This window comes from Chelonoidis abingdonii, chromosome 4 (assembly GCF_003597395.2).
Source record: "Chelonoidis abingdonii isolate Lonesome George chromosome 4, CheloAbing_2.0, whole genome shotgun sequence".
Lineage (NCBI taxonomy): Eukaryota > Metazoa > Chordata > Testudines > Testudinidae > Chelonoidis > Chelonoidis abingdonii.
The window spans coordinates 35,245,012-35,389,190 of record NC_133772.1 but is presented as its reverse complement, the minus strand read 5'-3'; the positions used below and the strand labels follow the sequence as shown (position 1 = coordinate 35,389,190).

At 47.5% G+C, this 144,179-nt stretch overlaps 2 protein-coding genes across 5 annotated transcripts in view; both read right to left on the bottom strand.

Moving 5' to 3' along the window:
- Window positions 1–38,985: 38,985 nt before the first annotated feature.
- On the bottom strand, window positions 38,986–107,066 carry SYT12 (synaptotagmin 12). The gene is made up of 9 exons (XM_032773116.2): window positions 106,973–107,066; window positions 95,284–95,444; window positions 88,271–88,338; window positions 86,023–86,216; window positions 82,897–83,289; window positions 47,699–47,914; window positions 46,062–46,182; window positions 44,799–44,932; window positions 38,986–39,522 (listed from the first exon to the last, which is right to left on the bottom strand). Exons 3-9 carry the CDS (start codon window positions 88,302–88,304, stop codon window positions 39,349–39,351), a joined length of 1,266 nt encoding a protein of 421 aa, XP_032629007.1. The 5' UTR covers window positions 88,305–88,338; window positions 95,284–95,444; window positions 106,973–107,066; the 3' UTR covers window positions 38,986–39,348.
- An 11,586-nt stretch (window positions 107,067–118,652) lies between these two features.
- The window catches only part of PTDSS2 (phosphatidylserine synthase 2), an 81,084-nt gene continuing 55,557 nt past the window's right edge, over window positions 118,653–144,179 (bottom strand). For 3 of the 4 annotated variants that reach the window (XM_075065040.1, XM_032773120.2, XM_075065041.1), the window contains 8 exons: window positions 141,657–141,791; window positions 140,482–140,532; window positions 137,486–137,599; window positions 135,320–135,438; window positions 133,258–133,372; window positions 130,348–130,493; window positions 123,876–124,061; window positions 118,653–121,143 (listed from right to left, as the gene is read on the bottom strand). In XM_075065040.1, coding sequence (XP_074921141.1) covers window positions 120,981–121,143; window positions 123,876–124,061; window positions 130,348–130,493; window positions 133,258–133,372; window positions 135,320–135,438; window positions 137,486–137,599; window positions 140,482–140,532; window positions 141,657–141,767 — 1,005 coding nt within the window. In that variant the 5' untranslated portion in view covers window positions 141,768–141,791 and the 3' untranslated portion in view covers window positions 118,653–120,980. Of the gene's footprint in view, window positions 121,144–122,308; window positions 122,489–123,875; window positions 124,062–130,347; window positions 130,494–133,257; window positions 133,373–135,319; window positions 135,439–137,485; window positions 137,600–140,481; window positions 140,533–141,656; window positions 141,792–144,179 lie in introns of all 4 variants that reach the window. The other variant, XR_012655743.1, reaches the window with a different exon arrangement.

Here is a 144,179-nt window from a genome sequence, read left to right as displayed (position 1 = left end):
GTGGGAACAACTTAACAGCCTCAGGTGACTATGCATTAAGGAAACAATAGAATAAAAATAGTATAACCAATTCAGTTTCTCCAGCCCAGAAATCTCACTTGTGTACTGAAGAACAAACAAGATTTTTGAGTCAGAATGAACTGAAATTTTCCAGGTTTCAGGGTAGCAGCCGTGTTAGTCTGTATCCTCCACAAGAACAGGAGTACTTGTGGCACCTTAGAGACTTAACAAATTTATTTCAGCATAAGCTTTCGTGAACTACAGCTCACTTCTTCGGATGCACAGAATGGAACACACAGACAGGAGATATTCTATGTATGTATAAATATCTCCTGTCTGTGTGTTCCATTCTATGCATCCAAAGAAGTGAGCTGTAGCTCACGAAAGCTCATGCTGAAATAAATTTGTTAGTCTCTAAGGTGCCACAAGTACTCCTGAAATTTTCCAGGTCACTCAACTGGGTCTTTTGTGCTAACCAGTGTGAAAAGGCAGACGGGACAAGAGTCTTCCATCTCTGAATGGTAAACATTTTAGCTACCACATGTCTCCCTCTGCTAAACATTTTAAATGAACTGGAATATGATCAGGCATATTCCAAAACCTTGACCACAAGGTGGAGTTTGAGTGAACCAATGGCAACTTAACAGACCACTTCTATAACTGAGAGGACACAGTGCCCCAAAAATGCTTGGTGTGTGCCGTGTCTAGGAAGCACTGCAGTTCCTACTCCTTGGCTCACTTCAGTACTAGTGTGTAGTAGATATTGACCCAGTTTAGGATTTGGGGTGTATTTGGAGGACAGAATGATGGTTAGATAAATATCTATCTTGAAGGAAACATCATAAAATATCTGCACTTTTTTCCCCCTTATCTCTTTGTACTTCAGAAGTGGAGAGGGACCACGTTGGACTCTAAGGGTGAAATTCACCTTTGGGCAGAAAATCAGCGCATGGCCAGAACACTTCTCAAGTCCTGTCTATATGGCTTAGTGATACAAAAAACTTTGTGCATGCCTTCTGGGTTGGGGGGATTTTGCCCCCAAAGAGTAAAGATTAGGGGTCAGTTACATCTGAGAAGCCAGAGTTTCTTAATTAAGCTTCAGTAGGGAACACAAAGGGTTCTGTGGCCACCTGGTTTTAAAGGCTGTAGGAAATAGAGAATCTCCAAAAACTTGGAATGAGGAGAATCAGAAACACATTTTTTCACCTTCTGAATGGACCAAATCTGAGACGCACAGTCCAGAAGGAGAGGCGGCAGGAAGCCATAGACCATGCCAAGAAGGAGGTGTAACATGAAGTCAGGCCAGTGCAAAACTCTCAAACTTCCCCCAGACAAAGTGTGTGTAGCCAGAGCAAGGGTTGATCAGATATACCCCTAATCTCTTCAGAAAGTGCCTTAAAAGAATGCTGCAGTTAACCACAAAAAAAGTGAATTTGAAAAAAAAAAGATGGAAAAACCTTAATTTTCAGAGTGTAGGATTCAACATTAAAATGCAAACAACAGCCACCAAATGTTGGAAATGCTTAGCTAAGGTCACCCAACCGAGCTTCACTCTGGTCCTGTTCTACCACCAGGCTCCTATCTTCCTTCCCTTCAAACCGTCTCTTTACAATGTGGTCTTTGGGGGCTGAAGAATTTTTTTCAAAGGTTTTTGGTTGATAAAATCTCCATGTTCCTAAGGGCTATGAGAAGTCGTCTTCCCACCTGAAAAGAGTTTCTGGGTTTCCAGGCTCTCTCCCAGTGGACAGGAAGGCCATTGAGTTTGCTTATACTCCAGCAAGTAAAGCAATGTTGCAATCTTACCTAAGCTGCCTCCTGTTTGCTTCAGGGAGGCAGCAGGGGAATCTTCGCATAGGGCTTTATTCAACGAAGTGGTGAGCACTGCCATCCCCAGTGGAGTCAATAGAACAGAGGTTCTCAAAATGTGGTCCATGGACCACCACTGGTCCGCGAGTTCCATTCAGGTGGTCCGTGGATAGTTCCCTCTAAGGTGTGCGCCTGGGCGGCCACACATGAGGATGAAGGGCCACTCACCTAATTTGTGGAGCTGTGCGGGCGTGGCTCCACAAATTAGGTGCCTGGACCCTGGAGAAGACGTATGTAAGATGAGGTGGTGGCCTTGCGGAGAACAGGGAGTAGGGGGGAGTGGGATGAGAAGAGGGAGTGGGGGAAATTTGGGGGTATGCAGGGCAGCGGAGGCCAGAGAAAGAGGCGACTTTCCCCAGCTCCAGGGCTGCGGCTGCCAGGGAGAGATGGCCCTCCTTCCCAGCCTCAGCTTGGGGGCTGCCACGGTGGGGAAGACCCCCCTCCTTCCCAGCCCCAGTTTGGGGGATGCTGTGGCGGGGGAGAGAGACTTCCTCCTTCCCAGTCCCAGCTCAGGGGCTGTTGCAGTGGGGGAGAGAGGGAGAGACCTTTCTCCTTCCCAGCCCCAGCCCGGGGGCTGCCATGGCAGGGGAGAGAGGGTACATCCATCGCATTAAAAAGATAAGACTCCTGGTATTAAACCGTGAGCTGTATGCTTTTGTTTGTAGAACAAAAAACGTTAATTATTATTAAGGTTTTTTAAATATAGTTGTTAGGATACAGATATTCAGGCCTGTTTGCAAAGGCCTATACTTTAAGAATTTAGGTGTATTCTTATCACTAAACTAGTTATAGAGGTATAAAAGAAAGAATCAAAATCACTGTCTGTCTGTGTAGGGGCCTTCTCTTACTGTGACAGTCAGGGGCCCTGTTCTCAGGCTAAGGCCTTCGCCTAAGTAGCAGAGGCCAGCCATAAACTGGGAAGTGTATGGTCACATCCTCACATTTCAAACTAGTCACACTGAAATAAGGTGTTATTGGGCTGTTAGGAATACAATCTGTCTGATATTCCTATCACCTCCAGAGAAAGGAAGAGCCTAGAAGATGTAAAAGGAAACTTAGTTTGATAGCATCCTGTCTGGCAAGAACTCACTTATCAATAGACACAGCTGAAAACCCTTATGTCTGTATAGATGTAGTTGTGAAATCCTCACTTCTGTATTGTTTTGTATGTTTATTTGCATGGTCTCTGTCTGGTTCTGTAATTGTTTCTGTTGCTGTATAATTAATTTTGTTGGTGTAAACCAATTAAGGTGGTGGAATATAATTGGTTAAATAACCATGTTACAGTAGCTAGGATTGGTTAGTTAAATTTCAGTAAAATGATTGTTTAAGGTATCACTAAGCAGAACTCAAGTTTTACTAGATAGTCTGCAGTCAATCAGGAAGTAAGTGGGGGAATGGGAACAGGGACTGAGGGTGGGGGAATTGGAATCATGTTTCGCTAAGGGGGGAAGAATGGGAACAAGGACACAGGCAAGGCTCTGTGGTGTCAGAGCTGGGAAGGGGGACACTGAGGAAGGAAACTGGAATCATGCTTGCTGGAAGTTCACCCCAATAAACATTGAATTGTTTGCATCTTCAGACTTCGGGTATTGTTGCTCTCTCTCTGTTCATGTGAGGAGGACAGGGAAGTGAGAGGGTGAAGGAATAAGCCCCCTAACAATAGTGCTTTTATCCAAAGCGCTTTACAATAGTTAGCTAATGGTACAAACAACGTTTGGAAAGATCATTAAGTGGTTCGCCAAGACCCTCGGCATTTTCAAGTGGTCTGCAAAAAAAAGCATTTGAGAACCACTGCAATAGAAGCTGAGGTTACTCGAGACATGAGAGAATGGGGCTCCAGTGGAGAAGCCATTTTTCTATGAAAGTGCATCTCATGTATTCAAACAGGAGGATGCTACTTCAGAGGAAGAAGAAAACCAATTTGGGCATGGGTCACTTTAAACATGGGACTGATTCCTTAAGCAACAATTTCTGCATAGCACATGGGATTTAAATACTATCTATGTTCAGAGAGACCCAGCACTTACCCTGTACGCAGCCACTTCCGAGCATTCCTAGTGCTCATGAATTCTGACAATGCCGGCTAGGGGGCCCAGAGGCGAAGTAGGAGGCCACCCATGTTGACTATTCCTTTCCAAAACACTAGTAAACTGTGCAATAATATAAACATTATAATAGTAAGCAACTACCCAGATGCAACCAGAGAGTAGAAACTAATATCCTTTTTGTCCTAATACGGAGTCATCCCTTCTCCCACAGAAATATTGACCCTCCTGTTGCCGCCATGATGTGCCTGCGTAAGCTCTGTGTGAAGCAGCTTGAAATTGTAACCTGTTATCAGGACAAAATTCAGAAACAAACGCACCTGAATCAATCTGAGTCACAGGGAGGGCAGCACAAACAGAGTCTCGCATCGGAGCGCACTCGTGAGGTTGCTAGAAGATCAGTGGTAACTCGGAGGTAGGCTAAGGCTTGGAGACCTGGGCCAAGTCTGTATCTCTAAAAATGGCCTGGTGTCAAGGTTCCATAAAATGTTCAAACAAGCCTAGCCATTGCCCCCTTTGGGGCCTGGGAGGCCCACTCCGTTTCAGGCATCTGGAAATAGCAAGGCTAATCTAACTTTTCTTTTGAAGTTTCCAGCCAGTGTCCTTGTGTCTGGCCTTTGGAAGCCCTGAGATTAGTTGCCATGACCACTTTGCTGCTGTGTACTGGCCTGGCTACTGTAATGGGCATTAGGGACACTCCCAATCACCACCAGTTGTCAGTATGGCTTCTGGCTATAAGATGAGATAAGTCAACAGTGTGAGAGGCAGTGTGGTCTAGTGGATGAGGTATGGGGGCTGAGAACAAGGGACCAGTTTGCTGGTGTTCTGATCTTGGCTCTGATGCTCTCTGTGGCTTTAATCAACCTTTCTGCCTCAAGTGTCTTCATCTGTGAAATGGGGACAGTAACACCCACCTGCCTCACCAGGCCACTGTGATTGCTAATTAGGTAGTGCTGATGAAGCACTACTCTGTTAAGTGCCAGGGTTCACCAGAATGTGCACCAGACCCATCAGCAGGTGAGCCCACTTTCCAGTGAGCCAAACTTTGAGCAAAATTTGCTGCACCACCAGCTCTTTCAGGTGAGTTTTCTGCAACATGACTAATGATCCTTCTCATCCTGCCATGAGAAACATTTGTACTGAAAAATGTCAAAATAGACCTTAAAGCTGACAACAGTGAGGAGTCAGAGAGGAAATAAAACATCCGGAACTGGATATTATTCAGAGAGAGAAGTATTGAAACACAAATGATTTCCCATGTGGCAAGGGTGTCAGATGCACTTGGTGCATGTGATAGACATCAGAATTTCTCCCGACACCTCCACTGAGCCTAGGGAAGGAGCACTGGCAAGTGGACAGATGCCCTTGGAAAGGAATTTCCCCTTTCAAAAAACATCTGCCTAAATTAAAAGATAAGCTCTAGCTTAGTCACAAGCTACTAGGCTCAAGGCAGCAACTGCTGGGTGAAAATCTATGGCTGGTGCTATGCAGACTGGGGCAGACTGTGTGGTAATAATGGTCTATTTGGGCCTTGAAATGTATGAATCTCTGCAGATATATAGAGACTCAGGAAAACAGCTGATGATGGAAATTCTATTTGCCTGAGGTAAGCATTGGTTAAATATTTTACCTGGAGCGTGGCAGCTCTGGAGTGGGCAGCAGATGGGATCCTCAACCCTTGCTACTGTGTTCAGGTCACTGGCTGCTGCCCTTGTTGGCAAGGGCGGAGTTTAAAATGTGACAGTGCCAATTGCACTCAGCACCCTGCTTCCTTCTGTGCCCACTCTCAGGAGGCAAAGGGAACAGGGCAGCTGAGTGCTGGGATTTGGAGCAGCAGCACAGGCCTTGTCTGTAACAACCTGTGCTGCAGTAACAGCCCTTGAATTAGTCCTCTCTACACCCGTTTGTTCCCAGCGTCCTTTGGGCTGGCACATTGATTTTCCAAATGGTTTGAATTGATCCTGTTTTAGTCTTGGCTGTTTCAAATCATTTGGGGCCAGCCTCTGTAAATCTGGAGTAACTGTTGATCTGGCCCTCGATCTGGATTTGGTGGTGTTGTGTAATAATCCGGAAAGTAGTTGCTACAGCAGGGGTCGGCAACCTGCGGCACACCTGCCAAAGGTGGCACGTGAGCTGATTTTTAATGGCACGCTGCTGCCAGTCAGGGTCCCAGCTGCCGGCCTGGATGGACGGAAGCTGGGCCGTCAGCGGGCTGAGCGGGGCCGGCAACCAGGACCCTGGCTGGCAGGGGCCGGCGAACAGTACCCCAGACCAACAGTGGGCTGAGTGGCTCAGCCTGCTACCGGTCTGGGGTTCCATCTGCCACCCACGCTGCCAGTCTGGCACACAAAACCTTTTATTGGCATGTGAAACCTCAAATTAGTGAAGACTTGGGACACCACTTCTCAAAGGTTGCCGACCCCTGTGCTACAGCAGTAGAATCATTCTTGTTCCTGTGTCCCAAGGAGGGAAATGTCTTAGAATTACACAGGGCAGAGCAAGCAGCCAGACTTGCTACGTGTCGCCTGCATTGCCGGTGGGATTCGTTTATACAGATTCCCATAAAAATATATATCGGGTGTTTGTTGGCGCTGTTGGTCTTATGCAAGGTGTGCTCATTGGAGCTGGAGGCTGCCTTCCAGTCCGCTGCCTCAAGTTTGTGGTTTGTGCTAACCTCAGAAAATTACCAGAGAACGAGCTGCAGGAAGGGTGCAGTGGTGCGTGGCCTGCCAGTGCGTCCAGAATTGGGGAGAAGAACTGAAAGCCTTTGGCTGCAGGAACAGAGGCCTCCTCCCAGTGAGTTAATTCAATGAGTGGCTCCACAGGTTGGGATCTGATTTGCGCATCTGCAGGGCTGGCACATTCCATCTTGCAGAGAGGGGAGAGATACATGCTGCAGGTGCATGTTGGAATGAGAATTCTACTCCGCTCTTGCTCTCTCCAGGGTTCTTTGGTTTGTCATCATTGTACAAGTTGACACCTCATCTTAGAATGACCCTTTCAGAGCACAAATCAATTGCATGCAATAATTTTCTCACAATAGCCACAACAAAGAGAATGGCTCAGCATCATTGCACTGCTGAAGTAACTCGTACAATGATGATTAATTATGATTATTTGTATTATAGTAGCACCTAGAGGCCCAACTGAGATCAGGGCCCCATTGAGCGAGGCACCATACAAACACACAGGAGGAGACAAATCCTGCCCTGAGGCTTACAATCTCAAATCTATGCCGTATGCATGGAGAAGAGCTTTTCAGACCATGTGCTCAATGTCAAGTCACACTCCCCTATTTAAAAAGTGGGGGGAGGGTCAATGGCCCTTTTCTCCCCACCCCCATCTCCAGTGCACACATGTTCAGTGCTTCCATTTCGTGGGTCTGGCTTGTTCGACCTTTGCATTCTATTTCTTGACTAGCCGCAGTCCAAGCAAAGCCATTCACTTCCAATCTTTCAGAGATCACTTTTTGTCCCGTCTATACGTTATGCCTGGTGATACTAAGTGGTTAGGCTGCAAGGAAGGTGGGTCACTTAGAGTCCAGATACCTCACTCCGTTACTGGATTAGAGCCAAATGTCTTTCCAACCACACAATTAGCAACAAAAACATAAAAGATTTTTGTGCCCTTGCACATTCCTTGTGTGGCCTTGGAACGTTTGAGTGGCACCCACAAATAAAGAAAAGGAGAAGTGGGAGCATGAATAGCTCAGGGATTTAGCAATAGGCTACAGAGCCAGAAGGTGGGATTAAGGCACTAGCTTCTGGAGTCACATGCTGAGACTGACGAAGTGGGTAATCACCCACGAAAGCTTATGCTCCAATACTTCTTTTAGTCTATAAGGTGCCACAGGACTCTTTGTCGCTTTTTACAGATCCAGACTAACACGGCTACCCCTCTGATGCTGAGATCAGAATCTCTTCTTTCCTTGAAAACTTATTCCTCGGCCTCACGGATGCAAAGAACAGCTTGAAACCATTAACCAAGTGTAACTGATGCCTGCCGGAGTCTACAGCCAGCCTGGAACAATAGCTCCAAGGTATGTGATCTACCCCATTCATCTGAACGCTGAAACCTGCTACCACACCGAAGAGGGGAGGGGCCGTGTTGGTTATGGCTAGGGCACCAGATGGCCTTAATTCAGCCTTGTGGAGCCAGGGCTAGATGAGAAGTGAGCAGTAGTGCCAGCCCTGAATGTTTAAAAACCATGCAACAGGCCCCCCAAAATCATGAGATGGAAAGAGTAATAAATAATATCAGGCTCTTTATCTTTAGCTAATATAGCGAACAAGGATGGCCAGAGGCGTAGCGAGCGCCCTCCTTACTCTCCGACCGGAGGGGGCCCCGCAAGGAAGGGGGCCCCTAAAAGTGGCAAAAAAAATGAATGCAACGGTGAAGATGGTGTCAATATTCGTGAAGCGTTTGTTGGTTTTCTTAATGTTCATGATACAACTGGCGAGGGCTTATTGGAAGCGTTTCTTGAAAAGGCAAACAACTTAGGAATAGACATTGCTGACATGAGAGGCCAAGCTTATGATAACGGCGCAAATATGAGAGGAAAGAATAAAGGAGTTCAAGCCCGCATGCTAGAAATAAATGACCGTGCCTTGTATGTACCATGTGGAGCTCACACTTGGAATCTTGTGATCTCAGACGCGGCAAAGTCATTGAAATATGCCGTTGACTTTTTCGGTAAGGGGCCCCGGACATATGTTCGGAGGGGGCCACGTTCTTTGTTGCTACAGCCCTGAGGATGGCTCTGGCTCATATGTGCCAGTCACTTCATCATCCTGAGACCTCATCTGTGAGCTGACCTGGGATAGGGCTGCTCATATAGAGTCTTGCTGGGAACTGGCAAGTGAAGATGACGAATCTCTCCCCTCTATCTGCAGAAAGACTCGCATACAGCACCTGTGCTGCCCATTTCCTTGGGATAGCCCCAGCCATCCATGTCACTCTCGAAGGATCTGCGAGGCCTTCTGGTTTACTACCCAAACTCACAATATGCTAGTAGGGCTTGTTGCTGTTGTCCTTAGGACTGGCTGAGAAATGGGAACTGCCAATGTGCTGCTCAGTAAATTGCACCATTCTTCCTAGCCCCTAACTGCCTCTGATCTGCAATACAGAGAACAAGCTGCTCTGTAGATCATTAGACCCAAACTAGTCTGCACAGCCTGGATCTGATCTGTGCTTCAGAGGGACACTCTCTCCCATCCACGAAGGAGACTTTTCTCTCTTTATATTCTCTACTGTAATCCTTTTGCAACCATTCTCCTTGACTGGAGGCTAGAACTAACCTGTAAGAATCCCATGCAGAGATGTGGCCTCCCTGGTCTCAGTGATGCACTTCAGTCTGCGAGGGCTTCTCCCACAAACCAGCTGGAGGCTTGTGTGTGTTCCTGGCAAGAGGAGCCTTGGATTGTGCCAACACTTTGGGGCATCCAAAAGGACTAAGGGTCTGTTTTACCAAGGAGCAGGGGCACCCCTGGTTCTCTGACCTCTGCTCCTTTCATCACTGATGGGAAGAGGCTGTTGCCTCTCCCTGTGCTGCTGAATTGCATGATAATTAATGCTGTGATGAGAGATGGGTGAACAGAGATGGGACCGAAGAGCATCCTGACTGTGTTCTGGTTTTACCCTGGCATCCAGGGTCTCTGTGTAACCTGCAGAGTTAACACAGGTGAGGATGCAGCACATGGTTTTTGGCCAACCGGTAAACTTGTCCTAGATGCTAGAGTCTGCTGCCCTGGGATTCAGAAGATGTTTAAGGACATGAACAATGTATGGGTAGAGTTTGGCTTGGATGAGCTCACTCTCGCACCTGTTTCTCCACCACCTTGGGCACCATGGGTCACCATTTACCCCAGGCAGTGTGGTGTAAAATGCTACCATTCTGGTTTGTGTGACCAAGTTGCTCCTCTACCTTGGTGGGTCCTGTGCTTATTGGCAGATTTGCTCACCTCAGTGATCTTCCTCACAGTCTGGGTCAACTTCTCCTGTGTCTGATCAGGAGTTGAGAGGTTTGGGGGGAACCCAGGCTTGCCCTCTACTCCGGGTTCCAGCCCAGGGCCCTGTGATTGCAGCTGTCTATAGTAACTCTGTAACAGCTGCATGACAGCACAACTCCCTGGGCTACTTTCCCCATGGCTCCTCAAAACACCTCTTTTATCCTCACCACAGGACCTTCCTCTGGTGTCTGATAACGCTTGTACTCCTTAGTCCATCAGCAGCTACAGCCTCTCACTCTCAGCTCCTTGCGCCTCTTACTCCCAGCTCCTCACACCACTTCCTCTCCTCTGGCTCCCCCCCGCCTGACTGGAGTGAGCTCCTTTTTAACCAGGTGCTGATTACCTGCCTGTGATTGGCTGCAGGTGTTTCTAATCAGCCTGTCTGCCTTAGCTGGTTCTAGCAGGTTCCTGATTACTCTAGTGCAGGCCCTGCTCTGGTCACTCAGGGAACAGAAAACTACTCATCCAGTGACCAGTATATTTGCCCTCTACCAGACTCCTGTACCCCACTGGTCTGGGTCTGTCACATTTGTTAACATTTTCCACCCACCTTGCACAGGTATGCGTGGCTACAGGCAGCAGAGAATCAAACCACTTGTCTCTAGGCCTGAAAATCATGGGCCAGATGCTCAGCTGGTCTAAAGTGCCACAGCCCCATTGAAGTCAATAATGCTACAGCAATTTACACCAGCGGAGATTCTGGCCCCATGAAGGTGAAGCCAAACCCCAGGCATGGGGCTTAGATAGCAAAGACTGACATTGCAGTGCCATGCCAGGGCAGATGGTCCTAGTAGAGCAGGAATAACTGGGCTTGTGACATACAGGAGGTCACACTAGATGATCTGATAGTCACTTTTGGCCTTAAATGCTCTGAATCCTCAGGGGAGGCTTTTCCAATGCCCTGCTGGTTGTCCAGGTGGGGGTTAAAGATCTTATAACACGTTAGGGGATATTCCCAATGTTCAGGCCAACATTCCTGCTCGCTTTATATCAGGCCTTATATCCAAGGCTCTGTCTGAGGTGGTGCTGAGGACACGCTGGCTTCTCTTTGCCTCCTGCCCTGCTAACTGTCTATTACTTAGTGAAGTGCTCCGAAATACTTCAAGAGAAAAGGATGCGATATCACCAGCCCTGTTCCATTCTCTGAGTACAAAAGATCAGAAGCGAGCTGCGAGACTACAATGCCACACCGTAAATCCAAGGAGAACATTAATTCCTTCCACACGGTTACTCTGTGAAGATAAAATATGCCAGCACCAGGAAATGGACAGACTTGCAGCAAAGTGGCTAAGGTTTCCTCTGGGCCTCCTGCCCAGCAGCCAGTTGGTTTTAATTCTGTCATTTACATTTTCCTAACAAATAGACAGAGAAGGCGGATCTGAAAAAGTCACCAGCTGCCACACTAAAATATATCAACTCTCTACACTCACTGCCTAGGCAGAGAGAGTCCTTGCAGATTCCTACTTTTGAGCGAAGGACCTCTCTCCTTCTGAATCTGCAGCCAGTTCTTATCTCTCTTTCCATGCATGGTGGCACCCATCATCCCATGGCGTCCTCTCCATTAAAGGAATTGTGGGGTCAGCAACAACTTGAAGCCACCATGGAGATAGAGGATTCAGTACCGCAAACAGTGGAAGCTGTTTTCTCAGCCTGGAATAGTCCCTGGTTTTCACTGTATTGGCAGTAAGCAAATACTGGCATTTTAGTTTCTCTGGGGTGTTTACCCATCTTTTCATAAAAGTGTCGGGTTACATTTTCAAAAGCACCTAAGTCCCATTTTCAGAAGTGGCAGGCACTTAGGAGCCTAAATCCCATTGGAAATGAATGGCATTTAGGCTCCTAAATGCTGAAGTCATTTTTGAAATGGGACTGGGGCACCCAAGTCACATAGGTGCTTTTGAAAACCTTACCACTGGTGTCTCCTCCTTGGTCTGTACTGCACAAGAAGGCATAGAATCCAGCTCCCTCTCTCTTCACCCTGGTCTACACTACAAGTTTAGGATGAATTTGGCAGCATTAGATCAATTTAACCCATCCACACGATGAAGACATTTTTGTCGACTTAAAGGGCTATTAAAATCGATTTCTGTACTTCTCCCCAACGAGGGGATTAGTGCTGAAATTGACGTCACTGGGTCAAATTTGGGGTAGTGTGGACGCAATTCGACGGTATTGGCCTCCAGGAGCTATCCCAGAGTGCTCCATTGTGTCTGCTCTGGACAGCACTTTGAACTCAGATGCACTAGCCAGATACACAGGAAAAGCCCTGGGAACTTTTGAATTTCATTTCCTGTTTGGCCAGCCTGGTGAACTCAGCAGCATAGGTGACCATGCAGTCCCCCCAGAAATGTTTCTACGCTCCTCCTATCCTCTCCATCCCTGAGATTATCGCAGATTAGAAGGTGAAAAAAATGCACTCGCAAGGACATGTTTTCTGAGTTCCCGCAGTCCTCCCGCACTGATAGGGCACAGCGTAATGCATGGAGGCATTCAGTGGCAGAGGCCAGGAAAGAATTGTTGTGTTTTCTCAACGGCAAAAGTATCATGCCTCACTAGTGATCCTGCCCGAGCCAGGTCACTGTGTCACATGCAGTCCGCGCTGTGTCAGCCTTGGGCGGGGGCATGACTGCTTTGTGAGCAGGAAGGCCATAGATATAAACATTGTATTAGGTAGCTTCTGTAGCTAGAGAAAACATTCCTGTGCATTCAGCAAAGTCTGTGGCAAAAAAAGAGAGACCCTGTAGTGTAGTGGTTATCACATTCACCTAATATTCAAAAGCCCCATAAGTTAGTGGTTATCATGTTCACCTAACATGCAAAATGTCCCCAGGCAGAAACAGGTCACTGTTCCTTTTTCCGACTCCTCTCCTGCATTTTTAGTCTTAGAACAGACCACGCTGTGAAATTTTACTTTGAATTATATAAATTATGAGTTAAATAATATGGAAGCTCTGTCTAAGTTATAGTCCAGGGTTCCTGACCTTTTCAGCTGCTCTGATAAATTAACATTTTTGTTAGGGGTGGGGGGAAATTTTCTTGAAGCCTTTTATAGGGACTAAATGCTATCTAGGACTCTGAAATAATCTTAACGTGGCCCATAGAGTGCAATCCCTCATTCCACAAATTGAACTGCTCCTTACTACTGTCCAGGCTTCATGAGCCAAGGGAGCAAAGGGTAGGCTGGTGTAGGTGCAACCATGCAGTGCTGACGGCTTGGGAGAGCAGACTGAGGCAGAAGCCTCCAGCTCGCATGATATTCCAGGCAGGATTGAATCTCCATGAGACAAAACTTAAAGAAGAGAATGACCTGGAGTCGCTCCCATTCAGTTCTGTAAGAAGAGGATAGCCATGTCTGTCCAGGCACCCCTGGTTGACCTCACTGAGATCTGCCAGCTAAGTGGGGCTGAGCAGGACCCTGGCTGGCAGGAGCCCGCTGCCAGTCTGGGGCTACATCTGCCGGCCCTGCTCAGCCCACTGCCTGCCTGGGGTTCCGATCATCCTGGCAGGCAGTGGGCTGAACGGGTCCGGCGGACGGGACCCTGGATAAAAGGTGTGAAACGATTGTCTGCTGTTGCTTTCATGGAAGGAGGGAGGGAGTGGGGCCTGACGCAGTGGCGTATTATCGCCTAGGCCTAGGGCGGCAAATTTGGAGGGGCAGCAAATCTGCTTGCGGCCCCTCCCCAACTGCACCCCTTCCCCAAATCCCCGGCCCGCCTTCTCCCCCAGGCACGCAACGCTTCCCTGCTTCCACCTCCCTCCCAGGCTTGCCGCACTGGGAGGGAGGGAGAAGCGAGTAGCAGCACTCGGAAGAGGCGGAGCAGACGTACACTGGGGCCTGCGGGCACGGGGAGTAACCCGGGGGGGGCCGGGAACCGCTCCCTGCCCCAGCTCATCTCTGCTCCACCGCTGCCATCCCCCAAGCGTGCCACAACTCCCCTTCTCCTCCCCCCTCCCTCCCAGGTTTGCCGCACGAAAGTGCTGGAAGGGAGGGAGAAGCGACTAGCGGCGTGATCGGGGGATAGCGGAGGTGACCTGGGGCCGGCGGGCACGGGGAGTAACTCTTCGGGGGGGGCAGAGAACTGCTCCCTGCCCCAGCTCATCTCCACTCCACCGCTGCCATCCCCCAAGGGCGCCACAACTCCCCTTCTCCCCTCTCCCTCCCAGGCTTACCGTGGGGGAGCAGAGGTGAGCTGGGGTGGGGAGGGCGGCAATTTTTTGAGGGCCTAGGGGTGCCAAATTTATTAATCCGCCACTGGCCTGACGACATGTATCCAAAACCATCCGCAACAAAGTTTTTGCCCCATCAGGCATTGGGAGCTTAACCTAGAATTCCAATGGGCAGCGGAGACTGCGGGAACTGTGGGATAACTACCCACAATGCACCACTCTGTAAGTCGATGCTAGCCGCGGTAGTGAGGGTGCACTCTGCTGACTTAATGCATTTAGTGTGGACGTGCGCAATAGACTGTATAAAATCAAATTCTAAAAAAATCGACTTCTATAAAATCGATCTAATTTCATAGTGTAGACATACCCTTAGTGTTGGCTCTGAAGGGCTAGCGGGAGTAAAAGTAATGAGGGCTTATTTTTGTCACTAATGCCAGCTGATCTGATTCGGAACACAAATTGGGAGAGCGTTGGCTGCATGAGAAAGGGCTATTGGTGACCAGTCACCTTTCAGAATGGAACCACCTGTTAAAAATGTGAAAAGTCTGCTGAAAAAGTCTAACTTGTAACTGATCATCCTGAAGGACTATCCACATATGGACTAATAACAGCTCAAAAAAAGACAAGACTTTCTGCATTTCCCAGCCAGATCTGGCCTCTGCTAGTTCATCCTGTTCTCGTGGGAGCTGTAAGCCAGACAGAGCATTCCTTTGAAACTGTCAGTTCTACACCACTCAGTTCAGCAGGGTTCCTCTGACTTCCCGGAAGAAACACTCACTTCTTCCGTGCACTAGAGATTCATAATGGAAGGTACACACCCAAATTGCAGGAGATTGGCCAGTTCATGTTTCAACCAACCAATCATGGCACACAACTAATGGATGGCTTATCATGGCACTAGGAGACTGGCAGGTAAATATCTCAGATTTGTGTACTTTCTGGAGGAGGAGGATCAATTCTCAAAGCTGTGCAAATGGAGTATAGTTCAGGTGTCCTATCATGTCACTACTAACACATTCGTGTCTCCTTTTGAGTTCACTTCTTCCATTTCCCATCATGCAGAGCTCCTCAATCATTCCTCTCGGACCAGAATGTTCACCTATCTAATTTCCTATTGGCCAAGAGGGATCTCTTGTTCTCAACCCATCCAATCAGATTCCTACTACTCCAAGGGACAAGGATTCCAAGAGTCCAACTTCCCTGGAGCCTTCTGATTGCCAAGTTCCAGCCCTCCTGCTGTTAAAGGTTATTTACCATATGTCGAGATCTTCTCTTCAGGTGATATGATCCATGTGCTAATGACTGGGTGACTCATTCATCTGGAGACAAATTTTCCTCTCAGATCTGCATGGGGAAATCACACCTCCTATATTCTACTCTCCCTAGATTTTCAGAACTCTGAGAGACAATCAACTCAGGAGAGGGATGTGTGTATGCTGATTTCCTCTGGGATATGACTTAGTAGCAATGAACTCCTCAAAATGGCAGAAGTCAATGAGTTAAAACAGGAATTACAGTTGATCTTATTTATGGTATAATCTTATCTTCTCCTTACCACATCTTCTTAAAGTATCACTTTTTTTTTAACTGACAGACACAAGGTTGCTCCTGTTAATGCTGTAATTGCAGTCCAGCCAGAGGAGAACGAGGTGGGTGATCTTCTGCCTCGTGCATCGTCAGTAGTTTTATCAGTGAAACTCCAGCTGCAGAACCCCGATTAATGACGGGAGCTGGATTTTCAAATCTAGGATGAGTTTGCAGGGCGGGCAGTCAGAAAACTCCTGTTTTAATTGGTAATTACAAATAGACCAAATGTAACATGGAGGTAGCTAAAAGAGGGTTAAATATGGAATCTCACAACATTAGTCTCTGATTGTAATGGCACATTAGCCTCTGCTATCATGCACAGCATTTATTAGTGAGACAGCACAAACCATTCCAATGTCCAAGTCTCTCCCCAGTGACAGGGAACAAAATACCAGGATTGGAGCTGGGTAAATAATTCACAACAGCTAATTTATAGGACTAATTTTAGCTTCCTTGCTTTTCTCTCTCTGAGCAGATAGCAATTTCCTCCAGGGCTTCTATCCTCCCCATTCTATCCAGCAGTGGTGGGGCAATTGCCTGGAGCTTCTTGCCTCTGGCAAGGAGATCCTTGCCCAGAGTCCACTGGGCTGCTGTGTTCCCGGCAGGGAGTGGGGAGCTGGGACTCCAAGGGGCAACAGAGCTTCCAGCAGGGACCCTGGGTGGCAGCCTAAGCCGGGAGCCTGGGTGACGGCCCAGCTTAGAGTGGAGAGCTGGCAGCAGCCTGGCTGGAGAGCCAGGAGCTGGCTTTCTTAAGACAGCCAACAGCTGATGTAAGGAACACAGCATCTACACAGACCAGTGGTTCTCAACCTGTGATCTTGCGGCACAATCGGCACAGAGCTGCGTCCCACGTGACATCCTCAGGGCCATACAGGTAGTATTGGATGCTGCCCACAATGGTAAATAGGTTGAGAACCACTGACACAGGCTCTGCATCTCCCTAACTACATCAACATAAATCCTCCACCTCTGGTGGAGATGGAGTTCTGTCAGTGTAGTAGGGCACTTACTGCAAGGCTGTAGTGTAGCAACTGACATAGTGACATAGACACTGACGTAAGGCAGCTTATGTGGACCTAACTCTGTGTTGTAGACAAGCCTGAGATAATGGTAATCAAACCACATGCAGGAAGGCTGACACTGACCACTGATGGGACAGCAAGGAATCCACCTGCCTCATGGACAGAAATATGCAGTTGGTTTGCTCTGTGGAAGCCTTCTTCTGGGCCATCAGGGATTGAGCCCGGCAGGAGACAGGATATCACACTCCTGGGCCAGATGACTGATGGTTGGATCTAGTATATCAAATGGAAAATCTTGAGAGATGTTCTAGCCTCCCTCAGAAGTCAATGGGAGTCACAGCCATTCTCAAGAGGTTCCTTTTCCTGCCCTCCTCAAATCCCCCTTCAGAAGAAGGCTGGGATCTAACAGTGCTGTGGAGCCAAAAGCCCATGGCCCAACACTGTACTGCAGGTTTCGTTGCTGATTAACCATTTTACTCTAGCCAAACAAGCAAGGCCTAAGTGAAAATGAAAGCCCCCTCTCACACTCTGTGTCACTCCTTGGATTTCTTCTCCTGTTTTCCTTTCCACCTCACAAGGCAAAGTACTGACCGACATTTTGACAGCGATGTTCTGTGTGAACAAACAGCCCATTCCCCACAACTGTGCAGGGGTCTTACAGCACTATGGAACTGGTGTATCCATCACAACATTTACCAGATCGCATTTCACCTAGTGGGGAGACAGCCTGGTGCATCATCGCAGCAGAGACAAGGAGAAGCTACACGAATGGTCACCTAAACACCTCATGTGGATTCAGTCATCAGTATCAGGCAGTTTATTGCTGCCTCCTCTTGCCAGTGATTGACAGGGATACACCAAACGTGGCTGTGATTGCCTTCATTTCTCTCTCACTGGGAAACCCATATTGATCAGGCTCCACTGCTCCAGGGCAGAGCCCTTCATTAAACCAGTACCATTGGGAGCAAATGGAATGAAATCACTAATTCTGCCAGGAAACAAAGAGCTGGCTTTGCACAAAATACAAGCCAGTGTTACCTTTCAAATCCATAACGTAATCAGACTCTGAGATAATGGGCTTCAGAATCAGGTTCATATGAGGCAGCTTACTTCAGATGCAGAGCCCAAAATCCTGCAGGGCCTGCAGAGCGGATGATGGAGACGTTATGGACACCAACGCCAAAATAGGGCAACAGAAATGGCTGCTGTTATTTTATTTCCTGCCCATGGCATTTGCAGTGGCTGTGAAACCATCCTTGCCCAATCACATAACCTACAGACATAGTCAGTAACTTGATATGAGATCTCCACAGCTATGAGACTGGTGACTCAGTAGCTGGTGCTCCTCTCTTTGATTCATCATTAGCCCCAGCATGACACCAATGGACAGAGCAGCTACTGTAGCCATAGGCACCGACTTCCGCTCTTTCACATGGGTGCTCAATCCTCACTCTGCCTCTGGCTCCGCCCCCACTCCACCCTTTCCATGAGTCCCCCCCGGCCTCGCATCTTCCCACCCCTTCCCTGCCTCTATTCCAACTCATTCCCCAAAGTCCCTGCCCCAACTCCGCCCCCTCCCTGCCCCTATTCCAACTCCTTCCCCAAATCCCCACCCAGGCCCCGCCTCTTCCACTGAGCACACCATGTTCCCGCTCCTTGCCCCTGGAGTTTACTAACACTGCCGAACAGCTGTTTGGCAGTGGGAAGCACTGGGAGGTAGGGAGAGGGGCGGGGACACAATGTGCTCGGGGGAGAGGAGGAGCATGAGGGGAGCTTGGCACTAATTTTTCCCTGTGGGTGCTGCAGCCCCAGAGCACCTATGGAGTCAGCACCTATGATCATAGCACATTGTCATGACACACAAAACCCAGGCACTATCCCTTTGTAGTTCACTGGAGATTTCATGTCACTTTTTGAAAGAGTAAACCTAGGAACTCCCAGGTGTCCTGGCCAAATTCCGCTTCAGGTAATTACATTGCATCTGATGAAGTTCCCTTGACATTTGACTTGGGCTTTCTCTTATTCACTTTCTGTCCTGAACAGACTTGCAGTGCTGCCATGTGCTGTTTAAAGGCTACTGCCTTCCATCTCAAAAGTCGTTGTCAAATGCTTTGGGGTCTAAGATGCTATGTAAATGTCAGATGTTATTATGGAATCAGTGTAACCATTTGATTGTACAGTGTGTGCTGGGGTAAAGGGTATTGAAATTGTTCCTGTTGCCTGTGGAGGCACAGTGCCCTGGGCTTTTTCACACTGCTTACTCATGGAGTGTAGAGTCCATGCATACGCCAGCTTGTGAAAGAGCTTGCTGGGTTATGGCCATCATTTTAATCAGCACATAGCCTCAAGCCTTCAGCATCCCCCCTTGTGGCTAGCTTGATAAAGTTCTCCGGTCTTAGATCTCTAACTTATTTATCTCCAGTATTGGCACAGAGTAGAACCTCAGAGTTACAAATACCAGAGTTACGAGCTGACCCGTCAACCCCACACCTCATTCGGAACTGCAAGTATGCAATCAGGCAGCAGAGACAAAAAAAACAAAAACTACTGTACAGCACAGTACTGTGTTAAAGGTAAATTCAGAGCCATCCCTAGCTATTCTGGGGCCCTGTGCAGCCCCCCCGCAGGGGAGGGGGCAGACCTCTGTGGGGAGGAGTGGGGGAGCTGCCCCTAGGCCTCCACAGGGGAAGAGCGGGCCTCAGGCTTCCGTGGGGGGCGGGGGCGCTGGCTTGCAGGGCAGAAGGGAACCACCCTCCAGCATTCAACAATGGCATGGCTGGGGCTGGGTCGCTGCACTCCCACCACCGGTGAGTGCTGTCCTGGCCCTGCTGCAGAGTTCAGGGGAGTGGAGGCAGGGCTGGGCAGGGGCGAGAAGAGGTGGGGCTGGGGCAGGGAAGGGACAGGGCGGGGGCAGAGCAGAGGCAGAGGCGGGAGTCCTGGAGAAGAGTAGGAGCTAGAGCAGCACGCAGCTATGCAGGGCACCTTTGGTGCCCTATGCAGCTGTGTACTTTGTGTATGAGTAAGGATGCCCCTGTGTAAATTACTAAAAAAAAAATAAAGGGAAAGTTTTAAAAAAAGATTTGACAAGGTAAGGAAATGGCCTCTGTGCTTGTTTCTTTGAAATTAAACCGGTTAAAAGCAGCATTTTTCTTCTGCGTAGTGAAATTTGAAAGTTGTTTTATATTAAGTCAACGTGCACATGAAAACTTTTGGAAGAACAGCTATAAGGTTTTGTTCAGAGTTACGAACATTTCAGAGTTATGAACAACCTCCGTTCCCAAGGTGTTCATAACTCTGAACTTCTACTGTATGTCTTGTTTTCCTTGCACACCAACACTGAAAACGTCCTTCTTATCTCTTTTCTGCTTAATATGTGGAGTCCTTTCCTCCTGCCCTAAAAATGCTGCCTTCCAGCCAGGGATTTAGTTTCTCTTAATTTCTAAGCTGCTTTGGGTGTCCTTCCATCCATGCCACCAGTTGGGCACAGGAGTATCAATGTGATCCAGTCAGTCCAGAGAGGATTGGTACAATACTGGCACATGTAAATGCTTCGGGGCATATCTGGAGCCAAAAGCTGCTAATGACTTGGAAGAAATTCAAAGGAGAGCAGCAAAATTTAAGGAATCAGAGTGATTAATTTTGGGGGAGAAAAACTGACCCATATTAATCACTGAGGGCAATGGAATTACACCAAGAATGACTTCGGTCTAATGGGCTCAATTCTCATTTCCACTCAGACTGAAGGAGCCTTTATGTGGGTACAAATTCTCTATGGCCACTTTGCACCATCTGGGCGAGGTGACAAGGCCTTAGTATAGTGGAGAATCAGGTGCAGTTTGTCTAACTATGATAAAAGGTTGTATCTGTCCAAAAGTGTCTGAATGGTGTAAAGGCTATGTCTACGCTACAGCTTACATTGGCAAAATGTATGTTGCTGAGGGAGTTAAATATTCTCCCCACCCAGGGACGGCTCTAGACATTTCGCCGCCGCAAGCACGACGGCATGCCGCGGGGGGCGCTCTGCCGGTCGCTGGTCCCGCGGCTCCGGTGGACCTCCCGCAGACGTGCCTGTGGAGGGTCCACTGGTCCCGCAGCTTCGGCATGCTGCCCCCAGCACGCACTTGGCGTGCTGGGGCCTGGAGCCACCCCTGTCCTCACCCCCACCCTGAATTACGTAAATTACACTGATCTAAGTGCCGCTGTGCACAGCACTGTCAGGGGGAGGGATAGCTCAGTGGTTTGAGCATTGGCCTGCTAAACCCAGGGTTGTGAGCTCAATCCTTGAGGGGGGGATTTAGTTGGAGTTGGTCCTGTTTTGAGCAGGGGTTTGGACTAATGACCTCCTGAGGTCCCCTCCAACTTAATAGTCTATGACAGGGGCCTCAAACTCAAATGACCACAAGGGCCACGTGAGAACTAGTATATTGCCCTGAGGGCTGCATCACTGACACCTCCCCCTGCCCCACTCCACCCCTTCCATGAGGCTCTGCCCCCTCCCTGCCTGCAGGAGGGGTGTGGGATGTGGCAGAGTGTGCAGGAGGGTTGGGGGTGCAGCAGGGGGTTGGGGTGCAGGAGAGGTGTGGCAGGGGGCTGTGGGTTGGGGTGAAAGAGGGATGTGGAGTGCAGCAGGGGGTTCAGGGCAGGGGATCAGGGGGATCAGTGCACAGTGGGTTGGGGGGCAGCTGGGAGTCAGGGTGCAGGGTGCTGCAGGTGGTTGAGGGCAGGGGGTCAGGGTGCAGGAAGGGTTCGGGGGGGGCAAGCTCTGGCCTGGCGTGCACTGGGGGCAGGGCAGCAGCTCCCATTGACCAGGAATGGGGAACTGCAGCCAATGGGAGATGCTGGGGGCAGTGTCTGAAGCAACAGCAATACACAGACCCGGCGCCCCTCCCTTCCTCACGTTCTGGCCGGTGTGGGGGCAGGGTAGGCAGGGAGCCTGCCCTTCCCCTGGTCTGCGTCAGGCCTGAGCTGCTCTACGTAAACACTGGGGGAGGCCAGGGGGGCTGTGAGGAGCTCGTGGGGCACAGAAAATCACCCTGCGGGCCACGTGTTTGAGACCCTTGGTCTATGACATGGCTTGTGCTGCTCATGGAAGTGGTATTTGTATGTCAACAGGAGAGTCTATCGGCGCAGAGCTTCTCCACCAAATATGCTACAGTGGCACAGCTGTATCAGTGCTGTTTGTATAGACGTAGGCTAAGGAGAGAGAAGATTTGTTCAGGCTAGTCCAAGGGGAAATAACTGGAAAAGATGGGATGGAAAATTGAGCAAAGGACCATTTCCTACTGGACAGCTCTGCCTAACTAGGAAATTAGGCTCCTAAGGGAAGAGGTGGAATTTTGTTGCTTGAGCTGTTTTAAATGTGAGTGGACAAAGCACTAGAATACATACTAAGGGCCTGATCTTGCCCTTATCAGAACAGTGAACTGGCATTTAGGTGTCAGTGATAGAGGGGCATAGAAATGTTTTATGATGAGCTCAGTCTTCCTGTGCAGAAGTTAGCACTGGGGTATTCCCTTTAGTAAGTTATGAAATTAAACAGCCTTTTTACTGTACATTGTTACAAATGGTGTTGCCATAAAGTTATCAGTTTAATCTTCCTAAGATTGTAGAGCAGGGCGTCCCAAACTTTTTGGCAGCATGTCCCCATTGTAATAAAGTATTTCCTGCCAGGACCCCAGACACCACAGAGGACGCCAGTTTGTAGAGCAAAATGGCATCCTCCACGCAGCATGATCTCCCATGCACCATACTTGCAAGGTCATGCTGCTCAGAAGACGCCATTTTGCTCTACAAAATGCCATCCTCCACTGGGTGACCTCATACACCTGGTGCGTGTCAAGTCATGCTGTGTGGAGGATGCCATTTTGTAGAGCAAAACCATATCCTCTGTGCATTGTGACCTCACATGCACCGTACATGCGAGGTCACACTAGGCCGAGCAAAACAGTATCCTCTGCACACTTGGGATCACCGTGGCCCCATCTGCTGATGGCACAACCCCATTTGGGGTGCAACCCACAGTTTGGGAACCGTTGTTGTAGGGCAAAGATTGCTCTTGGATCAAGGATTGTGTTGAGAATTACCGAGGACCCCAGTATGTGGCCCACACCCCAGCAGAGAGATTGGAATCTGTATATTGGCAGAGTCTCTTCTAAGGGGAAGCATTGGGCTCAACTGACCCAAATCAAATCATTCACAGAATGGAACAGAATGTTTTCAGCAGCAGTTTTAATACTCGGAGTGCTTCACAAAGCAAGAAGTGAGGTCCTGGCAGGGCAAGGACTGCGCAAGCAAAAGAAGCAGACATACCATGCTCTGCAGCAGCTTGTGCACAGCCTTGCGCACCAGAGCCAGGTTAGGTGGCAAGAATCCCATTGACTTCAGTGGGCTTTATTGAGAAAGAGATTGGACTGGATCTTGGGACCTTTGTTTTTCAGAATGTGCCAAGGCAGCTTTGATATCCGACTGGACAAGCTCCAGGGACCCTAGCTTAGGTTAATGGCTCATCCAAAGGACAGCACAGTACTGCAATCTCAGCAGCGGGGAGAAACCCAAGACCGAACATGGGGCTTGAATCCAAGACCATGTGGCCCAGAAGCAAGACTAATTATCAAGTGTCTTGGAAGCCCATACACTAAGATCAGAGCTAGGTAAATAACTCATAACAAATCATTTCAACGATTTATTTCACCTCTTTTTTTCTATTTGGGAAATGTCCAGCAGCACACTACAAAAGCTGCAATGAGTAACTCTGGGCCTGCAGTCATTCACTCTGTGTCAATTAGTAACATAAATCATGTAGCTAAGTTTGTTTTTTTTCCTCTGTCTGGGCAACTCATGGAACCAACCGCCATCAACATCAACTGGGAATGGCATGTCTGAGTGTAAAATTGACATCCACATGGTGGTCGGGAGGTCATGGAAGCTGAAGTGCTTTGCTTTCCAGAACAGTTCAGTGGTTGAGATTCAAAAGAGCTTTTTACAAGTACCCTGGTGAGTAAGTCCTGTTCCCTAGCAGAGCTGCAGAAAGTTTGTCTGCCACACTCACTCAGCTCTAGCTAACATCAACCACATTGTGTCAAGTATCAGAGGGGGAAGCAGTGTTAGCCTGGATCTGTAAAAAGCAACAAGAGTCCTGTGGCACCTTTATAAGCAAACAGACATATTGGAGCATGAGCTTTCATCTGGCGAAGTGGGTTTTTACCCACGAAAGCTCACGGTCCAATACGTCTGTTAGTCTATAAGGTGCCACAGGACTCTTCGTTGTTATCAACCACATTGATTATCGAAGGTGGCGTTTCACCCAGCACTTTGACAAAGGGTTGGGGGGACAAGTCAAGACGTATTTTCACAGGCGCTGGAGGCACTATTCACATTGAACTGTTTATTTAGCAGGTAAAAAGAAAGGTGAGGTAAGGTGGATGCCACATTTTTTTCAACCCATGAGAGGTATCCCCTGGTGACAGAATCCAAGCTAACTCAGCATGGCTCTCTGTCCCCCTCTAGTGGCTATATGTATAGCAATTGATTGTCCAGCTTCAGCAAAGGCATCTTCTCCTTTAATTTGTACACTCTTTGGGGCAGAGACTTTTTGTTTTGTACAGTACCGAGCACAATGGTGTTCTGGGCCTCATAGGTCCTACCTCTATACAAATTATTTTTAACAACAGAGACTGATACTTTTGGGTCCTGGGTTCAGTCCCCATTGCTGACCAGCCATCCACGGTACATTAACATTTTCTTTGGCTTTCTTATTTAGAGGCAGCCTCTAGCGTGTGCGAGTCTCCTAATTCCTTTCAGTGGGGACACTGGCCCCCAATAGTGTCCAACTTGGGGAGAACCCCCTAGGCCAGACTTGACTTTTCAGACAGTTGGGTAAATCCAGAATAACTATTGACTCCACTGAAATGAAAGAAGTTTCTAGCCCTCCTGGATGTGTCTATCAAGATGTGACTATGGCCCCCATACCTGAAGTAACTGACTGCCTCACAGTCTTTCCTGTATTTATCTTCACAAAACCCCTGTGAAGTAGGGGAGTGCTTATTCCCATTTTACTGATGGGAAACTGAGGCACAAAACAACTATGTGGCCACTCAGACAGTCTGTGGGCACAGCAAGGAAATGAAGCCTGTCTCCTGAATCCCAGAGTAGCTCCCTAACCACTGGCCCATCCTTCCTCTCATGAGGCACACAGCAGAATCTGATCCCCTGTGCCTCAGCCTTTCCATTCACTGTATTTTAGAGCCACGCGTGTATGTATGTGAGGGGGGAGCATACTGTGGTATTTTCTCTCTCTGGCTGCTCCTGCTTTGCATTTGTTCTTAGTGCTACCACAGCCCTGTGCTGCCCTCAGTTCATTCCACAGAGGGAGGCCATGGCAGTGGTGCTGTTTGGATGTAACTCATCTATCTTTTTCTGGAAGCTGATGCAATCTTTTTAGTCACTTGCATGGCAGATAACACAGGGGCAACTGGCCCTACTGAGTGTGAAAAACTGGGGAGGGGGGATTAGGGGGTGTGATGTTTTGTGGGGGGAGAGAGAGAGAGAGAGAGAATGTGTGGAAGAAATTAGAGAGAGACCATGAAAAATGAAGATTTAATCCTAAAATGAGACTCATATTTAAAACAAACGGACTCAAGCAGAAAGGAAAACACCATCCATTAAGTATCCTGTGTCCATAATTATTTTGGCATTATCTGTATACAAAGATAAATTGATCATTCACACTCTCTTTGCTCAATTCATTCAAACCGTTCAATACTGCAGCCATTAAATACATCATCTAGCTTCCCAAGTGTCACTTGCTTTCTAGTAAATATACCAAATCCACCCCCACGCTGTCCTGTCAGGCTTCCCAGAATATTTTACAGACAAAAAAAAAAACAAAACCCAATGCCCAGCCTGCTCGCTGTCTGAGATAAACGTTCAAAAGAGCTTCATTAAGAGAGAGACACTTCATCACTGCCCGTCTCCTACAAATGTAAAACTGACCCTGATCATTTATAAAGCAGAAAGGATTCCGTCCCTTCTGGGCAGCCCCACCATCTGCCATGTTTAAAGGTCCTGGCATTCCCTTGGCACTGGTGCAAATGAGTGCATAGCATGCAGGGGTGCGGTGAACTGAGCCCAAGGGACCTGATTCTGATCTCACCCCGGTTTTACACCTGTGTAATTCCATTCACTTCAGCACAGTTGCTCCAGATTTTTTAGTATTAATTGTTTGTATTATCGTACCACTTGGGAGCCCTAGTCATGGACCAAGGCGCCATTGTGCTAGGCACTGGGCAAACACCGACCAAAAAGATAGTCACTGTCTGTCACTGGGTGCTCTACACTTTACAGGAGCACCTCTTTGTGGGCATGGTTAGGGATTAGCTCTGCCAGTCTGATGCCTTTTCCTGCAGGTGCTCACTCGATTTCCCTCTCTCTCAAAACTCAATGGCTCCATCTTCGTGGCTTGGCCCTCCAGGCAGGTTGCTGTTGTTTTCCCTTTCCAGGGGTTTGTGTAGCAAAGTCTTATTCACTGCCCCTCCCTGGTGCCACTTCCCCAGTGACTGGTAGGGAACCCAGACTTGCCTTCTACCCTGGGTTCCAACCCAGGGACCCTACAACCACAACCACCAGCTAAAGGCTGCACTGCCCCCTCACTTGCTGCTGTTTCCCTGGATTGCTTCCTACATTGCCTTTATCAGGCTTCTCCACTGTCCTCTAGGCCTCAGAGAGAGAGAGAGAGAGAGAGACATTATAGACTTCTTCTCTTGCAGCCTTTTTCCGCCCTCAGCTACATGGCTTAATACAACCACCCTCCCCTCCATTCTTGTCCAACTAAGCATCATCCTTTAATTCAGGGGTGGGCAAACTTTTTGGCCTGAGGGCCACATCTGGATATAGAAATTGTATGGTGGGCCATGAATGATCACAAAATTAGAGGTTGGGTGCGGGTGGCAGGGGTGAAGGCTCTGGCTGGGGGTGTGGGCTCTGGGGTGGGGCCAGAAATGAGGAGTTCAGGGTGTGGGAGGGGGCTTGAGGAAGGGGTGCAGGTGGGGGGTTGAGGGCTCTGGTTGGGGGTGCAGGCTCTGGGGTTCAGGAGGGTGGCACTGAGGGGTTTGGAGGCTCCATGCAGCGCTTACCTCACGCAGCTCCCAGAAACAGCAGCATGTCCCTTCTCTGGTTCCTACATGGAGGCATGGCCAGGCAGGTCTGCACATTGCCCCATCCGCAGGCACCACCCCTGCAGCTCCCATTAGCCATGGTTCCCGGCCACTGGGAGATGCTGGGGCAGCGCTTGCAGTGGGGGCAGCCTGCAGAGCAGAGGCCCCTGGCTGCCACTACATGTAGGAGCTGGAGGACGGAATATGCCCCTTTGGGGTGAAAGTAGAACTAGGGACTTAACGGTATGGGGCTGGGTTGGGGCTGGCTCTGGCCCCCAGAAGGGGTGGAGCCTCGAGAGGAAGGGGTGGGGATGGGGGGTCAGAGCCAGCCCCAGCCCGCCCTGTACCAATAAGTGCCCTCCCCCTCCCCCGCCGGGGTAGCTGTGGCAGCTAGGGGCTCAGGCAGCAGTTTAAAGGGCCTCAGGCCCTTTAAATAGCCGCCTTTCACCTCTGGTGCCTCTGCTGCTAGGAGCCACACAGAGCAAGCCCCTACTCCCCAGTAGGAACTCGAGGGCCGGATTAAAATGTCAGAAGAGCCAGATGCAGTCCTGGGCTGTAGTCTGCCCATCCCTGCTTTAATTAGTCCTCATTGCTCCCGGCTCCTCCTCCAGGTACAGCCTAGGTGGTTAACGCCCCCCCCCCCAGCCACCTTAACTCCTTCAGAGGCTGGCATGGGGTGAAAACAAACACACACTCTCTCTCCATGTAAAACAAGAGCCAGGCAATGGCTGCAGACAGCTGAGGGCATACAAGGAACCCGTGAGACAGTATTGCTCAGCTTGATAGGCAGTAGTATCTGCATACCAGCAGCCTAACCCTTAACCGTTATCAAGCGGTCTGCGAGTTTCCTGGCAAAGGGGGGTTTTGGACGAGGGTGGCGAGCTAGCTTTGTCTATGGGGAGCACTTCCCAAGCATGGGGAGCAGCATAGGAGGAAGCACAAAGGTGCTTTGAAAATGCAGTAAGTGAGTGATGGAGGCTGATGTCATGTCTGAGTGGAGATGAGCCTCAGCAGCGAACAACGAAGGAGAGATGATAGGTAGGGTGAGGTATCACCATGAAGGGCCTCAGAAATGTGTACAAGGAGCTTATGTTTAATGCAGTCGAGCAGGGAGAGCCAGTGGAGGAAGTCAAAGAGCGAGGTAACATAGCAGCAGGCTAGGAGAATGATCTTTGCATGAGTAAGAATAGAATCCAGTCCCACTTGGCCTGTCATGAAGAGTTTACATTCAATGGGCCGGACTTTGCATATAACTCTGAGCAACAGTAAAATCTGAGCATGCAATCTGGTAGGCAGGAAGTTTGCTAGGACAAGACCTGTCACATGGAGAGATAGCAGGCAGCCCGACGATGCAGTATGAGGTCATGTTGTTACTACTTTTGCACGGTAGACCCGATACCAGGGGCGGAAAGAACCCACTTTGAGTCTCTGAACCCAGGCTGTTTGCAGCACTGCCATTTAGGAAAGCAAGGCCAAATGCCCAGTGCTGGTGTAACTGAAGTCAATGCAGGTCTGGTGATATGCACCTGTGGAGGATCTGGCCCATCAGGAATCAAATTTGTCACTAAGGGAGAATTGCTTTGAAATCCTCATAGCAACATTTTACAGTCCCCTTTTTAACTCCTGAGAGCTGATTTTGGAACAGGTGCCACTGATAGCGCAGCTGCATGCTGGCTGACAGCCCCATGTGGTATTCAAGCTTGGCTGACAGCTGCTGTGTTGGGGAGGATACAGTCAGCAGCTTCTGACAACCACAGGGAAGAGGTGTATGGGGCAGGGGGCTGACTTGGATGGCATTTCCTGTGCTGAGTAGGAACATTTCACTAAACTCGGGCCTGGGCTTGTGGAGGCACAGCTGGGAGCTCCACACATGGCTGAAAATAGCCCAAGGCAAGGTCCCTGATTATTCATGGCCATCTATGCAGAGGCAGCCAATGGGAAGGGAGGAAATGTCACTTCAGCCTAATAGAGGGAGTGGGATGGCCCCTAAAATATCACCAACCTATTGCCGGGACTTAGATGCTGCTGCACGGTCAGCAATGGAAGCTGGTGACACCAAAACAGGCGGGCAAAAGTGACAGGTAAAACACTCATCTCAGACGCAGGTAGTGGTCAGCCTGCATTGACTCAGCACAGGACACGCTCTACTGCCTGTGCTCATTCTGAGAAGTTCTCAGTGGTGCTCAGCCATCTCTGTGCAGTGAGCTCTTTCCCTCTCACCAAACCCCACTGCTTTCCTTTGTCCTGTCTGAGATCATCACAACCTATGCTGGCCAGGGGGACGCCTTGCATAGTGGCACCCTGCTTCATTCCAATGCCATAGTGATAGCACGGTGGGCCAGAGCCTCAGCTGGTGTTGATGGCCACAGCGCCACTGACTTCCGTGGAGTTGTTCCCATCTACTCCAGCTGAGGATCTGGCCTTGTGAACTCACTGGCAGTAGAGTGAACCTGCTGTGCCCCCAAGGGGGCTGGTGCCAGAGTGTTATAAAACCTCCATTGCTCCTTACATGTTGAGGGGGGTGCCTCTTTCTCCTACGTATGATCTGGGCATCTCACTGCTTAAAAACCTACAGCGGAAGCTGTGGTTCTCGCTGGTCTAGGCAATTAAACAAGCAAGAAAGTGGGAGACCCTAGATTCTCAGAGCAGGGTGCTTCTCCTTGACAGAAAGGACAGGCAGCTCTTGCAGTCAGAGTGACAATGGAAGTTGCCTACAATTCCTAAGGGGAGACTAGGCCCTAAGGGTATGTCTACACAGCAATTAAATACCTGGGGCTGGCCCCAGTCAGCTTCCTGGGGCTCAGGCTCAGGCTCTGCGGCTGTAAAACCGCTGTGTAGCTGTTCAGGCTGGCGGGGGGTGGGCATGGAGCCTGAGTTCTGGGATCCCACCTAATCCTAGAGGGGAACGACAAGCAGATAACAACTTTACCTGTGTTTGTTGTACCTCTCTACCTCTCTTCTCGTAAATCAAAGAAAAGTCGACCCCTGTGGCCTGCCAACTTGGGGCTGGGGCTCATCTTGGTGGAATGTTCTAGACAGCTGGTGGAGTCTCAAAGAGATTCCTGGCTCATGGCTCAGCTGGACACGTGACCCTCCTCCTCCATGCTGTTCACGGCAGGGGTCTGTGTCACAGGCTCTTCAGAGGTACCCACCTACCCTGCCAAGTGGTGGTTAGGCAGCCAACAAATATGGCATGTAGCTCATTGCAAAAGCATCAAGTTTGTGGCTTAGCACTGGAGCAACTGTTAGCCTTCCTGGCCTTGAGGTGTGCCTGCTTCACTGCTGCTGATCCCTGTCCTACCTCTTTGCCTGCATCCTCTGTGCAATCTTGTTGCAGGTGTCTAAAGACTGCTCTGTAGCTGTGCCTGGCCTCCTGGATCTCCTGGCCATGCCTGCAGCAGTGTGATGGGCAGTTGCACACAACAAAGGAGAGCTGCTAGGCGTGCTGACCCAGCTGGGCAACCAGGAAAAGGCATTTCAAAATACCCAGGGCTTTTAAAGTGTGGAGGAAGGGCACGGCTTCCGGTCTCCGTGACTCTGGGCAGTGGAGTTCACAACTGTGACCTGAGCGGCCACTGTCCAGCATTGTGGGACAGATGTCGGAGGACTATTAGGCTTGACATAGGTCATGCGGTAGCCACACTCGCATTGCGTCGAACACAGGACATTGCTTGTGGCTCAGTGCCCTTTGGGAAGGAGGCGTTACTGCAGCACCATAATGGAGCAGGCGACAAATAGGAATATAGACACATGCCCAAATAAGCTGACACAAGGTGGCTTATGTCAATCTCATTTTGTAGTGTGGCCCAGGCCTAAGCCTACTCTCCTGACAGAAAACCACAGTTGTGAAATGGACCACGTCACACTTACAATACACCATCTAAACTATACTTGCCCTTACTCATGAGTAATCCCACAGACTGCGTCGCATTACTGCCAATTCTAGCAGCAAGACCTTCCCCAGGTGCCTGACTTCTGCGCTAACCTGCACAGTTTTGCACTAAAATGCTGCAGACTAGCTTCTCAGGGTACTCGTGCCCCTTTCCTTTACTCACACACAGGGTACGCACAAGCCCTCATCGCCTGATAGCACAGCTCTGTGACACCCCTCAGACTAAACCCCAGCTCAGTTCTCAAACACCTCGCGCCCAACCTGCCCGATCTACTGCCGCTGCCATCAAACCATTCAATATAGCTACAGTCACGCTGCTGTGGTGCATGTGACTAATGCTGAGTAACTATTGCCAGCTGGGGGGTAAAGGGAGAGAGTTAAAGTTACATGGGTGTGTAAGTTAAACGCTGTTTGTTTTGCCCCCCTGACATTTTTAGTTTGGCTGAACGCAACATTCTGGAAGGACACAGGCTGCTGCGGAAAAACCATAAGTCTGCATTAACCACGCCTTGTAATTAATGGTGTCTGTTTTCAGTGATCCAGGCAGGCCTCTTACAGCCACTTTCCAGCACAATTACTGCAATGTCCTTGAATGAGTCCTCTGAGCTCCTGAGTGGGGTGTTGGCCCAACTGAAGTCATGATTAGTGTTTGTGTAACAAGCGCGCTTCTGGCCCCATAGTGCCAGGTGCTGTACAAACACACTGCACATTTTTTTAGAGCGAGGCCTGTTACATGCAAGCTAAATAGAGGAGCCAGACAAACGGCTGAGCAGCAACAGCTGGCATGGAGTGGAAGTGCCCAGGGTCAGGCAGTGCACACGAGAGGAGACGTGGGTCAGTGGTTAGGGCCCTGTGCTGCCACAGCCTTTGTGTGTGGCCTTGGGTAAATCACTTAGGGCTAGATTCCATTGCAATGCCGAATGCCTCCTGCCCAGTGGCAGCCTCACCCTCTGTTAGGTGCTTGAGCTCCCTATATGATGTTAGGCACCTAAGGAAGGGATTCTCAGAAGCCAGCCAGCCACCTAGCCTAGCCAGGCGTGCAGAAGAAATGAGTGTGGGGGACAGCCTCAAAGTTATTTCAGTGCCTAACACCTGTTGCTCTGGACCTGAGGTGCCTACCAGGCCAGAGGGAGACCTACCACCAGTCAGGCTTCTCAGCTGTGACCCTGGAGATAGCTGCTTGAGCCAGGGCAGCTGTTTTTCATGACAAACCCAAGCACAAGTACCCAGAATAGCCACCAGCCTGGGGCATGCCCTAGTCACTGAGCTATTGGGTATTATGGGGGAATACATACCCCACGTGCCCCCAGCTGTCTTTTAAGCTACCCCAGCCCATGGCAGTGGCCTTCCGCCAGCTGTCTTGCTGTAGGGGTTGGCTTGGTAACATGTGTTAGGTGCATGCTAAGCAGTGCACACTTACAAAAGCCAGCCCCATTTGTGAGGTAGGCGGGTGAACACATGGTTCGAGACCCCTGCTTTGTATGTGCTGGGGCCTTGGCTTGCACTGGGCCTCTGAGCAGCTATTACCTGTTGGGTGGCGTCAGTGCTTCGCCGACTGTGTGCATGCCCACCCCCCAGAAACATAGGCACCATGGAGACTCAGGTTCCTACAGGGTTAGATGGCAGCTAAACAGTAGTTCTGAGCCCATCCCTGGTGCTTGAAGAGGCAGTTAGGAACCTAAATACATTTCTGTACCTCAGGTCCCAGCTATTCAATGGGGATACTATCCCTACCTCACAGGGGTGCTGTGAAATGCATTAAAGAGTGTGAGGTGGTTTGGGGGGGGTCAGGGGAACAACAGCTAAATTCCTAAGCTAGACATGTCATCCCTTGGTGGCAGAGCCAGGGTTAGAAACCAGGTCTCCTATGGCCCAGTTCAGTTCTCTAACCATTAGACCATGCTACTTCCGTACAGACCGGGTTTTACACAAGATGGTGTCTGTGCTGAGACAGGCCAGTTCAGGAATAATGGGGACAGAAATACAGAGAGGCAGACAATGTGCCTGCTTAATGAGTTGTCAAAATCTGGGTGTGTGTGGGTGTGGGTGTGTGTGTGTTAGGAGCTCCCACTGAGTCTTTCATTGGTCTCTCATGGGATGGAGCCATCTGTTCTCAGCATCCAGTCAGAAAGCAGGACTAAATCTCACTGGTGCCCTCTTCGCCCATGTTCCTTCCATGGCCTCTTCCTCAGCCGTTGTGCTTGTATGTCAGGGGAATGCCAGTTTGGGAAGGCTGGTACCAGTGCTGCCTGTCACAGCAAGTCATTGTAACTCTTTGGACTCACACTAGCCAAAGCCTAGGGGCAGAGAAGGGGAGGTAATGGGACGCAATTCCCAGCGGCAGAAGAACTAGCGAAGCTGGAAGAATTATTTGCTGATTGTACTGAAAGGATTTAGAGCCCTCTCTCAGAATGCTGCCCTGGCTCAGCCGAATGCGCATGTATGGAGGCTCCAGGGCTGCTGAACTCTCCCAAGGATGTTGGTACAGGGCCCAGTCCACCTGGCAGTGAGGTGTCTCCTCAGGGACACAGAGAGCAAATGAGGGAAGGGCCTAGAGGGTTTGCATTAGCAGTGAGAGGGGCTGCTGCTGGCTGGCTAACAAGACCAGGCTGTGTAGCTTAGTGGGAGTGTCATAAACAGATAAGGAAAGTTAATAGCACAGAAGTACTTTATATCTTTTTGACTATAAAGGGTTAATAAGTTCAGTGAGCCTGGCTGTCACCTGACCAGAGAACCAATCAGGAGCCAGGATACTTTCAAATCTTGAGGGAGGGAAGTTTCTGTGTGTGCTGTTAGTTTTTGGTGGTTGTTCACTCTGGGGGCTCACAGGGACCAGACGTGCAACCAGGTTTCTCTCCAATCTCCTTGATACAGGTTCTTATAGATTCCAAATAGTGAGTACTAGATAGATAAAGCAAGTTAGGCTTATGTTTGTTTTCTTTATTTGCAAATGTGCATTTGGCTGGAAGGAGTTTAAATGTATATTTGGCTGGAAGGAGTTCAAAATTGGTATTTTGCTGAAAGGAAATTTTAATTTGTTACTTGAGGGTATTCCCAGTGCTATAGCTAAAACCTTACCTATTCCATTTTAAATTCACAAAGATAATTTTTGACGTTTTTCTTCTCTTAATTAAATAGTTCTTGTTTAAGAACCTGATTGTTTTCTTTATTCTGTGAGACCCCAGGGGATGGGTCTGATCCACCAGGGAATGTGCGGGAGAAAGGAGGGAAGGGGGAGAGAAAGGCTAAGTTCTCCTGTGCCAGGATTACTTTCTCTCTTAGGGAAAGAGATCTGAAGAGCTGGAGGGGGAAAGAGAAGGAGGTAGGAGAGGTGAATTTTCCTCTCTGTTTTTGGGATCAAGGAGTTTGAAGGCCACAGTGATCGTTCCAGGGCTAACCAGGAGGGGAAGCCTGGAGAGGGCAACGGTTGCAAAAGGATTTCTTGTTCCTTGTGTTGAGATCCAGAAGGTCTTGCGGTCTTGGGGGGTCCCCGGCAAGGTTGGGGGGACCAGAGTGTACCAGGCACTGGAATTCCTGGTTGGTGGCAGCGCTATAGGTTCTAAGCTGGTGATTAAGCTTAGAGGAATTCATGCTGGTACCCCATCTTTTGGATGCTAAGGTTCAGAGTGGGGAATTGTACCATGACAGGGAGAGAGCAGGGAAGGGGTGAGGGTCAGAAAAAAGAGAGGGGATATGTGACAGACAGATAGAAAGAAGGAATGGAGAACAGAGAAAGGGGGCTGATGGAAAGGGGTGGGGTGGGGAAGAAGAGAAGGGAGGCAGATGAAAAAGGGCTTAGGAAACAGAGGGGCTAACAGATGGGCAGAGGAAAGGCCAAGGGAGGACCTGAGAGGCCAAGGGAGGACCTGAGCAGCTAGACTTACTGGGACAGATTCTGCTGTCACTAACCCCAGTGCAAATCCAGACGCCCCACTGCCTCTAGCTGAATTGCTCTGGGTTTACAGAGGCCGCGCAGGGAGCAGACTGGGGCCCATCTTCTGTGGCTGCAGGACATGGTCCTTGGGCCAAGCCCCCATGGTCTCACCTGCCTCCGCACCCAGCACTAAGGTGAGTGTAACAGACGTGCAGCAGCCTTTCCATTCACTCCCAGGAACTAACTCATGTCTGGCTGGTTTTTAATCTGCAGAGATGGCAGTTTCTAATTTTGTATTTTCACCTGGAAGTCACCCCACCCTTGCACCCGAATTCCGAACGTTGACAGCCACGTGTTTGGAACATTGCCTTCAGATTTCCATTAAGTAGTGCCGGTGGCTCAGGAAGGGATGTGGAGCCTTTGCACTGCGTTCAGCATTGCTCTAACGGCCTTGGACGTGAAATCCTTGACCATCTTACTGCTCTTTGGCGGCCCATGTGAAGAGTTGTTTTTTGGGGGGAGGGGTCTCAAACAAGTGTGTGTCATTGAAACACTGCTCAATGCGTTGTCTCTGTGTCCCTCCCGTCAGGTGGTCACATTTCACAAGTTCTTCCCATGCTGATGAATCCTACATTCAGAATGGTTTTAATGGGGGACATTCACACCAAGAAGAAAACAACAAGACTGCTCCTCTGCAATGCCTTTTATCGAGTGCATTACAGATACTAATGAAGTTGGGCTCACAACCCCTCCTGGGAAAGATTACTGTCGCCCTTTTAAGGATAGGGAAACTGAGGTCCCCTGCCTATGTTCACACTCACAAAACCCCACACACTTTATAATCATGGTCAGTTTTTAGCTCCAGCCTACCAAAGAAAACAACTCTGCATGAAGTCATTTGCCAAGTCTCCTCGCTGTTTATTTATCTTTCAGCTGGAATGAAGGACAGGTGCTGTAGTTCAATACACCAAGGCTGACAGATCTTTAAAGTGATAACATAACCATTTAAATACATCGCACAGCTACGGCATGATGCTATATACACTTTTCATATACCCCCTCCCTCCCCCCGCCCCCGCTGGCATGTTGCTCTACTCTGCTATGATGTAATGCTGAAAAAACAATGGCGTGGAGAGAGCGGATTATTAAGCATTCAAAATACAAATTTTAACGACCGCCATTGTTGCTTTTTGGTTAGTCCCATAAATACTGCTAACATTTTCATTCTTCTTTGCACCGAGCATTATCAGAGCCTGCAGCCAAAAGCGTTTCGGCCTGGCCTTGGGCTCCCAAATGGATCTGATGCTCGGGAAGGAGATTTGCAACACACACATTTTAAGGCCAGAAGGAAGCACTGTGATCATCTTTTCTGAGCTCCTGTATCACACAGTTCAGAGACTCTCACCCAGCAATTTCCGCATTAATAACTTGGAGGTTGGACTCCAGCATAGCTCTTAGAAAGCCATCCAGTAATGGTGGAGTCTGAGTGATAGCCCAATACCACATATACTTCTGTATCAGAGCCAGGGCTAAAGCCCCCTTCTCCTGTGTCTTGGTCCAGAGCCTTAATCATAAGACCATCCTTGCTCTGCTTCCATCATAGAGGGAGCTACAACTGGAACACTAGGCCATGTAAATAGAACGGCTTCTAACCTTGGTCTGAATCAAGACGGGGGGAACAACTTTTAGATAATGTTTTCACCTCTTCGCTCATAGAGCCGAAACCCACTGAAGTTGGCCTTTAATCAGGCCCAGATAGCCAACAAAGTTCAAAGCCAACGTCAATTTATCCTAAAGCTTTGTGAAGAACATTTGTGAGCAGGATGAAGGAGTTTGTCACGGGCCAAGCCCAGAACCCAGTGCTAAGGAACAGGGCCCCCCCACATGCCCTTTGACTAGCAATGTAGGAAGCTGCTGGAGCTGGAAAGTTGGTGAATCTCATGTTCACAAAGCTGCAATTGCTGGATTTGACAGACTTTCCCACCGTTTGATTGAGGCATTTGACAAGGGTGATTCACACTGAAAACAAGCATGTTTCTCTAGCAAAGGGGAAGCCCCACAGCTTGGGGAAGTGGCACTGGGGATGCAGCATGCTCTCGCCCAGTGTCTGCTGCCCAATGGCACTGTGTGCCCAGGAAGCTTGGGCTTACCCTAAACCATTAGAACCCAGGAGCCCTGCTGGGCATTTCAGCTGGGTCCATAAGCTGCCTGGCTCCTACACAGGTAAGATGAGGGGAAATAGGGGCTCCCTAGAGCACACTGATATTTGGTTCTCCCGTCCCCTAAGCAATGAGTATGCTCCAGCCCTGGAGGCTAACGGTGCATTCTGGAACAGGGGGAGCCCTGCTAATAGCTTCATACCTGCCAAGACAGGGCAGTACCCAGCACAGCAGAGGTGCAGTCTGAGCCCCTTCTCCTGTCTTGCCTGAATCCTCACTGACTACAAGACTTCAAGGCAGCAAAGAAACAATGCGCCATTGCTTTGATCACCTCTCCTACTAGCTTGGGTATCTCGCCCCAGGAGAGTACAGGGAGCAGCCTGACCAAGGCTGCTTTAAAGAAACTATCCCTGGGCTGTGAGGAAACATAGGCTGGCTGCATCCAGCTGCGCATGCTTTTGATGGTTCTGCTCCGCTGCTGAAGCCAACCGCCCCACCGCATGCCGTCTGGCTGGACAGAGGTAGAATTAAACGGCTGACTGGTTTCATTTCCCCTCTATTAAGTAATCTCTCCCTTCATTTCATGGAAAGCCCATCACAACAGAGCACTGATTTCAGACCCCCTTAGGCCTCAATGAGCAAAACATTTTGGTTCTTGATGGCTCTTCCAAGTTCAAAGATGGCAGGAAATGCCTCCTGTAATGGGCTTGCATTCCACCTCCACAGCTTTCAGTGGCAGCTGGTTCCTCTGAAGAGTCTCAGTCAGTTTTTACACTGCCCTGAAGCAAACAAAAAACCAGTTGTCCCCAATGAGACTGAACTTTTCCCAACTCCTAAATTCAAAACTGAGAATCAGGTCCTCGCCCCAAAAATCACAAGATTGGCTGAAATATCATGACATTTTATACAAATAATAAATTTAGGGTTCTTTACATTCGCGTTGTGGTGTTTGAGCCCTGAGTGCTCATGTTTTCAAGCTTTTCTCCATTATTATGAGGGCTAGACTTTTAATTTAGTTAGTTAGTTTGTTGTTTTTGTTTTAAGTGAGATTAGCAAGTAACAACATGATTCCAAGAGCTGGGGCTTTACAGAAAACACCAAAAATGATGAGATTTGCACCACAACTGTGATATCTGGCAACCCTTGGTTTATCTTGACTAGGAAGTGGTTGAGCTGAGGCTGGGATAAACTGGCATGTGCTAATCTTGACCGCAACTTGATCTTTAGGTGGGGACTGAGTAAAAACTGAGGCCTACACAGTTGGGTGCCCAATATGAGACTCTGTGGGCCTAGCTTCCAGAGGTGCTGAGCACCCACAATCCCAAGTGAAGATCTGCAGAAGCTCAGGAGCTCTGGAAATTGGCACCAATATGTCTCAAGTTGAACTCTAGAATTGGCTGGAAAACAGAAGGGGGAAAAAAGAAATCAGCTGTTTTGTGAGCAGACATTTCCCCCACTTTTCTGGCTGGCATTTGAAATTCAAAACATTTTACCCTGTTCCATAGTTGGTCAAAAAAACAGGAGTCATCAAATATGTTATCAAATTCCACCACCATCCCCATTTTTTCCCAGTCAGATTTTGATGACATTTTTAATTGAAATTTGAAGAATTTCAGCCAACCTCAAACATGGAGGTCCCCAAAATCCAAGATGCTGAGGGCCCTCAACTTCAACTGACTGCAGAATCGAGCCTTTGAGAGAATGGGCTGTGGAAAAGAGGGGGTTCATTGAAATGGCAAAGTGCAGCATGAGTTCTTTCTAAAGGAACTCTCCTTTACGTTCATATTATGCTTTGGAAAATACCTTTTTCTTTTTTTAAAGGCTGTTCCTTTATTAAAAATGCCAACATCTTTATTCTCTCTGTTCACAGTTTAGCTCAGAATGTCCAGTAGTTGGATGGGGAAGATAAGCACCTGCTACTAATGGAGCTGCTCACTGTGCCTGAACTCAAGTTTGTAGTGGGGAGCCATCCAGAGGAGGAACCAAAGGACCCCTCCATGAGAGGGCACTATTGTCAGGGCAGCACTGTATTAAAACCATAAATTTCTCTTTGGACCCTGCACTGAAAACACCCGGTGGTTAAATGCCAGCCTGGCCATCAAGTAGATGAAAATTCATGTGGCTAAACTCCCCCCGGGGACTGTCTTGAAAATCTGTAGGGCTAAGCCCACCATGGGTGCAAGATCACAGATTTACCCCTAACCCTCAGTGAACAGACCACGCTCTATTGTGTAATGTTCACTGAAAAATAAAATCACAGACGATTAGGGATAATGGGACTCCCAAGTGGATGTCACTGGAAAGGAAGTGCTAGGGAGGAAGTGTTTGCCTGGAAGCCACTTCTGTGCATAATCACACTTGAGTTGCTTCTTCTCTCAGGTTTTGGTCCACTGAAGCTTTCTCAAGGATCTGATTCAGTGACTTCCCCTGCTGCTCCTTCTTACTAAATGGAACTTGTGAAGAAAGTTTGGAAAAATAGTTTATGTTCCATGTACCGCTGTCCATTTGCCAAGAATATTTGATTATGGGACGTCTAGGCACCATGCAAGATACTCGCAGAGTGTAACTTTGCCCTTAGTTTCGTAGAACTGGGTGCCACATGGACACCGGCTTCCTTAAGGTGGTCAACATCTGGTTCCAATGCGTGATGCCCATGCCGCTGGCCGATGGGCCAATGATGACATGGCCAATGTTTTCCGCTCTCCCATCTTCGCAACACTCTGCCACCGTCACCCGGAGAGAGAGATCCTGGAGGGGCACAGGAAACATTACCAATGTCCCATTGCATTATTTATTTATTTGTATTGAGGGAGCGCCTCGGAGCCCCAGTCACAGACCAGGACCTATTGTGCTAGGCGCTGTACAAACACAGAACAAAAACAGAGTCTCTGCCACAAAGACTACTGCAATCTAAGCACAATTTGGTGCCCGATGGCAGTGAAAGGCAAGGGTCAAGTATCATGAGTGAGGTGGTGCTTGAGGTATCCTTGAAAGCACAGAGTATCCAAAATCTCCTGAGAGTAGGTTCTTATGAGACTCAAGAGGCCAAACTCTGAGAAAAGGCTATTGGATTCTAGGGGACTACAAGCTGGGGAAACTTATGCTAGCACAGCGTGTCTGTGACATCTATTAGACTCACACTCACTTCCCACTTCAGCCCAGACCTGGAGAAGAGCTCTGTGTGGCTCGAAAGCTTGTCTCTCTCACCAATAGAAGTTGGTCCAATAAAGGATATTACCTCCCCCACCTTGTCTCTGGAATATAGTAAATAATCCTGCCAACCAGACACAAGGTGGAATAGTCAGTCTCCCATGGCAGTGCTGGCTCTGTGTAAAAAGCCATAAGCCTTATTTTTGTCACTCAGGTCAGCAAATCTGAGTCTGGACACACAGGGGGAGCTGATCTGCTGAGGGACTGGGAACCATGTATACACAGACCCATTGCAGAGTAAAAGCCCATGTTAATACTAGCAGATAGGGTAGCTTTGGTTACTGCCCAAGGGGTCAGCATTATGAATAATTAGCACTGAAGAGTGTAACTCAGACCTCAGCCCAAGGAATATTTCCACTGAGTACACAGCAGCCCCTTTCTCACATGAGCTGAGCAATGCAACCGGCTCCCTGTGAGCCTGCATGCAAAGTGGAGATTACTCTGGTTAGTTTAGCGACCCAGCCCTGCTTTTCATTATGTCCCACACTACTTCCAAACAGGGCCGGCTCTAGGTTTTTTGCAGTCCCAAGCAAAAAAAAAATTTTTGGCTGCCCCTCGTCCCAGCCCTGGGCTCCCCCCTCGTTCTCCTCCCCCACCCCCTGCCGACCCAGCACTGGGTTTCTCCCTTCCCCCCCACACCAGTGCCCTCCCCCCACACCGCTGCCGCCCCAGTCCTGGGCTCCCCCCTTCCACACCACCAGTGCCCCACACACACACCTCCTGCCACCCCAGCCCTGGGCTCTCCCTCCCCCCTCATCTGCACCCTTCTTCTGCCGCAGCCCTGGGTCACTGGTAACTCGCTCCCAGGGCGGGTCATTCAGCAGGAATTTTGGATGTGCACAAAACACAGACAGGATTGGTTCCCATATGGTTACAGAGCTGCAGTAAAATGGAACAATTTTCAGCTAATGTGATTGGAAGATATTTGGATGCATATTATAAGACTGTCCTCCATAAATAGGGAAAAGTTGAGGTGCCTTTATTATTTTTTTGTCCCACTCTTTCTTTCGATAGGGAATTTGCCAATGCAATATCAGTCTTCCTTTTAAACAAACAAACAAAGGCAATGGCTGTTGAAAATAGCAATTCCAATCCTAATAACCACCGGGAAGCATTTCTTGCTCAATTTTATCCTACTTTTTCTACAGCAAGTTACAGTGGATCAGTATATTTGATTTGGGAGAAATGAAGTAACAGCTGCCCAAACTGAGCTTGAGCACTCCTGAATTTTGAGGTGTTCAAATCTGGAAGGCAGGTGCTGGATGTGTGTGTGCCTGGTCAGGGGGCGGGCTGTGGGCTCTGCGGGGGAGCACGGAAGCATGTATGCAGCAGCATGTCTGGAGCTGCGTGGAGCCAGACACACAGGTCTGAGTGGCATGGTAAGGGGGCTGGGGGGTTGGAGAAGGGGTAGGGAGTTCCAGGGGGGTGGGGCAGTCAAGGGACAGGGAGCAGGAGGGGGTTAGATGGGTCAGGGGGGGCAGTCAGGGGACAGGCAACGGTTGGATAGGCATGGGAGTCCCAAGGGTTTGTCAGGGGACAGGTAGGGGGTGGTGTCCTGGAGGGAAGTTGGGGGGGGTTCTCAGGAGAGGGCAGTTGGGGACAAGTGGAAGGGAGGCTTAGATAGAGGGTGGGGTCCCAAGGGGCAGGGGTCCCAGGAGTGGGTAGTCAGGGGACAAGGAGCAGCGGCGCTTAGATAGGGGATGGGGTACTCAGGGGGCAATTAGAGGGAGGGGTCCCAGGAGGGGGTGATCAGGGGACAGAGAGCAGGGGAGGTTAGATGGGTTGGGGTTTCTGTGGGAGACAGTCAGAGAGAGTGGATGGTGGCAGGGTGGGGGAGTGTCCTGTTTTTTGAACGTTAAAATATGGTCTCCCTATCACTCTCCACTCACAGCACGCTGCCGCATGAGGTCCCTCTCCTTCCTTTCCAGTTGGTAGTGGCCAAGGGAATGCTGGGAAATGTAGTTCTTTCTCTGCTCCAGGGCTAGCTCTATAGGCAGGGAGCTAACCAAGGAACTACAGCTCCCAGAGCCCCCTGTTGGTTCTCAGCTCCCATGCCGCCCCTGCAAATGGGCTGCCCCAAGTAGGTGCTTGCTTTGCTGGTGCTTAGAGCTGCCTCTGCTTCCAAAACAGAAATTTGTTAGTCTCTAAGGTGCCGCAAGGACTCCTCACTGTTTTTGCTGATACAGACTAACACGGCTACCACTCTGAAATAAAGAAGAAATGAATTGCAGAGACAAGTCCATAGCACATTCTCTCACATCCCAGCCAGCTGCCGGGAACAGACAAGGGACCTGCTCCCGGGGGCCCTGAAGTCAACAGGCGTCTTCTCACAGAGTCCCTTGCTGAGAGGGGCTTGGAGAAATGACCCACCCCTTAAACTCAAGATGGAAAAAACAAGCCCAGCACTACTTCTTCCTACTTAAGGAGCTCCAGCACAAAGCCAGTGCAGTTCTGTTCCTGTAGGTAGCTGGGTGGAAGAGCATTCCAGCAGAATAATATCTGTTAGCACCACGAGGGCCAGTTTACTCCAGACTGATGCTGATCTGGTTGTCTATTAAAATCCTCTTCGTAGAAATCCTCCTCTAGAGCTACCACTGCTTTTCAACCAGGCCAAACCCTGAGAGCAGCTGAGCACCAGCTCACAGTGCACCACGCCGGCTGATGTCACACAGGGTAGCAGGAACTCAGCACCTTTCAGGATACAGCCTAGAAACTTTCATTCACAAGGAGCCCGATCCTGCTGGGAGGTGCTGAGCATCCTTAGCTTTTGTTGACTTTAACAGGGGCCCTAGAAATGACCCCAGCAGTTCCCCTCTTTGAAAGCCTTGTTGTTAGAGATGTGTCTCAATGAAACAGCCTGGATTTTGAGTTCTGGAGCAGTTTAGATCTGGAACTACGGTTTATGGCTTGGGCCTATCCCTACTTACCGTGCAAAGTTGTGCTCTGTCCGTCAGCACTAGACAGAGCGGGGCAGAAAACGATGGTGTGTATTATACAAACATTTCAGAAGAACAAGCATCTTTCATTTTGTTTGAAACTTTCTGTTAATTGCTTTTTATTTTCCCCTGGTTGTGAAATTTTAAACACCATATATTTTGGTAGGAAGAAAAATAACTTGCTTTCACCTTTTTAAGTCTTTTACTCATTGGGGAAAAAAAGAGGAGGAAAAAGTGGGAGCAAGTGGGTTCCTCCTCCACTGAAATGAAACTTTCCGGAAATTTCTGTGGGGAAAAAAAGGGTCAGTAAAGGAATCCTTTGGATCAAAATGTAAGTTTTTCATGAAAACTCCAACTTTGGTTGAAAAAAGCATTTTCCATTGAAAAAAAGTTTTAGTGGGAAATTTCCAACCAGTTCTAATCAACACATTTCTGATTCGTGCCTTGGTATTTATCCAGCTCCCTTACGTGTCATGAGTGCTACTGCATTACTGACACTCAGAGAGACAACATTCCCTTTGCCTGCTGAGGCTTCCAACTGCTGCCTTTGCTCCAGAGCTGTGGCCCATTGAAGACAATTGTTGGCTCTTGCTCCAGCAGCCAGTAAGCTGTAGACCCAGCTATTCCATCTGTTTGGCATGGCCGACTTTCATTCAAAAAGCCCATCTCTCCCAAATGTTCCACCACAAATTCCCTTGTTACAGGCTGGAATCGTTTACGCGGGATGGACGTCAGGCTAAGCAGAGGGCAATTTCCTGCATTCCCTTCCCTACACAGAGCTCCAGTCCCATGTTTGCTTCTTCCCAGCCATCAGGGACTGCATCTCTACCTGTCTCTCTTAGGTACCTCATCACCGCCACACCTCCCAGTCTTTAATGTACTTATCCTTACAGCACCACTGGGTGGTGGGAAGTGCTATTAGCGCCATTTTACAGATGGGGTACTGAGATGGCACAGGGAGACTAAGTGACTTGCCCAAGGTCACACCGAAAGTCTGTAGCAGAGCACGGAACTGCACCTGGGTTTCCTGAGCTGCAGCCTAGCCCCCTAACCACTGATCCCCCTTTCCTGTCTCCTGAGTCCTTGCACTTATTGAAGCGGATTTTCTGAGATTTCCTCTCCCGGTTGCTTTGAAAAGTCTCAAGTGTGTTTCATCAGTACCTGTAGATTTATACGCTACAGATCTAGCTTTCACTCTCTGCTGCTCTAGCCATTATCATTGACACATTCAGTTCCTTTCTCTTGTCCAGTTCTCGCTGATCTCAGCGCTATCACCCTCACGGTGGGAGGAACAGGAGAAGCCCCAGCGACGTTGTTATGGCAACCATCCCTTAATAGGCTCTTTCCTGTTTCCATGCCACTGAAGAAAACTTCCTCCTTATTATCTGTCCTTTGAAGGTGTCTCCTTCAGACATGTTTATTAGCTGCTAACACCAGAGCCTCTGACTTGCTAAATGAAATTACTCTCTGCTTTCAAGCCAGGCAGTGATCCTGGTTAGATCTCAGCCATCGGCCCTCCTGTTTCAGCTGCAGGATTTAATTTTAATGTCTCTCTGATTTGCACCAGGGAACTCACTGCCCGAATCTCTTCCCTGATATAAGAAGCAGTCAAGCTCCGGGAGAGTTCAGAAAAATATAAATGTCAGGCTAAGGATGAGTGAAGATTTACAGTTCCATCTGTAGTTCTAGTTACATACTCAGGCCCTGGTGTACTGTAATTTCCTTGATGTGGGGGAGGAGGGAAGGTGCAGTCTTGAATGCACCCTGTTGGGTAGACCCAAGAGGCAGGTTTGGGTGGATCTCATGAACGGTGTAAAGTTTTCTGGCTTAAAAAAAAGTTACAACTCTTCAGTCTGCCCTTGACTGGGAAGTTCTCACCTGTAGGACGATTGCGGGCACTGAGAAAATCATGGCCTCGTTAAACACCGGATTTGTGTCATCTCTCTTCACAGCTGTCTTCTTCTTGCTGATCTTCCTCCCGTCCTGAAGCAAGTACACTTTGACGAAAGGATCTGTTTGGACAATGGGAAGCAAAGGACCATCATTCGCCAACTGTTCTCCACCCATAAGCAGAGACAACGCTGAGTGAGCACAGGGAACACTGCACCTCAGGGGAAGGGGGTATACGCACAGTAGCTCAGAGATGATGTGTAACTGGTGATGGGAGGGCATATGACTTGTCCATGCATTGCCCCTGCAGGGTAGGGGGTAGGAGTGACTGAGGGGCACGGGAGGGGGCAGGAAGAGACGGACATGTTCCTGTCCATTTGGCCTGTTCTCCCCCTCTCTCCAACACCCTTTGAGAGGCCCCTCTCTCCCCCACCTTTGCTCCCCATAGCCCCTCCGTTTCCTGCCAGCCCCACAGCAGCTAGCGAGCCACATCCCGAACTGCACCCCAGCGCAGAGAAACCGCAACCAAGTTTAGGAAAGCGCTGACATTGCAAAACCCTGCCTCCCTTGGGGGGGGGGGGGGCGGGGAGAACATAATGCCCCCCCGCACATGTGTTGCCTCTGCATTAGCTCTTTGGGACAGGGACCATCTATTTGCTCTGTGGTTGTACAGCACCAAGCACAGCGGGGTCCTAGTCCGTGACTGGGGCTACTAGGCACTACCACAATAATAAATAATATAACCTGTTAATATGCCTGCGGGTGACTTGAATAAATGCCCCATTCACCCATGGCAAAACAGGCCCTTCCCATTTAACTAGGGGACCCTCAGTGACTATAATGAGGCAACAGAAAAACTGTGCCTCTGAGCGATGCTGCCTCCTAGTGGCTGAGCAGTACACAGATTAAGTGCAGTGCCTGGCACAATGGGGCGCTGTCTCTATTTGGGACTATCACGCTACAAACAGTAAATAACAACTGCCATTGCTAGCAGCTCTACATGATCCCCTTGGCTCAAGTGCAAGAGGCCTGAGGTTTTGGAGCTCAAGTTCTGGGCTTCTCGTCTGAGCTCCCCAGAGCTGCAGCTGATTTAAGAGGTGTGGAGCGCCTGGACTCACTGCAGCACTTCAAGCACTAATGCAGCAGAGATGCACCCTGGGCAGCAGTTCTAACAGGGGAAGCTGCAGGCAGGGCGGAGCGGCACAGAGCTGGCCTCTGGCCGGAGCTGCTCTTTCATGGCCTCACACTCACCTGCTGTTATTTTGCTGCTGGTCCACACAAGGTTTTTGGCTTTAACCACTACGACCGTCAGCCTCTCCGCTGTGGGTAGGTAACTAAGAGACAGCAGGATCTCTCCCACCGAATCAACTGCCTGCAGGACACGTAAGGCACCATCCGTCACTCAACAGCAAACGTCGGCAGAAATGACTCATTCACAGACAAGAGGGGCAGGAGAAATAGCTATCTGGCAGGGAAAGTTTTTCCCTGAACGAGGGCAGAAGCCAGGCAGGGTAGCTCTAGCCTATAGAGGCTGACCTAGTGGTTAGAGGCCAGCACTGGAACTCAGGAGACCTCAATTCTCTGCTCTGCTACAAACTGCCTATGTGACCATGGCAATTGACAGAGGGTTTGCTCATGCTATGGGGTGACTGTGTCACTGTAGCCCCATAGTGTAGATGTGTGTGACAATGGGAAAAAGCTGTAATCACTTCACCTCCCAAGCGACGGGAGCTAGGTTGACAGAAGCAGTCTTCTATCAACCCACACTGGGGGCTTAGGCTGGCAGAGCTAGTGCTCAAGGGAGTGGACTTTTCACCTCCCTGAGAGTCTTAGCTATGTCGACCTAAGTTCTAAGTGTAGACCAGGCCTTAGTCTCTCTGTCTCAATTCTTGCAGATGGGGAAAATAGCACTTTTCTACCTCACAGGAGTGTGGCATGGATAACTACAGGGAAGGTTATGAGCGGCTCAGATAATACAGTGTGGAGGCCACATAAGTACCTCAGAAAGATAGGTGTCATCTTCATGTGTGACATCCAACTGTCATCGATGGTGGCAAAAGCAGAGGGAAACCCTGATCACTTCCCCCTATTCTCTTTCTGCCTTGCCCCATACTGGGAGAAACAGGGGTCACATTTATTAAACCAAAAGGCAGCGGGCTGGATTCTCACTGGGGTAAATGGCTGACTCACACCAGCTGAGGATCTGCCAATGAATCTAGATGCAGAAAAGGAAACACTATTTCACCTCAGCCTTTGGAGGTCAATGAGACAAATATTTTCACTGCTTTTAAGAAGTCAAGAACTCTTAATGAATTGAGCTGGGCTTGAGCCAACCCCAGAACCAAACACCTGAACACTTGGAAAATTTGGGTCTGGACCTCAGGTTTGGCTGGCTCTGGCTCCTCTCCAGGAATTACAATTTGAGCTCTACAACCTGAGATAAGGATGCTCATGCTTCAGGGTGTCAGCTGATGGCCTGCAGGGAGGAAGAGGGAATTGCTCCTCCCAGGTGGATCAGTACACAATTGGTAAGGTGCACTATGAGGGCAAGGGGCTGGTTTCATCTCTCTCCACAGCAGGAAATGTTGGCCATTACCATGCCACTGCACAGGATGACCAGATCTGGAATGACATCATATCCTGTTTTCCCCTGCTGAGCCTCCAGATCTTGTGCTTCAGCATCAGCTCTGGTTTCCAAACCCAGCAGTAAAGATGAAATTCTCTCACACTTCATGCACTGGACAGCTCCCACTGGGGAGGTAATCAAACCCAGCACTGCCTGTGGCTGACCCAGTAAGTACAGAAAATACAGTGCTTATCTTTCGTGCCCCACTACCTCCTTTTCAGGGAGCCCAGCTTGCACCATCATGCAGACAACGAGAGCTCACCTTGTTCATGTCCTGCAGATAGAGCCAAGCATTGAATGGGCGGCTGGCCAGATCCAAGTCCAACAGCTTCAGCTCTGCTACCCCGGTGCTGATGTTCCTCTCGTCCTCATCAATGCCAAAGACAGAAAATCTCAAGCTGTTTTCCTCCAGAGCAGATGGGTCCAAGGGGATGGAAAATTTCTCATCAAAGAAGACGGAAAAGGCACTCCTTTGAATCTGCTGAGAGAAAGAAAGGTTCAACACTACGGCTGCAGGAGACGAACATACTACTATGGGGATTTACTTGGGAAAGGGTGTTTTCCTTTAAAGAGCCACTGAGACCACCTGGAAAGCTCTGAAAAAGATTCCCTTCCAAGGCAGTAAGTTAGCAGTTTAGTAGATCTCTAAGCGGTCAGAACCACAGGTTCAAATCCCACCAGGACTGATGCAGCCCTTTGTACTTCCAGGGTAGAGACAGATAAAGCTTCATGCAGTTTACTGGGTGGGAGGATCTGCCCACACAAGAACTTAAGAACCAAGGTTCTCTTTGGTTCTGTTGGTAGAAAATCAGGGCAAAGTTTTCAAAAGGGCTGTCCACTGATGATTGTTCTGCCAGCCTCACAGCTATCCCCCCCTCCCCCCCCAACAGGGCCGGCTTTAGGAAGTGCGGGACCCAGTTCGAACATTTTCGGCAGGGCCCTGGCAGGGATGACTAAAAAAAAAAGTGTAAAAAAAAAAAAGCCTTTAATTTCTTCCATATGTGAGTTACTTTCCATAACTATATAAATAATAAAATTATATATTATGTACATATATATGCTGTTGATTGATTATTGATGACTGTCCTTTCACATGTGTGGGTCCCCGCCACTCCTTGGGGGTGTGCACATGTGTGGGTCCCAGCTGCTCCTTGCCCCCCTCATTGAAGCCCTCGAAACTGCAGGGCAGCAGTGGACATGGGGCTGGTTGGAGGCAGGGCAGGGGCTGACTGGAGGTAGGGTCTGGCTGCAGGCAGGGCAAGGGGTGCGGGGCTGGCTGGAGACAGAAGAGTGCGGGACTGGCTGGCTTCAGGCAGGGGGATGCAGCAGGGGTCGGCTGGAGACAGGGCAGAGGGTGCGGCAGTGGCTGGCTGCAGGTGGGGGGGGGCGGGGCCGGTGCGGGCAGGGCAGGGGGTGCAGCAGAGGCAGCTGGAGCCCCGGCCCTTTAAACTGCCCCCAAGCCCCCCGCTACCCCAGGGCTCTGGGGGCTATTTAAAGGGCCCGGAGCTCCAGCTGGGAGAGCGGGCTGTGGGGCAGCCGCACTCCTGCCAGCGCTTTGGTCAGGGGAGTGGGGCCACAGAAGACCCTGGAGCAGACCGCAGCCGGGGTAAGTAAAAAAAATTAAAAAGGCGCCTAAGGCGCGGGGCCTTCTTAGGCGCAGGGCCCGATTCCCGGGAATCGGGCGAATCAGCCTAAAGCTGGCCCTGCCCACCCAATGTGCTAGTCGTGTGCTTACACTGCTATTGGTGACACCAGACATATCTGTGCTCTACCTCACAGGGAGCCAGGAGGCTAAGGGTACGTCTACACTGCACGATTATTTTGAATTAGCTTAAACCGATATTACAAAACAGATCTAATAAAATCGGTTTAGCGCGTCCACAGTGGGATCCCGAAATCGATTGTTTGCGTCCATGGTCCAAAGCTACCATCGATTTCAGGAGCGGTGCACTGTGGGTAGCTGTTCCTCAGCTATCCCATAGTTCCCACTTCCGTGTTGAGAGCACAGTGCCTGATGGGGCAGAAAACACTGCCCCGGGTGGTGCTGGGTACAGCCTCACCCCTCCCTTTGTGAAGGCAGCAGACAACCCTTTGGCGCCTTTTTCGCGGAGTGCATTGAGCAAACGCCATAGCACAGCAATCTTTCCCTTTTTTTTTTCACGTGGTGGTGGGGGGAAATAAACTGAGGAGCTGTTCCCTGAACCACGCCAGACACTGTGTTTGAACCTACAGACATTGGGAGCTCAGCCAAGAATGCAAATAATTTTCAGAGACTGCTGTGGACTGTGGGATAGCTGGAGTCCTCAGTACCCCCTCCCTCCCTTCATGAGCGTCCATTTGAGTCTCTGGCTTCCCGTTACGCTTGTCACGCAGCGCTGTGTATCCTGGAGTTTTTTATTCAAACGCTTTGGCATTTCGTGTTCTGTAACGGAGCTGGATACAACAGATTTGTCTCCCCATACAGCGATCAGACCTAGTATCTCCCGTACGGTCTATGCTGGAGCTCTTTTTTGATTTCAGACTGCATCACCAGCCGTGCTGATCAGAGCTCCACGCTGGACAAGCAGGAAATGTAATTCAAAAGTTCGCGGGGCTTTTCCTGTTTACCTGCCCGCTGCATCCGAGTTCAGATTGCTGTCCAGAGCGGTCAGTGCTGCACTCTGGGATGCCGCCCGGAGGCCAATAACGTCGATTTCCGTCCACACGAACCCTAATCCGAGTTATCACTATCGAATTTAGCGCTACTCCTCTCGTTTGGGAGGATTTCCGAAATCGATTTAAGGAGCCGTTTAACTCGATATTAATGACGATGTCGTGTGAACGGATACAGCGTTAAATCGGTATATCGGCCATTAAACCTATTTAAAGTCGCAGTGTAGACCTGGCCTTAGATAGCTCCTGTTCGTAAAGTGCTTCGATAAAAGGGGCTATCAAAAGTAGGGAAGTCCTTGTGTAAGGAGCAGAATTAAAGCAAGTTACTGCACCTAAAGGATGGCTCCTTGCTCCAGATGGAGGATCGATGGAGTCCTAGAGGACTGGAGAAGGGCAAACATAGCACCTATCTTTAAAAGGGGGAACGAAAAAGTTTCAGGGAATTATAGACCAGCCAGTTGAACTTTGTTACTTGGAAAGATACTGGAACAAATGATTAAAGAGTCAATTTGTAAGCACCTAGAGAATACTAGGGTGATAAGTAATAACCAACATGGATTTGTCAAGAATAAATCATGCCAAACTCACCTAGTTTCCTTCTTTGATGGGTGACTGGCCTAGTGGATAGGGAGAAAGCCACAGACAATTTATCTGGAGAAATGTGGTCTAGATGAAATTACTATAAAGTGGGTGCACGGCTGGTTGGAAAACCATACTCAAAGAATAGTTATCAATGGTTTGCAGTCAAACTGGGAAGATGTATCTCGAGTAGGTGATATCTATTCTGGAGCCAGTACTATTCAATGTTTTCATTAATGACTTGGACAATGGAGTGAAGAGCATGCTTATAAAATGTGCAGATGACGCCAGGATGAGGAAAGGGTTGCTAGCACTTCAGAGGGCAGGACTGGAGAATTGGTCTGAAATCAACAAGATGAAAGTCAATAAAGACAAGTGCAAAGTACTACACTTAGGAAGGAAACTCAAACGCACAAGTACAAAATGGGGAATAACTAGCCACGTGACAGGCCTGCAGAAAACGATCTCAGGGCTATAAAGTGGCTCACAAATTGATTATGAGTCAATGTGATGCAATTGCAAAAAAGACTAATATTTTGGGGTGTATTAACAGGGGTGTTGTATGTAAGACATGGGAGGTAATTGCCCTGCTCTACTCAGCACTGGGGGGACCTCAGCTGGAGTACCATGTCCAGTTTTGGGTTCTACACTTTGAGAAAGATGTGAACAAACTGGAAAGGATCCAGAAGAGAGCAACAAAAATGATAAAAGAGTTAGAAAATGTGATCTATGAGGAAAGGTTAAAAAAACTGAGCATGCAGCCCTGAGAAAAGAAAGGCTGAAGGGGAAACCTGACATGTCTTCAAATACATTGAGGCCTGTTGTAAAGAGACTGGTGATCAATTGTTGTCCATGTTCGCTGAAGGTAGGACAAGAAGCAATGGGCTTAATGCAGCAAGGGAGATTTAGGTTAGATATTAGGAAAAGCTTTCTAACTATAAGGATGGTTATGTACTGGAACAGGTTAGTGAGGGAGCTTGTGGAGTCCTCATCTTTGGAAATTTTTAAGAACAGGTTAGATAAACACCTGTCAGGGATGGTCCAGGTTTACTTGGTCCATCCTCAGTGCTGGGGGCTGGACTAGATGATCTCTCGAGACCCCTTCCAGCCCTACCTTTCTATGACTCTACGGGGAAATTGAACTGGACCTATAAGGCAGCTAAATAAGCAAATCAAGGTACATTAGGGAAGTGGCTCCCAACCTTTCCAGACCACTCTACACCTTTCAGATTTGTCCTGCGAACCCCCAAGTGTCACCTCACTTAAAAACAACTTGCTTACAAAATCAGACATCAAAATACAACAGTGTCCCAGCACACTATTACCGAACAATTGTTGACTTTCTCATTTTTACCATAGAATCACAAAGTAAGTCAACTGGAATATAAACATTGTACTTACATTTCAGTGTATGGTACGTAGAGCAGTATAAACAACTCACTGTATGAAATTTTAGTTTGTACTGACTTCACTGGTGCTTTTTATGTAGCCTGTTGTAAAACTAGACAAATATCTAGATGAGCTGATGTACCCCCCGTAAGACCTCTGCGTACACCCAAGGGTATGAGAACCCCTGGTTGAGAACCACTGCATCATGGGAAAAAGGAGATGGCTGAGACTCTTGGGACATAGCTTTTTTCTCCTGTGACATGGGGCTGCGGTGAGTTTGTTGCATTAATGAGCACTAGGTTATCCCTAAATTCCTCATATATAAGCATATTGTAATTCCACAGGGCGAGAGCAAAATCACAAGCCTGTTCCATAGCAATAGCTGTCCCCACATTAGTGCAGAAATTTCAAAATAGGGCTGAAGGAAGCACTCCAGGGAAGAGCTGCTGCTGCAGAGAAGGTTAGGGATTGCTGAGCAATCACTGTTACACAACTCCTGAAATGAAGCAGGGGGGATAGAGTGTGTGGAGCACAGGCAGGCTCTGCACCACGCTTCTCCCTCCCTCCGTGTGTGTGTGTGTGTGTTATGGGAAGCTCTGAGAGACACCAAGGCTTAAAGGAACCCCAGGAAGGGCAGTCAGAGAACCCCAACAGGTGTGGTATTAACAAGTGACCCCCTCCCAAGTAGTGGGGCATTTGCGGGGGGAAGGAGTCTGTTGGATCCCTCCCGCCATTGCTGGTTCCCTCTCCATGTGACACCACAGCATGCAACAGACCAGCCAGAGAACCGAGTGGAGGAGAGGGGTTCGCTGACCTATCAGGACATCATCTTGTGAGGTGCTGAGTATCTTCCGCTGAAATCTGTGTGAGTTGTGGGTGCTCAGAACCAGGTAGGATGTGTGCGTGTGCAAGGGAACGTGGGAATGTAGGGGCAGGAGGGAGGATAAATGGAGGGAGAGAGTGTGCAGGGGAATGGGAGGGGAGAAACAGGCCCCTTCCCTCCAAAGTGCCATAATAGGTAGCCTACCAGCTGCAGAGGGTCGGAGGTGGCTCCTCGGAAACTCTCAGTGCTACTAGGGAATCAGAAGAATGGTTCCTGTGGCAAGAGCTCCCTCTGCCTCCTCCATGCTCCCAGGGACACTTAGGACTGAGCAATGGACTCCAATTGACTGTGCATGTGGCAGCATGTTGTGTTCGCCCGAGGCTGCTGCACTGGGCTAGCACCAGTGAAACCTGCCTGACAAAACAGAACCTTGGCCTGTGTTTCCTGCATCCATGTCCATTCCCTGGGCTGCAGGCTGGAGGAGACGTGATCCTGACTTGTGGGGTTCCCCCCACTCCTCTAGCTACCTGGGGAAGCCATTCCAGAAGGCGCTCGGTGGTAAGAGATTTGACGTTTTAATTTTCTTCCTTTTCTCTGCTTCCTGTCCTAAAGCAAGGCCTGATCCTACACACCCTTATCCCCGCCCATAGTCCTTCACTCACGGGAGTTGGCTTAGGAGACCATTTGTGAGAGTTTGCAGGATTGGCTCCCTGTTGTGTAGCAGTGCTGTGCACTATTTAGCACCTGTCATCCTCCAGCCCAAAGGTGGCCGCATTTCAGTGGCAGGCAGAGAAATGCCTGAATCAGGGTTGCCAACTTTCTAATTGCATAAAACCAAACGCCCTAGCCTCAACCCTTCCCTGAGGCCCCACCCCTTCCCCAAGGCCCTGCCCCCTGCTCACTACATTCCCCTTCCCTCAGTGGCTCGCTCTCCCCCACCCTCACTCACTTTCACTGGACTGGGGCAGGGGACTGGGGTGTGGGAGGGGTGAGGGCTAGAAATTAGGAGTTCAGGGTGCGGGAGGGGGCTCCAGGCTGGGGCAGGGGGTTGGGGTGCAGGAAGGGGTGAGGGCTCCTGATAGGGTTGCAGGTTCTGGGGCCAGGCATGAGGGGTTTGGGGTGCAGGAGGGGGCTACAGGCTGGGGGATGGGACAGAGGGGTTCAGGGTGTGGGAGGGGCTCTGTGCTGGGGCAGGAGGTTGAGGTGTAGGGTGGCGAGGGCTCCATCTGGGGGGTGCAGGATCTGCAGTGGGTCTGGGGATGAGGGGTTTGGGGTGCAGGAGGGGGTTACAGGCTGGGGGATGGGGTAGAGCGGTTCAGGGTGTGGGAGGGGGCTCTGTGCTGGGGCAGGAGGTTGAGGTGCAGGGTGGTGAGGGCTCCATCTGGGGGTGCAGGATCTGGAGTGGATCTGGGGATGAGGGTACAGGAGAAGGTTCTAGGTTTGAGGGGGCTCAGGGCTGGTGCAGGGAGTGCGGGCTTACCTCTAGCTGCTTCCGCTCAGCAGCACAGCGTGGGGGCTAAGGCAGGCTTCCTGCCGGTCCAGACTCTGCGCTGCACCCTGGAAGCAGCCAGCTCCTAGGCGGAGGTGCAGCAGGAGGCTTTGCGTGCTGCTCTTGCCCACAGGTGGCGCCACCGAAGCTCCTATTGGCCATGCTTTCCGGCCAATGGGAATGCAGAGCCGGTGCTCAGCGTGGGGGCAGCGCACAGAGCCACCTGCCAGCAACCTGCTGGCCACTTCAGGAGCACAGCACGGAGTCAGGACAGGTAGGGACTAGCCTGCCTGACTTCTGCAGCACTGCCAACTGGACTTTAAATGGCCTGGTTGGCGGTGCTGACTGGAGCCACCAGGGTCCCTTTTGGACCAGGTGTTCCAGTCAAAAACCAGACTGGTCACCCTATCCTGGATGCCTGGGGTTGGCTGTCTGGGATCCTTCTGGAAGAAAACTGCTGTAGAACAGAAGATCTATGATGATGCATAGAGTTATTTATCTCATGAGAAGGTGAATTGTACCCAGTGCTGTATTCTCTCACTTTAGTATCTGCTTGGCTAATGGATTTTAATATCACACGTTTAACTGAAAAGAATAAGTAATTAGAAAAGGAGCAAACTAGCAGCCAGCAATTCAGCTGATGCAAGCCAGCCTCTCTCTCTGGTGAAGTCAGTGGGTTATTTCCATCAGCTGAGGATCTGGCCCCTGAAAGCATGTGTCCCTGAGAGCCTCTCCAACGCCTTTCTCTGGTGATGCCTCTGGGTTTCCTGTCTCTCCTTGTGCTGTTTATTTTCTGACTGCCTGGATATTGCTCCTCAGATCTGCAGTGCCACGGGGTGGCTCCCCAGCTGCAGCCTGCATGCCAGCACATCCGGAGAGCACTCTGACTCCCTGCCACATGCTCCCTTGGCCTCTCCTGAAAGAATTCCTTTCCCTCCCTGCAGGGTAGGTTTACACGGAACTTACACCTGCCCGCTGGGTAAAATCCAGTGGTGGATTTAGAGTTAGTGGGGCCCTATGCTCAGCTTCATTTTTGGGGCCCATCCTGGGGACCCAGCCAAGAAAAAGAACATTCTCTCTCATCTCCCCCTGCCCGTTTTTCATTCTTTTTTTCTTCATCCTCCTCCTATATTATAAGTAATAGGAAGTAAATGAAAACAAAGTTCGGTACCTTGATTGGTTTTGTAGTCTAACATTTTTCACAGACCTCTTGAAAATTGCTAAGGGTCTCAGCTCACCACTTAATGATCTTTCCAAATATTGTTTGTAACGTTACCCAACTATTGTAAAGCACTTTGGATAAGAGCGCTTTATACAAAAAATTGTGAAAAAACGTTGAGGGTGCAGGAGTTAGGATGTGGGAGGGGGATCAGGGTTGGGGTGTGGGAGGGAGTCAGGGTGCAGGAGCAGGGTGGAGGTTGGGGTGCAGGGTCTGGCCAGGAGTCAGGATGTGGGAGGGGGCTCAGGGATGAGGTATGGGAGGGAGTTAGGGTGCAGGAGGGGATGGGGGGCTGGGGTGCAGGATCTAGCCAAGAGTTAGGATGTGGGAAGGGGCTCAAGGTTGGGGTATGGGAGGGAGTTAGGGTGCAGGAGCGGGGTGGGGGTTGGGGTGCAGGGTCTGGCCAGGAGTTAGGGTGTGCAAGGGGGCTCACAGCTGAGGCAGTGGGTTGGGGTGTAGAGTGCTTACCTGGGGCAGCTTCTGTTTGGTGTGAGGGGTGCAGGTGGGGATGGGGGTGTGCAGATCAGGCAAGGTGGGGGGGTGGGGCTATGTGTGCATGGGGGGGGGAAGGAGTAAGGGCAGGGGGCTGAGGGGTGTTATAGGGGGCAGTGGACGGGGGGGCGGGCTTGGGCCTGGGGCAGTCCCAGTCATGGCTGCTGGGTTACCTTACCTGGATCACTGCCCCGCTGCTGCTCCTGTTCACTGCCAAAGGGAACAGTGGCAGCAGCAGCTCATGAGAGCTGAGACCCCCTGGCCTGCCACTCCCTTCTCCTGGCCTTTTTCCAGGGGTCGCCAGCAGCAGCACATGCCAGGGATTGCCCCTGCACTGCCCGGCATCTGGACGCCCCACCAGGGAAGCACACATGCCTGCCCTACAGCGCCCCCAGCCGGCCCCTCACCTGCCTGCCTTACCTGGCCACCTGCTGTGGCGCAGGGGGCCGCCAGCACCAGCCAGCAGCAGGAGCCCGGCTCACTGGCTGGGAGAACGCACCGCATCCTGCGCCTCCGGCACGGCTCTTAAATGGCTCCCTCTCTGCTCTCTCCCACAGCTTCTGCCCCCACAGCAGTCCACCCGCAGGGGGTGCTGGACGGTGCTGGGCTGCCCGGCACTGGGGGGCCCTGTAGTTGGCGGGCCCTGTGTGTTTCATTGTAAATCCACCTCTGGTAAAATCCATACAATTGCCTATTCCCTTCCAGATAATGCACTGGGCTGTGTGCTGCCTGGAGTGCTCTCTGCACATTTACTCCCCAGACTCTGCGCTGACTCACTCACAAGCCAGCTGCTGAAGCAGTAATAGTCTCCAAATTGCTAATAGCCTTGAGGAGTTGATGGCCGGAGAGGCAGAATGGTATTACCTCCAGCAGATGCCTGATTCAGAGGTCACTACAGCTCTTATAAACTAGAGCTGGGCTTGACCGAGTTCACAGGGTGTCACCTCCCTGCCCCCAGCTTTGGGGATGTTCACACCTGGATCAGTGCCCGCTCAGAACGTTGCAACTTCTCTCTCTCTCTGTAGTGGGCCAATCTGCAGTGCTAAAGGCCTGATTCTGCTCTCACATTAGGTTTACACTCCACTGAGTCCAATGAAACCATCTCTGAATTTACACTAGTGTAAATAAGATCAGAAGCAGGTCTTAACCCTGGCCACCCCAGGATTGCGGAAGGTTGGGCTCAGATCGGATTCTGCACCCAAACTTAGCTGAAAGGAGTTCATCCAGCAACTGAACAGAAAAGTTCTTCCCTCTTCCCTGCTGTTGAGTCTGGAGTGCTCTGCACTGCCACTGATGCAGGAATCACAGCAATTAATGACCAATCTGCTAACCAGCAGGAAAACAGGGCTTCATTCCCAATAGGACAGGCTGTTTCTAACTGATCATTGCAGTTAGGATGACCAGATGTCTCGATTTTATAGAGACAGTCCCGATTTTTGGGTCTTTTTCTTATATAGGCTCCTATTACCTCCCACCCCCATCCCGATTTTTCACACTTGCTGTCTGGTCACCCTAATTGCAGTGGCTGCACTGAGAAAGCATCTAGTTTGAACCAGGACAGTTAGAGCTTTTTCTGAGAGCATGAAGCCATAAAGCAAGCCCTTCCTCCTCCATCCCTGCCTGCTTTCTCTCAGTCCCACCAAGTGTGCGTGGGAGGTTTGCGGCATAAAGGAGAAAGCCTGCAGTGCTGTCAGGGACTGGTGCACTGTCCCTGAACGGCAATGCTGTCCATTACAGAAAATCCCCTCCCCCACTGGTGGGGAGGAACTCAGCGGAGCTGGATTTCTGTTTCACTGGCTTCTACTTAACAGAGGCAAAAGATGCAATTTTGGACCCAGTAGCCAGGCTGTTGGTGCAACAGCATCGTTTGTTAGCAGCTGAGCTGTCACATGCATTGGATTTTTCAGCTCAATCCGGCTGCTTGTTCCATGCTTCACAGGTGAGACAGACTCCTCTGCTAATAGCCTGGCAGCTAGGGGTAAGAGCACTAAGCAGAGAGCCTGGAAACCGAGGCCATGTCTCCGCTCCAGCAGCACAGCTGTGGCGGTGGGGCTGTGCTGTGCAGACACTTCCCACATAGACAGACGGGGTTTTCCCATCAGTGTAGTTAATCCACCTCTCCGAGAAGCAGTAGCGAGGTCGACAGTAGAATTCTTCAATCAATGTAGCCACGTCTACACTGGGGATTAGGTCGACCTGACTGGTGCTCGGGGCATGACATTTTTCACAGCCCTGAGCAATGTAGTTAGGTCGGTCTAATTTTAAAGTGTAGACCAGGCCTGTGAGTTCTGGTCTCACCTCTTCCTGCTGTTTACACGTCACTCGGTATAGAGCAAGGCCTTGTTACTTGCCCGAAGGCCCCCAAATAGCATCCTGGCATTTTATGAATCAGTGACATGAGAGGCTGGGTAAGAGCTCACCAGACAAAGCTTGGACTAGAAACCAGGTCTGTAATACAGCAGCTGCTGAGGCTTTAGTCCCAAAGATCCCAGGTACCAGCCCCATCCCAGGGAGCTGTGTTACAATGGTGTCTGGAAACTAGACCACTTTCCTCCTGAGGTGTCAGTTAGATTTGTCAGCAGTGACAGGGTCTGTTTTCCCCATATAATAGGAGGCCTCACTGCCTGACTGGGTCCCAGTTCTGCAGAGAGTTGATACAGCACCCGGGGATGGGGGGCCAGAGGGGGGGAAATGGGGCTTCTTAGCCATCTCCCTCCCTGTCCAATATTCTCCCACTGCCCCATTCCAAAGGAGGGAAGAGGAAATCCTGAAGGAAGAGAGAGATGAAAGCAGCCCTCTTAATAAACAGTGACAAGTTTCCAGCCCTCTGACCCCTGTTGCTGATTCGATGTGCATGTTTCCCTGACAGCTGCGGGAGCCAGAATGCTGGTTTCACAGGCTCTGCACAGACACATAGCTAGGAAAGTTGGGATGCTCCTACCAGCAGCTGCAGATGTTAGGTTCCAGCAGCCCCTGAGGTCTCCAGTGTAGTAATGCAAAGAAACTCCATCAAACAGATGGGTGACCCTGAAGATTCAGGTGAGATCTGGCTAAGCTCCAACTAGCTGAGCTGGGAAAACGCCTTGGATCTGAACAAGGAGAGAAGGGACTCACCCAATCACAGGCTTTTTGTATCCATTAAGGGTCAGAGGCTCTGCTGCTCCCGCTTCCTGCCCTGGAAGCACCAACAGGCACAAAACCCATAAAAAAATTTTTTTTTAAAAAGTGAATCAAGATTTTTTGAACTCTCAAGATGGTTCAATTCAAGGTTCAGCCAAAGCTCGAGGGGTTCCTGCTCCTGTCTGATCCAGGCCTCCATCCATAATGAAGAGGGTTAACACCAGTGACCCTCCAGGTAGTTCAGTTCGGTGTGAGACTCTGAGTGCTTTTCTATATTCAGTAGCAAAGCAAGGCCCTAGGGAAGGACTCACTCTGAATTGCTCTCTAGCGACTCCTCTGGCAGACCCTAGACACAGCAATTCCAATTGGGGAACACCCCAGAAGTGCTGCATCTGTCAGTTAGTTATCATAATGGGCTGTCATGTCTTACCACGAGACATCTGAAAGGCAATTCCTCCCTCTTCACTCTCCTATCACATCTGGAGCACAGGGGCATGCAAGAGTTACTAACAACGCATGAAACTGCAACCATGCGGGGAAATGCTCCCTGCTCTGTCTTTGGGCTTCGCAATGTCATCACTGACAGTTACATTCACTTTCCCCAGCTGACTCCTAATTTACTCAGACCAAGTTAAAAAAGCAGCAGGAGCCAGGCCCATCGGGCTGTACTTGTGTCAGCTCCAAGCACAGCCTGGCCTGCTCAGGGCTAAATGAGAGAGCTGCACCAATGCCCCATCTTGGTGTGAGGGCCTGCATGCTGTAGAAATGCAATGTCCAGATCACTCATGGTCGTTAAATATCAGAGGGGTAGCCGTGTTAGTCTGAATGTGTAAAAGCAGCAGAGAATCCTGTGGCACCTTATAGACTAACAGATGTTTTGGATCATGAGCTTTCGTGGGTGAATACCCACTTCGTCAGATGAATATAGTGGAAATTTCCAGGGGCAGGTATATATATGCTAGCAAGCAAGCTAGAGATAACGAGGTTAGTTCAATCAGGGAGGATGAGGCCCTGTTCTAGCAGCTGAGGTGTGAAAACCAAGGGAGGAGAAACTGGTTCTGTAGTTGGCAAGCCATTCACAGTCTTTGTTTAATCCTGAGCTGATGGTGTCAAATTTGCAGAATTGAAGCTCAGCAGTTTCTCTTTGAAGTCTGGTCCTGAAGTTTTTTTGCTGCAGGATGGCCACCTTAAGGTCTCTGCTATAGTGTGGCCAGGGAGGTTGAAGTGCTCTCCTACAGGTTTTTGTATATTGCCATTCCTAATATCTGATTTGTGTCCATTTATCCTTTTCCGTAGAGACTGTCCAGTTTGGCCGATGTACATAGCAGAGGGGCATTGCTGGCATATGATGGCGTATATTACATTGGTGGACGTGCAGGTGAATGAACCGGTGATGGTGTGGCTGATCTGGTTAGGTCCTGTGATGGTGTCGCCGGGTGTAGATATGTGGGCAGAGTTGGCATCGGGGTTTGTTGCATGGATTGGTTCCTGAGCTAGAGCTACTATGGTGCGGTGTGCAGTTGCTGGTGAGAATACGTTTCAGGTTGGCAGGTTGTCTGTGGCAAGGATTGGCCTGCCACCCAAGGCCTGTGAAAGTGTGGATCATTGTCCAGGATGGTTGTAGATCCCTGATGATGCGTTGGAGGGGTTTTAGCTGGGGGCTGTATGTGATGGCCAGTGGAGTCCTGTTGGTTTCTTTCTTGGGTTTGTCTTGCAGTAGGAGGCTTCTGGGTACACGTCTGGCTCTGTTGATCTGTTTCCTTATTTCCTCGTGCGGGTATTGTAGTTTTGAGAATGCTTGGTGGAGATTTTGTAGGTGTTGGTCTCTGTCTGAGGGGTTAGAGCAGATGCGGTTGTACCTCAGTGCTTGGCTGTAGACAATGGATCGTGTGATGTGCCCGGATGGAAGCTGGAGGCATGAAGGTAGGCATAGCGGTCGGTAGGTTTTCGATATAGGGTGGTGTTAATGTGACCATCACTTATTTGCACCGTGGTGTCTAGAAAGTGGACCTCCCGGTAGATTGGTCCAGGCTGAGGTTGATGGTGGGGTGGAAGCTGTTGAAATCGTGGTGGAATTTTTCCAGAGTCTCCTTCCATGGGTCCAGATGATGAAGATGTCATCAATGTAGCGTAGGTAGAGAAGGGGCGTGAAGTGGACGAGAGCTGAGGAAGCGTTGTTCCAGGTCAGCCATAAAAATATTGGCATATGTGTGGGCCATGCGGGTGCCCATAGCAGTGCCACTGATCTGGAGATATATATTGTCATCAAATTTGAAATAGTTGTGTGTGAGTATAAAGGCACAGAGCTCAGCAGCCAGTTGTGCTGTGGCATCATCAGGGATACTGTTCCTGACAGCTTGTATTCCATCTGTGTGTGGGATGTTTGTGTAGAGAGCCTCTACATCCATGGTGGCTAGGATGGTGTTTTCTGGGAGGTGACCAATGCATTGTAGTTTCCTCAGGAAATCAGTGGTGTCACGGAGATAGCTGGGAGTGCTGGTGGCATAGGGTCTGAGTAGAGAGTCCACATATCCAGACAGTCCTTCAGTGAGAGTGCCAATGCCCGAGATGATGGGGCGTCCAGGATTTCCAGGGTTTGTGGATCTTGGGTAGTAGATAGAATAAGCCTGGTCGGGGCTCTAAGGGTATGTTGATTTGTTCCTGTGTTAGTGTAGGGAGTGTCCTGAGTAGATGGTGCAGTTCTTAGTGTATTCCTCAGTGGGATCTGAGGGAAGTGGCCTGTAGAATTTGGTATTGGAGAGTTGTCTGGCAGCCTCCTTTTGGTAGTCAGACCTGTTCATGATGAACAAGCAGCCTCCTTTATCAGCCTTGATGATAACGTTCAGGGTGGTTTCTGAGGCTGTGGATGGCATTGCGTTCTGCACGACTTAGGTTATGAGGCAAGCGATGCCTGTTTTCCACGATCTCTGCCTCATCTGCGGAAGCATTCAATGTATAGGTCCAGACTGTCATTTCGACCCTCAGGAGGAGTCCATGTGGAGTTCTTCTTCTTGTGCTGTTGGTGGGAGGGTACCAGTGTGTATCAGTGCACTGTTCAGTGTTGTCCTGGAAGTATTCTTTGAGTCGGAGACAGCGAAAGTAGGCTTCCAGATCCACAGAACTGTATCATGTTGGTGGGGGTGGCAGGGCAGAAAAGAGAGTCCCCGAGCTAGGACAGACTTTTCCAACTGGGCTGAGTGTTAGTTGGATAGATTGACGATATTGCTGGGTGGGTTAGGGGTACCAATCCCCATGTGTCAGGTACCCGTTTAACTGCCCACATCCTTTTTCCTTTGTAGAGATGGAAGAAAGAAACCAACACCATCACAGGACCTAACCAGATCAGCCACACCATCACCGGTTCATTCACCTGCACGTCACCAATGTAATATACGCCATCATATGCCAGCAATGCCCCTCTGCTATGTACATCCAGGCCAAACTGGACAGTCTCTATCTACACCGGAAAAGGATAAATGGACACAAATCAGATATTAGGAATGGCAATATACAAAAACCTGTAGGAGAGCACTCAACCTCCCTGGCCACACTATAGCAGACCTTAAGGGCCACCTTAAGGTCTGCTATAGTGTGGCCAGGAGGTTGAATGTGCTCTCTATGAATTGAAGCTCAGCAGTTTCTCTTTGAAGTCTGGTCCTGAAGTTTTTTTGCTGCAGGATGGCCACCTTAAGGTCTGCTATAGTGTGGCCAGGGAGGTTGAATGTGCTCTCTATCAGGGTTTTGTATATTGCCATTCCTTAATATTGATTTGTGGTTATCTCTAGCTTGCTTGCTAGCATATATATACCTGCCCCTGGAAATTTCCACTACATTCATCTGACGAAGTGGGTATTCACCCACGAAAGCTCATGATCCAAAACGTCTGTTAGTCTATAAGGTGCCACAGGATTCTCTGCTGCTTTTATGGTCGTTAAAGAAACCCTTGCCTTTTTCACAACCAATGCATAAGCCCTGGTGTCCTGGCTAAATTCCAAAGTGAGTAGCTGCATTGAGATTAATCCCGTCAGCATTCTGCTTGCAGAACTGCAGTGAATGGGCCTTGCATGGTCACCCAATTCGGAGCACTCACATTCCCCCCTGCTGTTAATCTGCTGACTCAGGCTCCTGGGAGAAAAATAGCAGTGTAGATGTTTGGGCTCCCCCACCCTGGGTTTCAGACCCTGGGCTCCCATCCACGTGGGAACACCTGCGCTGCTATTTTTAGCCATCTGGCACAAGCCCCACATGCCCGTGAGCTGGGCCTCTGACTTGCTGCCATGGGTTTTTTACTGCAGCACGGACATACCCTAAGAAACTTGTCCTGGGTCACACATGGAGTCTGTGGCAGGAACTGAACCAGCTCTTCTGCATCCAATTGCCAAGCCTTGACCACAAAGCCATCCCCGCAGGGATTCAAGGCGAGCGTGCAGCAGACTGGCGAATGAGACAGCGAAGACCAGTAGCTTTAAATGAACCAGTGCTTCAAAAGGAATCAGTCTCCTCCCCAAGCTCCAGCAGGCCTGCTATTCTCCAAGGACTGCGAGCAAATCCCCTGCTCCCTGCAGTGCTCACACTCAGCACACTCGCTCTGACAGTTCTAGGGACAGAGACGCCTCCTTCCTACTGCTTTCCTACCCTTTCCTCCAAGGAGCGCCTCTCTAATGAGAGCTCTAGGGCTCAAGCTGTCATTGAAATACTATCACATCTCTCTTTATTCCAGTTCCTCTGATGGTGTGACACAACCCCCCTGGGCACGCCAAAAAGACAGAATTAGCCTGAGAACATGGCAACAGTCTGAACTGAAGTGGACATTAAAAATTCATCTCAGCAGCAGGCTTCATTTGGAGGGACACCAGAGGAATTGCTTAACTCTGGTCCCAGCAGTACCTGTGGTGGAGCAGGGACAGTGGGTTCAGTGAGGAGCATAATGGATGCAAACCTTCACTTCGCCTTCAAACTGATTTTGAACCTGTCTGGAGGGGTGGAAAGTATTTAAATTAACTTCCTCCTCCTCTCCTGCTGTTCTGCATTTCCTCATTCAGGACACATTGAGAGCACAGGAATACTAAGAAAGCTGCTTTCATGGGCTCAGCAACTCACCCGAGAGAGGCAGGATCAGAACAGGGGTATGGAAATTGGGGAGAACCAGAAAATGCACGAGTTCCACAGCTGTGTTGAGTAAAAAATCAGAGGTGAATGGAGGAAGCTTTCCACTCAATGCTAAGATAGCCAGCCCAATTCTACAAATCCAACTGTTTCCCCGCTTCAGCTGGAACTGCACAAAGAGGCTGGGGGCTGGTCTACACTGGGGGTGGAGGATCAATCTAAGATACGCAACTTCAGCTGCACTATTCGCGTAGCTGAAGTCGAAGTATCTTAGTTCGACTTACCTGGCTGTCCTCACGGTAGTGAGTCAACTGCCGCGGCTTCCCCATCGACCCCGATTACTACTCCTGCCGAGGTGGAATACGGGCATCAAGTAGCAGATTGATTACTACCTGCCAATCCGGCAGGTAGTATAGACATACCCTGAGTTACAGTAACACTGTCTACATGCAGAGTTAATGACACTCTCCCTCATTATAATTGTTTTTATGAAGCTGTTGGGTCCCAACTGTACTGGGGCTAGCACTGTCACAAGAGACACTTTCTAACACACTGATGGACTATGTGTGAAATGATATGTTTACTTGATGTGCACATCAAGTTCAGCCACTAAAAGTCTCTGTTCACTTTATAGAATTCCGAACAAGGAATGGCCCCCGGTGAACAAGAGAGATAAAGCTGTAACTCGAGTTGAGTGGAAGCCTGTTTGAGTCTCACTACAGTCAACCTCAAACATTCAAAAATCATGGTCAGGCCTCCAAAAAATAAATAATGAGACTGGCTGAATAATAATAGTTTTTCTCTGCCTTCTAGTTTCTAAGCTTTAAGGTGCAACTCTAGCCATGTTTTTTTTTCTCTGCAACTATGAGTGTAAGAAATTAACCTTAAAAAAAAAAAAAAACCAACACCAGAGATTCTAAGGTAGTTGCAAGCTTCTGGAAGCTGGCGCTTTAAGAAAAATATTAAACATTGTCAGACTCATGATAAAATCAACAGTGGGCAACACTTATATTTACAGTTGTTTTCTAACTAAACACATCCTCTGTTTAAGACTGTGACTCCATATAGCACAACAGTGTGGTTATTGATAGTAACTAAACACATCCCCCTTTTACTGCAAGCACCCATAGCTCTTGTTGACTTCAGTGGAAGCAGAGAACTCATTATTTTTTGGGCTTACTAATCATACCTACATGACAAAACAAGCCTCATCACATCTTCTTTCCTTCCACCTTCCTAGCTGTGCTTGAATGGAACACAGCTTGAAAGTGAGACTGAGAAATATGTTCAGGGGGGTTTCTCTGCTTAGGTTCAGGTTTAGCTGGCTTAGAAACTTGAACACACAGACAAAACGTGGGGGTTCTTAAAAGTTGATTTTCAGGCTTTTCCTCCTCCCTGCAGGCTTGTTAAGATTTTATAGTTAAGAGAATGTGCAGCTGCCTGTTCTCTATGGAGAGGGCTTTAAATTGCCCAGCTGGGCCAACCGAATGTGCTACCACCTCTAACTTAGCTGCGATGGAGGGCACTGAACAAACTGAACAATATCTATCAAACCTGCTGGCATCTAGCCCTGCCCTTTCTGTGCACATGGAACTCTCCCACGGCCTGCTTAATAACACTGTTTGTCACAGTGTGCGGTCCAAGGGTGTTAATTACCTGAATAATGTAACACTACTTCTGTGATAAGAACACTTAAGCAGTAAACGCAGCAACTGGAATCCAGCTCCACCAGCCATCTAGCAAGGCAAAACCAGCCTCAGCTGTTTCTTCAGATTGTATTTTTCATTGCCATCTTCAGTTTGGGTTTAAAAAGAGTTAAACTCAAAGTTCCCCCAAGCCAGTGGCTCATCGCATGGATGCATATAAGGCATGTCAGTTTCATAGCCAATGGTACAAAAGGGAGTGACATGGCCAGCATCACATCTGACTGCCCCAACCTGGTGGATCAGGTATGCATTTTGCAGCTGGGTGAACTCGAGGTGGCCCTTCAACGTGAAATCAAATGAGACTTGAAGCCACAACTATCAGAATTGTAGCGGAGCATCTTACCCACTCAGCCACCAGACATTTTAAAAAGAGAGGCCCAGCATTTTGTGGGAAGTCAGACTTCTCCCACGTATAGGAGGGCCGAGGATTTCACATAGGGAACATAAGAACGGCCATACTGGATCAGACCAAAGGTCCATCTAGCCCAGTACCCTGTCTTCCCACAGTGGCCAATGGCAGGTGCCTCAGAGGGAATGAACAGAACAGGTAACCATCAAGTGATCCATCCCCTGTCACCCATTCCCAGCTTCTTGCAAAACTGAGGCTAGGGACACCATCCCTGGGAGCACTGGCTTGTTGGCTTGTGCCAAGAAGAGCACACATGCCTTTGAAACTCTGGGTCTGATTATTTCATCTGTGAAATCCTTTCATTTCATAATTTGTGAATTATGAAAAACAACGACATCCCTTGGTGGTCAACAGGACTTAGTCTATAGCTTGAAGCTTAACCACCATTAAGGCATCGTCATCATTAGACTACACCACTCACGCCATCGTGTTTTATTGCTTAACAGAACTGTTCCTGCCACACAGTGCCAGCCAGCACAGACAAAGGCTTTGCTATTATTTACCGTTATCTTGCCATAGTGCCTAGTGACCTCAGCCACATCAGGAGAAAAACAAACAAACAATGTCACGTGTCCTTAAAAACCAGTTTTATGTAGTCCGAGACCACAAACACTAAAATGCCTTAATCTGCCCACATATCTACACCAGCGACACCATCACAAGACCTAACCAGATCAGCTACAACATCACTGGTTCATTCACCTGCACGTCCACCAATGCTATATACACCATCATGTGCCAGCAATGCCCCTCTGCTATGTACATCAGCCAAACTGGACAGTCCCTAGGTAACAGGATAAATGGACACAAATCAGATATTAGGAATGGCAATATACAATGTAGGCAGAGCACTTCAACCTCCGGGCCACACTATAGCAGACCTTAAGGTGGCCATCCTGCAGCAAAAAAACTTCAGGACCAGACTTCAAAGAGTAACTGCTGAGCTTCAGTTCATCTGCAAATTTGACACCATCAGCTCAGATTAAACAAAGACTGTGAATGGCTAGCCAACTACAAAAGCAGTTTCTCCTCCCTCGGCGTTCACACCACTCAACGCTAGACGAGGGCCTCATCCTCCCTGATTGAACTAACTTCATTATCTCTAGACTGATTCTGGCCTGCATATTATACTCCTCTGGAAATTTCCATTACATGCGTCTGACAAAGTGGGTATTCACCCACGAAAGCTCATGCTCCAATACATCTGTTAGTCTATAAGGTGCCACAGGACTCTTTGTTGCTTTTTACAGATCCAGACTAACACAGCTACCCCTCTAATACTTAATTGTATGGTTACTGGATGGTATCACTACAGGGCAGAGTTAAGATTGTTTGAGTGCCTGAACTGTGCACTTCTTACCTTAATGTGTTTGAATTTTTTTTAAATTTCCTCTTACTTCTGAACTTCCTGAGTGTGGAATGTTTGATTTTGGGAAAATTATAATGACCTTGTGATTTTTAAAGTTTTTACTCTGAGGTTACTGATCCGTATTCTCAACCTTAACGCCCATCTGAATCTAGGGTGCTGCTCCAAAGAGTTTACGTTGTAAAAGCCAAGATACAGGAGGTGGGTGAAACCAGTAAACAAGTGGGGAAGGGGAGAGAGTCCAGGGTAACAAAAATAGGCTGTTTTAGCACAGACTGATTCATAGCCTACCGGTAGCTCTAATCTCAGCTCATTGCCTGCCTAGCCTCTGCCATACTGACATTATTGGGCTGAAGATGGGTTTTTAAATTAGGGGAAACATAGCGACATACTGATAGCTTTTAAAGCCAGAAGGGACCATTATGATCATCTAGTTTGACCTAATGTACAACATGGGCCATAGACTCTCACCCAGTGATTCCTGCATCAGTCCCATTAACTTGGGTAAAGCTAGAGCATATTATAAAATTTAGAAAGCAAACCAGTCTTGATGTAAAGACTTCTGATTTAAAGACTCTCCTCCTAACATGGTTTCCCTAGAGGAGTGGAAAGAGTTTTGATGTGTATGGTGCCTTATAGACCAGCAAGACTAAGGGTTTGTCTATGCCGTTGGGTAACGCGCTCTGCGGGGGGGTGATTTCTAAACCATAATAACATGCTGCACGCTAACTGGGCCATGGAACCCTGCAGATTTGCACTAAAGGTTCCCTACTGTGCAGAAGCCACACCCCTCTAGAGCACATTGCCTTACTGTGTAGATAAGCCCTAAGTCAAATTCATTTCATATAGTGAGCCTGATCTCATACCTGCCACTTAGCATGGGCCACATTCAGCAAAAGCTATTCAAATAAAATAGCTAAAGATAAACCATGGTGGCTATTACTTACATTCACCCTCCAACAGATTTTAAATTTCCTTTGCTTCCACTTGCCAGGTTGGGGTTTCTATTCTCCAGTTGGCAGGTAAACTCTCTTCAGAGCCATTTTGCCTCGCTCAGCCTTGTACCATCTTCTGCCAGACTTATTCCTCTCTAGCACCTCTTCAATGTGACCACGTGGTTCTACACTTGTATGCAAGCTTTTGCTGCTCCCAAGTCTGGACTACAGGGGTGTGACTTGTAGGACGCACCATGTGGATCTGCCGGTGTGCACTAAATGTCCTTAGTGTGCATTGATGTAGTCCTGTTTACAGGATCTACACGGTGGAGTTAGAACACAATATATTGGTGCACCCTACAAATCACACCCCTGTAGTGCAGACTCTGGGGTAATGAAACAATCCCATAGAGTCATGGGAAGTCCATGGGCCAGATGAAACTGTTCTATGGGCTGCACGTCTGATGCTCCTGCCCTAAGCATTACAGGTGTTACATATAAACAAGACAGAGCTGACTATATGTGAGTATAGGTAGGCAGTTAATATAAAGAGTGCCATCTACAGGCACACAAGAATACATGAAGCTGTCCATAAAGTAGTAGTAGTTGTTGTTACTGTGCAGTGCAAATGACTTCCAGATTACACAGCTGGTCACTACGGACCCTCAGGAGTTTCCAGCGAGAAATAGCACATGATCCTTAAGAGGAGAGACACTGATCTTGTGCCACTGTGGAGTGTAATCTACACACTGCAAAGAGCTAAACTGAATGTAGTCCTCATGGCTGAGATTTTGTGCGCACAACATTGGCGAAATCTCTGGTTCCCACAGTAACCGTAATACTCTGCTTTTGTCATAGCTAAACACAACGCTAAAGGAGCATTGGCCTCTTACTCAACACAATGGGGTGACTGTCACTCTGCAAATAAATGATGCTGTTTCTGGCCTGTGGAAACAAACAAACACGTTGCAGGCTGCGCTGTTTTCGCCTCCCTTGAGCTTCTGGAGAGACTTCTCAGGCACTAAGTATACCCAGGGCTGCCAGAGAGACAGGCTGTGTCACAGATGGTGACCTGGGATATCCAGCCGGGCTGCATAAGCTGACAAAGCTCATGCAGCATGTCACTGCAGCACTGGATGCCAACGAAGTGCCATGGCAGACACTGCCATTGGGGTGGGGGGAGATCCCCTTACACACAATGCAGTCTGGTGGATAAGGCTTCCGCACCGATTATTGTCAGAAAGGGACAAGTGGCCAAAGGCTCGTTAATGACCCTGCTTTCCCCTCCCACAAGGACAAAGGGAAAAGTGACCAATGACATGTTGATGGCACACTGATTGTGTGGAACAGAGGATGGATGGGGCCAGAGGCAGGCTCTGGGTGACAAACCACCACACTGCCTGCTGTAGTCAGGGGAAGGGCGGAACCACAGAGGCTACAGGTCTCCAGTATCATATGATAGGAGTGTTAGGGTTTGTCTACACAGTAAAAAAACCAAACCCCACAGCAGCGAGTCTCAGAGCCTGGATCAACTGACTAAGGCTCATGGGGTGAGTACACTGGGGCTAAAACTAGCAGTGTAGACATTCCTGCTTGGGCTGGAGCCTGGGGTCTGAGACCTGGCAAGAGGGGTGGGTCTTCAGGGTGTGTCTACACTGTGATAAAAGAAGCACAGCATGGCCGCATCTAGTCCAGGTCAGCTGACTCAGACTCACGGGGCTTGGGCTCAGAGAGCTATAAAGCTGCAGTGTAAATGTTTGGCCGCAGCCTGGAGCCCAGTGTCCGAGACTTCGTGTTTTTTATCTCAGTGTAGACGTAGCCTCAGAGCCCCAGCTCCAGCCCAAGGAGGAACGTCTACACTGCTACTTTAACCTGTAGCCGAGCCCTGCAAGCCCAAGTCAGTCACCTGCCTCTGAGACTCACCGCCACAAGGCTGTTTTTGCAGTGTAGATGCACCCTTAAGGCCTGAACATTCCTGACTTGAGTTCTACCATTTGGAACTCTGTGTTTGGGCAGTAATAAATCACCTTTCTTTGCATTTCTTCCCTCTCTGCACCCTTCCAGTTCCTGTAGTCAGTCTGGGAAGCTGAGATCCTGCACACCACGATACTTACCACCGGACATCTGGCTCTTGTAAAATCCTCCCTGTTGCTTCATTTAGCTGATGTACAGCATTCTCAACTGACTGTCCTGTAGCATCACAGGGCACTGCTGGGCTCTGATTCCCTAAGCGTGGGTAGACTCTAGGGGTGTCTCTACACTGCAATTACAAGGCCACTGCTGCCCTGTGCCAGCTGACTCGGGTTAAGTGGTACAGATGTTCCAGCTTGGGCTGCAGCCTGGGCTCTGGGATCTCCCACCTCACAGGGTTCTGGAGCCCAGGCTCCAGCCTGAGTTCAAACGCCTACACTGCAATTAAACAGAGCCAGAGCCCTGCGAACCTGAGTCAGTGGCACGGACCAGCCACGCATATCTAATTGCAGTGTAGAGACACCCTTGCACACAGACAGAGATCACATTGATTTCGATGGGGCTCTGTGATATTGCCAACCCCAAGCATCCAAAACTCATGAGATCATTAAAAATAATTAATTTGAGGTTCTTTTTCTTTGTCCAGATTCTGAGCCTTTTGGATGCTCTAGCCTCACATTTTCCAGCTTTTCTCTGCAATCGTGAGGACTAGAAATTTCCTGTTTCTTTAAACCAAAGCTCAGGTTCTCCTCTAACCACATGAATCTGGGAACTGGAGCTTAAAGAAGAACACCAGATATTGTGAGACTGTTATCTTGAGTTGAGAACACTGGGTCTGCTTGTGCAAAACCAATCGCAACATCTGGGTCTTACACAGCTGCTGCCTGCCACCCAATGGTTATAAGTAACTCCTGCTGAGGGCAATGGGAGATCCGGGTATTCTCTGGGGGAAAAGATGGGCTTTCAGAAATGGCTCCACTACATCAGTGGTGGAGTGAGCACTGTATAAATATCTATCGTTGCTACAGCTTTTCGGAATCTATGAATGGAAAGATGCTATATAAATGTTAGTTATTTTTTTCAATTGACTGCAGCACACTACAGGAAAGAGATTAATATGTCTTCATTATTTGTCTCAGGCCAGTATGCATCTATAAATAGTGTTAGTGAATTGTAAATAGAGTCAATAAAGAATAACTACAGAGCATAAATTCAGAGAGTCAGGTCTTTATGCTGAAAATTATTCTTAAAAGGACACTGTCAAAATATTTTAAAGATAATATTTTATACTTGCTGGAGTATTTTATACAGATCTCTTTGGAAGCTAAATTTGGTACCTACCAAGATGATTTGTCCCTTCTTTTGTTCATTGAGTTTCCAGATAAACTATTCAGTGAGGCCAGAGTTAGAGTTGTAAATATGCAGCAGTTAGTTCCAAACAACATTGTATTTATACCACTGTAGTTAAAAAAAACCCTCCAAAACCACCAAATATTTGAGAGCCAGAAAATTTGGAGATAAGGTTCCATAAAGACAACCTTAACTCTGACCCTGTAATTTAGGGTTGCCATCCCTCCAGGATTGTTCTGGAGTCTCCAGGAATTAAACATTAATCTTTAATTAAAAATTATGTCATGTGATGAAACCTCCAGGAATACGCCCACCCAAAACTGGAAACCCTACTGTAACTCTACCCCTGCCCACCCAGTGTGTATACTGGTACGTTGTAAATAAAGCTGGTCAGTAAGTGTTGATGAAAACAAAACTTTAGCAAAAAAAGAAACAATAATTTGTGACAATGTTTGCATTCCTCCCTTCCCTCTTCACTAGTTCTGAGCCTCTCCAATCGTAAGTAGCAGGGCCTACAAACTGAAACTGTAACATTCTGCATGTGGAGCTTGCAGCGGAATAAATGGAACTTGAGAAAGAGGATCACGTTTCTAGAGGGATTGGTGTGGTGAAGGATCAGGGCCTCTGGAAGGCAGGAGGGAGTTACGCTGCAGCTGGACAAATAGTAGAGCAGGGGTCAGCAACCTTTCAGAAGTGCTGTGCCAAGTCTTCATTTATTCACTCTGATTTAAGGTTTCACGTGCCAGTAATACATTTTAACATTTTTAGAAGGTCTCTTTCTCTAAGTCTATAATACATAACTAAACTATTGTTTTATGTAAAGTAAATAATATTTTTAAAATGTTTAAGAAGCTTCATTTAAAATTAAATTAAAATGCAGAGCCCCCTGGACTGGTGGCCAGGACCCAGGCAGTGTGAGTGCCACTGAAAATCAGCTTGCGTGCTGCCTTCAGCACACGCGCCATAGGTTGCCTACCCCTGTAGTAGACACTCAGCATCGATCTCTCATGTTCAATAAAGTTCTGTTTTCTGCATCTCTACCTGCCTTCTGCATCTCTTACTGCTATGAACCAGCTTCAGTGTGTCCTGGTGCAGTGTTTGGGCATCTGCCGCCAGTTTGTAAAGAGTGAACGCGATAATGGTGTGCGGCAGCGTCTGAGCATCCAATGGAAAGGAGAGATGAGATGCTGCAGATAAACTGGGGTTCCAGTCTGTATAGAAGTAGATTGAGTTCTCTAGTTCAGGCTGTGAGGGGGTTTGTTTTATGGGCCTGATCCAATGCTCATTGACATGAGTGGACAGGTTCCTGTTAACTTCAATGGGCTTTGGATCAGACCCTATATCTGGCTTAAAGGAGACAGGCTGGAGTGTTTTGCCGTGAGCTGAACAAACTTCCACCTCTTGGAATCAGTTCATATCTTTAAGCTAGTTGCAGTGATATGAAGACTTCTTTTTTAAGTCAAAGCTTAGTGGGGGCACAACCATTTACAGGGTCAGCCATCAACACATGGCAGGACTGGACAGAATGTTCAAGGTGTCCAACGTGGATAGCAAATAACTCCAGAATTAACCATGTAACCTGCCTTAAGTGCTCAAACTCACCTTCTCATTGAGAACAACCAAATAAAGCAAAGCTGGGATGTCTAGGCCAGAGACAAAAACATCACATGCTTCTTCCAAAAATGAACAATCTCAATCTCACTCTTCAATTTCACTACCTCCAAGATGCCCCCAGTCCAACTAACCTCAAACTTTGCAACAGAAAGCAGCAAAAAACAACCCTCAACCAAAGAAACCCAGCTGGTTAGAGAAGAATCATGAGACATGTTGGGTATTAAGGACTTCTTTTATTGAGGAATTTAGAGGATATGGTCAAAAATCAAGTTTATAATGGAAAGCTCTTTGCCACCTTAACAACTGGCTTTGCAATGTGGGGGTGAAATCCTCAGAGCAATGGGGCAGGAAGCTTTTCAGCTGTAGGGCCCTAATCCTGCAATAGCTGGAAAGCTGCAAATAACTCCATGGGGGTGGTATCCTGCACCTGTATGGAGCACCACTGACTTCACTGGCATGGCCACAGGGGTTCACTTGCATGGAGACCTTTGGAGGATCAGGGCCTCGGTGACTGGTTCAAATCCAGCCCAGAATGGCAGCGATCAGTTATTAATTTCTGACCATTGTCCTGTGTGGCCTTTGCTGTATGAATTAGTGACTTCAGTTTGGTCTCTGCTGGCCAGGACTCTATAGCACAAAAGCCACCATCTCAATTGGTATTAAATGGCACCCTTGTAGGCTGCCTCAGCAGAAAGGCCAGGAATTGAATGATCCTCGGGACTGCAGGGTGTCTCTCCAGGTAAAAGCCAAGGCATGTTGGGACAGGAATTGGGGAGAAGCAAGCAAGCCCAATTGTCCCTGGTCCATGGCAGAACAAGACTGCACTGTCTCAAGCTGACCACCTAGCATCATTTACCGGAAATTGATTTATTTAAAAATTGCCCCCTCAAAAAATAAGAGGAACAAGAGACAAGATTATCAGGAACCCACCACCATAGAGGAAGGATGGTAGAGTGGTTTAGGGTTCAATTCCCTGCTCTGATAGATTTTCTGTGACCTTGGGCAAGTCACTTAGCCTCTCTGTGCCTCAGTTTCCCATCTGTACAATAGCCCTGTGTTATCTCACAGGGGTGATTTAAAAGACTGTGAAGTGCTTTGAGATCTACTGATAAAAAGTGCTATATAAGAGCTAGGTGTGTCTATTAACTGGGGCCAGATTTTGTAAAGAGCTCAGCAGGGAGGGTCTGGTCCAGCAGTGGATGCTGAGCATTTGCAAATCTGGCATTGTGTTTTCGTTATCTCATGGCTAATTAAAAGGGAACCTGCAGCTGCGAGGAGATTTAGGAAGGGAAAGATTTGAAAAAGCACATCATAGAATCCAGGCTCTCCCTGTGTGAAGTCATTTATTTCTTCATTTGTTGAAATGGTCTCAATCTTTAGGCCCTGGCTCGTGCACATGGAGGTAAACTGGGATGTTGACATGTATAAATTGATACACGTCCAGGCAGAAGGATCTGAGCCAGGGCTGGATTAACCTTTTGTGGGTCTGGCCCCAAACATATTTGTGGGTCCCCATGGGGCAAAGGAGCATGGCGTGGGGAGGTTGGTCCCCAGAGCAAGGGGCCAGCCAGGGCAATGGGGCAGAGGAGGGGGAGGGATAGCTCAGTGGTTTGAGCATTGGCCTGCAAAATCCCGGGTTGTGAGTTCAATCCCTGAGGGGGGCATTTAGGAATCTGGGGCAAAAATCTGTCAGGGACAGTACTTGGTCCTGCTAGTGAAGGCACCGGACTCAATGACCTTCCAAGGTCCCTTTCAGTTCTCTGAGATAGGTATAGCTCCATATTTAAAAAAAAAAAAAAAAAAAGGTGGGGCTGACCCCGCTCCACCTCCACCCAGCCCAGTGCAATGACACTATATACAAAGTGGCAGTTGCCAGACACACCCTGTGCTGCCAGCGTGCCCCTTCCCCTTCGGGGTGGGCCCATGCCATGCCACACAGCCTGACTCCCTGTGCCCAGCAGCCTCCCTCCACCACAAATGCACAGCCGCCTGCACACCAGCACCCCCCCACTACTGCCCAATGCACCTCACCACAGCTCCCCACTCAGACCCCCCATGGCCAGCACCCCAACACACAGACTTCCCCCAAGAGACCCCCCACACCTCCAGAGACTCACACCCTGGCCACACTCACTGGTCCTGCTGGAGGGTGATGGTGTCTGCCAGGCTGAGCTGGCAGCACAGCCGGGGCCAGTCCAGTACCAGGGCGGGGAACTACTCTGGCCTCTTGGGAGTGGGGTGATTAGCCAGGCCCGGGTCTGCCCCTGCCCTGGCCAGACTCCCTCATGACCCACTTGCCTGGAGATAGGACGATCACACATCCCCATTTGTCTGGGACAGTTCCCTTTTTGAGCTCTGTCCCAGCCATCCTGACTTGTTTGACAAAAACGGGCATTCATCCTGTTTGCTCTTGCCAACTGATCAGTTCCAAAGCCAATGAATAAATGCCCAATTTACCAAAAAAGTCCGGTGCAGCCCCCTAGCAGGGCATGGAGGAATGTGTATGTGTGTATGGGGGTGACAACGCAAGGTGTCAGGCAGCAGGGTTTGGGGGGTCAGCCCCAGCCAGAATGAGGCTTGGGGGCTTAGGAACCAGCCCCTGTCCTGGCAATAACATGAGGGGAAGGAGGTCAGTCTCTTGCTGTGGTGTGGGGAGCTGTGGGGGAGGGGTCAGCCCCACTGGGGGATTTAGAGTTAGTGGGGCCCTGTGCTCAGCTTCATTTTTGGGGCCCCTCCTTGGGACCCAGCCAAGAAAAAGAACATTCTCTCTTATCTCCCCCACTCCCATTTTTCATTCTTTTTTCCTTTCATTCTCCTCTTATAAGTAATAGAAAGTAAATGAAAATAAAGTTCAGTATCTTGATTGGTTTTGTAGTCTAACTTATTTTTCCACAGACCACTTGAAAATTGCTGAGGGTCTCAGCAGACCACTTAATGACCTTTCCAAATATTGTTTGTACCATTAGCTAACTATTGTAAAGTGCTTTGGATAAGAGCGTTTTATAAAAAAAAAAAAGTCAAAATGTTGCGATGTGGGGTCTGGCCAGGACTTAGGTTGCGGGAGGGGGCTCAGGGCTTGGGGTGCAGGGTCTGGGAGGGAATTAGGGTGAGGGAGGGGGCTCAGGGTTGGGGCAGGAGGTTGGGGTGTGGAGCGCTTAACTGGGGAAGTTCCCGTTTGGTGCTTAGGGTGGGGATGGGGATGTGGGGTGGTACAGGAGTTAGGGAGGGCAGGTGGCTGGGGATGTGTGAGGGGGGTGCAGGAGTCAAGGCTGGGAGTGTGCGAGGGGGGTGCAGGAGCCATGGAGGATGGGAGACTAAGGGGGATGTGAGGGAGGTGCAGGAGTCATGGAGGGCAGGAGACTGGGTGTGTGTGAGGGGGATGGAGGAGTCAGAGCTGGGGGGTGCAGGGTCTGGGAGGAAGTTAGGGTGCAGGAGCAGGCTGCGGGTTGGGGTGCAGGGTCTGGCCAGGAGTTAGGATGCAGGAGAGGGTTCAGGGTTGGGGCAGGAGGTTGGGGTGCGGAGCACTTACCTGGGGTAACTCCTGTTTGGTGCAAGCGGTGCAGGTGGGAATGTGGGGGTGGGGGGTGCAGGAGCTTCCATTTGGTGTCAGGGTGGGGCTGGGTATGTGTGGGGGGTGCAAGAGTCAGGGCTGGGGGTGTTCCAAGCCCCCCACTCTACCCTGAGTGGGTATGGGGGTATGTGTAGGGGGAATGCGGGAGCCCCCCTTTGCTCTGATTCCACCCCCTTCCCCAAGGCCTCACCCTGCCTTTGCTCCACCTCCTCCCACGAGCACGCTGCAGCCCCGCTCCTCCTCCTCTCTCCAAAAGCGCCAGCAAACAGTTGTTTGGCAGCGGGGGAAGTGCTGGGAGGGAGGGGAAGGAGCGGGAATGCAGCACGCTGGGGGAGAAGGTAGAGACGAGGTGCGGGAGGGGGGAGCTTGGCTGCCGGTGGGTGTGGGACAGAGGCGGGGGATGGAGAAGAGCTGGCAGAGCCTGAGACTGCAGCCCAAGCAGAGCGGGCCAGGCTGGGACCCCTTTGGAGCATTGGCCTGGCGTCATGGCGCCATTGTAAACCCGGTACTGATCTGAGCAGAAGAGCATTATTGCCCTGGAGCAAGTGCAAATGTGAAACATGCTCACATGTTTCTTCCAGCTGCTGAGTGAGACTTGCCTTCCACGTGACACACCCAGAGCCCATTGGGATCCTCAGCTGGAGGAACGTCCCATTTACAGAAACCACACGCAACTTCTAGCCCAGTTTCCTCAAACTTTTAATTGTCTTTACGTTTTCCATATCTAGCTTCCCAGGGGCTTCTCCCTCCCTGGCCACACTCAAATCAGCTTGTCCGGAAACCAAGCACAAACACCACATAACGCTGCTAAGACTCCAGCCCACTCCTGCTGGAAGCAGACAGCCATTTCCAACAGGACGGAGATGGACAGGACAGGCAAGAGCGAGCCACATGCAACGGAAGAAGGAAGAGAACGTATGGTGGTTGGCACCAATGCTTAGCCTTCACGCTCTGAGTAACCAGGCAGCTGCCCCAGCACACCTATCACTGATGATCCACACAGTGCCCGAGGCCAGTGGATTTAGGGGGGAGTGTGGCCCTCTGAGTACAAAACTGAGAAACTTGCTAGAAATAATTAAGCCACTAGTAATAAAAAACAGGTGAAACCCTCCATACCGTAACAGTTAGGTAGCTAGTGTGCTGAGACCACTGTCTAACATGCTCATCTGTATGATCTCAGTGTCTCCTTGTGCTTCCCCACCTTTTGTCTCTTGTCTTACACTTCTACTGTAAGCTCCTTGGGGCAGGGGATCCTTTTTTCCCCCTGTGTTTATACAGCACTCAGCACAATGAGGTCCTGGTCAAGGACTGGGACTCTGGGGTAACACACACAAATATCGCAACAACAAATCACATACACAAAAAATCTCACAGAAACTACATTTTATATATGATAAAATAATGACTGACTACATTTTTTTTGGTCCTCTCACTTCTCTCCCTATTCTCCATCTTCAATGCATCTTTCTTTCAAGGCTTTTTCACATTCTGGATTTTCCCCACCCATGTTTCTCCATCATTTGGCAACATTTGTTCGTGTTTCAGTTCAGCTTTTCCCCTCTCAAATGCCCGATACGGCAAAACACTTAGGTAGGTGCTTAACTTTAAGCATGTGAGCAATTCCACTGACTTTCAACAGGAAGACTCATATGCCTCAGGTTAAGCACATGCTGGGTCCCAACCTAACCACCCCTCTTATATTTCTTTTCTGATCTGACATGTCTCCCACTGTCTCCCTTTAATATTCTTCCTTTCTCTCGCCTTCCTCCCCACCATTAGCCGTCTCCCCTGCCATTCCAGGTATAGAAATATAACCAGCAGCGAGCAGAGGTATGACCCAAAGCAGACCAGCCAACGCAATGGATTTGCCCCACAGACTATATGCTTATAGACTTCCTTTGGGGAAGTCTGCACCCGATTCACGGCCCTGCCCTATTCCTGGAAAGGGCAGCAAATCAGAGCAGCTGCATGTGCTGAGGAGCAGCTCAGTCTCACAGTATTTGGAGGCTGGAGTGCTCCTGTCACAATCAGTTTTCCCTTCGAGCCAGCTGAAGAGCACAGGCAGGCTCCTAAGGGTGGGATACAAGGGCTTGGTCAGTAATAATGGCTATGAAGTACATGAAAATATAAACAGCAGCCAGTAGAGACAAGATCTGAGGCCGTGGTCTCCTCCTCAAAGCATTCTCCCATAGGCTACAGCACATTTGGTGGAAGTCTGTCCCTCCTCCCCTTGCCTGCCCTTGTGATGCAGTGAAACAGACAGCCTGATTCAGCCAGAGTGGAACGTCCTGCAAAATCCAGGATGCTTGAGATGTCCAGACAAGGCTCCCTCCTGCTTTACAGGCATGAGTTAGTACAGCGCCCCTGGGAGGTGGGTCTGTATCACTACCCCTGTTGTAAGATGAAGAACGTGAGTTAAGGGCGGATATGTGCTTTGCCTAAGGCTAGAGAGTAAGTCATTAGCAGAGCTGGGAATGGCACTCAGGAGTCCGGCCTCCCCCATCTATTTCCTTCGTCAGCAGACAGCACCTCCCAGGTCCTCTGCATACTGCTCACAGACCTGCTTCCCAAGAGCTAGATGGGCACACCTGCAGCTCATTGGCTAGGGAAGCAACTGAAACAAAACTCTCTTCACAGTCCTTTCCATCTCATGGAACAGACTTAATCGCTCCCATTACAGTTAGTAAATTGACAGATGGTATCACAAGCAACTTCAAGGAAGAAGCTTCTGAATTATAACTGGGTCTGCCCGGAGCTTCCCATGCCCCAGTGGAGATTTCTTTCAGGATTAACCCATTACTCCCAACCGATGCAGCTGGGGAGAAATGGAAGGGCTAGTGCTGAGCAGTGGGGAGGATAATATTCCACTGGATCCCAGCCATTAGCTCACAGCAGACATACCAGGTGCATTGCATGGTGCTGCATCTACCTCCCAGCTCACTGGGGTATATTGGGGGCCTTATCCAAGCAAAATCAATGGGAGTCTTTCCATTGACTTCAGTGGGCATTGGCTCAGGTGCTGAGTCACTACAAAGCGGGGAAAGGAACAGAACAAGCCACTTGGACTGAAGAGTAGTGCCCATCCATCGACTCCCCTCACACAATTCTGCTGACTCTGCCCTTGCAGCCAGGGGGCCAAATTCTCTGCTGGCAGAAGCCAGTGTGATGCCACTGACTCAAATAGTGTTTTGCCCGCTAATGCCAGGGCTGAACATGGCCCATGGATGTAGCTGGGCTGCATTCCCACAGCCTCAATCCCTGCCCACACTGCATGAGCACTCCGAGCTGTGAGTGGCCTGGCAAGAACACACAGCCAGGAAAATGTTCATTAGGAGCACCCGGCAATAGTCACTCATCTTCCTGCAGCTGCTCAGCATTTCAGAACTGGAACTGAAATCCACTGGCACAGACACACCTTCAAACGCACGCTGGAGATAGCAAGAGCTGGACTGGTCAGCTCAGCCCAGGAGCATCCACAGCACATGATCCTGTCTGCATAGGAAGAGCTCTTACCTTTGGCAGGCTTTTGAATGAAAGTCCTCGAAAGCTTGCCTCCCTCTGCTGTCAGTTAACAGCCATTTTACCACGTTCAGCTGACAGGGAATCACAGGGAACCAACCCTCATTCCTATTACGGGATCTTGGCCCTCTCAGCCAACAGCACAGGGTTGTTTCCTAAAGATGACGACTATTGTGTAGATTATGGTAACATTTAGAGGCCAAGCTGAGACCAGAGCCCTGCTGTGCTGGGCACTGCGAACACACACAGTAAGAGACAGTCCCTGCCCTGATGAGTGTATAGTCTAAACAGACAGGACAGACAAAGGATGCACTATTAACCCTGTGTTACTGATAGGGAAGTAGGCAAAAGGATTAAGCCACTTGCCCAATGTCACACCACAAGTCTGTGGCAGAATCAGGAACCAAACACAGATTTTCTTTGTCCCAGGTCAGTACCTCAAGCCAAAGGACCATCCTTCCTCTCTCAACAGTGATAACACACTTTTCTTATGAACACGGTCTCATGCCTCAGAAATAAGTGTGACACGAATCATGAACTGGCTACAACAGCCCACGATAGGCCTGGAGTAAACAGACCACCTCACACTTGGAAGGACAGGCTCCACATCTGAGCAGGGGTCTGGAAAACACTAGTACAAGTTCCCCGGGAACAGATCAATGCCTAGTGCTTGCCTGTATCTAAATAGGAAGGAAGGAAGCCCATGCTAGAGGAACCATGCAGTGTGCGCCCAACATTTGCTAGATAAAAGGGATCCCCAGAACAAACTGATTGTACTCTCAGTTCACAGAGAAGTGCAGTCTAGCTTTGGAGAGTTGCCGCTCAGGGGCACTCACCCAACTCCAGAGGCTGCCAAGCTATAGCAGAAACGAATGTTGATTTTTCACAAGCAGGCAGGAGACCTGGAAGCTGTGGCTGTCAATTGCAGCATCAGAGTCTGGATTTACAAGGGATATTTCTGCCTCTGCTTGTTTGTGTGGTGGAACTGTACGTGGTGGAGAGATGGAAGGGACAGCAGCAGAGGCTGTGTAATTTATTATAGGAACAAGAGCCTTGGGGATTGTTCCCTTGAGTCAAGCATACCCAGTCCACAAGCACAGCCGCTGCACCATTAGTTCTAGCACCTCTGGTTTCTGATGTCATGGAGACATGACCTCCAGGGTTGTTCATGCTCGGAGGGCCATGGAAACATACACGTGATGAGTTAGCTGTGCCCAAGGATACACTGAAAAATGTAGGGTGACCCTTGAACAGCAGGTATTTGGTGTCTCCTATATTGTATAACGTGCTACTAAATGTACATCCATATCTGTTCTAGCACAGGAGACGCAGAATGTCCCACATGGTGCACACTTGCCCCTACTGGAAAGTTTTGAAATAAAGAGTCTTTCTACAGTGCATGACCAGTGAAGGTCACCAGTGAATAACTTCCACCCCCTTTCCAGCTGGATAAAGCTGCTCCTTCTCCAGCTCAAAATGTATATTTCTTCATTCAAACTAGATTCATTCAGGTTCCATCATAGGCAATTAGGACTGGGACAAGAGTGTGGTTCTGCATTTGCAAACTCCTTTGCCCACAGGTTTTATGGCAGGAGTGGCCAGGCATTGAGAACCTACTCCAGTTCTTTGACAAATGAGATGACATTGCATTATGTCATCATTGCTGCCTACCTCACACCACTCTTCTCCCCAGCTGTAGGGTTGCATGAGCACTCTGCCATACCAACACCTAGCTATCTGGTACCATGAGCTTACAGGTAATGTTGTGGCCATTCCAAGCACTAGGAGGCTTAAGTTGCAGTGGGTCGCAATAATCACTCTGCCAACTGCTTCCAGCTAGCTTACTTCTCCAAGGGCTTTGAAACGCCCTGCCTCTGTGGCCCATTCCTCATAAATCATCCATCCAGCCTGCCCCTACTGACTCTTGCTGCCCTATCACCCTTCTATCAGGGAAGAAGAGAAGTGGGAGATGCACCCTCAGATTTGACCCGACTGCTCAGCCAATTCGCCACAAGGAGGTTGAGATCAAGATCCTCAGAGGTCTGTATAACATGAACAATGACTAGTCCCATACACATTTCACTTAACATACACACACACACACACCCCTCTCTCCAAACATGCTGCAAGAGAAGGTGACAGACACTTACCCTGGAAATGCCAATGATTTGTTCATCTGGGAGCAAGCTGATGCGCACAAAGCAAGACTCAAAATTGATGTCCTCCTTCTCCAGGAGGTCCTTTCCTTGCAGCAGTGTGACGTGCAGCATGTTGGAGAACACATCATATTCCATGTTGACTTCCACCTGGCCCACAGTGAAGTCTTGGCCAAAGTTATTCCCGATGGAGGAGATGGAGCTGAGGGAGTCAGTGGACACGGATTTCTTCAGTGGCCCAAATGGACCCAGATCTAGGTCTTTGCTCATCAACTCTAAGGTACCCAGCTCATTGATGTTCTCAAAGGTGTCATCCATCTTCAGGCTCGGCTTGCGGACAGGGGATGTCCTTTCCGTTGCCTTTCGGAAGTTTGAGGCTCCCCCTCTCTGCAGACATAGGAAAGGATAGAAGAGCCACTCAGGTTGGACTAACCTTGTCTCCTCTGAACTACTTCTTACTACATGTGAAATGAAGCATATGGGGTTCTTAAGTGCTAAGGGGTCTAAATATGTAACTGCCATGAGATATGAAGGTAATTCCTTAACAAGAAGATCTACAGCATTAGGCTGTGGCACAGTCTCCCAGGACAAGTGCTTAGGTCATTTAAGAGAAACTAGATAACGCACTAGTTCATATGCTGTATATGATATGAAAGCCCCTTCCCATTCCTTATTTCTCCCTTTCTCGTTTTACTGCAGGGTAACTTTTCATTAGTCAGCTAAGTGACACGAGTCAACTAAGTGACACCTTAGTTATTTATAAACATAAATATTCAAAACAAATCATTTTTGAAAAATTTCCATTTTGGAAGAAAAAATGAAAAAGAGACAAAAAAATGAAAACTAATTAAATTTCAAAAAACAAACACAAAAATTGCAATTTCCTCACAAATCCATTCCCCTTCTGGTTTTTTGACCACCTCTCATACATAACATGTACCACTGCCTCCTACTGGGTGAACTATATGGGCTCAAGTGTCTGATCATGTTACTCAGTACCATTTAGCTCATAAATAAGATATGTAGTAAAATTTCCTTAAGTGCCTAAGCATCTTTGGAGCCTAAGTTCTATTTTCAAAGTGATTTAGCGTTAGAAGCCTAAATCCCATTGATTTTCAATCAGACTTTGGCTCCTAAGTCAGGCAGGTACTACTGAAAATGTTGTGAGTAGTATTATGACCTATAAGTAACGAAGAGAGAGTCTCATCTGAAATAGCGTGTACAGTTCTGATCACCCAGGTTCAAGAAAGATGAATTCACACTGGAACAGGCGCAGAGAAAAGCTACTAGGATGATCAGGGGAATGGAGGGCCTATCTTAACGAGAGAAGACTAAAAAGAGTGTGGCTGAGAAGGGATATGAATACGTCCAGAGGGTAAACAGCAAGGAGAGAGAAGAGTTATTTACACTAAAGGCTGATACTGGCACAAGAACACATGGGTATAAACTGGCCATGAATAAACACAGGCTGGAAAGTAGAAGGTTTCTAACTATGAAAGGAGTGAGGTTCCGGGGAAGCCTCCCAATAGGAATAGTAGGGGCAAACAACCTAGGAGGTTTTATGATGAAATTTGATAAGTTCCTTAACAGGATTAGATGACAGGGTTGCCTGCAATCTCAGGGGACTGGACTTAAGGACTGGAAGGGACCTACCGGGTCATATGTTCCTTTAGCTCAGGTCTAGGACAAGTACCTTCCCAACCCTGTCTGTATGAAAGGCTGAGGCAAAGCAATCATTTTGTTGCTCTGCCATGTAACTGTTCATTGTACCCCCCTCGTGGTCCAGCCATCCCACCAATTCTCTTGCAGGTTTCCTGCTTCTAATAGATGTAAAAAACATTGTGTGATTTGTTTTTTTATCTATGGCTATTAGCTCTTCAGATTTCTTCATCACCTTCCTAATTTCCTTCTTGCATTTTTCTGCTGTGGTTTATGCTGTTTTCTATTGACTTCACTGGGGTTGGAGTTCCATGTTCTGAAGAACGCCTGTTTAACTCAGAGGCCCTGATCCAACTCCCATTGAAGTCAGTGGGCATCTTTCCATTTACTTCAGTGGAGCTGGATCAGCTCCATGTCTTCTTGCCCCCTGCCATTGGACAATCCTGTCATTTCTCTTGCCTTCCCATGCCCTTGTTTGTTTTGGCCGATGCATATCTTCTCCTTTAGTTTACGAATACCCCATGTCTAGTGCCTTCTGTTTCTTCTCTCACTTCAGGGCCTGATCCAAAGCTCACTGAAGTTGAGAGATAGACGCTCCTTGATTTCAGTGACCTTTAGATGAAGCCCTAAGTTAAAGCCCCTGTATCATTCTGTTTGCTCTCAGCTCCCTTGCGTCTCTTCCATTTCTACAGTGCCCTTTTTGTAATAAGGTGACTAGAACTGTGGCTTCCAGTCTTCAACTCCTCATCCTACTCAGACTCACAAGCAATAACCCAGCCTTGATTTTTCCTTTCTTTGTTGGTGTTAATAGCTACTCTGGTGGATTTAGAGTCTCTTTTGTGAATTCTCCCATCCTCCTGACAGCAGCTTGTTCGACCAAGCTTCTATTTCCATAACCTGAGGACACTCCCTGTTTACGAGGCAACAGTTGCATCATAAGCTAAGTAAACTCCAAAGTAGGAGCCAGACCCAAAGCACATGCTCTCTCTTTATCTATGAAAAACAATACCAAAGACTGCTGGTGACCAGGATGGGACTGTGCAACCGTGTCAGAATATTCATCAGAAGGCTGATGTCCTACTGACATGCAGCGATGATCAAAGACCACCTCTGCCTCCTGGCTGCTGGTAACAATAGAATGCTAGACTTCAGACCCAATGGGCCAGATCCACAGCTGAGGTGAGTGGAGACATGCCAACTCATACCAGCAGAGGATCTGGCCCAATATATTTAGCCAGGCTTGTGATCAAGGTTTATTTGTTTTTCTCCAAAACATGTATTCCTGAAATTTAAATTACCCCCAAAATAATGCTTGACATTTCTTCCTCTGTTTGAGACCTTGCTGAGGAAATCAAAGGTTTGAGCTAGTTCCTTCTCCATATTGATCTGTCTTTATAAAGAGCTTGATGGCTGGTGGGAATGTTTAGTGACCTGGTCGCACTGAACAGGAAGGACTTTTACCTTGTGTTTGATGTCCGAATACGTAGTCCCATACTTTTGTTCCAGGTATCGGTAGTTGTAGTTGGGAAAAGGAGACGGAGTTGGATAATTCCCAGACTTCCATAGTTTCCAGAGGTTTAGTGCAGCTATTCCCAGCAGAACAAGTGCGCCAGTTACATAGATGCCTATTTCCCACCCATGCGGACTCCTTATGACTAGAAGAGAGGAGAGTTATTGTCAGGAGTGGGGCCCAGGGGCAGAGATATTAAACTTCATGCTTCAGAGCTTAAACCAATTTCTCAGTGATGAGGATGATAACTAATGTGTCGCAGATAAACTCATAAAGAGGATTAGGTATCATCGTTAAATGAATCACAAGGGTATCTGAAGTTACACTAGCCAAGGGCTCTCAATCCTCATGCTTCAGAGCATAGACTGATCACCAGCCAGGGCCAGGAAGGAATTCCCATCCCCGCATTATGGGGAAAAAAGAGGGACTGAGCTCAATCTTCTTCTGAAGCATGTGGCATTGGCCACTGTCAGAAACAGGACACCAGACCAGATGGATCATTCATCTGCTCCTCTAAAATGGCAGCTCCTGTGTAATTATTTCCCACCAAAGAGCTGTGATGCAAATCGCAATCATCATTTCACTCACTTATGAACTAATTTGTGCGTGGTCGCTTTCATATATTTCAGCCCCCACACCTATACACAAAGTAAGCCAGATCCTCAGCTAATATAAAGTGCCAGAGCTCCATCAAAGTCAATGGAACTATGACAATTTACCTCAATAGATGATTTTATACGTATATAAAGTGTACAGAACATACACTCTGGGTGTATGAAATACATTGTCCTTTCTACAAGGCCAGTTCCCAATGGGTTAGTGATGTCAAATGAATTTGGGAGAAAGCTTCCAATGCTTATCTGGCTATACAGAGAAAAATCTGCATTCTTCACTGTCAACCTAAGAGAATGCAGGAGTTTGCAGGTACATTTCACAATTGTTGCTGCACTGTGCCAGCATCTGTCACATAAAATGATTAAATCTACATCCATCATGCAACATGCAACAAGAAATTAAATCCTTGTCACGCAATGCCACCATGAGATCCGTGCCTCCAGCAGTGGCCTTTTCTCTAATAGCAGACCCTTTTCTTAGGACAACATTCTGGTCCATTGACATCATCTCTTGAACAGTCTAAAAAATATACAACCAAGACTTTGTGTGAATATCATATTTGAGCGGAACCTACATCCACACCCTGTCTCTGATAATGGTCAGTGAGGAATGTGTCAGAGGAAGCCATAATACCTATAAAATAGATTTAATTGTGATAGAGTGGGGAGAGAAGGGGAGTTTTTCCTGACCATGCCTGGTGATCTGCTTGGGCTGTGAGGCAGGAGGTATGTGGTGGTCACTCCTCTTCATGCTGACAGGTACTGTCTCATCATTATCTTGTACTTCCCTTTGTCTCTTCATTTGTACTTAGATTGTAAACTCTTTGTGACAGTCCAGGGACCATCTTTTTGTTCTGCTTGTACAGTCCCAAGCTCAATGAGACCCTGATCCCAGACTGGGGTCCCTAGATTCTACTGCAATACAAAACTAGATGGATCGATAGATGGATTAGATGAAGATGGAGTGCCTTTTTGATTTTTATCCTAGTGGGTGTATCATGATTTATTATTTCTTGCGTGGCATTTGGGAACCGTAGTCCTGGACCAAGATGCCATTGTGATAGGTACGATACAGACACAGAACAAAGACAGTCCATGCCCCAACTACAATCTAAGAAGTATTGCAAGTTTTATTCTGTATATGGCCCCCATACTTAGAGCACTTCAAAATATCAATGAATTATTCTCAACACCCCTTTGTTGTGAGGATATGACAGGAGTAAACCCTTAATTCTCCAATTCTTGGCTTACTACACATTGGAGGGTTTATTAAAACTAACATTCCAAACCACTGGTACGCACCTACAGCCTTAACTTCACTTTAATGGTTTTTTTTGAGGGGGGAAATAATCCCATTTTGCAAAGGTTTCCAATCTAGCAGCCTGACTAATGCCCTGCAAAAGTGAGTTCTACAGGTGTATACATTGTGTTAAGAGTACTTCCACACGGAGCTCTCAGAACTGGTCACTGTACCAGTCTCATCTGACACCCAGAAAGGCAGTTGTTCTCTGTTCTCCAGCTGGGACAATTACAGCTCAAATCAATCCCAAACAATGTGCTCTAGTGCTTGTTTAGAGGTACTCACCACTGATGTGGTATTCAGCTATATTACTGTCCATGTCCAGTTCTTCTACTCTCAGCTAGAGAGACTGCCTGAAATGCACAAACAAAAGTAATCAGGAGAGGAGAAGCACACAGAGAAGAGAGAGGTATTTGATCTCTCACACAAGAGCATTTCCAATCAGTCAGTCGCTGGATCTAAATTCTGTCCTGTGACAGATGACCAGATGATCACAGTGCAAAACCAGGGCTTCTGCCACAGGGCATGCACAGGGAAGGGTCTTGGTGAGCATCAGGGAGATGTGCTTGGAAGGTTTAGCAAAAAAAGGTTGTCCATTTCTCCCTCTCCTCAGCCACAGACTCTCCCTGGCCTGCTGTGCTGCATGTGAGGTGCTGATTCAAAGACTGCGTGGAGAAGGGGAAAGGAGGGCAACACTGGAATCCTACCTGAGAGGAAAGGCAGAGTGTCAGCCCCTGACAGACCTGGTGGTGGAGGTATCTGTCCCAGCCTATTGTCAGTTTCACAGCTCAGCTGGCTGGCACTTTCTTCAGATGTCCAGCATGCAAGGGGCTTTACCAGACACAGGGATTGGCTTCCTGATTTCAGGGGCACATGGCATTCTATATGTGACCAACGTAGGGATGGGCTCAAACCAAACCCTGGAGTCAGCCACCCCAAAACTTTCTGGGTGGTTGGAATCCAAACCCAGACCTCAATCTGAATACTGAACTAAACCAAAACTCTGTCTATGAAACCTACACGTTAGGGAGCTCCAGCCCCAGACCTCGATTTCTCTTTAATGCAGGAAGGGGGAGATAGAGCACTAGCATTAGCAGAGAGAGGGTCTGAGCACTGCGGCTCTTTACTCAGAGCCTGCTCAATTGCAGCTGTGGCTGTTGCTGGATTACAAGGCCTGGGTTTGACTTTCTGTCATGCAGCCCAGAGGGGGCCTGGATGCTGTTCTGGACCATCTGGAGAGTGCTGGTTTGCACTTGACATTGTAAGTGATGCACACTAGATAGGGGGAATATGCCTGTGACTATTTATAGACCTCACCCACTTCCACGCCCCTCCCCACTCTGGGAAAAAAAAAAAAAGTTTTTTTTTCAATAAAAAAACTTTTTTTCCCCCCAACTATAACAAAATGTAATTTTAGTCGACAATTTTTTCTTTTCAATTAAAATAGCTGCAAGCTTTTGTTTTGGTGGGGAGAAAAAAAATCCCACTTTGACTCCTCTCCTTCCCTTTCCCCCAACAATAATTTCCCTCTTTTCACCAGTGGGGGAGGGGGGAAGCATGGGGAGGACAGGGAAAAAAGGAACAAACAGAGAAGCTGGGTTCCCCCCCAAAAAAAATTATTAAACAATTTAACTGAAATTAAAAAATGGTTTCTTTCAATATTTTCCTATGAAATATACTCACCTTTTTACCAACCACCTCTGATGATTTATATAGGGCTAGTACTATCCAGAGCCCCTCACAGCTCTTATTTTACCCCTATTACTTCTCTAGTCATATGCACGCAACTCCAGACAGCCCCACAGATCTCAGGAATAACAGGCCTTCTTAGTCAGACCGCCAGGCTATATTCCCCTCCTCCAGCTGACCCACACTGGGGTCTGCACACCGTGCTATTTGCTGCAGCCCATTGTAAGGGCCAAAGGGTAGGCACCACGCCAGGGGCATCTGGCCATAAAGAGAGAGACTTCCTCCCAAGGCTCCCGTTTCACCAGGAAGAGTCATTTGGATCACTCCTTTATGGGGTGCAGCATTACCCCTCCCTCCATGCCCAGTCAACTCCACTGGCTAATGCATAGTGGGGGCAGAGTCTCTGCCTAGTACATCTCTCCCCACCCATCTGGCGCGCAGTCCCTGCATTGCTCCAAGCACCTGGAGCTAGTGTTGTGAGGATAAATACCTTAAAGGTACGACATTTCTCGAGTACTACCATAACAGGAGCCATCTAAATACTCAAGGTAGCTAGGACTGGGTTGGAAACTCCATGAGCACATGGCTTCCAACCCTTAGCATGGGTTTTAGCCTGGTGGGAAATCCAGGGGGCATTCCAGACCTTCCTCTCCTGCTATGCTGCATGACATGCAGGTGGTCTCCTAGGGAAAGCCTTGATCAAAACATGCCTCATGTCTTCGTCAAAGTCCAACAATAGAGCTCATTGATTGCTCGGTACCTTGCTAACCTATTGTGCTATAAACTGCCAGCCGGACTCCGATTTATCAGTCATTGCTGAGGTCTCCTTTCTGTGGGGAAGAAGAATTACGGCCCCCTTCCAGCTGATGGATGTTTCGGCAGGATTTGGCTCATTTGTCTAGGATTTGGCCTCCGTATGTCCTTAGAGAGGGCAATTGCTCTGCTGCCTTTCACAGGGGATCTCCACGCTCCATCATCTTTCCCACTTTTCCCAGCTCTCTGGCTGATGGAAAGGTGACAGCTACATTCTGTCTGCTGGCGCCAGGTGTGCTTGTCATGGTTCTCTGCTCATCAGGAGGCCTGAAATTCCCTCTTCCACAGACAGTCAGGAAGGAGGGACTTGTGCTTAAGTCACTGGACTGGGACTCAGGAGGCCAGCCCTCCTGCAGACTCCCTGGGTGACATCAGACAAGTAACAATCTCTGGGTTTCAGTTCCTCGTCTGTAATGGGATAATAATACTTCCTTTGCCTGTGTCTATTCAGATTGTAAGCTCTTGGGAGCAGGGGCTGTCTCTTCCTAACTGCATGTACCGCACCTCACACAGTGAGGCTTTGCTCTCTGGGGCCTCTAAGCACCACCAGAGTTCTACTGATAAACAGCCATCGGGCTGTTTTCATCATGTGAAGAAAGAGCAATTGTTTGGACTTGCTGAATCCAGCTGGTGAAGTGAGTCCTACCTCCTCGTCCTTTTAAATCTCTCTTTGGATGGACAGCTCCAGATCAGAACCCGCAAGGAGCTTATTTTCCCAGCCTTTTCACACACACACACACACACCCCGTTTTCACTCTGTTTTTAAGCATACATGGCTGTTGCACTGTTCAGCTTCCTCTCTCACTGCATCTCATATTTCACCATTGTTTGGCTCTTTGCTAAGTCTAGATCACTGTTTTGGAGGGCAGACAGCTTGCCAATTCAATAGGAGGATGAGCATTTTTTCTAAATCACTCCAACGTATCGATTCTGCCATACCCAGTCAATAGATTCTTGCAGCAGGGGTTGTTTATTACCTTTGTGGCCTGGAGGAACTTTCCCACGTGGTGTCTGGCTAATTTGCTGGGTGCACTCTAAATTTATGGACTCTCCTACATTTAGGTAGAATCTTTGCTAGGCCATATGTTTTTAAGGTGCTTTATCCATCACAGCTATGCAAAAAGACCCTTGCCAACACACTCACAGTACAAGACCTATTGCAGATCTTTAGAAGATGCCAATAAACAAAGCCCCAAACCTTTTTTTAGTTTATATGCAGGGAGAATATTTCCTTGAAACCCCTGCTTAAGAATGCCAACTCCATGACTCTCCTCAGTGCAGGCTGTGGGCTCCCGAGATAGCTAGCACGGGTGTATGTGGCCTGGTATGTTTACTCTGGCATTGCTCAATGCCATTCTACTTAGCAGAGTAAAGTCCCTCTTGCATTGGGGTTGCTAGTTAATCGTTATTTTACATGGGTGCTTGGTTGCTCAAGTAGATTCTTTCCATTGCCAGTGTTCAGCTACGGTGCTCAGGAAAGGCTTGTGGCTTCCAGCACTGGTGTCCTGTTGTGTTATTTGTCTCACTGCATCAGAAAAGATTAAACTAGACAACATGAAATATTCACAAAATGATTAGCCTGTCAGACACTATCCACATCCCAGGATGCTTTGCGTACTCATCCTTCTACAGCTGGGCTGGGTAGGGGGGGCAGGGCGGGGCGGCTTCACAGAGTCACATACGCATATTAAATTCTTCCAAGCACAGAGATGTCAGTGCTAGGAAACACCACTAGAATAGCAAGTGGATGGAATTAAATCTTCAGGTGCACCAGGGTTAAAGGAAAAATTTGTCTGACATCCCCAGAGGATCGTGTCTATAGGTGGGCTGTAAACTGCAAAGCTACTCTGAAGATTAAGCAGCTCTCAAAGGGAAAACACACACGAAGAGCTGGAAAAAAAAATGCTGTCACTTGAGCTGCGCTCATTCAGAAGAAATAAAATCTCCCAGCTACCAATACCAAGTCATAATGCTACGTACCTTGGATCCATGGGATAAGCAGCAGTCAAACTTTGCCCTCACATAGCACTTGACACACAGTACAATGTGCCCGTGTAGTAACCAAGACTGACACTGACTCCTTCTGGAGGCGTGGGAAAATTACTCTGCCTCAGTTTTCCCATCTGCAAAATGGGAATTTAGCGAAGTACCATAATCCCCATTTTACAAAGGGTAAATTTGCAGCAGAGAGAGGGGTAACTGATTTGCCCAAAGTCAGAGAGAGTCAGCGTCAGAAGGGGAGTAGAATTCAGGCGTTCGTGGCTTCCGGTGCTATGCTCAGACTAAAAGAGATCACGTCTATCTCAAAATCAATGCTTTGGGTCTGGACTGTCCTCACGTTATGGTAATGGCAGTCATGCTACAGTGAGTACAACCATTGCTACTGCTGGGGCTGCTGTCTGGAAGCCTCTCCCTAGGCTGCCTGCGTAATGCTGACAAACTCTGACTGTCGGTGGGCAGAATCGAACCAGGGACCTCTGAAACTTAGTGCATGAGCCTCTACTGCATGAGCTAAAAGCCAACTGCCTGTTAGCTAAGACTGTAGAGCAAACTCATTAATCTCTCTCTCTTCTATGTGGTCTTGGTAACACTACATGGGACAGAACCCCACACCCAGGAGGGTGTGTCGGTTACACTTGCACACCCAATCGGAAAGACAGAAATTCAACAAAACCCCATGGAATGAGTCGCTGACAAATAAAACATGCTAGCAGGATAAACACCAGGCTCCTCTTTCCAATTAACATTTCCTTTTGGCAATCAGCTTCCAACTCACCGAGTGGTACCTACAACGGCAAGCTGCCAAGGTAAGAGATTCCTTCCAGTAAAACTCAAGATGAGGCAGGGTCTTTTCCACCCTTATCCTATAACCTTGGCTGGTTGTTAAAAGGTTTACATTGCAACTGAATCACAAGTGCTAAAGAGCAATGGGAGTGACGCAAGTCTGGCTGTCCTACAGCTGAATGTGAAAAACTGGTAGCACTGTTCCAACCCCCAACCCCGGAGCTCGTCCAGTAGAACTTGGCCCTCTGCTTTCCTGGGCAGAGCAGGCTGATCTGTGCACAGTGGACAGACATGCGCTAGAGACTTAGGTGAGACTGTGCTAAACTCATTTCACCTGTGACCTGATTTGAAACTTAGTCTACTGGGAATGGAGCACAGCATAAGGCTAGGATGCTGGCACACTGTTCTGCTTAGTACAGCCCTTAGCTAGAATTCAGAGGCAACATTTAGTGCTACACACAGCATGGGTGGAACATTTTCCATTACACCTTTTTTTTTTTTTTTTGGTCTTTTTTCCTAAACTGATGTTTGTGTTCCTCAAATTTTTTTCCATGTTTTTAAAGGAAAAATTAGAGTTCTCAGTGAAAATTTTCATCAAAAAACGTGGAAATTCCTGCAACATTTTTGGGAGAAAAAAACCACCACCCTGAAGTGTTTCCTCTCTTTCAAACTTTTTCACTGAAATTCTCACCCAACCAGCTGTAAGCCTAAGGCTAGAAGTCTAGCAGGTTTCAAATACAGCTCCAGAGAGAGAAAGACAGATTCTCTTTGAGGTTTCATGTAGGAACTGGATTATTTTGTATGGTCCTGGCTGCATAAACGCTGGATTTCAATGCATGGGCAAAAGAGGCTGGGGCGGAAGGTGGAATTCATGGGGAACCTGAGCATTTTATATTAATTAAGCCCCTTTCCCCAGAGCACTTCACTGAGTCACTTTGTGGCTTTCCAGCTCTCCCCTTCAAACCCCATCATTTGAGCCCAGGGATTACGGAGGAGAGGAGCCTACAGGACCAGCTACTTTTCTATGACCTGCAGTGAACACAGGGTTGTCCTTACAGAACAGACAGCCTGGAGATTTAAGGGCCAAACCCTCCAGCTAGTGTAAATAGCTCCATCAACTTCAACTCTGTTGATTCACTGCAGCTACAGATCCAACCCCCTGGAACTGACTTTCCCTTGGGCATTTCAATGAAATGCCCACACTGGGGCTCTCAGAGCTGAGTGTGAATTCCTGCGTTCCTTTGGAGCTGGGGGCTGTGGTGCGAGACCTCCCTGGTGGCTTTGCTGGTGGGGAAGGAGTTATTGTTAAATCTTTCCATCCCTCTCAACCAGCCCCATCATTTCATCCTGACAGTATGTGTCACCAGTAGTTTCAATAAAGCGCCGGCAGAGCCAGCGGAGGCTGATGACAATCTAATGAAGACAAGGCGGTTGCAGCCGGATCCTTGTTAGTTTTTTTTATGAGCAGCAGTAGACTGGGGAGCGGCGACAGGCATGGAGAGCGGAGCCAGGGAAATCACATTCCATTTGCAATGGAGAAATAAATAGCTTGTGATTTGCAGGAGGAGGAAAACAGCCCCCTGGGAGACATCTTGGCACTAAGGGGCACTTAAATGTCCCCTCAGGAATGGAGAGCACAGCCCCCACCAATCTGCTTTCACCAGACCAGCTTCCTGTGAATCGTTTTACCCTCAGCGCTGTCCCCCCGTTAGAAGGGGTTTAAACTCTAATACATTGGGCAGGGATATTGTCTTCTTATTACTTGTATTGTGGTAGCACCAAGAAGCCAATCACAGACCAGGACCCCACTGTGCTAGGCACTGTACAAACACAGGAAGGAAAGATAGCCCCTGCCCCACAAGCTAAGATTCTGTGTACTGAGCCCTCACTGAACATTCATTCCATCCCCTACCCCACATATCAATCCCACCAACCCACCTACCACCCTAGCTGCCACTTTGCCCACAGACCCCCCAAAACAGTCTTCTGCATCTACCTCCCAATAACTAAACCTTTTTCCAGTCGTCGTCCAGATGCAACCAAGCACTGTGCTCCCGTGGCCTGAGCATGTGGCTAAGAACTTGGCCCTTCTGCACTGTAGTCCCCGCTTTACCACAGGTTCTCTCTGCAGTCTTAGGCAAATCATTTTAATACTCTTCCTCAGTTTCCCCACCTGTAAAATGAGGATAACGGCACAGGCATGTTGTGAGGATAAATACATTAAACACTGTGAAGTACTTAGATACTACAGTGATGGGCACCCAATAAACACCACAGACAGACACAGAATGCAGGAAACTGCCAGACTGGACTAAAATAACGGTCCCCCAGTCCATTATCCTGTCACCAGGTGTGCAGAAACTCCCTCCCTGTGCCTGGCTATGGGGAAGATATTGGCCTGAGCCCCAGCGGCTGGTTAACTTGTGCCTTTATGGGAACGTTTACACACAAAGCTCTCGCCTTTTCTGCTGCTCCCTCATTCATTTTCAGTCGTGCATTCATCTAGTGTTTGTGAACTCGGCAGGGCTTTGGTGGCAGAGAATTGTGGGAAGGAAATCCATGGCACAGAGTGAATCACAGCAGAACAGGAAAGCCTCTAGAGAGGAAGGAGCTTCTACTGACACCCAGGTAGCTGAGTACACAAGCAGTGAGGTGAACGCCAGTGGCAGGGTATTGGAAACCAGGGCGGTGTGTGCTACTTGTTCCAGTCTGCTGAGGGATTCTTTAAATACAAGGGGGCATTCTGCCCTCACTTATAGGGATGTAAATCTAGGGTAACTCCTCTGATTTCCCCAGCAGGTATTGACTCCCAGCATGTGCAGGCAGGTGGAGAATTCCCTGACCAATCCTGCTCCGTTGTGCTCAGGACAGAAAGAAACTGGCAGCCATGAGTGAGCTGATCCCCACCTGTGTTTACCCCTTTAAGAAGTAACTGAACCTTGTCCATGAGTACACTGAGATTTCCTGCTACTCCACATACCCAGTGCATGGTGTAAATAAATAATAGGCTCTATGAGATTTTCATCCAGAAAGGAATCTACAATCGATGCCTATTGACTGTTCAGTACGGACAGGCCTGTTTTTGACTTGCAGAAACTGTGGTTATTATTCAAGTGTGGTACAAACTCCTAATAAAGGCTCTGGGAAGAGAGGGCCAGATTCCCAACTGCTGTAAATCAAGTCAATGGAGCTATGATGATTTTCAGTTCACACTAAGAACTGTGGGTGTATTTGAACTGTGTGTGTATATACAACATTTGACCAAGGAAAGAAATCCACAGAGCACAGCAAGACAGGTCAGCACTAGCTTACTAGGAAGTGCATTTGGTTGTTACATGGCAGTGGTGTATTTGTCCCCTGAATGATCATTGTGCTAGGACATACCCACAATGATTTCCAAGATGACTGAGAGGGAAAGAGGCAGGAGTTTTTCAGCATGTGGACGAGTGCAAGGCAATGGACAATTCAATGGTAGTCAATGTGCTGCCCTGTTAGTTCTCAATTGATTGGAGCTTCCTATTGATGTCAAATTTAATGGGGATGGCTCCTGAACTAAAATAGCACGAAAGTGATTAGATCAGGCCAGTCTGAGATGCAGTGTAACGGCAGCACTGAAGGAAATTGAGAGCTGGAGAAGAAATTACGAAAGGACCACACTTCAGAATCCTTCCCCTCGGAGCACTTGCTGCTGGGAAGGTCTATTGTCAGTAGGGTGACCAGATGTCCTGATTTTATAGGGACAGTCCCAATTTTGAGGTGTTTTTCTTATATAGGCTCCTATTACCCCCCCACCCTCTGTCCTGATTTTTCACATTTGCTGTCTGGTCACCCTAATTGTCAGAGGCCTCACAGGGCAACTCTGCTTTGGCACCATTGACAGCTTTCGCTCCTGCAGCAGAGAATATCCAACCTGACTCAGTCTGCTTGATCAGAACCTTCTGAACAAAACCAGGCAAGAACTCAGTAGCATATTGGTTTTGAACCTGAACCCAGGGTGGGAACCCGTGCAAATCTAACCTAATCCGTCCAGTTTCCACAACCCCTTGTGAGTCAAAAGTACCAAGTTCCAGCCAGCTCTGGTACTTCTGCTACCCTCTAGGGGCTGCAGCCAATGAAGACTGTATCAGCCTTAACATTTCTGTTCCGAACTGGGATTCTCTAGTAGCTGAAGTGGTGGGGGCCTGGGCTTTTGGAGCAGGAGGGTCTAGATTCTAGCCCAGCTGATGACAATGACCTCTGTGAGAACATGGCATTGTTACAAAGTCTTGGAATGAAACAGGAGGGAGAGTCACAGGCCAGAAGCGAGATGCAGCAACAGGGGAGAGGGTTGTGAGACCGTGGGCTAGACTAGCAAGGAGACTGTAAGGCAAGACAGAAGTGCCCTGGCAGAGTTGGGTGGTGCACCCCAAGCCCAGCACTACTTACTCATTCCTTTCACGTGCACTGACTAAATTCACTCCCAAATGTTCAAAGAAACAGGATTACTTACAGGCAACTTTGCCCAGAACAGCACATACCCATAAATCCCTGCCTTTCAGAGCAACAGAATAGTGCCCCCATTGTGCCCCAGGTATGGATTTCAACTCAGCAAACCACAGCCATTCTGGGTGTATCACACCAAGTCATTCCATCAGAGCGAGTCACGGAGATCCACCCGCCAGGGCAGCACTGTTCCAGTGTGCTCTCAGGAATAGCCAAACACCTCTGGATAAGGACACTGGGTGGTAAGAACTCCCAGCGAGAGGTATCTTTTTCGTGTTGCTCTGGAAAGCGTTGTACAGTCTATTATGTGAATGCCTTAGTAGCACAGGACGGCCAGAAAGGCAGCTGAGATACCAATTTTCTTTAGCATGATTGTTAGTATTAAAATTATATCCTCATTGCGCTGTACAAACACAGAGTGAGAGAGTGTCCCTGTGCCAAAAAGCTCACAGTAATAGAACCGTGATGTTACTAAATCTCCGGAAATACCTGGCGTCCTCACTGCCTGGCATGCAAGAGGCAATAACTCACCTATGGAGTCCAGAGGACAGGTGGCACTGAGCTGGGGGTTGGCTGATTCAGGGGCATTCAAGCCCTACCTGAAACTTCAGCCACAAGAGGAATGGCAACTTTCCTGAGGGCATCCCGCTTTCAAAAACGCTGGTTCAGTCTCACACACCAGGCTCCAGGTAGAGACTGAAGGGCTGAGATGCCACAGCCAAGGCTGCTCCTTGACTGGAAGCACTGGAAGGAATCTCATGAGACAGCCTCTTCTCAGGAGATTTCCAGCCCAGATTTGAGGACCCACAGGACTTGAATATACAGCTGATAACAGCAGAGGGGAGCTTCCACCTCATTCAGCTCCCTGGACTGGCTGAGCAGTGCTTCCCCACAGCACCCCCCTCTTCTCCCTGTGAGAGGCAGGGGGTACCCGGAAGCAACCAGACTCTCACCTGTATGTCCCTTCACCCCAGTAAAGGGGGTTCTGCCTGCCTGAGGGGGAGTGGATCACTTGTCTATCCACTCTCCTTAAAGGGTCCTGCAATGGGCCACAGATACAGATCAGCAATAACTTCATCTCGTCCCTTCCCTCCATCTCCTCCCATCAAAACCGCATGCTCCCCCCATTGCGCACCCTCACCCTCCTATTCTGGGCAGGCCATTCGACTCCCAAATACTACCCCAGCCTTGTGTTCATAGTCCCAGCAGCTGCCCAGCTCACCCCCCGCAGCCAGTGCCACTGACTGCAATCCACACTCCAGATCTTCACATGACGTTCTAGATACAGGTGCTTTCTCTGTAGCACAGTCCTGCTTTCACCAGCTCTCCCCTCTCTATTTCATCCCCATACCTCAATTGCTGTTAAAAGACAAGAGAGCAAACAAAAGCAGCAGAATTGGCTAAAGGAGGACTTCCCCATAAGGGGGTATCTGCAAGCTAGCAAGTATTTCATGGCTGTACCCTATATTTGTGTACCACTTTCCTGAAAGCACTTCCCACATGATTCCTTGAGGAGGCCTTCCTGCAGCCTGGCCCAGCACTATCCCCATTTCACCTATGGGGAAACTGAGGCACACGCCAGTCAAGTGACTTGCCCAAATCAGCCAGCGGATGAGTGTCAGAACCAGGTATCCTAACATCCTAATCTCCTGCCATAACCACTAGGCAACCACCCCCTTATACAACAGGAATTCCCTCTGGCCAGCTGCTGAAGTCACTGCTTCCTCTGTCTTCCTCTTTGATATGAGTTCAGCCCTTTGAGTTTCTCCTTCTCAACTCAGCTCCCCTCCCTGCAATGCAGTCACAGCCCCATTCCCACACAGCAAATTCTGTCTGAAACTCAGCACTATAGTTTAACCACAGGATCAACTAGGAAAGAGAAGACAGGCTTGGGGAGGGGGAGGAGGCCAAAAAACCTGCGTTAGATTTTCTGGTTGGCTTATGGTAGCATAAGACAGGCCTTGAGTCTCCGATGAAGCCCCAGCTGTGGAGAGTTTGCTGAGTGGGGAAGCTTTGCTATACAAAGTGCTTGCAATGTGGATTGGGTGGGGACCATTGAAGCCAGGATGGTGGAGGGGGACACCAATTCAATTGCCTCTGTGGGCTGGGTTCCCACAGCTCAAAGCCCCAGCTGCAGATTAAAGGTGCCCTGCCCCCCAGCAGAAACCACCTGCCCGCACATGGGGTGAAACTTCCTCAGTGCCTGAGGCAGCTGAAATTAGTGAACGTGGCTGAGGTGCATGTGGAAGGGGGCACAGAAGGAAGCAGAATAGATGGGCACTTTCCATTCATCTAAGTCTGGAAGGGTTTTGTGAAGAGAGAGTGACCTGGATGAGGGTTCACGTCACAGCCATCCCTCCTTGACACTGAGCATCAAACTGGTGGCCAGAAGCAGTGCTTAATTTATAATGAAAGAAGTGCTAGGCCTCGAGCAATTTTTTTTTCCTTTCATAAGTGATGTGGAAACCCAGAGGGGTTGGGGCTGAGCCCTGGCGAACCGTGGCACAAACTAAGCACTGGTTGGAAGCGCACAGGCAAGCACCCCCTGAGGATAGTCCAGCTGTTAACCAGTTCACTAGCCCTACTCTGAGCAACGAGGGGATATTTCCCACTGCTAAAATGGCGTTTTCTTGCCCAAATTCCCTAGGGCAAACACCTGTCACTAGAACCTACCCCCATGTTCTCCTTAGTGGTTCACACCAAAATCTGCATCCAACATGCATGCAAACAAGATGGGCAGTTCCAAGTGTTCCCTCTTGCACGGTGCCCAGGGTTCCAGGTGTGCAAAGCAGGACTTGCCCTCTGGGTGTGTTTGCAACCCACCAAGGAAGCTAAATGCAGCAGTGTCTGGGAGAGCAGTGTGCATGAGTTAACAGGAAAAGCTGTGGAATAATTTACCTGGGGAATTTAGGATTTTTCCTCCTTTAAAAATGGAACCCTGAGAGACAAGAGCCAATCAGGTTCAAGAGAAGTCTGGAGGGCTTCTCACAGGTGCACAAAGACTGAAATTCTTACAAAGGAGCAGCCAGCCCTCCTCCAGGAATTTCTGAGCTTGCAGCCATTCCCAAGAGATTCCAAGCCAGTCACATGCCATCACAGTGCAGGCTGGCCTCTTTCATTAGAAAGTCTCTGAAAAATGGATCTGCATTTTTCCCAGCTTCTGCAGGTTGATGGGGCAATAAAAGGGAGATAATGTGACCTCCGTGCATCTGCGTGCAAGACCCAGCCTGCACATTTCTAGCAGCATGTGTTAGTTACGTACCAAAACCCCTTTAATTTAGAACACACTGAAACACAGCACATTCAGACGGCCAAATCTCAGCCCTGACCCAGCCCCTTCATGAGGCTTTGGCAGCTTACAGGGGGCATAAAGTTTGTTTACCTGACCTCCTGGGCAGTGTAGATCTGATTTATCTCCACCTCTGTTGTGGCTTCCCCAGCTGGTGGACCAGCCCCTTGAGGGTCATTGTAGCCAGAGGCAATTTACTGCAGCCTCAAGGTGACTCTAAACTGTGACAGATTGAACCTGCCCTCAGCCAGCCCCAGAGGAGGGGGATAAATGAGGTGTGAAGCCACCTTTGTCCCCAACTCCCCCCAGCTAAGGCACCACTCATGAGATATTCAATGTTTCTAAATAGGGAAGAAAGTAATCTCTCGTAGCAGCATTTCTACAGCATCCATGATTCCCACACAGAGATGTGGTAATTCACTAGCCATTCCGCATTTCATAGAATATCAGGGTTGGAAGGGACTTCAGCAGGTCATGTAGTGCAGCGCCCTCCTCAAAGCAAGACCAAACAGATTTTTACCCCAGTTCCCTAAATGGAACCTCAAGGATTGAACTCGCAACCCTGGGTTTGGCAAGCCAATACTCAAACCATAGAGCTATCCCTACCCTTCGCAACTCGGACCCCTGGAGGGGTTCACACAGGAAACTGGAGCACTCCGGCTCTGCCCCCGGGAGAAGTTCTAAGCAATGGCAACTATGAAGCCGAGTATCTAAACCCCTGATCGCGTTCAACCAGGGAGCGCCTCGCTGGAGCGAGCACTGCTCCTCCCCAGAGATCCAGCGTCCCAGCAACCCGCTACCTGGGGGGTGCACTGCCACACCGCCCCTGCAGCCCCGTAACACACACTCCGATCCACGCTGGGGGTGGGAACTGGGAGAGGAGCCCCCGCGTGGCCGTGGGGCAACCTGGCCAAAATGCCTCCCTGAAGCTGAAACTTCGCAGGAGGCTGAACCGCCGGGGGAAACGGGGGCTCTGGCTAGTCATGCGGGATCCTGGGACTGCAGGGAAAGCACCCCCTCCACACACACACCGGGGCAGCCAGTGGCTGTTGGGCAAGGGACTGCACCTGCCTCGGCGCGGTGCACCCACGGGAGCGGGCGGGCGCTGCACCGGCTCATCGCACGCCCCGTCCCCGGGAGCTGCCCTCCCGCCGCAGCCGCCCTGGGCAGCTCCTTGCACCGTCCGCGGCTACTCGCCCTGGCGCTTGGGAGCTCCACAACGCCCCGCTCGCCTCCCTGCGTGAGGCGTCCCGGGGACGGCCCCGGCCAAGCCCCCCAGTCAGAGCCGGGAAGCGGGCACCGGCTGGGCCAGCGAACCCCGCGGCGGGGACGGGGGGCGGCCCCGGCCGCAAGGAGAAGCCCGCGTGCGGCGCTGCTCCCATTCGCCGCTTACCTCGGCCGACTCTGGTGCAGCGCGGGCCGCCTGCAAACTCCGCAGCTGGGCTCGGGCGCCTCACGGAGCCACCCCCAGCGGCCTGGGCAGCCGCCAGCCCCGCGCCATCCTGCGCCGCCCCCTGCCAGAGGAGCGGGCTGCGTTCGGCCAGGAGCTCGGTGCACCCCCTGCTCCGGCCACACGCGAGCCGCGCTGCTGAGCCTCGGCGCCGCTCTCTGTGTGTGGCGGTGCCAGCCCTGCGCTCCTCCCCGCCCGCCCCCGGACTGCAGGGTCCCACCCCCGCGGGATCCCGGCTCACAGGGGAGGGGAGGCAGCGCGAGCCTCATACGCCTTCCCGGCAGTCACCCCCTCCGGCCTGGGGAGAGCAGTGCTGTGCTGGGGCATCCTGGCTGCGTCCACGTGTGTCTCCCAAGCTCCGTGCGAACTGGCATTAAAGCCTCTGCTCTGGCGTTTTTGCAAAGCCGTGTGGGGCAGGAGCTGACCTGAGCATGCCCCTAGCTCAGGCAGGCTGGGGTTGGCTCCCTCACCCTTATAAATCCACATGTGAACCCCAAGCTGGGCAGGCAGCCCTGGAAGATGAAGGATTCTTAAGTCACAGAACAGGTGTGACCCAATGCAGGCTTACCTCCCATGCTGCCCACCCCAGCGCAGCTCCCCTTACCCTGGAGGAGTCACCTCTGGGGCGACAAGATAGTTCAGCCTCCATGGCTTGGCTTACTCAAGGTTTGGCCTTTTTCAGCTGAGATGCTTACTCCTCAGGCACGCACTGATGCTATTGGAGACACTGACTAGGAACTGGGTTGAGCCCTCCAACACCAGCGTGCAGCTCTGTGGTACAGGCTGGCGAGCAGAACGGCTTTCAGTCACTAGTGACCTGTGCCGAGTTAGACCCCCTGGCCCAGCCAGGGGGAGCTCTAGCGCCCAGGCTCAGTCGCTCTCTAATGGCTGGACACTGTTACTCAGGCAAAGTCCTCTAGCCGTTGCCACCATCTGTGGAATATAAAGTCAAAACATAAGAACAGCCAGGCTGGGTCAGACCAATCCTCCATTTAGTCCTATACCCTGTCTTCCTTCCAACAGAGGCCAGTGCCAGATGCTTCAGAGGGAATGAAGAGAACAGAATCCATTCCCTGTTGTCCAAGGCCAGCTTTGTCAGTCAGAGATTTAGGGACACCTAGAGCATGGGATTACATCTCCGACCATCTTGTCTAACAGCCACCGCCAGACCTATCCTCTGTGAACGTATCTAATTCTTTGTTGACTCCAGTTATACTTTTGGCCTTCACAACATCCCCTGGCAAAAAGTTCCACAGGTTGACTGAGCGTTGCGTGAAGAAATACTTCCTTATCTTTGTTTTAAACCTGCTCCATATTCATTTCATTGGGTGACCCCTCATTCTTGTGTTAGGTGAATGGGTAATAATATTTCCTTATTCATTTTAAATCACCATTTGTTATTTTATAGACCTCTATTATATCTCCTTTTGGTGTCTCTTTTCTAAGCTGAACAGTCCCAGTAATTTTTGCCTCACCTCATATGGAAGTTGTTCTATACCCCTAATCATTTTGGTTGCCCTTCTGTGTCCTCTTAACAATTCTAATATATATTTCTGAAATGAGGGTGACCAGCACTGCATGTACTATTCAAGGTGTGGGCGTAGCATGGATTTATAGAGTGGCGTTAGGGTATTTTCTGTGTTATCTATCCCATTCCTAATGGTTCCTAATGTTCAGTTAGCTTTTCTGACTGCTGCTGCACATTAAGCAGATGTTTTCAGAGAACTATCCACAATGACTCAGAGATCTTTCTTGAGTGGCAACAGCTAATTTAGATCTCATCATCTGGTATGTATAATTTGGGATTATGTTTTCCAGTGTTCATTACTTCATCAAGTTAAAATTTCATCTGCCATATTATTGTCCAGTCACCCGGTTTAGTGACATCCTTTCATAACTCTTCACGGTCAGCTTTGGACGTAACTATCTTGAGTAGTTTTGTATTGTCTGCAAATTTTGCCACCTCACTGATTACCCCTTTTTCCAGATCATTTATGAATATGTTGAACAGAACTGATCCCAGTACAGAGCCTTGATGGACCCCACTATTTCTCTCTCTCCACTGTGAAAACTGACCGTTTATTCCTACCCTTTGTTTCCTATCTTTTAGCCACTTATTGATGTGAGAGAATCTTCCCTCTTATCTCATGACTGCTTACTTTGCTTAAGAGCCTTTGGTATGGGACCTTGTCAGTTTCATCATGGTAGGTGTGAAGTAATGAAGAGTGGAAAACATAATCCCAAGTATACATACAAAATGGTCCACATGCTTGTTGACCTCCCTCAAAGAATTATAATAGATTGGGGAGGGATTATTTCCCTTTACAAAAGCCATGTTGACTCTTCGTCAACATACCATGTTCACTTGTGTTCAGGGGTGAAAGTAATTTACAGGACTTACCAGTACTGCCGGAGTCCTGAGGAGGGCATGGCCTCATCCAGAAGGGGCATGGCCTCAAGATTTAAAGGCCCTGGGGCACCAGCTGTGGCTGGGAGACCCAGGGCCTTTAAAACAACCAGGGCCTCCCAGCTGCAGAGGTAGCTGGGAAGCCCCCAGAGCATAGGGGAAAATTAAAGGGCCTGGGGCTCCAACTGCCATGGGGAACCCTGAGCTTTGCGGGGCTGGGACAGGTATTTAAAAGGCCAAGAGCTCCTGCCACTGAGGGGAGCTCCACGCCCTTTAAATCCTGGCCCCAGCCTGGCCACTGGAGCCACGGCTGGGATTCAAAGGGCTCTGGGCTGCCCACAACGGCGGGGAGCTCTGAGCCCTTTAAATCTCAGCTGCGGCGGGGGGTTTAAAGGGCTCTGGGCTGACCGCAGCCGCGGCACCCCAAAGCCCTTTAAATCCAGCCCCAGCCCGGCCGCCTGAGCCGCAGGCGGGGGGTTTAAAGGGCTTTGGGCTGACTACTGCCGTGGCAGCCCAAAGCCCTTTAAATCCAGCCCCAGCTGGCCACCAGAGCCACGGGTGGGGGGTTTAAAGGGCTCTGGGCTGCCAGCTGCGACGGGGAGCCCAGAGCCCTTTAAATCCTCGCAGCAAAAGCTGGTGCAGTCTGGCACGGCGTACTGGCTCTTGCCAGTACGCTGTACCGGCTTGTACCAGCCTACTTTCACCTCTGCCTGTGTGTCTGATAAATCAGTTCTTTACTCTAGTTTCCATCAGTTCACCCGGTGGTACTGAAGTTAGGTTTACCAGCCTGTAATTGCAAGGATCGCCTCTGGGGCCTTTTTAAAAATCAGTGTTATATTAGCTACACTCCAGTTATCTGGTACAGAGGCTGATTTAAGCCCTACATCACATACCACAGTTGGTAGTTCTGCAGTTTCATATTTGAATTTCTTCAGACCTCGGGGGTGAATGCCATCTGGTCCTGGTGTCTTATTACTGTTTAATTTATCCGTTTGTTTCAAAACCTCCTCTACTGACACTACAGTCTGGGACAGTTCCTCAGATTTTTCACATAAAAAGAATGACTCAAGTAGGGAATCGTCCTCACATCCTCTGCAGTGAAGACCAATGCAAAGAATTCACTGAGCTTCTCTGTAACAGCCTTGTCTTCCTTGAGTGCTCCTTTAGCATCTTGATCATCCAGTGACCCCAGTGGATATTTTTTTTGAAGGCTTCCTGCTTCTGATGTACTTTAAAAAATTGCTGTTAGCTTGTGTGTCTTTTGCTAGCTGCTCTTCAAATTCTTCTTTGGCCTTTTTTATACTTTTGCATTTGACTTGTGAGAGTTCATGCTCCTTTCTATTTTCCAGAGCAGGATTTGACTTCCAATTTTTAAAGGATGCCTTTTTGCCTCTCTAAGTGTCTCTTTTAATCTGTTGTTTAGCCATAGTGGCATTTTTGGTCCTTTTTTCCCCTCTATTTGGGATATATATAGAGAGAGAGGCTCAAACTATATATCGATATATAGTTTGAGCCTCTATTATGGTGGTTTTAAATAGTTTCCGTGTCATTTGCAGGCATTTTACCCTTGTGACTCTTCCTTTTAATTTCCATTTAACTAGCTTCCACATTTTCTTGTAGTGACTCACAGGAGGTCACCCAAGGATAGCAGGGACTTGAATCCACGACTCCCAAATCCTAAATTAGTGGCTGGACCATCCCTCCTCCTAGATCTGGGTCCAAACTGCTGCTCTGCCCCATTGCTACTGAAAACATATAAAGTACATTCCCAAGACTTCCATCCCCTTGCTTGCAGAAAGCCCATTATTTCACCCAATTAAATGTTTTCTTGCTGATAAGGAAGGCCTGTAAAGTTTACTCAGAGTCTTAAACCTGCACTGAAATGATTACTAACTTGGATAAAGTATGTGGGGAAACAGACACCATGATTAGAACAAAGGCTCTTAAAGCTCTATACATCCAAGATTCAGGCATGGCATGGAGCTAACCCAGAGGCACAATGCAGCATTTTATTATCAATAGTCCTGGTTAGCAGAAGGAAAAACTGAGGTACAGAAAACTTAAGCAACTCACCCAAGGCCACAGAGAAAGTCAGGGAAACAGCCTTCAGCGAGGGGAAGAGTCCGTGTGTTCCAGCCGATGTTGATCTGGTTCCACCCGGGCCATGAGGGTCTGAAAATCATAATTCATGCAGGGTGAGTAACTTGGTGAAAGGGTGGACCCAGGATCTAATCCAAACCCCACTGGAATAATTGGAGTCTTGCAATGTAGCTTATAGCCTCAGCAGCTCTTCCAGTACTCTCAGCCCAGCCTGTGTGGCACAGAGCATTCAGGGGGGCTCTGGACCAATACTTCAGGATTATGATGGGAAGATTAAAGGTTGCCACATTAAGGACCTAAAAGCCAGGAAATGACAATGTTCAGGTTTGCCCACTATAATAAAAGTGGCTTTTGGCCACTACTGGCCCCTAGAACTTGAGCATGGCCGTGAGACCCAGGCACATGAAAAGTGCAAGTATCTTGCTAAATGCAGAGATCAAAGAATACAGAGAGGTCTCCTGCCTGTATGAGTCTTATGCTGCTTATGCCAGGACTGTGTGTAATGCAGAGTATCGCTGCCACTAGTATTCATGCACTACAGACCTGCAGTGACAGTGTGATGGCAAATCTATCACAGCTGTGTCTGGTCCCCTTCCATGCCCAGCTTTCTCCAGCTCTTGGAATTTGGCTTCTATTTTCCTGACTAATCAAACTGCCCAGGATGAGAAACTTCATCTCTCCTACCAATTCCTTCTAAAACAGCCAAAGGAAACAAAAGCAAATGATCATCTAATTGCAGAGGCAGCACTCCCTGCACCACCCCCGTGCTAGTGCTTTTGGCATCGGATCTAATCTAGGGCCGATAGAGGATACAGCCTCTTCCAGCACAGAAGAAATCATTACATTTCAGAGCAATGTTCCTCCGGGCATAAGAGCTCCATGGAAATAGTCCGCAAACTGTCACCTTGGCAGCATTTTCAAATCCTCTCCAGAGCAGAATGGGTCTGGAATTGGCAAGCTGAAGGGCATGACTCTGGGTGCCTCACACATGTACAAACACTAGTGCCAGTGCAGTGTTCAGCTGCTTCCAGCCATTGAGCACCCTCTCCAAGCTTCTCCCAGAACCAGCCAGCTTGGCACCAACTCTCACTGCTCACCCACAGATTCCCCTGGCCCATCTAGCTCCCATCTGCCTCTTGTCCCCAGTAGCCTCTTCTGATCCCCTCAGCTCTGCTGCTCTGTCACCAACTGCTACCCCACAGCTTTTGCCTTTGGCTCCTCATCTCGCCCTTAGTACGCCCTGGTCAGCTATGAGGCAGTGTAGCCTTGGGGACAGAGCCTTAAATTGCGCCGTAGAAGACCTGGGTTCTATTCCATACTTTGCTGCTGGGTAAGTTACTGCTCTGTACCTGTTTTCCCATCTGGAAAACATCAAGCACTATGAGATCTTCTGATGAACAGTGCTATACAAGAACGAGATATTATTATTACTCCAGCCATGCTGCTCATCCTCAACTCTTGCTGGGTGGGTAGGGGTAACACCCTCAGCCACTCGCCAGTTCCCATCATCCTTCTCTCACCTGTTGCTGACAGCACAGTAGCTTTACTTTTTTGATCATTTAATGCAGGGCTGGTCCATACCCAGAGTTGTGTTCGTTTCACTAACTGTGTGATTTAAAATGGCTTTAGTTAAAGCAGTGCAAAAGGCTGCATGGATCCTCTTAAATGGCTACAAACTCAGCTACTGTCAACTTAGCTTAAGCTGATTCAACTGCAGGAAGCTGGGTCTGGAGGACAGGGGCTGGATCACCTGAAGTTGCCTGGTTCTGTTCATTCCCTCTGAGGCCTCTGGCACTGGCACAGACACTGGATTAGATGTGGCATAGTTCTGACCCACTATGGCCATTCTTACTCTCATGATTAGAAACAGGTTGAAGTTCAGCTGAAATAAGCCCCTCTCACTCTGCTGTCAGTTTCACTGGGGGCTGGTTGAAGTGTGGGAATCATTTCCCACCAATATCTCCAAGTGACACAAAATGCTGCATTTAATTTGAATTTTTCCTTGCAGCGTTTTCCTGTTTTTCAACAGAATCAATCAAAAGATCATTTTGAGCAGATTCAAACAAAAACCATTTAATTTCCCTCACATCAAAGAGAAAAGAAATGAACATTTTTACTGTGTTCCCCCCCAAAACACGAGTCACCTCAAAGGAGTGCTGGAGAAGCTTTAATGCTGCCCCACTACGTGCTCACGGGGTGACACACACATGCCAGGCACACACTCAGGGCAAGACACTGAATGGCATAGCCAGATCAATCAAATTTGGACCTCCTGAGGAACCGCCCAGTTGGCATTGAGATTTACAATCACTCCATGGACTTCTCTCAACTTCTCCTGCCAGGGCGTTTCTGAGGTTCCTGTGTTCAGTTATCCAGAGCAGGGGAGAGAGAGTCCAGAACTAGTGTGCCTGTCTGCAAAGGGAGTTAGGAGAATGGGGCAATGGGAATTCTGCTCTATGCACCAACCAGGATTCCCAATTATAGTCACCAATAAAGGAGGATCACTAGGGGTAGCAGCCAATCAAATGGGGACACGCTGATTTCCCAGGGGGCCCAAGTTATTACTCCCACACGGCTCTCAGGCCATATGAGCTGCCCCATCTGACAGGCTATATGGCGCTGGAGCAGGAGCAATAAACATCACCCTGCTAATTGACAGTCCATGATTGTTGGCCCTGAGGGCCTCCTGCAGCCACAGGTTTAGCAGCATTGGCTGTTTGTTGGTCTTATTTTCCCAGCCCCGTCTGCCTGTACAGCCAGCTGGCCTCTGCGCCATGTGCCCAGCTGTACTGTCCTAGCAGGGAAGGAAAAATCACAACCGTTACAGTGCTGGGGGTGGGGAAACTGCCCCTCAGAATATTTGGACTGGGCATGTCAAACTGTTGCATGCTACACCAGCACATTGCCCAGCTTGGCGTGCTGGGGAGTGGGGGGCTCAGACTAGTCTACCGCAGAAAGCACATTGGACTAGATTGTCTCTGGTAGACATTTGCCTCCCCATTCACAATCACTCAGCCCCACCTTGCATCCCAGCTGCAATTGCATAACATCCCTGCAGCAAACACTGCAGCTAGCAGTGCAGCACCAAGACCAGCTCCGGGGCCACTTTTAGGATTTTTGGCCAGGTTTTCAAGATATTCTACCACCAATTTCCCCTCCCCGCCAAGGCCAAGACACCCTTCCCCCCCCTGCACTCAGCAGGCACCGGAGGAGCCTCTAGAGGTCAGAGGGCACAAATGGATAGAGAAGGATGCTGCTGAGATGCAGGCAGGTGCGACAGGGCTCCTGAGTGCATGACCCTTGGCAGCCCTACGTCTGAAGAGAGGCGGGCAGATGCTGTGACGAACTGGGAATGTTCTTAATGTTTTCTCTGAATACTGTGTTGGTGCCTCAGTGTCCCCATGGCAGTTCTTAAGTATCTGGCAGAGCAAAGGGCCAGTGCACCTAAATGCCATGACACTCTGTCTCCTAGCAACTGATGGCCTGGGCACCTCCTCTGCAAAGGTGCCACTGAGAAGGTGTTGGAGACAAAAGAGATCAGGTGACCTTCTGGCCCGGAAAAGGAGCTGAGCAGAGGAAGAGGGGCTGGAGGGGTTGTTAGTCTGGACCTTGCTGGGGAGACGAGGAAGTGAAGTGCAGAAACCTATGGGGGTCTGGCTCACTGCCCCCCAGAATGACCCTGGCTGAGGGGTCCATTCGCTGTATCTACAAGCTCTGTTTAGACCCTGTTCCTGTCATCGAATAAACCTCTGTTTTACTGGCTGGCTAAGAGTCACGTCTGACTGCAAAGTGGGGGTGCAGGACCCTGTGGCTTCCCAGGACCCCGCCTGGGTGGGCTCGCTGTGGAACACACAGAGGGCAGAGGAAATGCTGAATGCTCCAAGGAGAGACCCAGGAGGTGAAGACGTGTGAGCTTCTTGCCCTGAACAAGTCTGCTCCAAGTGAGAGGAGGCTCCCCAAAGTCCTGCCTGGCTTTGTGGGGAGCAGGTCCAGAGCATTGCCCGGGGACTCCGTGACAGATGCCAACACCATTCCAGAGCAGGATTTTGCGTGGGTCAGAAGAAATGTGTAGTGGGCCCACCCCACTAGTACTCCAGCAGCTGGAATGTATGGAGGGAGGAAAGAGAGAAGACAGATGTTTTGCTGCCCCATCTCCTCTGGGCAGGAGTAGCCCCCCCATCACCACCACTCCAAATATGGGGAAGAGCAGGGTCAGGGCTACAGGGAGCCCTGTATGTGCCTCTAGGCCAATAGTTCTCATACTGTGGGTTGGGACCCCAAAGTGGGTCACAACCTTGTTTTAATGGGGTCATCAGGGCTGCTGTTAAACTTGCTGGGGCTTGGGGACAAAGCCGAAGCCAGAGCCTCACTGCCCAGGGCCGGGGCCGAAGCCCGAGTGCTTCAGTCCTTGGTTGATGTCACTCCAGCGACTGCCCTGCCCCCCCCCCATCCCCACCTGGAGAGGTGGGGCTCAGGCTGTGGCCCCCCTGCCTGCAGGACTCAGGCAGGCTCAGGCGTCAGTCCCCCCTCCTGGGGTCGTGTAGTAATTTTTATTGTCAGAAAGGGGTGGCGGTGTCATAGTCTGAAATCCCTGCACTAGGCCTTAGTGTGCGTTAGCCCAGTCTGGGGCATGATGCCTGCGTGACCAGAAAGAGATGTCTAAGGATTTCTAGGAGTCCCTACCACTATTTCTCTGCTGCATTCTCCTAACTTGCTCATTCCCTGAGAGAATCAGAGGGATCCCCAGGGAGACTTTGTCAATCCACCCTCCCCGTTATAGGAGTTATGGGCAGCCACTTAGGGGAGAGGGTACAGAAATGATACTATGTGACCAATCACAATCAATCCCCCCTCCCCTCCCCACTTAGCTTCACATAGTCACAGCAAACAATTTGCAACCAATCCATGGCTCGGGGGTAGAATTCAGAGAAGTGTATCTAATAAACGGAAGGGAATCACAATATGCTCAAGGACATTGCACAGGCAGGAGGCTAAATTCACCCAATAAATTATTTGTAGCAATTTATCCTCTCCATTCTCCTAACGGAGCCTGGCTTCAGGGCTGATTTTAGGCTCTAGATTTCAGCAGATCCCAGCCCATGCTCTAAATAAATGAAGCTCCCTAGGTCCTACAGGCTAACTCATGGACCAGACTGTGCAGCCTGTGGACCTGGTCTCATTATGTACAACTGCTTCGAAACCTAATTTGTATAATGAACAGATCTTACATTAGTGCAGGGGTAGGCAACCTATGGCACGCATGCTGAAGGAGACACGTGAGCTGATTTTCAGTGGCACTCACACTGCCCGGGTCCTGGTGGCTCTTCATTCTAATTTAATTTTAAATGAAGCTGCTTAATCATTTTAAAAACCTTATTTACTTTTCATACAACAATAGTTTAGTTATATATGATTGACTCATAGAAAGAGACCTTCTAAAAAAGTTGAAATGTATTACTGGCAGGTGAAACCTTAAATCAGAGTGAATAAATGAAGACTCGGCACAGCACTTCTGAAAGGGTGCAGACTCCTGCACTAGTGCTTTTGAATTTACACTTACTGAAAAGGGTCCTTTACTGTGCTACTCAGAGCCTCCTCACTCCTGTTACACTAGCACCCTCTTGTGGCTAAGAGCACTGATCTACAGCCACAGCTGGAAAAGATTTTCACTACTTCAAGCTGGTTTTATAGCCTCTATGCAACATATTTTTAGTAGCCTCTTAGAAAAGTTACTCCTAACTATAGCATTTCTAACAACTGCTCCTCTTCTGATAGTATCCTGTATTTGTATTATTGTAACAGCCAGGAGCCCCAGATGTTTATTTGGATTATTGTAATTCCTAGGTGCCCTTGTCAGAGACCAGGACCCCACTGGACTGTACAGACACAGAACTAAAAGGTATCACTGAAGATTGTCTCTTTAAAAAAAGACGACCAAAGTTGCATAAGTACGGGGAAGTGGTGTTTCTTAGTAAGGCCCGGTCTACACTCGGAGTTACACTGGTTTAACAAAAGGTGTTATTTTAAATGGAGTTGGTTAAAGTGGAGCACTGTAGACACACTGCTCTAGGGGGGTTGAACCTGGCTTATAGCAGTTTACCTTGTGTTAGTACATTCACAAATGCAAGTTAAATCAATAGAATAGATTTAAACTGATACAAAAGTGTTTGCCCTAGTTTAAAGCAATTTAGGGAAGCAGTGTTTCCTAGTGGATAGAGCACTGGACTGGAATTCAGGCTTAGCCTGTTGGGTGACCATGGGCAAGGCACTTCTTTCCCTTTCCCCACCTGTAAAATGAAAATCACTGAGATCGACTGCTGAGGAAGACTATAAAAGCTAGAGATTATAACACAGACTGGGCTTAGGGAAGACCTGAGAAACCATGATGATGAAGCTTCAGGTTGATACCAGAACTAAGCAAAATATTTAATGGAAGAATTAACAGATGAGCACAAGAGACCTGACAACATCCAGAAAGAGGTTCAGGTGCTGACGAAGGTGGCCCAATTACTAATGCTACCCCCAAGCTCTGATGTAGCACTTTTCACCCATAGCTCCCAAAGCGCTTGACCAGGGGAATTAGGCTGCATGCCTTATTTGAATGGACATTGGGTGCCAGCCCAGAGCGTTTTAGAAAGAAACCTAAACCCTCAGTATTATGCACAACACTACAACCCCCATCAACCCAGACAGACCACCTCAAGCAGCCCATCTAAACAACAACTGCTGTTTGATTTCCTGTGGTTTTAATTACATTTGGGCAGCACAGCACCAGAGTTGACTTTTAGGTTACTTATTGTCTTGCAGATGCCCTGCGTGACAGAAATGTCAACTCTATTATTCAGCGTATAACATAATTGCCAATCTGCCTGGCCAGCCTCTCCTTGTGATGCATCCAGAGGATGTCACTAGTTAAACAAACTAATCATCTGATAGCTGCTCAGTGGCCTGGGTGAAGTGATCTGGGTGGCCTCAGTTCAGTTCCCAGTGGACAGATGTCTGTATATCAAATACCCCATCCACTGCTACTGGCACCCTGCTTAGCAATCTCACACTGCAGAGAATTAGCTTCCCCCCAAAAGGTGGCCGCTGTGGCTTGACACAGACACGGCCACATTGTGGGGGGAGGGGGAATATTGCACAGATGGTTCCTTTGGTTGCAATTGTTCTTTGGCTACTTCGGCAGCTTCAGGCTCCTAGTCTGTCAGTTCAGTTCCTTTCCGCGGGGCGCCACCCCCCACCCCAAACACTCAGATCACAGGGGAAACAAACGAGAAAGGAAACCAGACTATGAGTCTGGGCATGTTTGTTTAAGGGTGTGGACTAGAGCTTGTAGGAGCCCAGAACCTGTTCTCAAAGTACAATGAGAACTGCTGAATGCTGAGCCATTTTGAAGATCCGGGCCCATTGGAAGTGTTGAGCACTTGAAAAATTGGCCGATGTAGGATCTAGCCAGCAGGTATGTGCACCAAAATATCTGCCTTGGCCCTGTTACATCAGAGGAAATGCTGGGGCTAGCACAGGGAAAAGCAAGCCTGTTATTCAACAGCAGATCACAGGAATGACAACTCTTATACAAAGCAGAATGGGACTCTCTAAAGAGAAGCTGCACCGGCCCAAGGATACAAGGGAAAGAATTCTGTGTTTGGGGCTAGGGAACCACAGCAATGCCTGGGAACGGGAAGGGGAAGAATCACAGCTGGACTGGATGTAGGTAGCATATTTGCACTCTGGGCCTAATGACTCAGAGCCCTGTATGATCTCTTCCCTGCATGTTCTAGCTGCTGTAGCACAACCAGCAGCCTCCTTGCACTCTGAGGAGTCACATTTGCTCTGTAAACGGACCAAAGGGAAAACCGTTGAATGACTGAATGCATCCCTTCCTGCCCTATTACCTTCAGCCCACTCCCACCAGTCAAGCAGGCTGGAGTGAGACTGAGTGGAAACTGAGCACAGGTCTCCCCCAGGCAACTCTCTCTCTTTTAGGAGGGGAGGAAGAAGTTTCTTACCAGAATTAATCCTTGTTTACTCACCTCCTCAAAAGTCCTGAAGGGGAGGGTGTATTGTACAGATATAACACTTCCAAGCTCTTCACTTGAATCCACCCTGCCCCTCTGGAAGCTCTTTCCTAGCCCGCTTCTCCTTGACCTAGTAGGGATCAGATTTGAAAGGTCAAACTGGAGCTGAGTCAGAGTGGATTGCGCCTTGGAGAAGGTGCATGGAGGGCAAACAAAGGGGTGGGGTGAAGATGGAATTTTGCAAAGTACACTCTCTTATGGGAGTTGCCTCCCCTCTTCCTGGATGTCCTCAGCATCTTACAAGATACAATGTTCTAGGACCACACTAATGGCTCAGAGCAAAAAAGCCACACACACTAGTGTCTAAATGGCAATTGTCAAACAGATAAGAAAAGTTAATAGCACAGAAGTACTTTATCTCTCTTTGACTATAAAGGGTTAACAAGTTCAGTAAGCCTGGCTGTCACTTGACCAGAGAACCAATCAGAAGACAAGATACTTTCAAATCTTGAGGGAGGGAAGTTTGTGTGTGCGCTGTTAGTTTTTTGTTGTTGTTCACTCTGGGGGCTCAGAGGGACCAGACGTGCAACCAGGTTTCTCTCCAATCTCCCCAATACAGGTTCTTATAGATTCCAAATAGTGAGTACTAGGTAGATGGCGAGTTAGGTTTATGTTTGTTTTATTTACAAATGTGCATTTGGCTGGAAGGAGTTTAATTGTGTATTTGACCGGAAGGAGTTCAAATTTGTATTTTTGCTGAAAGGATTTTAATTTGGATTTGAATACTTAGGTTGGGAGGGTATTCCCAGTGCCTATAGCTAAAAAACCTTGTACCTAATCCATCTTAAATTTACAAAGATAATTTTTACTGTTTTGCTCTTTAATTAAAAGTTTCTTGTTTAAGAACCTGATTGTTTTTTTTTAATTCTGGTGAGATCCTAGGGGACTGGGTCTGGATTCACCAGGGAATTGGTGGGGAGAAAGGAGGGAAGGGGGAGAAAAAGGCTAATTTCTCTCTGTCAGGATTACTCTCTCTCTCAGGGAGAGTCTGGGAGGGGGAGAGAGAAGGAGGGAGGAAGGTGCAGTTTCCTCTCTGTTTTGTGATTCAAGGAGTTTGAATCACAGTGATCTTCCAGGGTAACCCAGAGAGGGGAAGCCTGGGAGAGGCAACGGTGGAGGAAAGGGTTTACTTTCCCTGTGTTAAGATCCAGAGGGTCTGGGTCTTGCGGTCCCCAAGCAAGGTTTTGGGGGGACCAGAGTGTACCAGGCACTGGAATTCCTAGTTGGTGGCAGCGCTACAGGTTCTAAGCTGATAATTAGCTAGAGGAATTCATGCTGGTACCCCATCTTTTGGACGCTAAGGTTCAGAGTGGGGAATTGTACCATGACAGCAATCCTTTGGAATCCTGCCGTTAGTGGGTAGAGCTAAGACAGGGCATCTGTTCTCAGTGGCAGCTGACTTCATCTCTCAACATCTTACTTTACCTCACCCTTCAGGGGGTGGGAGGCAGATGGATTACTTAGCAAGACCTCTGTGTGGAAGGAGTGATGAGATATTTGAATAAAGGCACAAGTGCAAGCTCTTTCCTCTACTCCCACCCCACAGCATAGGAATGGGGTTGCTTCTCGTATGACCTTGTCTAAATCTGTGGTGAAAGGCAATTTCTTTACCTCCTCTCACTGTGTAGCCCGGATGATCACTCATCTGGATGCAGCATGATACACTGTAGACAGGCTTAGGGAATAAACCAAAAGCTTCAGACATAAGCACTCCTCCTGGGCTGAAATTAACCAGAATTGAAGTGCCGAAGCAGCAGGTAGGTTTAAACTAAAAGAACAATGCCTCAAAGAGAAGGGAGAGCCCTAGCTCATTTTATACATGGGTTGGTAGCTCCAAGTTCTTAACGTACAAATGAGACAGATGAGGCATGCTATGAAATCTCTTGCCAATTAAGTTCACTAATAGACCAGGAATGATGGTGTCAGTTATTTAAATCCTCCTGCCCCATTATCTCCACATCTATCTAGATTGCAAACTCTTTAGGGCACAAACCTGTTTTCCCACACACCCCTGGCTGGACACTAAGCTACAAATTATGTTTTCAGCATGGTACATAAACTACAATTAATTTTTCAGAGAGTATATTTTAATGAGAGTTTCACTAAAGCAGGAATTCAGGGGTAAACAGCATCTATGTGTTGTTACTACATATTACCTTGTCTTTACATCAGTATCCTTGGAGGTTTAAGCAGCTTGAAAAGATTAAACTGGCACCGTAGTTAGCGATACATTCATTATTCAAGTTTAATAAGAGATGTTAAATCGGAGAAGAGAGCTGGAGACGTTACAAAAAAAGATTCCATTTGTAGATTTCTGGTGATCAGGCCTCAACTCCGTATTGACGAGGAGGCAGCGCATATCAATGAACACTCAGCTGATGCCCAACAAGCAGATATTTACAAGAGCACATTCAGTTATAAGGTGTCTAGATTAATGTCTGAGCCAGGTTAGAATTTAAGAGTGAAAAGTGGCACCCCAACCAGGGTTTTCCCCTGCCAGCACACTTCCAAGGCAAGAGTTGTGAATGGGAAAGTCTTGGCAGTACTGCCAGGTAGTCATCACCTCCCAGTTGGCACCTCATTCAGTAACACTAATATGGGCTGAACATGTTTTTTGCACCCACCCAACCTTTCTGTTATTTACCCTGCATTCTTTTCCTTCTGCAGACAGCAGCTTATCCTACATACCTAATTTCCAGGACAAATCTCAGCACAGGATTAGACCATGAAAAACACATACAGGGGAGTCACATCTTATGCAGGGGTTAGGTTCTGGTCAATGCGTAAGGCGAAAATCGCATATAGTCAGACGCTCATTGAGTGGAATGGCAGGCGGAATCGCCTGCACTACAGGTATTTAAATTCTCTTTTTGTTTTGCCAAGCACGTATAGTTAAAATTGCATAAGTTAAATGCGCCTATGATACGACTCCACTGTACATAGGTTCTCAGAAAGCTAACAGAGTTGTACAAGGGACCATCAGACTATGGTGAGACGATATGGGATAAGACAGGGATGTACAAGGCAGAGGTGGTTGACACTTTCCCTTCATATCTTCATAGGGGCAAACAGCCTAGCAGCTCTCCTTCTCTCCACATACCAGCTCCTTTGAAATCTTGCATGCTTCTAAGGCACAGCCCTTAGACAGTGGTGCATGGAAGCACACTTTATAAGGGATTCCTAAAAACAAGTTAGACCTCAATGGCCAGAGCTCACCAGCAATGCAAAACATCCCCACAAGGGAAGCAGTAAGAACATGACATAATTTTAGTAAGTTTATAATAACCCAAGTTGTTTCACTTTATGATTAAGATCTTTTAATTCAGAGCCATTTCATTCAAAGTTAGTTACCTTTCAGGGAAGGGGAGGGGACTGCCACATGGAAGTGTGGCCATGGACATCTGGACAAATTTGTTACGCTAAGGGCCACTTGTCCAAAATCCCGTTACATGCAGTGGCAATCTAATGGTGCTTTCTGCTCACAGGAATGCACAAGATGTCCTATGAGCCATGCAACGCCATACCTACCATAGGTAGTGTGAAAGTAAACCACACAGACAGGTTGTACCCAAGAATACACCAGCAAATATTTTATTTGTTCAGTTATCCAGCCTGTAACTTTAAAAGCTCCATGTTGAAGTGAACGTAGAAAGACACAAATTAGTGTTTTGTCTAGTACACCAAGCTTCAGAATTAGGAAATGGACATTTCCCATAATTCCTTCAAATTTGCATATCAGAGTCCTCAGGGAAAAGAGTAAAATGCCAAGTTCTCCCCATTCCACCTGCCAGAATCACAAAACCGAAATGGGAATGTTTACACACCCAAAGACAAGTCAGAAAAAGGACAATGGTGTGAACTAGCACAGTGAATTAAAAGATACACATCTGAGCCTTGCTGGGACCACATTAGCACATGTACACTAGTACTAACTACTAACAGTCAGTCAATAGTTGATAAGACTGGTATGAATCAATGTGAATGTGTAAAATTAATACTTGGGGTGAAAAAAGGCTTAAAAATAAATCATTTGCTCAACTCAGCCTCTGCCCATTTAAAAGTTTGTTAACATCTAGTTACACAACCATAGCATTCACCACATTACAGCAGATAAATCCTAAAGTTTAACAGCAGCAGTTTAATGGCTCACAATAGTACATATGCACAATCAAGGAAGAAGCCTCATATGACCCCTCAGACTGATCAACCTCCCCTCAACTTACTGATCATCATTATGAAGGGCAGCCACCATACTCTTTCGATCCTGCCTCCTTTGCCCTGAAACTCTGCTTCATTTGTTGAGCTTTTTAGGTGCACTCATACTGTAGAATTTTTAATTAAATTCAACTCTGTTGCGCATTGTTTAAAAGTATCTGCGTCACTATCAACACGGGAGAGACGCGGCTTTTGCTTACCATTCAAGTATGAGCCCAAAATGGGTCAAAGATTTGTGCTTTGCTGCAGCCAGCAGCTTTAGCTTGTGAGTCTCCAGCTCCCGTTGAAAGTTTGGGGTAAAGCTGTTCGGAAATTCTGAGCTTTTACTCTGTTTTCGTATTTATATTATTTTCTTTTGTATAAATAAGCTTCTTTCAAAAGCACCGTATAATGTGATTAATAGCCAGATAAGACTGCTTTATTTTTAGAAAAGTTATGTTGGTTAAAGTTCTCTGTTACATTACAGGGTCTGCATCTAGGATAATACGGGAAAAACTGATGTTCTACTGCGGCAACTATGTTTTAGGAGCAGTGACATTAGAAATGTCAGTTTTTCAATGTTATGAGACACTGAGTCACTGGCAAGAAGGCCAGCTAGCTTGGACAGCAGGTTCTCTCTCGTCACTCAGGAAAGCGCCACAAGTGATCAAGTCAACCCTATTCTTTCATCAGCTAGAACAGCAAAGCGTTTAGTGTCTGGTTATTGCACAAGTGGCCGGCAGAATGCACATTTTCCAGTTGGTTTACGGTTGCTAAAAGCTCAGACCTAGCACTGGGAGGAATAGGACAACTCTGAAGGATGGAAGAACTTGACTTGCCTTCAAAGCGGAAGCAAAGAATGCAGCTGTCTTGGCAAGCAAAGAAAAATAATGCTTTAAGTATAAGGCAAATAACTTAAGACCTTGATGGAATTAGCTATCAGTTTTCTGTTTGTAATACACTTTGCTCCATTAGGCAATGGAGGTTAACGTTCTGATCTAAACTTCGATTATGTTGAGAGATGACCTCGATAAAAATGAACCAAAAGGAGAGGTTTTCTGTATAATCAGTGCTATGATGTAGTTTGAAACAGTCATAGGTTGCACCATGGTAATGTAAGTCAGCTTTGAGAACGGCAGCAAACCCCAGCATTGCAGGGGATGTAACAATTGTGTACTTTGTATTTTATATGCTGTGCAAGCGACGCAACTTGTTCACACACTCCAGTCATATCACTAAGTTTATCTTGCTGCAGTTTTGTCCCTGAACTTCTGCTAATAGGTGGATGGAACCAACATTACATATATTACTTCACAGCTCAAGGTAGTTTCAGCAGAAATACAAAATTATTCAGTGCCATGTATATTTAGTCCATAAAATGAGTGTTCCTAATGGCCCAAACAGTGGCAAAACTGAAATATCATGGGTCAGTGGAAATAGGATCACTGGATTCCCTTTGCATTTAATTTAAAACTCCCTTAAATCCTTGATTCTGCAAGGAACAGTTACACACAAAGATCCTTTCTTTTTCAGTAGTGTAGGTTCTGACTTCTGTCTATTGTAGTCTTCATCTTTGACTAGAAGGGGGTCATGGTGACATCTTTCCCCAGAAGATTTTCAGACGTGGGTAAACAATGGAAGTTTTCTAGGTAGAATAAGGTTGAGAGTCATGTCATGCAAGCTGACTTCACAGGTTGCTCTCTTAGCCCTTAGTCTGTTGTTCGGGTTCCAAGTTTTCTTTCCCTCAGTTTGTTCCCGTTTTGTTCATCTGGTACTGGAGAACGTCCATCACCATTGCTTAAGCATTTGTCCTTTTCATATTTGTGCTCTTGCTGTTGTCGTCTTATCTCCTTACACCGCAAGGTAATGTCACTAAAAACAAAACAAGATTGTTAGTATTGACTTAAGCAAGCATTTTCGCTTAGATTTACAATAAAAACAATTGGACAAATATATCCTGGTGTCATTACGACACGGACAATTTGGCTCATTTTGATTACTACTATAGCGCTAAGTTTGTATGGACTTCCTTTATCCTGTAAGAAAGGGTATGGATTCAGCTGATGAAAACAATTTATTTACATTTAGTGCTAGTATTTACAAATAGTTACCACCATGCCCAGAAGTATAATGAACACAGGCTGCATTCTGCACAAGTGTAGCGGGGAAGCTGCCACGCAGGAGCTGGTCTCATTTCTTTGACCACACCCATTGACTGATTGTAGAAGAGGAAGGCACATCTTCTATTTCTTCACCAGAGGTGTCACCACACTTGAGTAGTGTCCAAACTGAGCATGCCTATTTAGATTGCGTGCCAGGAAATTAGGGAAACTCTCAACCTGGATAACAGCACACTTCTTATAACTAAGGCTGTGTGTCTGTCACGGAAGTTGTGGATTCCGTGAACTTCCATGACCTCCGTGACTTCTGCAGTGGCTGGTGCTGGTTCAGGGGCTGCAGTTTGGATATGTGGGAGGAGGCTCAGGGAGGCACTTACCTTGGGTTAAGGGGCTTCCCAGCTCCCACGGGCATGGCACTGCAGCTCTTAGGCGGTGGCGGCAGCGGTGTGTGGGTGTGTGTGTAGGCTCCACGCCGCATGCTGCCCATGCCCTCAGACCCCGCCGCTGCAGCTCCCATTGGCTGTGATACCCAGCCAATGGGAGCTGTGGCAGCCGGAGCTTGTGGCAGGAGCAGCAGAACCCCTGCCCTGGCCCCTCCACCACCTAGGAGCTGCAGGGATGCAAAGCAGGGTAGGAAGCCCCTGCCAGCCCTGCCAACCCTCCCCCCGCCAGCAGAGGTCCCTTGCCACAGTCTCCCCGCACCCCCCCAACACAAGCAGGGGGCCCAGGTCAGCACCCGCAGAGCCCCCAGAGCACCTGCAGCCCCCGTCCACGTTTTAGTCATGGTGGTATTTTTAGTAAAAGCAATGGACAGGTCACAGGCCTGTGAATTTTTGTTTATGGCCCGTGACCTGTCCATGACGTTTATTAAAAATACCAGTGACTAAAACGTAGCCTTACTTATAACGCATATTTACCTTTGGTCCCCTGACTCTTGATCTATTTAACTCTCTGATCTCTGTTACCATCTTCGTGTCCCCAGATAGAGCACTTTACTAGGAAGGCGGTTGGAGTTATGCACCTTCAACTGTTTATTTCCGAAGTGACAATACTAGAGCTAGTCCCATGGAGCCATGCATTTGTCTCCAAACAACATGCTGAAAAAAAATCTGTTTTCAGGCACACACAGTAATGTGTCCTATTTGGCTGCTGGAAGTGTGTATGAACTACTTTGTCGCTCTTCTGTATTAAGATATTTTAGCAGGGAGAAGAGAATTCCTGCCCCTGTGGTACATACTCAGGGAAGTGCACATCATGCTTACAAGCAGTTCAGCTTGGGTTACCTTCTGCACTCTGAGAATGATGTAACCTTTAGAAAGGGGCCCTGCCATCTAGGCAAGTGGCCAAGAGCATATAAAAATCAATAGATCATGCGTATGTACCTGCTGTGATTGTCAACGATATATGTTTGTCATCCTGGAAATGTTACATCTCCCACCCACCATCTTTACAACTACACTCCCACTATGTTATATACAAAATATTCTGCATCTGTTGCATGTATGTACATACAGTCTGGGTAAATACCTTGGGTATTAGTTACTGGAGTTTTTCATCCAGACAGATTGTATTTTTAAACTAATCCCCTACTTTCAGTAGTTTCTTCAGCAATTTTCTCAATAATTTTCGCGTTGAAATTTCCAGTGGTTGGTCACAATATATAATTCTTTATTATAATCATAAAGTTGCCTAAAAATTATGAGCCATTATAATCATAAAGTTGCCTAAAAATTATGAGCCATTTTTGCATTTTGACAATGAGGGTCTCATCACTTAGATTTCAAACAATATTTTCACTCTCATCATTCAAATGAGGCTTTGAAAATAATTCCAGTTTGGCATGTATGTAGCCTTAAAAGACACTAGTGTCAGAAAGTAGCTGTAGAAACACAGCTAGAGGGTCTAAAAATATAGGCCAACATTTTCAAAAGTCACCAGTGAATTTGGTGTCTAACTTGAGAAAAGTCTTAACAAGGACAGATATTCAGAGGGGGTTACTCAGTACTTTCTGAAAACTGGGCTTCTTTAAAAGGTGTCTCAAATTGGGCACCCAAAATCCCTTATGACTTGTCACAGCTAAGGCCATGGCATACTGAACATCTGATGTATACAGCAATGTGTGAGAGTCACAGACTAGCATTCAGATTTCTGATTAAGTTCTTTAAAACAAGTAGTTATAAGTTGGTTGTCAGGATTCTGGTTACATTTATATTTAAATTACACTAAACAGAGTCAAACATTGTGGATATTATGCGTTGAAGACTACCTAATCAAGGCTCCCACACAGACTTTATATTGTACACCTTCAATAGGCTGTTGGTGAGATGTGTTCCCCCTGGAAACTCAAAATTATATAGAGTTTTTAAAAGATACACTTTTGAAAGTCTTTTGTTCTACAATATGCGACTGTTCACATGGGCTGGCTAAGCCTGATCTTGGCGCACTGGTGCCCATTGGAATCTGAGCTCTATCACCTTTGCTTACCGAATGAAAAAGCGCCATATTGTCCAGGTGAGCACAAGTATGATTCCAAGTATCCAACACTGGGTAATGTAGAAAGGAAGGGACAGCATTAGGGTGGAAGGGTCGTACTTCACAACGATCAGAAACTCTGTGACTGTGATAGCAGCAACTAGCCAGGCCTGTTGACCCAACTTCTTATGGAACTTCCTGAAACAGAGAGATTAAGTGATTAGTACTTTAGTAGCAAATGTACAATGGAAAATACCTTTATAAAAATAAGAGGGAGGATAGGAATATGTATTTCATCTTTACCCACTTGCGTGAATGTCTACTTTTAACTATTACTATGGATGTACGGACATACTACAGATTGGTATGCCACAGTATTTCCCCTCCAACACTGAATACTTTGTTCTCCCTTGCAGCCCATTTCAGAGGTTCTGAAAACGTTACATGAATTAATCCTCAATATCTTTGTAAGGTAGGCAAGTATCTCCATTTCAGTAGATCTGTGAACAGGCACAAAGCAATTACCTGACCAAGTCAAGATCATAGACAGTCGACAGTGAAAGTGAGGTTATAACAGAGGAACTCTGACTCCCAGATCATCTTATATCAACACTAAGCCACATTCCACACTTTGTTACATACAGTACTTAATGCCTTTAAGTAACAATGTGATTGATCTATATTCTGAGCCCTATTATCTTCCAGACAAAAGCTACCCAATTAGTCCTATATGACCATCTCTTAAGGGACTGAAAAGCAAGATGCTTAATATCAGAAAATAAGACACTGGAAGAGGCAAGGGAGCTAGAGTGCTTTTGGTGGCATAACTAGCTATAAGCATAAACATTCTCAGTATTTAATCTCCCCTTGAATTAGTCTTATGAAGTGCCAGGAAAGCAAAAGGGGAATTGCAACACTGTGTACGTTTACTTCAGAGTTCACTAGCAATTCAATCAGTGACACTCAAACTAAACCCACCAAAACTCAAGATAGTAAGCAAACCCTCTGAATACTTACAAGGAGAAGCCAAGGCAATAGTCTGCTAGGATATGCCTACACTGCGATTAAAAATCTGCAGTTGGCCTATGACGCAGGCTGAAGGGGCTTGGGCTAAGGGGCTGTTTAACTTTAGAGTAGACATCTGGGCTCCAGGGACAGCCTGAGTTTTGGGAACTCCCACCTCACACATTACATGCCCATGAGGAAAAAATTTCAGAAAACCTGTTAAAAAATTAGCTATCTAACAATAAAAAGCCATTTGACTCAAACCAAACTATGCCAAGGATCAGGCTTTGGAAGGCAGATGGCCACACTTCACCTAGCTCAGCTAACAATTCTCTGTATTCACTTTCTACTGTACACATTCTTTCAAAACAACTGTGGGATTACTATCCGTATTACCAGAGTGCCTAGCAGCCCTAGTCAAGGACCAGGACCCTACTCTGCTAGGCACTGTACAAATGAAACACAAAGATTGCTCCTGGTTTATATGACAGCTACAGACACTGCCACTACACTTTTCTAGGCATCCTCCTCTTCCCTCCCACCCCTCACAGCTAATCCTCGAGCCTTCTACCAGCAGCTCCCATCTCTAAATTAAAGTTTGTCTGTGTCCCACAACACAAAATCAGAACAAAAGTTTCACTCTGAAGCCCTAACACAGATGACTGAATTTTACCTTTGACATCGTCCCATTCTGTCTCTTTGGTAAGAAGCAGAGGCAAACCACACAAAGAATATAGCATTTTTCTTCATTCATCAAGAGTAGGAGAGCTGTTTCCTCTGATAGCCTCTCACACTTTTACTTGATTTCTCCTTCATTCTGTGTTCACTCCCCTACATGCTCCCACCCTTTGCCCAGCCCTCCCATGGTCTTCCATTCTGAGTGCATCCCAATGCTAAGTGAAACAACCATGGGGAGCACAGCACAGAGTGGCAGAGCCACTGGGGCAAGGTGGCGGGGAAGGGGAGCAGCATGGCAGAGACCAGGAACTAGAAAGCTACATAAGGCTGGGGAATGAACATGTCAGGGTGACTACGATGCTTCCTTCAGCAGTTCTTTTAAAAAAAGGGATAGACCTGCCTTGGGAATTTCCAACTTGCTCATGACATCTGCGCTAGAGCCTCTAACTTGCTGGGGCTCAGCTGGAGCACCAAACGTATGTCAAAAAGGACAAAGTTCAGAGGCCACCCACAGTACTCTGGGACAGTCTCTGCCTTGTTCTGCCAGGCGGTGGAAAAGGAGCAGAAGTCATCCATAAATCCCTCACTGGGGCTTCCTCCAGCTCAATATGGGCAGGGCTGATGTAATGGTCTCCTGTGCCTCCCTCCTGCAGCTCCTGGTGCAGGTGGTGTGTGATGCGGAGGGGAGTGGCTGGAGGACACTGAACTCTTGCTATCTGCAGCTGGTGTATGGTCCCTTGGGAACCGTATCCAGCTACTGCAAGCTAGAATACCTCTAGGATGCTCTAACCTGTGCCGGGGCAGAACACTTGGGAGCCATCGTTGGATGTTTATTCTCAGCTTCCCTTTTCCCCTCTCCTGGGCTGCAGTTGGTGGCGGCATAGGGGAAGGGATCCATCCTTGAACAGCTTACCCCCACTGGCTCAGGTAAATTCGCTCAAAACCATCAAGTTCCCTTGGCTCCCACTACTGGCAGCAGTAGTGTAGCTAGCAGGGAGCAGGGGAAGCAGCCACTTCCCCTCAGCACATTTGCAAAAAATGGTGCCTGCTGGGCTGGCGCTGGCGGCAGCATGGCCAGAGAAGCCATGGTGGGAGGGAGGGAGGGGGGCACAGCAGGCACGGCTGGAGGAGCGGGGGGGCTGGCTCCTTGGCCATTGCGCCCCATGCTCAGCACGGCCCCAACATCGCCACAGCCACCTCCTGCAGTGGCTCAGGGCTCGGCGGCCAAGCGCTCCCCGCCCCTTGCTGGGGTGGGGGGGAGGCGAATGGGCCCCTGCACCTTCAAGGCCGCCTGGCTGGTGAGCCCTGCGTGGAGTGCAATGAGCTCCGGGAGCAGGCCGGGGACAGGTGGTGGCGCAGGACGGAAGGTGAGTGGTGGGGGTCCGGTGCCTTGCACTGGGGAGTCTGGGCGAGGGGCTCCCCGGGGCCGGGCCCGCAAGGCAGGGGCGCAGACCGCGCTGTCTGGATGGGAGACCCTGGCGCAGCACAGGCGCCTGTAGCCCAGGGCAGGGGGGGACGGGACCCCGTGGGTGGGACTGGGAGGCACAGCCCAGTGGGGGACACCTGCAGAGTGCGCTGGGCAGTAGACACTCTCCTGGGACCGTGGGGGGATGGGGTATCCGCACCCCTGGGAAGCCCACAGGAGTCCTGAGCTGGGCCCTGGGGTTAATCTGGGGGCGGGGGGGAAGGAGAAGCCGGGGGGGGCGTGGCCAGAGGCAGAGCCAAGGGGGAGGTGTCTTTTTTATGGTTGCCCCCCTACACTTAGAACCTGGGTATGCCACTGACTGGCTGGCAAGCAGGCACTGAAGCAACCAGAGCTATTCACTTCTCTCCCCTACAGTGCAATAGGTGACCAACCAGGGAGCTGCTAGACAGCTCCAGCAGGGAATGGACAGAAGTCTCTCAGCGTTACCAGATCAGAACAGAGCTGCTCCTGGGGCTGCCGCAGAAGAAGTGGGGGAGACGGTGCCTTCTACTGCCTCCTCATAGCAGAACTGCATGGTACAGCCCAGGAACAATCCACTCATAATCAAATACTCATTTTTCTTAAGCATGTGGCCCTCGAGAGCCATGTGTTTGACACCATCGCTCTATCTCAAGTTAGACAGAATGGTCCAGGTATTCTGGGTAAAACAAAATAGGGTAAATGGAGCATAAATTACTGTCTGATGCAGATGGAGTCGGAGAGACATACTCCAAGTTCAAAAAGCCTCCTGGCTCTAGAACAATGGATCTTCAGAGTCACAGTACAAGGTATTGTCTGGTGTGACTAGGATTAAATAGGCTAAGATGGAAATATATGACAAATGGAGACAGAGAGAAACCAAAAGTATTCCAAAAACCTTGTTCTGCCCTACATCCATTGAGGAGAATAGGCCAGCAAAGCAGAAAACTGGCTATTTTCACGTGCCTTGATTAAAGCCATTCCTTCAGGAACCCTGCTTGTGAGAGAACTAAGAGTCCCAGGTGACCACTGATGAACGGGCCATACTCAGACTGAGAATGTTGAAGGAACATAAGCTGGTTATGGGCTCTTCATTTGGGAAAGAATTTTAAAGGGAAGTCACTCTTCTGCTTGAGGACCAAGTATAAAACCCATGGCTTTATTTCAGGCTTTCTGAAAAAGGCTTGACACCTGAAACAGGAAGATACAGAGAGAGCATAACCCCAGATGCCATGCACCTAGCGGTTAAATCCACTGCACCAGAGGATTATGTAAGGAAGACTCTGCCGAGATTCAGAGCTTTTCTGCTCTTAACTGTGGGACAATTTTGATGGGACAAGTGGGATATCAGAATGACAAAAGCCTCTCAGCACCAGAACTGTAAGTCTCATGGCCCGTTAATGTAAATTTTAGATGCTCTATCAGGGAGGACCAGAAAGTTCTAGCCACTCTGGCGCTAAAATTGTTGAAATGACCACAAATGACTCTGAATTGGGAGAGAAGATGAATATCTTAGTTTAGAGCTTTATTGCTTCCTATGATGAATATTGTAGGATTACAGAAGCTGGTTAGGTCTTTGGCTGGCCCTGCAACAGTTTTGTCACCCAGGAATAAGACATCCTGACGTTGAATCTGGCAACAGGTGACCAATGGAATATCCTAGGCTTTATCCCTTTTTAAAGAATTGAGAGGCCACAGCAGTTTTCAAATGGAACAGACTGGATGTGTTTAGAGTGTACCTAGGAAGTAAGTATTCAGAACAGCCTGCTCTTCACCAATAGCTTCTTCTTACAATTCAGAATTGGAAGAGTCCATCAATAGGGTTCTTGACTCAAGGTGATTTGAAATGGAACAAACACCAAGACAAGCAGTGAAAAAAGGAGTAGAATGTCATCTCTCATGTGACGGTATGGGACACAAGAAGGAACCACAATCAGACTAAGCAGACAGAGGATATTAATGAGATACCAGTGGCATTAGATTCCGCAGCCTTCCATAAAGAACCTACGGAAGTAGGTCTGCTGATGAATCAGAAAAACAACCTTAAATATGCCGATGGCAGTCACCTTACCTAGCAAGAGAAACAAAAAGGTAGCTAATGATGGTGGTGGTGAGATGGTACTTGGGATGAGTTTGTCCATTCACTAGATGAATTCCTCATTTTTGTGACTCAGTTCACTGAAAGAATGGCAACACGCTGAATCAGCAATGGAAGACTAATGGCTGATGATTCTCCTAAGTCTCAATGTTATGCCATGTGGTTGAACAGAGGGCAAAGGAGTTGCCTTTTCAACCCAAACACAGGAACCAAAAAAGATGGGATGTGCTGCTAAGGAGAGGAGCTCACCAATAAGAGGTAGAGACCTTGTCTTGCCTTTGAAATGGAGGCATATCTCAAACCAGTAGGTCCAACACCAGGTGACAGGGGACCACCTGTTACTGCTGAATGTCCTTAAATCCAACTAAATAATCTGGATTGACCCTTCTTTCCAGTTCTATGTGTCAAAGCCTTGTAAGTGAAACTGATCTTCAATGTCGAAACCCTAAATTCTGAACACAGACATTTTTTGTGTTGGTCAGTGACAGATAATGAATATCCCTTGAAGCCAGAGGTAGTGTCAGCCTTAAGAAGTGTGGTCCGCCAATTTGTGACATTACCACTGTAAATTAACAGAAAACCTTAACCTGAGAACTAAGCATTCTCAGACTTACAGTCTGCAGAAACAATAAAAGCAGCAATGACAAATATGATGCTTAAACAGGAGCAATCTGACAGGTGCCTAGTACATGCACTGTTGTGGGGGAGGGGGTTCTTTGCCCTAAAATGCATCACCAGAGGGTCCTCTGATTTGCAAGGTGGTGCTGCAAAAGCTCCAGAGGACCAGAAAAGTGTTGAAAGATGGCTGAAGAAAGAAGCACCTTTACGAAAAAGGGTTTAGGACTGGACCATGCAGTCCTTAGAAGCTAAGTTTAAGGACTGTAGCACCAGGCTTGTAAATGAGAAAGGAGTTCAGTGCCCCCTCACACAAATAAAACAAGTGTTCCACGTAATTCAAATGTTTATAGAACATTTTCAAAGAATAAGGTAACTTTTTGTTCAAGAAAAACTGAAATTTAATGCTGCACATGTAAAATGGTCTATATGGACACCTGTTATCTACCAAGTGTAGCCTACAAGAGGGGATATGTTTTACAACCAAGGTGCACAGTGGAAAACAAAGCAAGTGCTGAAAGCTGAAGGCTTCTTTGCCCCAAAAGGCTGATCTACTTCTATGGTACTTGCACCAACAAACTGCAGTAAGGTTAAAGAGAAAGCAATTAAAGCTTGACACTGCACAGAAAAAACGACTGGCTTACGGGTCATCCATGAAGTCGTAGATCTCCCTCATGCCCACACCTCCCACATTGACAAAGAAGACAAGTCGTAACAGGACCAAGTAATGTTCGGGTGGCATCCACAGGACAAACTTCAAGTAAAACGTGTTCAGCTCTGCCAATAAAAACTGAGAAAAAAAGGATATTTTAATAATTTAACTAAAAAAGATTCAGTGAGTAAAGCCTGGACCACCCCCACCCCTTACATTTATTCCTAAAATAGATACGTATACTCAGACTTGCACAGAGAGGGCCCCAAAAGGAGCAACTAGAAAACATGCCTATCTGCTTGCTCTGAATTATGCAGCGCTACCTTCCAGTCACATCTTGAAGTATAGTTGAAAATGCCAAGCAATGGCAGTTGTACTTAATCTCCAGATTAGGCGTGAAAACCGGGCTCCACTATGGAGGACTATGCAAAACTCCCGCTAACTTCAACAGGACCAGGACCTCACTCTAGAATTTCGAAACCTATTAAAGCTAATGGGGGTTGTAGGCCCAGATGAGCATTCCAAGATTAATTATTAAGAAAGGTCTGAGGGAGCAGGGGAACAAGCCACCTCTTCATGGGAGTTCTTACATATGACTCATGCGGGGGATAGGGGAGGAGGGTTTGCCAGAAGCAGAGGGACCAAGGAGAAGTTCAAGAAGCACTAGTGCTTCCTGCCCTCTTCACTCAGCTAACTTCCCGTAGTTCATCATAAGGAAGGAGCTTCCTTTACCACTTTCTCCTGCACACACACACACACTATGACTGAGGTAATGTCGCACCTGGACCCTTCCGATCTCAGCAGCCCTGACTCAGTCAGCAGGTCTTTAGAGAGGGCATGGGGAATGAGACTATAGAGGGCTTCCAGGAGTAGAGAAGTCAAAAGGAAAGTGGGGATACATGCTTCCTCAGCTTCCTTTGCTCTCCCATTTCACGCTGCGTTCACTGAAAAAGGGAGATTTGGACAAAACTTGGTTAAAGCTTGAGCTAAAGTTATTGCCACTGGTTCCACAACATTCTACTCTGTCCCAGCTCTCATGCTATGCCCTCCATCAAGATATGAACACCTGTCAGGTGCCATAAGAACATTAAACGGTTTTAGGGGGGGCCTGCATGGAAGTGATTAGAATATTTTTTAAAAAAATAATGTTTTTGTAAGGCACACGGGTGAGGCACCAATGACGTGTGGCAGCAACCTTAATTCTATTTTTAACCAAGTTTATCTGGTGATTTATATAATTTTAGAATTACCACTAATGAATCCTAAAAGCATAAAAGTTGTCCTTCCAATGGCTACTGAAGAGACTGATTATAGATACACAAAATACCAGGAAACATAAGCAACAGATCCAGTTTGGGGCACTAATTACACAAGTGTCACTGACAAGATTTCACTGAGCAGCAGTAATTAAGTATTTACTTCGTGAGTTTATAGATGAACTGAAGTTTAAAAAGTGACAGAAAGAACCCCTACACGGAGAGTCACTTCAGTTATGGTACATGGCAGACTTGAGTTGAAGGATGTTTCTTGCACCAAAAATTAAAAATAATGAAAAATATTAGCAAGTAATGATTAAATCTGAGGTATATCTGTGAGATGAAGCTAGTTTAACAATCACAAACCAGATGCAAGCTGTTTTTGCCCAGAGAATCACTATGACTTGAGTTTGCCCCACACTAACATGAACTTGGCAATGCCCATTGCTAAACCTGAAGAAGCTGTCAACTAATGGCTGGCTCTTTCTTATTGTGCACGAAAGTTACTTTCATATTGGGTTCCGGGACCTCTTTATAGATATGCAGAATGTTTTACTAATATTGCTGTTCACTTCAACTCCCATAAAGAAATTGTATCAATCTGAGCAAATCCATTGTGGCATATGAATCTAACATACAAGACAAATTTTGTATTACAGAAAGTTTGGTGGTCTGAATTTTTATTCAAATTGACTATTGTCTATGTGTTTGCAAAGCGCCTAACATAGGTTGTAGGTGCTCCCACAAATTGTTAATTACATGTAATACATTACTTGCTCCAAAACCTGCCATTTGTCTTCTCCAATGAGAGTGAATTTATAATACATAACCATCTAAGATGCCCCACAAAGCAAATTGGATTAGAAAAATTTATTAGGCAACCCTTAAAATAAAAATGCCATCAGATTTTCATAGCAATCATTCATCCTCTACTAATTTAGAGTGATTAAGCAGCTGTTAGAACAGTCTGCTTATCAAATGTACAGATTATATATATATTTATATATAGTATCATGTAAATAATACAGTCCAATATCTAGAAAAAGCATCAAAAGCATTTCAAGTCTGCTGCATTTTTGCATTTCTCCACTTACTCTGGATATGACTGTTCTGGGACAGTGACAAATACATTTAATACATAAATACTCCGGAGAACAGAGCTAGACAAAACCAAGTGTCCAATATGATCAAATTGTTTAGTTCCCTTGTCTGTTCTTTGATGTATGTTAGATAGACCTGAACCAAAACACTGTGTTCTAGATCCATAGTGCCCAGAGCCCGAACTGCTGAGCACTAAGGTTCTGGTTTGAAACTGTCTCTAATTTTAATCTGATAATACTCCCCTGGAAGTGGGGAAAAAAAGGGATCTTTTCCTATGAAGTCTGCATTTTGGGTAGCACAATTTAATTACGCTTAGCATGCATGTTAAGCTACTTAGAATTGAAGTATATCACTCAGTAATCAAGATTAAAAATATTTTTGAAAGATCAATTTACAGATAGGAAGAAAGACAGTCCCAATTCCAGGGTGTCACACATAGTACGGCCAGAATTGGCAGAAAAAAAAACACAAAATTCCCATTAACACATTTATGAGTGCTGCAAACAAGTCATTTTACCAGTTAGTTTAAAAAGAAGTTTCCTTACTACAAAGATGATGCCACAAACTGCTAGCCATCTGCGCAGGCTGGATGCTGGCTTCCACTCAAATTTGACCCAGCTATAGGGTGTGAACTGGAAAGCAATTCTCTTTATTTTACCTCTGAAAAAAAGTCACCACACATCACTCTTATACCAGTTTTAAAGGAACAGAAAACATCCAATCTTTACAAACACATTTTAATTTTTTTTTAAATCAGGCATCAGTTCAAGCCACCAAACTTTTCTGCACTGAGCTAGGGGCCCTCTTTTCCCCCTGTATTAAACCCACCTTTATATGAAAGCCGCAGTAAGTCAACGTACTCTTATTTAAAAACCTGCTAAACAGCATATCAATTGAATTTTTACAAAACTAAATTTACATAGTTCCTATCCTGGGTGTCATCAAGTAAGAGCAGTCTCCACAAACCTAATTCAGAACCAGTAGTGCATGGTATTAGAGCATAACTATTATCCAATGACATTTTTAAAACTTAGAGGAGTTGAAGAAATAATGGTATAACGCTACTGAAGCTTTGAATGTTCTTGACCTGATCACTCATAAGTAGGTTAGAGTACACCCCTGCTCACAAAAGTATTTTCTATCCAGAGCTATGGCATTCTACAGTTCCTGTCTGTATTTATTTCAGGTTAATCTATAAACGTGTCTGGTTTCCACAAAACACTGCCATTTCTAGATTTCACAGTCAATGTGGAAGACGCCATTCTAGGAGGATGTATTTTCACTACACAAAACAAAGTTCACGTTAATATTTAACTCAGCATCAGCGGTCACAAAATAACCCACTAGTTATTGCACGTGCTTCAATCTTTACTGAATACACTTTTCAGTTACATAATCACCATGTCCTTTAACTGCCCAAATTATGCGATCATACGTGCACAGATTTTAATGAAATATAAGTCTCAGAACAAGCAGCACGATCTTCCATCACCATTTCAATTCTGGAACTCTTGGTATTACAGACACTTAAACTTGCTTCTACAGCAGAGGGTTATACAGCCAAAAAGGCCAGTTTTACTACCAAACTCCGATCACTGATGAGAAAATGGCACCCGAGACATGTGGTCAGAAAAACTGGAAACAAAAAGGATGCTAACGTAGTTTCCATTATTTTGTTGCATTTAATACGTCAGACTTCCTAAAGTATCTAGTTCCCACCTTGTGTCTTTTCTATACCTCATACCTTAAACTAGAACTCTCTCCAGCTGTTCATTTACAGATATGATCATTAGAATAATTTCACTGAAGACACCAGGGAAATGATGAAATGTCTGAATGGCATACAACTCTCCTTTATCTGTTAATATAGGCTGAAGAGCTGAGTTGTCACAGCTTTGAGACACACATCTGTGGATGTGCAATTCAACTTGTCCTTAACACTGCTTAAAAAGTTCTAAATCCCAATCTAATTCAAGCAACTGAAAACAGTAAGGTAAGAGCAGAGCAGCACCCACCAGTACGTTTCAAGAGTGCTGGCACCAGAGCTCAAGTCAGAAGACATTCGTTTTAGAAACAGAGGGTTAAGATACGCTAAGTTGCCATATAGTTTTTATTGTTGTCTCAAGATAAAGCTGGTTTTTAATAGAAGCCAGACTCTGATAGCATTTTAACCTGCTGCCTACTCAGGAAAATCAGATTAAGCAACTGTTGCTCAATTACAAAACCCAAAAGAACAAGTTGGCTCCTTCATGACATGAGTCTGTTTCATCACACAGGTCCTTACATTATTTCCAACGTAAGCCTCAAAAATGCTAATAAGGCAAACAGAACAAAAAGCCCTCCCCTTCTCACAGAAGTGAGCGGGTTTCCTTAAGATGTCCCTTTAAAACTCAGAGTATGTTAGCTGAACAAAGTCAAACAAAAAATTCCCCATATTAGGTTTATTTACAAAATTAGTTTACAGATTCTTGTTCTGAGCATAGAAATTAAATCCTTAAATAAAACTTCACCTATGATTCAGTATTTTAGTATCTTTGAAGTAAAATCCCCAAACTCATTTGAATTCTGCTACGTTTGGTTATGGAAAATTTTTCTAAAGTAGCATACTTGTACGTAGGAATGTTCCAAAGTCCTTGCCATTTATATGTTTTCAAAGAAAGCCATCCCAAAGTCTTCATTCCACAATAAATCCCAAATCCATTGCATAGGATTACATCCATTATCCACTGAAAGGAAAAAAAAAAAGTATTTAAGCAGCAGAACTACAAAACTGAAGCTTAATGGTCTAGTGAAGGCTATAAAATGGAAATACTACACACTGTTATGTGCAGGTACGTGTTTTAATGAAAAAGGAATGCGTTCTTACCGAATCGCTAGTTCATCCAATATTAAGATTCTTTGGAGACATGCCTCATACCTCCTGAAAGTCTAGCTAACCAGATACGCATTTGATGGACATCAGATTTTTAAACAGAGGGAAGAGTAAACCCTCTTCTTGATATATCAGTCCTATTACAGTAAATTGACCTCTCACTGCTCATTATGGTTGTGGCTCCATACACTGCCTATTTCTAGTGGGAACGTCTTAAAGCACACCAAAGAGTACACTTCTACCCTGATATCACGCTGTCCTCGGGAATCAAAAAAATCTTACTGCGTTATAGGTGAAACTGCGTTATATCGAACTTGCTTTGATCCACCGGAATGCACAGCCCCGCACCCCTGGAGCACAGCTTTACCGCCTTATATCCGAATTAGTGTTATATCGGGGTGGAGGTGTATTACCAGGTTGTGTTGCACTGGATTTTGCTGTGTCTGGTATTTAAGGTGTTTCTTGATCTTGAGCCTGTCATCCTCTATGTCTCCAGCTGGATTATCTGTCTCCAGGTTCAAGATGTAAAGTTCATGGGAGAGCTTAATTTCTCCCGTGCCCTATATTTATTGTGGAGCATTAATTCCTGAAAGGGGTCTCAGAGCTGGGAATATTGGCTGCTTTTTTAATTCAAAACTTGTTAGCATCTCTCAAAGTTGCTCACTTCATTAGTTCTACTATGACAACTTCCAATACTGCTATCTATTGATCAAATAGATATTTTCTTTGCTTTCTTTAGGAATGTGTTTAAAAAGATAAAGCGAACATTAAAAAAATGTTACAGCTCTAACACGAAGAAAGTACTTTTTCCCAAAGAGTTGACATTACATAAAAATTAATTTATGCAAAAAAAATCTATAGATAAATAGCATCACACCCAGAGAAGCTTGTTGCAAACTTTGAACACTCGTGTCTGATGGCATCATGCAGAAGATGAAGTCACACTTCAAATTGTATGGCCTGTGTTGTGAACATTGCCAGACTAGATTATAGTAGTGCCGTCTGGCCTTAAAGAAAAAAGTGTTAAGTATCTTAAGGCATCTATGGCTACAAATGATAGACAAAACTAAAATCTTGGAGTTTAGCGTAACTGAGACATTGCATGCTCCCATCTGCACTGCAAGACCAAACTATTTAAATGGCATTAGGGATGACTTTTTAATTTGAACTCCCAACACAATAGAAGGGACCTAGTTAAGATAGATTTACTTTACTGTACTGTAGCAATGTCTTTAAAAAAGCACCTATGTTTGTTGTCAGATGAACAGAGAAAAATGGAGTTTTCATAAAAGATTCAAAATACCAAAATATAAACAAGTTGAACACAAGTTGCACTGAGTCCACATTTGAAACTGATAAAAAGAAAAAGCATACGCACTATATACAAGCCTGTAATTTTCTCTGTGTTCCTCAATGTTCAAATATTGTGATTTATATGGTCATCAGAAAGTCATATCCAAACATTTATATACACTGAGTATAGATTAGTGTGGAAGGTACAACATATGCAGGAACAGAGAGAAATATGGATGGACATCTAATTGTGTACTATAGAGCTACCATTCCACAGAACAGATGTTTGTCAGTAAAGATATTTATACATCCACTGATAGTTGGGGAATCAAAACAAGGAAAGGGTTTTGTACTAGGCAACACACACACACATTTTTAATCTGTTTTTAAAAAAAGGGGAAGACGACACTGAGCTAAAACTCAATCACATCCATGTGCATATACAACTGAATAAATTTACATCTGATAGATAGCACATGAATGCTCACAAGCTACATCAATCCTGTGCCATAGCACAGTATCACTAGTTAGATGTCTATTTGGGCCATAGACAGATCAGATAATCAAGTTGTTTTCCGCATTTAAGATATACAGAATGCAGTACATACATGATCCCACCAACATTCACTGAAGTTTGGAAGCTGGTGTTCCAGACTATACTCCAGAAATTCAAACATTACACTGATGATCATACACATCCACCAGTCCCGAATCATTAGCGTCTGAAGAAAGAAAGGGAAGGAAATTTATCTTGGAGAATAACTTGCAAAGAATAAAAGCAGGATACAGTAACAGAAGGAAATACAATTCAAATGCAAGAGTCTATTACTATGTGCCTCTGCTACCAGGTGAAGGTGGCAGCAGCCAGCAGTGTTTTGGGGCTGCTCAGGAAAGGATCTTCCAGCTTGCTTAATGCAATTCTCAAAGCAGCCAACTGCCCTCAAATCAGCCATAGGGCTGTGTTCACCCATACTCGCATCACGTCTCCAAGTGACCCTGCATAGAAGGCACTGAGTGGAAATTTCCTATAAGATCCAGGTACATGTTTTAGGCTAAGCTTCTCAGTGACACACTTAACTCACTGGGTGCTGTTCTGATCCTGCTTCGCACATCTGAACAGCACTCCCACTCCTCACCTATCAGGAGGGGCTAGAAAAGGGAACTGCAGTTTTAGATTTTTCATGCGTAAAAAACAAACCATCCCAATCAGCGATCTACTCAAAAGGAGCCAACAATACTGAGTGTAGCTGGGAGAGGGCAGACACTTGAGTGCTCTCTTCCCAAACAGTTCCTTTTAGGATTGAAGATGACTGGCACTGGCTTGCAAGGTGTAGCGGTAAAAATGCAGCAGGTCTGTAAGCAACATTCTTACAGCATTAGAAATGTCAAGGTCAGGAGCATGGACAGACAGACTGTGCTGCTGTAGGTCTTGGAGCAGAATATTCAGACTGATGGGTGGTTGTAAACGTATCATAATCTGGATACTGGGAGGAGTGTAGCATAGGGCTCACTTTCCCAGCAGTCAGAAGGTGAGGATATAAATGCCTCCCCACCCTCCAGCCAAAAGGAGAAGAGCTGCCTACATGCAGCAGCCAAGAAAGGAGTGCCCTTCCTTTACTGCCAGCAGCTAAAGACTGAGCTTCTCACATGGCTGGGGTTCCCACAGCTTTCCTTCTACTAGTACAGTACAGCACCTGCCCAGCAATAGATTAGTGAGAGACCCAGGACACAGCTTTACTACAGAGAAAAAGGCACAGTCCTGAGGTGGAAGAGTAAGGGCAATCAAAGCCAGTCACATTTCTGCCCCTCCTATTTAAAACATGCTTTCCCCAAACCTGCTACATATAGAACTATATCCCCTAAATCTACACATACCTTATGTTAGATAACAGCATTTAGAGCTAGATTAACATTTAATCTCAGGCAGTTAAGTTGTGCTGTAATTCTATATTTAATGTGATCAGCTACACTGACTGAACCTTGGCAAAGCCAATAAGAAGCAGACACCTTTTAAAGATGTTTATGCTGATAATGTTCAACCAACATCTGTCCTGGGATCACACCGATGATAAAATAAAGGATCCACATAAGTAAAGTACTGAAAAGTAAGACCCTTAACTTTTCCATGTTTTTTCATGGGGAGTCAGGGTGCAGAACAGGTAAGAGTTTGTTTGAATTATGCAAGTCACAAGCAAAATTGAAAAACAGAATGTGCTCACTTTTGCATTCAAGTAGTATGAAAGAGAAAACAAGCTAACAAAGTGGCATAGGAATGTTTTAATGTCTAGGGAGGAATATAAGAGGCATATTTATTTTGCTATGCAGTACACAAATCTCTGCTTTGTGGAGCACATAGGTGATCAAAACAGATGAGCCAGACTCAAGAGACGGGACTACAAACAGTTGGACAGGAACAACATTATCAAATAAACCTCTTTGTAGGACATTCTCCCACATGACCCTGATACAGACTATACTCTTCTTGGCCTGGAGTAAATCTAATAGCTTGATTTAAGAGAGATCCAAGTCCTGTATCCTACCCCAACTTCCTTTAGTTCCTACAAAAACCTTGTTTTACTACTTGTGCTATGTCTTTTCACCCAGTCCCTCACTCTTCTAGGAAATCACACTCTGTCTAAGTTTTGGTCATATTTATTTTTATAGAAAAATTATTATTACACGAATGAGAATTCTCTCTCTATATCCAGGAGTATCAGACTGTAACAGAAGTATTCCTCATATCCCACACATGCTTCAAAACAAAAAGTCTTATATAGGTTAGCAAGCTCTTTTCTATTCATGGCAAATTACTACAGCAATGTCAAACCTTGCATTTTTGAATGGGGAGTGGAAGTAAAATGAAAACACGGATTTCTTACAATTCAAGTTTAACCTTTTCTGAATGATGCTGTTCAGGAGAGGACACAGATTAAGAGATCAACAAGGGATGCAAGGTAAAGTAAAACTTGTTAGTCAATTCACCTGAACAGACGATCGTCACATTTAGCCCTAAATATTCAGTATCTGATGTACTGCCCATGTTCCGCTGTAGACAAATTCAGCTGGCATTTCTTCCATGATTGGTGCATGCATGCTGACAGTTGCAATGATTAAGACATTGCCCCTTTATAGTACTTTTAAATTACGAACTAGGAGCTATTTGGAAAGTGTGAAGTGCTTAGCATGTGGAATTCTATTGGTATATCATGTATCTTGGTGAACGGTAACTTCACCACAGCCTACACTGCACATTATCTTTTCCACAGTCTATGTTAAGATCACTCAAGCATTTAGGATGCTGGGAAAATAAAGGATTTTGCTTTTGCATATTCTTTGTTTTATCCATCTGACCTTAATATGAATCATCTCTGCGGAAGCAGAAGCTTGTTAGTGGAATGTTATTTAGAAAAGAAATTAAATGACCTACTATGGTCAGAAAAAATAAGACTTATTATTATGCAAACACTTATTTAAACTAGTTCATGGATGACTGCCTAATATAATTGATTCTGAACACTGGTAACATTGAAACAGAAGCAGTCAAGCGCTCAAAGCAGAAGAGCACTAATGAAAACATCTGAACACAGAGAGGACTGATTCTTACTTTTAGATACCAGCCAAGGAAGTGAGCAGGAACAAATCCATCCAGTTTGTCCTATAAACCAAGTGGAGATGTTAGGTTATTTGTTATACAGAAGATCAATATTTATTCTCAAGGCCTGCATTTTTATCTAGGTAATATAGTAGTGGAACTTAAATCTTTTCAACTGCCTTAGCTGCTATTTGAAATGCATGCAAATTCCATATGCTTCTCCATACCCATGAAGTATTGCACACACTCAGGTAATGTGATCTAAAGCAAACTTAGAAACTTCAAGAAGGGCCGGGGGGGAGGGTGAGGAGAGGGCCACTTGGACTAAGACAGGGTGTAGAGGTTCAGGCAGAAGCCAGGGGTCAGGCTGCAGGGAAACCAGCAGAAGAGTCTGATCACCAGAGCATGCTCCTCTCAGGAGCCCGGAACAAAACCTGAGTTTTCCAAGCTCACCTTTGTTCTGCTGTCAGCAAATAGATATAAAATCCATGGGCAAAAGGTGTGTCTAATCCCCCTCTAGTGTTGGTGCACCTACAGAATAACTTGCTATTGCTATCAGTTACTCCATTAGCTCAAGTGGCAGAGGAGTATGCAGTGGATCTAAAGGTTCCAACCTTGTCTGCTGCACGACCACCGTAAAAGCTTGGAGATCAGTGTACATAACTAACACCAATTCCTGTGGTTTCAGATTTTATGCCTCTGGCTTGTGGATCTGGGAACACAATTCATGTGGCTTCTTGAATCTCAGGTGAAGATACAAAAGCGTGCAATTTATAGGTCATTCTGTAGCATGTAAACAGCATTTAAACTTTTAGCTGTCTGTAAAAAGGAGCTAAATACGCTATTATTAAGCATAAAGAGAAGCTAACTCTAGTAGGAACAGAGGAATAGGTATCGATTTACATCAGTACTTTGAACAGCAGCTAAATCATTTACCCCTTCTCCAAAAGTAGTTAATTTGGATACAAAGAGATGCATATCTTGACCTGATTAATACTAAACATCGAGAGAAAAGAAACAAGGAAAATGGTGAATAAAAGTCTAAAACTAAAGAAAAGACAAATGGATTATGGATTCAGCAATAAAACATATATGAAAGAGTGCACATTAGAGTATCAAATAGGCAACATTTCACACAAAAACATGAAGACTCACTAACCAAGAGCTTTTTTATTTCAATTTCTTACCCAGACATTGTGAAATGGATCAGTCTTGTTGCCTGGATCGTAAATAAGGCAGTTCCCACCATAGTCTCTTTCTGGCAAGGCAACTCCTAAATTTGGATCAATGTATTTCATGAACTGTCTGCCATCGTGAACAGTCTGCAGAATTAACACATCCGTCTGTTAGCAGCTGATAGTTAACAGGCAGGAAAATCCGAAGCATTGCTAACTAGTGATTCCCTCTCTTCAATGATTTTTACATTTATGTTGCAGAATACCTCAGACATGTAGTCAAGGCTCCTTAAATGAAGGTTGAATGGTTACTAATTTATATTCCTAGCTCTCATGACCTCCAGTACTCAGTGCTGAAGCTGATTCAAGTGACTAGTCAAGACTGTATTAAGGTACAATCCTACAGTCTAGACTAGGAAAACCGGAGACAGATTTGACTTAACTTACTGAAGAGCTTCTATGCACCAATCAAGAAAAAAAAAAAAGCCTATAAGGCTCATAATTTAAAAGTTGAGACATAACCCCCCCTCTTTCCTTTTCCCATCACCTCTGCGGGGCGATCAACAACCACCAAACCATACCAGTTCATTCTTCAGGGGCTACAATATCTATGGCCCTCATATCAACTGTTCATTTTGGTTTTGGTTCCTTAGGACAGGAAACATCCAGCAGCATTTCAAACTAGCTACAGTCCATATGTCTGCCAACTAAATGCATGCTAAAAATCAGCAGATTTAAAACACAGATTAAACACCATACAAAGAGGAGTTGTCATGCACAAATGTTTACTTTAGTTATAGAAAGAGCAGGATCAAACTAAATTCTGTGGTTAGAGTTTACTAGAAGTCCTCAAATACGAAATACAATTTTGTTTTCAAATTAAGGTCAGACCAATATCATGAACAATAGGACTTCAAGGAAACTAAAGGAAAGTCTTTAGCGAAAAGATTAATTCATGTAACAAGCAATCCCCATCATATGTAACTAATTTGCTAAAGAACAAATATTTCCTAATGGAATCACAAACATTGTCATAGCCAATGCTTTACACTAGCAGCAACATGATAAATGGAGTAGTGTTTGTTATGACAGGCTAATGAGCAGACAAATAGCAATCAAACCAGGAAAGTGTAAAGGGGGGGAGGAATCAAATCCGTGTAACGAAAGTCAGTAACATGACAAAACAAAGTAGTCAAGTTAGACTAATTTCACATTTACCACAACAAAGATTTGTTACACAAATGAGCTTCAATCGGCTTTTAGGAGAGTCAGTAATATTCACCTATAGGGAACAGACTAAGTCCAAGAAAAATGTACGTTCAAATATTTACAAGATAAATATTTGGTTTAAAATTGAAGGATTGGGCAATAGCTAGTAAACATGTCGTTTGCAATTAGTGGTTGAGCAGACCTAGAAGATGGCAGGACACATAACCAGAGGAAAGAAAAGCAATTATAAACAAACTGCTATCCAAGAAAGAAAAACTACAGCAGTATAGCTCCGCATATGAAATCAAACTGAAGCATTCAAATATTGACAGTAAGTTGCAACAATGCTGTCTGGGAAAACGTAAGATAACCAGCATGGTGAGGACATGAGAATGAATGGGGGACTGATTACTCAGGGATACAAACTACTTAAAAAGGAACAAAAGGAGAAAGATAAATTTGTTCATCATGTAAAAGGCTCAGGACCCCAACACAAGGGGGCAGACAGCTTGTAAGAGACAGGAAAGAACGAATTTAGTTAAGATCTAGTAATCAAGTGTCATGTAAGCATAGGCAAAAACATTAAGCGGGACACAGTGGACTGGTTCAGTGGGTACTAGTACAAATCAGTTTGGACAAGCCAGTAGAGGTAAAAAATTACTGACTGCTCTCTTGCTCCTAAGGCTTCTGCCGCTGACGTTTGGGGAGGTAATCAGGCTGAATGAGAGGGAGTGCTACTTGCAGCAATATGGACCCAGGGCAAACTTCAGACGAACTTCAAAAGTTTTGCTAAACATTTAGATCTTGTTTGCAAAGCAGGCATCATAGTCTAATGGAAAGAGAAGATGGGAGCCAAAAACTCCTGAATTCTAATCTGTTTTGCCAATAATTCACTTTGTCACCATGGTCAAATCCTTTAACTTTGCCTGATTTTCCCTCTCTACTGTGGAAGCCTGTAAAATAGAGCCGTTTATCTACCTCACAGCAGCGTTGATAATTAATGTTTTTATATTTTCAAAAGAGCTGTACTTGAGATAAATATTACTAAAATTTCAAGATCAGAAAAAGTCTCTTGTTATGAAATGCAATTAATTCAGCATGTAATACCCTAATAGCCTACAAAATAAGAACTGTAGACTAACAGAGTAAGATCACAAGTAACAGAAAGACTGACAAGCCTTTCTATTCTCATCCCTCTAACATTCCCCTCTGGGCTGAACTATCACCATGTGCATTTCCTGAAGAAAACATCCGCCCCCCCCCGCCCTTCCTCCATGTATTTTGGTTTGTTCAGTTTTTGGGGATGGAAGACATGACACTACACCC

Coding starts and splice junctions, on each gene's coding strand:
- SYT12 (XM_032773116.2), bottom strand. CDS start 88,304: ATGGACAGTAATATAGCTGAATACCACATCAGTG. Junction 86,217..88,270: donor AGCTGAATACCACATCAGTG/GTGAGTACCTCT, acceptor CCTCTCTTCTAG/TCATAAGGAGTCCGCATGGG. Junction 46,183..47,698: donor ATCTGCAGGACATGAACAAG/GTGAGCTCTCGT, acceptor CGTGTCCTGCAG/GCAGTTGATTCGGTGGGAGA.